Source organism: Platalea leucorodia (assembly GCF_965183815.1).
Source record: "Platalea leucorodia genome assembly, chromosome: 11".
Taxonomy (NCBI): domain Eukaryota; kingdom Metazoa; phylum Chordata; class Aves; order Pelecaniformes; family Threskiornithidae; genus Platalea; species Platalea leucorodia.
Window position 1 is genome coordinate 8,205,633 of NC_138833.1, and position 105,054 is coordinate 8,310,686.

General features: G+C 56.7%; 8 protein-coding genes across 8 annotated transcripts; all 8 read right to left on the minus strand.

The window, feature by feature from the left end:
- Positions 1 to 23,933: 23,933 nt before the first annotated feature.
- On the minus strand, positions 23,934 to 33,160 carry LOC309596190 (uncharacterized protein; the record flags this gene model as incomplete). The annotated part of the gene is made up of 3 exons (XM_082324033.1): positions 23,934 to 24,070; positions 25,178 to 27,376; positions 30,583 to 33,160. The coding sequence occupies 3 exons, from the start codon at positions 33,158 to 33,160 to the stop codon at positions 23,934 to 23,936; spliced, it is 4,914 nt and encodes a 1,637-aa protein (XP_082180159.1).
- A 6,471-nt stretch (positions 33,161 to 39,631) lies between these two features.
- Positions 39,632 to 42,260, minus strand: LOC309596191 (protocadherin gamma-A2-like; the record flags this gene model as incomplete). Its single annotated transcript, XM_082324034.1, has 1 exon — positions 39,632 to 42,260. Exon 1 carries the CDS (start codon positions 42,134 to 42,136, stop codon positions 39,632 to 39,634), a length of 2,505 nt encoding a protein of 834 aa, XP_082180160.1. The 5' UTR covers positions 42,137 to 42,260.
- Positions 42,261 to 45,228: 2,968 nt separating this feature from the next.
- Positions 45,229 to 47,805, minus strand: LOC309596192 (protocadherin gamma-B5-like; the record flags this gene model as incomplete). The annotated part of the gene is made up of 1 exon (XM_082324035.1): positions 45,229 to 47,805. The coding sequence occupies one exon, from the start codon at positions 47,803 to 47,805 to the stop codon at positions 45,229 to 45,231; it is 2,577 nt and encodes an 858-aa protein (XP_082180161.1).
- Positions 47,806 to 54,289: 6,484 nt separating this feature from the next.
- LOC309596193 (uncharacterized protein) lies at positions 54,290 to 62,442 on the minus strand (the record flags this gene model as incomplete). The annotated part of the gene is given in 5 exon segments (XM_082324036.1): positions 54,290 to 56,800; positions 56,803 to 56,979; positions 56,981 to 57,375; positions 59,791 to 59,866; positions 59,986 to 62,442. Coding segments are annotated over 5 exon segments (5,616 nt in total).
- A 6,145-nt stretch (positions 62,443 to 68,587) lies between these two features.
- Positions 68,588 to 77,050, minus strand: LOC309596194 (uncharacterized protein; the record flags this gene model as incomplete). The annotated part of the gene is given in 4 exon segments (XM_082324037.1): positions 68,588 to 71,101; positions 71,104 to 71,280; positions 71,282 to 71,571; positions 74,488 to 77,050. Coding segments are annotated over 4 exon segments (5,544 nt in total).
- Positions 77,051 to 81,133: 4,083 nt separating this feature from the next.
- On the minus strand, positions 81,134 to 83,635 carry LOC309596195 (protocadherin gamma-A2-like; the record flags this gene model as incomplete). The annotated part of the gene is made up of 1 exon (XM_082324038.1): positions 81,134 to 83,635. The coding sequence occupies one exon, from the start codon at positions 83,633 to 83,635 to the stop codon at positions 81,134 to 81,136; it is 2,502 nt and encodes an 833-aa protein (XP_082180164.1).
- An 8,489-nt stretch (positions 83,636 to 92,124) lies between these two features.
- LOC309596196 (protocadherin gamma-A2-like) lies at positions 92,125 to 94,711 on the minus strand (the record flags this gene model as incomplete). The annotated part of the gene is made up of 1 exon (XM_082324039.1): positions 92,125 to 94,711. Exon 1 carries the CDS (start codon positions 94,624 to 94,626, stop codon positions 92,125 to 92,127), a length of 2,502 nt encoding a protein of 833 aa, XP_082180165.1. The 5' UTR covers positions 94,627 to 94,711.
- A 3,538-nt stretch (positions 94,712 to 98,249) lies between these two features.
- Positions 98,250 to 100,811, minus strand: LOC309596197 (protocadherin gamma-B5-like; the record flags this gene model as incomplete). The annotated part of the gene is made up of 1 exon (XM_082324040.1): positions 98,250 to 100,811. One exon carries the CDS (start codon positions 100,809 to 100,811, stop codon positions 98,250 to 98,252), a length of 2,562 nt encoding a protein of 853 aa, XP_082180166.1.
- Positions 100,812 to 105,054: the final 4,243 nt, after the last annotated feature.

Here is a 105,054-nt window from a genome sequence, read left to right on the forward strand (position 1 = left end):
GCGCCTCTGTGTGCCACCGAAGCAGCGTCGTCGGCAAAAAGACACGGATTTCGTGCTGCCGAGTTACAAGCAGCTCCTCTGGCCGCAGCACACAGTCACCCCGCGGGGCAGCTCCTGCCGCAGGGTTCACACCAGCATCGTCCCTCCTGCTCCCCACCGCCACCACTCTCCCAGCAGGCACCTTCCCCGACAAATCATAGAAATCTCGGTTTAATACGCCCTTCTGCTCTCGCCACCTCCCAGATTGCTCCCAGGTACCTGTTTCCACCAGTCAGACGCAGGGAAATCACGGTCTACGACGTGCTGGTTCAGCGGGGGCAGAAGCCGTTCCCGTTGCAGCAACAGCCCGGCAGGTCATGGCACCGCGTAGACCACGGCACCGGCAGCGCCTGGGCGAGAAACAGCCAATTCCCGGGCTGCCTGCCTGCGTTTGGGGTTGTTGCTGTCAACAACTCGTGATATGTCTGTTTTCCGACGTTTCGAGCGCCCATACGGATAAAACTACTGCAATTTCGGCGTTCGTTGTCCGTCACCCGTGCAACTGCTCAGCTCTCACGGTGCAATGGGAAGGGGCCAAGGAAGCCTGATAAGCGAGCGCCAGGAGCCCTGATAAAACCTGGCTGTGGCCGAGAAACACAGCGTCCAGGTGTCTTCCCGCAGCCGAGAATGATAAGGAAAGGATGGCGATGTCTGGGAAAAGAACTGGACTGGAAACTCCGGATAAGCGTTCATTCGCTTGTCGAGAGAAACGACAAGGCTCTCCATGCCCTGCAGAACTGGCTCGGAAATGTTGCAGCTGGTTATCTGTTACCCGGTGCTTGTCGTGGCTGAGCGGGTTGTGGAAGGGCTGCAAATTACCCGCACCAACGTGGGAGACACGACACCCGCCAGAGCGATAGCGACCTCGAGTCTGGCTACGTGTCCTCGCCCTGCAGAGTCCTGTCAACCGGCGTGAGCACGCGGGATCCACCCAGAGACGCAATATTTCTGCGGTTGTATGAAGAGTCAACAATATCAAACGGGTCGGCACAGTCTTTCCTCTCTACATGCTCAGCTATTTCCTTTCCTAACGAATAATCATTGCCGAAAGATAACCGTATCAGTGCTAGTTACCGTTCTTATCACCACTCCACAGAATGTGATAAAAGTATAGGCTTCACACCGGTAAGATCCAACGTTAGTCATCTGTTCGTATTTTAAATAAATTTAATTCTGGAGGAATTTAAAGGCTGAGAAGGAAAATGATACACTTTACCCACCGCAGCTGCATCCTTCACGTAAGTATACGTTATGCCTCTGTCCGTTTTGAAGCACTTCTGTAACAAACCGTGTCTGCAGACTCACAGTGCTGGGAGCAGATTTCTTTTCTCATTCAACCCTTATGCAACTAATGTCCCTTATGCAACCAAAGCCCAATTACTTTTCTTTCTTACATATAATCTAATAAGAAGAAAATCCACAGCTCTCTTGGAGATAAATCTTGAAACAGTCTTCAGCCACTTACTTTCTCTGAAAATAAGCTCTGAATCTTTTTTCCAACCACTGCCCATTTCGTGTTTTTCCTAAACTCTGTTTACTGAGCAGTTTCTCTAACATGCATATTGCAATTCTTAAGGACTTTCTCTTCACATGAGTGCACACACAAACCGTATTCGGAGTACCTTGCCTGCTTAATCCCAGCAGTAGTAGGACGGGCAAGCAACAGAGAGCTGAGTACAGCAAAGAGATCTCGGGAAAGGCATGGAAGACTGAACATTTCCATCTCCCGTATTTTGACTGATCTGGAGACACTACATCTTCATTTTGATGGGAAGCCCGAATATTGAAGGCGACGCCTCGAAGCTCCTGAAAGCACCATTTGAAGGGAGAGGAGTGCACAACAGCTAATGGGAAAGGCGCCTTTCCCTTGCACCAGGAATTCTTTCAGGAACCCCAGCCAGAACCTCTCACTCCAGCACTACTCCTGGCTCCGCCAGGGCTCCGGAGGAGCCTGTGGCAGCAGCGGGCCCAATGCATTCTCTGCTCGGCTCCGGCCTTGGAACTAAGGCACTAGCCCCGGCTCCCCAGACGAAGGGGAAATGTTAAGTCACGGGTGTACAGAGCATCTTCCTTTTGACGGATTCAGAGTATGAAAAGAACCGAGCTGGAAGGGAAAACAGAGGACTACAGAGTCGCTGCCCTCACTGAGTGAACAGACCGGGAGAAATCACACAGTGTTACTACAGGAAAGCGCTCAAATCTGGCAGAAACAATAAATGAAGCAGTTGCTAGACCAAGACGAAAGCATTTGTCTCAGCTTCGGACCACACGACACTTTTGCCCCCACTCCACCCCATGTCCACACCACCACCCCGGCTCGGTGAAACTTGCACCCTGATTAGGACAGACAGACAGCAGTACTAGCAACATAGCGTCGCTCCTCGGGGCACAACCGACAATGTGCGGATGAGACTGGGCAGATAAAAAGGAAGAGTCATGATCACACACACCCCCACACAAGCACCCGAGCTATTGAGCAGTGTGCCGGGAGGTGACGTCGAGCTCTGCTGGTTGCCCACCGATCCTCGACGGCAGAACAGGGGAAGAAGAAGATTCACGCAAGTCCGCAGAGAGGAACCCCGGGACAGAAGCTCACCTGTGCCGACATCTCTGGGCTGGGAGACGCCTTCCCGGAGTGAGTGCCTGAGCCAGGTTCCGCGCCCAGGAGACGGTCAGGGGCTACCGCCCCTGGTCTCAGAAATGTGAAGTCCTTCTGGCCCGACTCAGAGGCTAAACACACCTCGTAGGAGTAGGGCAAGGGCAACGTGCTGCTGCAGTAGTTGTAAGGTGCGTTTGAGCCCAGGCTGGAATACAGCTCCTTATCAGAAGTTATAAAAACGGGAGGGCTCCTCGACGGTCGGCATTTAAAGAACACGATCAAAATAACTGTCAAAACGAATAACAACGACACGACAGCGAGGGCCACTACAAGAATGAAGTTCAGATCATACGTCAGCTCGGATACAGGGTCTCTGTCACTCAGCTCTGGCAGCGCCTCCTGCAAGCTCTCGGCCAGCACCACGTGCAGCGTGGCCGTGGCCGACAGCGCCGGCTGCCCGTGGTCCTTCACCACGGCCACCAGCCGCTGCTTCGCCGCGTCCCTCTCCGACACGGCCCGCGCCGTCCGCACCTCGCCGCTGTGCAGCCCCACGCGGAACAGCGCCGGCTCCGCCGCCTGCACCAGCTCGTACGACAGCCACGCGTTGCGCCCCGCGTCCGCGTCCACCGCCACCACCTTGGCCACCAGGTACCCGGCCTCGGCCGACCGCGGCACCACCTCGAACGGCGCCGGGGCCGCGCCCGCGCCCGCCCCCGCCGCTCCCGCCCCCGCGCCCGCCGCCGGCCACAGCACCCGCGGCGCGTTGTCGTTGCGGTCCAGCACGAAGACGCGCACCGTCGCCGTCGAGCTCCGCGCCGGCGCCCCGCCGTCCTGCGCCCGCACCGCCACCGCGAACTCGCGGCACTGCTCGTAGTCGAAGGAGCGCTGCGCGTACACCGCGCCGCTCCGCGCCTCCACCGACACGTACGGCGCCGCGCCCGCCGCGCCCGCGCTGCCGCCCGCCAGCCAGTAGCTCACGCGCCCGTTGGCGCCCGCGTCCGCGTCCCGCGCGCGCACGCGCAGCACCGGCGCGCCCGCCGCGTTGTTCTCCGCCACGTAGGCGCTGTAGGCGGCCTCCTCGAACACCGGCGCGTTGTCGTTCACGTCCGACACCTCCAGCACCAGCGCCGCGCCGCTGGACAGCGCCGGGCTGCCCCGGTCCCTGGCCACCACCGTCACCCGGTGCTCGGCCGCCTGCTCCCGGTCCAGCGCCATCGCCGTCACCACCTTGTACGAGCCGCCCGACGACGCCACGATCGACAGCGGCGCCTCGCCCGACAGCTCGCACGACACCTGGCCGTTCTCCCCGGAGTCCGGGTCGTTCACGTTCAGGAGGGCCACCACCGTGCCGGCCGGCGCGTCCTCGGGCACTGGGCTCGACACCGACAACACCGTGATTTCGGGCGCGTTGTCGTTCACGTCCAGCACCTCCACCTCCACCTTGCAGTGCGCCACCAGACCGCCCCCGTCCCTCGCCTCCACGGCCAGGCTGAACGCTCGCGTGTCCTCGAAGTCCAGCGCCTCCTGCAGCGTTATCGTCCCGCTCTCCGCGTCCAACACGAACTTCTGAAGCACCTTGGCCGGCATTTTCCCGAAGCCGTAGGTGATGCGGGCGTTGGTGCCGGCGTCGGCGTCGGAGGCGGAGACGTTCAGCACCAGCGAGCCCGGCGGCGCGTCCTCCCGCAGGTTCGCGCGGTACCGGTCCTGCGCGAACTCGGGCGCGTTGTCGTTGGCGTCGGTGACGTTGATGCAGAGCTGGGCGGTGCCGCTCCGGGGCGGCTCGCCGCCGTCCAGCGCCGTCAGCACCAGCCGCAGGCTCTGCTCGCTCTCCCGGTCCAGCGCGCGGCGCAGCACCAGCTCCGCGAACTTGCTGCCGTCCTGGCTCTCCTTCACCTCCACCGCGAAGTACCCGTTGGCCTCCAGCTCGTAGCCCTGCAGCGAGTTGCTGCCCACGTCCGCGTCTTCCGCCACGCCCAAGTAAAACCGGGCGCCGGGGGAAGTCAACTCGTTGATCTCGAGCTGGAAATTGTCTTGCAAGAAGCGCGGCGCGTTGTCGTTGATGTCCTGGATGGCCACCTCGACGTGGAACACGTTCAGCGGGTTCTGCACCAGCGCCTCGAAGCTGACGGAGCAGGACGCCGACTCGCCGCACATCTCCTCCCGGTCCAGCCTCTCGCTCACGTACAGGTTCCCGCTCTCCCCGCTCACCGTGAAGTATTTCAGCTGCCTTTTAGCGGCAGACGCCACCCGCAGCTTGCGTGCCGGCAGCTCCGCCGGGCTCAGCCCCAGGTCCCGCGCCAGCGGCCCCACCAGCGAGCCTCTGCCCAGCTCCTCGGGGATGGCGTAGCGGATCCGCTCCGGCGCCGCCCGGCAGCACAAGCACAGCAGCAAAGCGGGCAGCAGCACTCGCCCGCCTGCTCGCCGCCGGCTCGCCCTCTGCCTCTGCCTGCCCGCCATCCTCGGCAGCGCTCGCCGCGCTCCTCCCTCCTGCCGCTGCCCTCCCTCCCTGCCAGCCCCTCGCCGCAGCGAGCGCAGGGGCCGCCGGCGGGCAGCGATCTCGCCGCCGGCTCGGACGCCGCTGCTCCCCGCGCCGCGCCGCCTCTCGCCTCTGCTGCCCGTGCCGCTGCCGCTCCGGCCGGCGCCGTGCGAGCGAGCAGCCTGGGGGGCAGGACGCTGCGGCGGCTCCGGCTCCGGCTGCGGCTCGGGCTCCGGCGCCGCTCCGCGTCGGCCAACAGCGGCACCCGGAGGCGCCGCGACGCCACCGCAGCCGGCTGATGGCGTGCGGCGCTTCGGTCTCTGCGCTCCGAACCGCACTGTCAGCAGCTGCCGGGAGTCGGCGCCATCGGCTACCAAAAGCGCGAGTGAGCTTTCAGTTCGCCCACCTCCGGAAAGGAGAACCAAGCAGCTCTGTTCACCAGTGGAAATGAAGAGTCTGGGTGGGGACCGTGTTACCGAGCAGTGTAGGAGCGCGCAGACTTCATACCGCAGAGCGCAGGTGAGTGCAGGTAAGTAAAAGCAGATACACTGTACAGCAAATGTCTGATATATTCCAACAGCTTCTATTATTGCTGTGGGTTGTCTTTCCCCAGTTCTTTTATTTCATTTCCACGAGCTCTGAGAAGTAACAGCTACAAGATACTTCAGAGGAGAAGCGGTTGTAGAAGAAAGCATCAGACCCGCCATTTTCTTTGAGGAGTTTCTTGTTTATATCCCTTTTATTTTATATACCTCTCAGAGTGACTGCGACTGGAAGAAAATGGCAAACCTTATACTCTACAACAGCAGTATCAATACATGCTCCTAGTTTTACAAATCACGGGGATGACCACAACTTCTGTCTCTAGAATCAGAAGCACAGACCTGTTAAAGCATTTCTTCAAAGTTTCTTCCTCCAGTGGATGGGGTAACTAAGTAGATACGAGAACATGGACGGGCAGCAAAAAGTTACCCATGCTCCCAGGATACTTCAGTTACCAGTGTGCTATTCTGACAGTTTTAAGGAGGAGAGGTATACTCCTCCGTGGTGATGCCCGAGGTGTATGTGACATGTCAGCTGACGTTCCCAGGAGGAGACTTGTAGACAAAAGACGGCAAAAGAAGTCACAAGAAGAAAAGTCAGAAGGGCAACACTACAGAAGGCAGTTTACCCATGAGACAAACACAGCGACGTGTATTTTGCACCGGCAGTACTCAGAACACTCCAGGTGTGGGGTGGTCTGAAAATGGAAAGGATAAAACCCTCTTTAGTGCAACACCTATGAAAAAGTACTTGATCCTCCTCAGTGCCTGTTTATACGATAACACCACCTCTCAGCAACAATCAAAGGAAATCACAGAGTGCAAGACTCTCTGCAAACCAACAAATCTTGGTACATAACCATGGAGGGAGCAGGGCACATTATGATCAGCTGAATAATTGCAAGTGATACACAGACCACAAATTTGGAAACGACAGGTACAGCAGACTTTCCTAACACTCCTATGGCTCCAAACAAGAGATGAATCCATGGATGACTACTGTGCCCGTTCACAGGGTCCTGGTGATAACTCACTTCTCAGTTATGCCACTCTTGCCACTCCCTCAAAAGATACAAAAACACAGACTACAGGATTCAGTTTCTCCTTCACAAGCTTCTTCCACTGTAGCAGTTATTAGCAAGCGATCGCTCAGCCACAATGTTGCTGTGAGAACAGGCTCCTCCTTGCCAAGCCCATTCTCACAAAGAAGTAGCCACACTCTACTTCACATGGAGAGATACATACGAGAGGCTCACCTACCCATACTGAGCAGGTATTTACGCAGAATCTCGCCCTTCCTCAGTGTTTGTGATTGCATTACTAAGGTACTGCTTACATGCATTTCAAATAATTAACGTCAAATGAAACACTATGCTGTAAGACAATAGTGATAAATAAAGCAATGAACGATAGACTTTTAGAAAAACCTTCAACTAATAAGCCATTCACGATTAAAATACCTGTGTATGTCTAATCGTCCAGTCCTGTGAGTAACGCTGCTGAGCAAGACATGAAAATTATATTGGCATTAGGCACATTAGGACATACTGTCGCTACACCCTCAGCTACACCGCCACCTCTAACTACACTTTCTGCAAAAGACATGGTGATGAACAGTAAAGTAGATGAAAAGTGCCCATAGGGCGGTAACGATCCCTCGGAGATTAACTCTCATTTGGCAGAAGAGGCCACAAGGTTGCTGTGTGAACAGGCTTCTCGTGGACAACAAGGTCATTGTCACAAAATTATTCCAGGTGCAGTACGACTCTGGATGTGCCCACCGGCTGCTAAGGAGCACGGAAGGAGAAAACAACCTTTATAAACAGTAACACTATTCAGAATGCATGCTACTCTGTTCCTCACACACCGTTTGCATCAATTTTAAACACTTAGTATCGACGGATCAAGGGCTGCTACATGAGAGAGAACCATACGAAACAAGCTGCAAGGCAACATAAAAAGCACAAATTAATAACAGTTCACAGCAAGAGTATCTTGACATTTCTTGAAGTGCCACGCCGTCTGTAACATACCCCAGCAGAAACTGCAACAATATCCTCTACTTTCTAGCACTTCACCCGTAGTTTGAAGGCCTAAGAAGAGGCTTATAGAGTCTATAAGCACAACATTCAGTCTGGAAACATCCAGTTCTTTTACTCCATTCTGTCTTTGGAAGAGCACAGCGGTGGATCACTACCAAGGTCACTAACCACTACTCACGTACGCACATGTATTTTAGAATTCAGCCCTTACTAACAAGTGATTTCGCTCCTCTTCCACCCTCGTCCTCAATCCAGAGCTTGGAGCTCACTTTTGACCCAACAAAGGACATTCCCACAAGCAACAAGGAATTTGCAGGTATGCCTGGGAATGTTCTCCCAGTTGAGGAAGAAGTACTTCCAGCATGGAAAACACACACTGCATTCTGGTACACAAGATTGACACTGCTGTCACCACTGGCTGAGGAACACGCTGTGTGAGGAACTTTCACACATGAGAAAAGTAAAACCCACCCCAAAGCAGGCACAGACAGCTCTACGTGCATTTCCAGCAATGGCTTACATTCATCCTAAATAATTACTGTTGAATGAGAAAGCTGTGTTACAAGGGAAGAGTGATAATGAAGTGAACCAAAGCCTTGAGGGACTGGAGAAAAACACCTCAACTAACACACTGTTCATGATAAAAATAATTGTGTATTTGTAACAGTCCTATCCTACAAATAAAACTGCTCACTGGCTGGTAAGGAGCACACACAAAAAAGAGAACCTTTCTAATGTGTACTGCTATTAAGAATACATAGTACTCTGTTCCTCAAACAGTGCTTTCAACGATAATAAATAATAAACAATATAAGATAATGTGCTACTACACACGCGAGTAGTGAAACAAGCAATAAGGCTGCATAAAAAGTACGAATTATTAACCCATCACAGCAAGTTATACATGGAGCCATTAATGTTCCGTTTCAAGAGAATCTCATCCTACTCAAGCACATGTGCTGCTGGGAAGACATCGGAACTTGCTAATAACGCAAACTTCCGTTTGCTAATAATGCAATGCATCCATTCAGAAGAACTAATACTGACAGGAAAATCGGTATTACAGGTCAGGAGACAAAATCAGAAATGACCTGACATGTGATAGAAACACAAAGCCCTGCTTGAACGAAACTCCAGCCAACAGTAGCCTCACTTCTTGGCATTCACAGCCTTAGTTACACCAAGGACAGTATCCAATACTTTTGTCATATGTCATCCACAGGCGAAAGAGCATTTCCTTCAATGACATTTTAGGGAAACAGAGGTATATCAAAGTCTTTGTCTTCACAGCTGAACACTATCAAGGTATGGATGGAAACTGCTTCCTCAGCCCAACAATTACAAGACATCTTCTAAAGTCAAAAGGGTTACCAGCTTTACACCTGGACAAAAAAAAAAAAAAAAAAAAAAAAAAAAAAAAAAAGCAAAGCTGCAGAAGTGAAGGAATCATAGCTCAACATTTCATATTATGTCACCTGTAGAAGGTACACAAGAAAGGTATCTAGTAAGTAAAAAAGTCCACACGAGGCTCACAAAGGTGCTCACACCAAAGACCATAGCCACAGTTCCTCAAAGAAAATTATTTGGACAACGAAAAAGAGGAAAATGCATGGAACCGCAACTGCGGGCCTCATATAACAACTAGGACAAACTGAACCTTTAAACCTGTCTTTCAGACATTTCATATTATGCCACAGCAAACTTTTTCACCTCTCCTGTCTCTGGACAGACACAAATTTTCACCCTGCCCAAACATTACGCAATAGGAAAGCTCTCATCTGCAACCCGTTGCAACTTTCTCGGTGTTCTTTGATTCTCATACTTTGCAAGCACTTGTCATCAAAGAGCCAGTTGACCACACCATTTCTCTTTGTCATAAACCACCATCACACCACAGACTTCACATAGCTATCTTTGTAAGAACATCTTTGTAAGAAGAAGGAAGATACATTTCTCTGCTCACTACTGTTCTGCAAAGAAACACCAGGAGTCTAAAGGTAAAAGAAGAGAGGTCTTCCCGGAACGACTGGATCAGTGAACATCTGCAGAGGGGGAATATCCCCCTCCTTACATCTTTCCTTGCACCTTCAATCTCTCCCCTCCCGCCCTCCTACGGCTCTTCCCGTAGCATCTATTTTCAGGCCAAGGCACATCCAGCTCCTTTGCCAAGAAGTCAACCTTAAAAGGTGGGAAATCAGCAAAATAGATCTCCCGTTTCCTCCAGTAGCCCGTCACACGCAGCCACCCAGAGACTTCCTCCAACAGACACAACTTTTCCGATTCTCTTTCCTCACACAAAAAGGAACATAAAGGCTGAGAAGAGTGGAAACGATGAGCAGAGAAGTTAGACACGGGGCCATTAGCATTCCTCCTCAAGCACAATTGCTGTCGGGAAGATCCCTGAACTTGCTAATAAGGCAGACTTCCGTTTGCTAATGATGCAACAGCTCCGTTGCGAAGAGCTAATACTGTCCCTACGCGGGAGACAGGACGCGGGGCGGAAAGGGCAGAGAAGCAGCAGAGGGAAGCGCCGCGGAGCAAGTCCGGCCAGAGGAACTCACCGGGGCGGCGGCGGCGGCGGGGTCCTCCCCGAGCAGCGGCGCGGGCTCCCCGGGCGGCGGCCGGGCCGGGAGGGTGTCGCAGCAGCTGCCGCCCGACAAGCGGAGCTGGCTCTTGCGCGAGTCGGCCGTGAGCGACACCTCGTGCGAGTAGGAGTGCAGGAAGGCGCGGACGCCGTCGATGCCCACGAAGTGCGAGGCCGGCACGCCGCGCAAGGCGCCGCTGCCCGCCGCCAGCAGCTGCGAGCGGCGCCAGCGCCGCAGGCGCAGCGCCAGCAGCAGCAGCAGGAAGGCGAGGAAGAGGCAGGACACGGCCGCCACGGCCACCACCAGCCACCGCGTCAGGCTGCCGGCCGGCTCGCCCGGCGCCGCCGCCGCCGCGCTGCCCAGCTCCGACAGCAGCTCGGCCACGCTCTCGGCCAGCACCACCGTCAGCGTGGCCGTGGCCGACAGCGCCGGCCGCCCGTGGTCCTTCACCACCACCACCAGGCTCTGCCGCGCCGCGTCGCGGGCCAGCGGGAACCGCGCCGTGCGCACCTCGCCGCTGTGCAGCCCCACGCGGAACAGCCCCGGCTCCGTCGCCTTCGCCAGCTCGTACGACAGCCACGCGTTCTGCCCCGCGTCCGCGTCCACCGCCACCACCTTGGCCACCAGCGCCCCGGGCTCCGCCGAGCGCGGCGCCAGCTCCACGCCCGACCAGCCCGCGCCCGCCGCCGACGCCGACGGCGGGTACAGCACCTGCGGCGCGTTGTCGTTCTCGTCCACGATCACGAGCCGCACCGACACGTTGCTGCTCAGCGCCGGCGCGCCGCCGTCCTCCGCCCGCACCCACAGCCCCACCTCGCGCACCTCCTCGTAGTCGAAGGAGCGCAGCGCGTACAGCGCGCCCGTCTCCGCCTGCACCGACACGTAGGACGAGAGCGGCGCGCCCCGCACCCGCCCCTCCGACAGCCGGTACCGCACGCGCGCGTTCTGCCCCCAGTCCGCGTCCGCCGCCCGCACCGTCAGCACCAGCGCGCCCGCCGCGTTGTTCTCGGGCAGCCGGGCGCTGTAGCGCGCCTCCGCGAACACCGGCGCGTTGTCGTTCACGTCCAGCACCCGCAGCGCCAGCATCGCGCTGCTCCACAGCGCCGGCGACCCGCCGTCCGCCGCCCGCACCGTCACGTTGTACTCCGACACCTCCTCCCGGTCCAGCTCCCTCGCCGTCACCACGCGGTAGTAGTCCTCCAAGGACTTCTCCAGACGGAACGGCAGGCCGTCCGGCAGGGAGACTCTCACCTCCCCATTAACACCTGAATCCTCATCCTTCACTTCTATGAAAGCGATGACAGTTCCCGGGGGACTGTCTTCCAGCACGGAGCTCACGACGGACGTCACCGTGATTTGCGGTGCGTTGTCATTGACGTCGATCAGGCTCACCAGGACTTTCGCTCTGGCAGAGAGGTCCCCCCCGTCCCGTGCCTGCACCTCCAGCTCGTACAGAGCCGCTGCCTCGTAATCCAGCTTCCCCGCTGCGGTAATTTCCCCGGTCCGGGCGTCGATCTGGAAGGCTCCCGACGCTGTGCCCGCCATCCCACGAAGTGAGTACGTCAGTTCCGAATTGGGGCCCTCGTCTGCGTCCGTAGCGTTCACGGTGAGCAGCCGCGACCCCACGGGCACGTCCTCCGCCACACGCACCGTGTACTCCGCCTGGCCGAACACGGGCGCGTTGTCGTTCGCGTCCAGCACCGCCACGCGGATCCGCGCCGTGCCCGTCCGCGCCGGCTCTCCGCCGTCGCTCGCTCGCAGCACCACCTCGTGAAACGCCGCCTCCTCCCGGTCCAGCGCCTTCGCCAGCACCAGCTCGGGACGCTCCTCCCCGCCGGGGCCCGCCTGCACGGCCAGCGAGAAGTGCTCGTCGCCGCTCAGCTCGTACCTCTGCAGGGAATTCGACCCCACGTCCGGGTCGTGAGCCTCCTCCACCGAGTACCGCGTTCCCACGGCTGCTGTTTCACTAACTCTAAATTGTACTTGATCTTGCTGGAACTTCGGAGGATTGTCATTGATGTCTATAATTTCTATCTCTACCGTGAAAAGTTTGGCTAGATTTTGAATAAAAATCTGGGAATGGATCAGACATTTCTGCATATGCCCGCACAGCTGCTCTCTGTCTATCCTCTCCGCCGTCACCAAATGTCCCGTCTTCCCGTGCAGGGCGAAATACTGCGTCCTGCCTCTGTCCAAGATGCGGACGCCTGGCAGCTGCAGCCTCAGGTCCTTGGCCACGTCGCCCACGAACGAGCCCTTCGGCAGCTCCTCGGGCACCGCGTAGCGCAGCTGCCCCCACGCCGCCTCCCACGCCGCCACCAGGACGCACCACAGCAGGGCTCGCTCCCGCCGGCCCCGCCGCCTCCCCGCCGCGCTCATCGCCGCCGCCGCCGCACCGCCGACACCGCACCACCGCCGGCACCTCCCCGCCGCCCACCGACGATCCGGCTCCCGATCCGGCTACGGCGCCCGCTCCTGCTCGCCGCTCCCGGCCGCTGCCGCCGGCCCCTCCGCCTCGCTGCAGCACGGCTCCGCACCGCGGGGACGCTCGCAGACCGCCCGGCCGCCGAGCCAGCCAGCCAGCCAGCCAGCGAGCGAGCCGGGCCGCAGCGGGCGGGGCTGCCTGCAGCGCTCCGGCCTTCCTCTCGCTCCTCCTCGGTCAACAGCGGCGCCCGCAGCCTCCTCCCGGCACTGCAGGCACCGAGCGCTGCCGACCGCTGCCCGCCCGGCCTTTCCCACGGGCAGCTCGCGGGGACGGCACCGTCCCCACGGACACATCGCTTCCCGTCCACCGGTGATGCAAAAGCCTTGGCATAAAAGTAGCCTTTATCCGAGGGTACTTAAGGAGCTGGCTGATGTCATAGCAAGGCCTCTCTCCATGATTTTTCAGTGCTCTTGGGAATCTGGAGCGGCCCCAGTTCACTGCAAGCTGGCAAACGTTGTCCCAATCTTCAAGAAGGGCAACAGGTATGACCCCAGTAACTACAGGCCTGTCAGTCTCACCTCTGTGTCTGGCAAAATTATGGAGAAGATTATTCTGGGAGTTATTGAAAACCACCTGAAAGACAATGCAGTCATTGGCCCCAGCCAGCACGCGTTCACGAGGGGAAAGTCCGGCTGAACAAACTTCATTTCTTCCTATGACAATGTTACCCACCTAGTTGACCAAGGGAAGCCAGTCAATGTAATCTGTTTGGATTTCAATAAAGTTTTTGATACTGTCTCGCACAGTATCCTCCTGGACAAAATGTCCAGCATACAGCTGGATGAACACCTAATGCAATGGGTGAGCAATTGGCTGGTGGGTCAGGCTCAAAAGGTTAAAGTAAATGGGGTTACACCGGGCTGGTGACCAGTCACCAGCGGAGTTCCGCAGGGATCCATCTTAGGGCCAGTGCTCATTAATATCTTCATAAATGACTTGGATGCAGGACTTGAAGGTTTTCTATCTAAGTTTGCTGGTGACACAAAACTGGGAGGATCCGTTGGCACTCTCGAGGGCAGAGTGGCCCTGCAGAGAGATCTGGGCAAATTAGAGAGCTGGGCAATCACCAACCGTATGAAGTTTAACAAGGGCAAGTGCCAGATTTTGCACCTGGGACATGGCAACCCTGGATGTACATACAGGCTGGGGAACAGAAGGCTGGAGAGCAGCCCCGCGGAGAGGGATCTGGGGGTTCTGGTCGATGGCAACTTGAACATGAGCCAACAGTGTGCCCTGGCAGCCAAGAGGGCCAACCGTGTCCTGGGGTGCATCAAGCACTATATTGCTAGCCGGTCGAGGGAGGGGATGGTCCCACTCTACTCTGCACTGGTGCAGCCTCATCTTGAGTACTGCGTGCAGTTTTGGGCACCACAGTACAAAAAGGGTACAAAGCTACTAGAGAGTGTCCAGAGGAGAGCCACGAAGATGGTGAAGGGTTTAGAGGGGAAGCTGTATGAGGAGTGGCTGAAGTCACTTGGTCTGTTCAGCCTGGAGAAGAGGAGACTGAGGGGAGACCTCATTGCGGGCTACAGCTTCCTCACAAGTGCAAGAGGAGAGGCAGGCGCTGATCTCTTCACCCTGGCAACCAATGATAGGTTGGTTCCCAACCCGAGGGAACGGCAGGAAGATATGCCAGGGGAGGTTTAGGCTGGACATTAGGAAAAAGTTCTTCACCCAGAGGGTGGTGGAGCACTGGAACAGGCTCCCCCGTGAGGCAGTCACAGCGCCAAGCCTGACAATATTCAGGAAGCATTTGGACAACACCCTCAGACATATGGTGTGAATTTTAGGGTTGTCCTATGCAGGGACAGGAGCTGGACTCCATGATCCTTGGGGGTGCCTTCCAACTCAGGACATTCTATGATTCTATGATTCCATGATTCCCGAGCCCATCTCTTCTTGGATCCTCCAGGCCATGGCAACCACGAGGAAGGCAGAGGCCTCCCGTGAGTGTGATATTTCTATCACATAAGAAAAATTACTTGCTAATCATGACATATGTGAAGCAAAATAAGTTTTCTTGATATTACATATAGGATATTATTAGTCTTATCCCAGTTGTCCAAAAGCACAATCCCCACCACCAAGTTTTGTAGCTGTCATGCTTGAATGACTGGTACAAGGACAGGAAAAGAAAACAGGCTCTGAAATACCTGTGATATTCAGACCACAGAGAACCAGAGATATCAGGCTCATTAACCAAAGCAGCAGGAACTTTTCCTTAAATACTTCAGTTAATATGGAACACGCTCCAATTTAACTACTCCACCATCACTGACTGAGACCAGATATTTAATATTCCTCTATTCCTTCTTTAATTCCTTCATGGAGACACGGATCAGCACTTCCCATCCACACCACTTGGGAAAACCCAGGACAAAAAGGATGGAGGTTCAGAAAGGTCCAAGGATCTCATTGGGCCCAGAAAGGATACCTGTTACCATTTTAGACAGCAAAAGTCTTGTAAACAAAGCTTCTCAGCTGAGCCTGAATGCATGATTAATGAGGAAGTGCCATCACTGACTTCTTGCTCCGAGATTGATACTGATTAGTAAAGTAGTCATCTAATTAGTAAATCTAATAAGTAATCGATGCTGACTAGTAAAGTATTCATCTTGAGTCTTCATGTTGGTAGGACACCTTTTCAACAAATACCGTAGGAGAGCAGGAGAAGACAAGTACAGCTGCACACCCTGAACCTTGCAGACCATTTGTAAAGGTGCAAGTGCACTCTATTCAAGTGCCTAATTGATGACGTTTTGCAAAGGTGCTTGTCATTTCAGAGATGTTCTCAGGATGCCTATAGCCTCCCCTGGCAAAACAGGCAGGCACAACAACTAGTGCAAAAAGTGGCTGAGAGACCCAGTTCCTCAGTCCAGTATTACCCTGTCAATGCGATCAACCAGGTCCAAGTACTTCCAGTTGGGAAAAGGGGATAGGGAAAGAAAACAGGCCCTGAAATACCAAAGGCGATTTTTTTCCCCCTTGACATCTCATGCTACGCCTTCGACTGTGTACGAATGAGAGATCAGGAATGGTAAAACACAAGGGAACTACCACCAAGGAGGGCTGCACAGAGAAACAATGCCTGGACAAATTAACCCCTCCCACCTGGGCTACCATTCCTGCAGAAGCCTCACCCCAAAAGATGGGCGACACTGTCCTCCTTCGTCAGGGAGGAACAACTCGTAACTTCTCCTTATGTGGAGAAAACATGCACGTTTGAGGAAGGTAAAATCTCCAACACCAAGCCGCAATCCCATTTCCCCAACTCCGTCATGCACAATCAGCACATCTCATTCTACACAGTAAGGATCCGCGTTCACCCCTAAAATCGGAAATAACTGTACAAAGAACTCGGAAAAATCATGCCTGGCGAATATTTCTCCATCCCATTAGTGCTGCCATTTCTGCAGCAGCCTTCCTCCAAAAGATGAGAGGGCACTCGGTGGAAGAGGGGTACATTCACCAGGGAGCAACAACCAGCAACTTCTCCACTCATGGAGCCACACGCACCTTTCCTTTGGGAAACCAACGGCTTCCCAGCATCCACCTATCAACCAGGTTCAAGTTTCCCGATCTTGTCATGCAGAATCGTTAATTTAACAAATTCACCGCTGCCAGCTCAAACGAGCGTTGAAGTCAAAAGCTCTCAGGTGAACCCGAACCCGTCAGCACCGAAGAAGCAAGAAGGGCCGCCGCCAGCTGCCTGTTGAGAGCGGAAGGGGGATACTGCGTTGCTTTCTTCACGGAGACACGGATCAGCACTTGCCAGTCACGGCAGTCGGGGAAAACGCGGGGCGATAGGGACGGGGGTTGAGAAAGGCGCAAGGAGAAGAGCGAGAGAGCGCGGGCTTACAGACCTGCGGTGCGTCGGGCTCCGCGGGCGGCTCTCCCGCGCCGGCGCTGCTGCTCGGGCTCCGCTTCCCGCAGGGCTCCCCGCCCAGAAGCTCCTCCGCGGGCAGGCTGGGCAGCGGCGGCGGCGGCGGCAGCCAAGCGCCCTCGGCGACGGCGCGGCCCGGCGCCACGCACAGGTTGTAGGAGTAGGGCAAGGTGCCCTCGCAGAAGTCGGCCGGGAAGGCGGCGCCGGCCACGGAGAAGCGCTGCGCGCCCAGGCAGCGCAGCACGGCGGGCGGCCCGGCCCGGCGCACCCGCGCCAGCACGGCCAGCGCCACGCTCAGCAGGAACAGGGCGCAGAGGAGCGCCAGCGCCAGCACCAGGTAGAACTGCAGCTCCGCCGGCGAGTCCGCGCCCGCCGCCCGCTCGCTCAGCTCCGGCAGCGCCTCCTGCAAGCTCTCGGCCAGCACCACGTGCAGCGTGGCCGTGGCCGACAGCGCCGGCTGCCCGTGGTCCTTCACCACGGCCACCAGCCGCTGCTTCGCCGCGTCCCTCTCCGACACGGCCCGCGCCGTCCGCACCTCGCCGCTGTGCAGCCCCACGCGGAACAGCGCCGGCTCCGCCGCCTGCACCAGCTCGTACGACAGCCACGCGTTGCGCCCCGCGTCCGCGTCCACCGCCACCACCTTGGCCACCAGGTACCCGGCCTCGGCCGACCGCGGCACCACCTCGAACGGCGCCGGCGCCGGGGCCGCGCCCGCGCCCGCCGCTCCCGCCCCCGCCGCCGGCCACAGCACCCGCGGCGCGTTGTCGTTGCGGTCCAGCACGAAGACGCGCACCGTCGCCGTCGAGCTCCGCGCCGGCGCCCCGCCGTCCTGCGCCCGCACCGCCACCGCGAACTCGCGGCACTGCTCGTAGTCGAAGGAGCGCTGCGCGTACACCGCGCCGCTCCGCGCCTCCACCGACACGTACGGCGCCGCGCCCGCCGCGCCCGCGCTGCCGCCCGCCAGCCAGTAGCTCACGCGCCCGTTGGCGCCCGCGTCCGCGTCCCGCGCGCGCACGCGCAGCACCGGCGCGCCCGCCGCGTTGTTCTCCGCCACGTAGGCGCTGTAGGCGGCCTCCTCGAACACCGGCGCGTTGTCGTTCACGTCCGACACCTCCAGCACCAGCGCCGCGCCGCTGGACAGCGCCGGGCTGCCCCGGTCCCTGGCCACCACCGTCACCCGGTGCTCGGCCGCCTGCTCCCGGTCCAGCGCCATCGCCGTCACCACCTTGTACGAGCCGCCCGACGACGCCACGATCGACAGCGGCGCCTCGCCCGACAGCTCGCACGACACCTGGCCGTTCTCCCCGGAGTCCGGGTCGTTCACGTTCAGGAGGGCCACCACCGTGCCGGCCGGCGCGTCCTCGGGCACTGGGCTCGACACCGACAACACCGTGATTTCGGGCGCGTTGTCGTTCTCGTCCGTGACGTCTATCTGCACCTTGCAGTGAGCCGTGAGCCCGCCGCCGTCCCTCGCCTCCAGGCCGAAGCTGTACTTGCTCTTCTCCTCGAAATCGAGGGGCCCCGCCGTCCTCACCTCGCCGCTCTCGCTCTCGACGCTGAACATCGCGCGGACGCCCTGCGGGACGTTGCCGAAGGAGTAGGAGACCCGCCCGTTGGAGCCCGCGTCCGCATCCGTGGCCCGCACCCGCAGCACCAGCGACCCCGCCGGCAGATTCTCCCGCACTCGCGCCTCGTAGACGCTTTTACTGAACGCGGGCGCGTTGTCGTTGGCGTCCGTCACGTTGACGCGAACCTGCACAGTCCCGGACCTCACGGGGTCCCCGCCGTCCGCCGCCGTCAGCACCAGCTGAAAGGAGCTCTGCTTCTCACGGTCCAGCGCTCTCTCCAGCACTAATTCCGGCTGCTTGCTTCCATCCGGGCTCTCCTTCACGGCCAGACTGAAGGACGGGTTGCTAGCGAGCTCGTAAGTCAGCAGCGAGTTGCTGCCCACGTCCGCGTCTCGGGCCATCTCCAGCGGGAAACGAGCACCGGGAAGTGTCCATTCACCGATCTCGAGGTCCAGAGCAGGCTTGCTGAAGGCCGGGGAGTTGTCGTTGGTGTCCTGGATGGCCACCTCGACGTGGAACACGTTCAGCGGGTTCTGCACCAGCGCCTCGAAGCTGACGGAGCAGGACGCCGACTCGCCGCACATCTCCTCCCGGTCCAGCCTCTCGCTCACGTACAGGTTCCCGCTCTCCCCGCTCACCGTGAAGTATTTCAGCTGCCTTTTAGCGGCAGACGCCACCCGCAGCTTGCGTGCCGGCAGCTCCGCCGGGCTCAGCCCCAGGTCCCGCGCCAGCGGCCCCACCAGCGAGCCTCTGCCCAGCTCCTCGGGGATGGCGTAGCGGATCCGCTCCGGCGCCGCCCGGCAGCACAAGCACAGCAGCAAAGCGGGCAGCAGCACTCGCCCGCCTGCTCGCCGCCGGCTCGCCCTCTGCCTCTGCCTCTGCCTGCCCGCCATCCTCGGCAGCGCTCGCCGCGCTCCTCCCTCCTGCCGCTGCCCTCCCTCCCTGCCAGCCCCTCGCCGCAGCGAGCGCAGGGGCCGCCGGCGGGCAGCGATCTCGCCGCCGGCTCGGACGCCGCTGCTCCCCGCGCCGCGCCGCCTCTCGCCTCTGCTGCCCGTGCCGCTGCCGCTCCGGCCGGCGCCGTGCGAGCGAGCAGCCTGGGGGGCAGGACGCTGCGGCGGCTCCGGCTCCGGCTGCGGCTGCGGCTCCGGCTGCGGCTGCGGCTCGGGCTCCGGCGCCGCTCCGCGTCGGCCAACAGCGGCACCCGGAGGCGCCGCGACGCCACCGCAGCCGGCTGATGGCCGCGCTCGCAGGGGCCCGGGCTTTTCACCGGGGCTTTGCGGCTGAATCCAGCTTTGGGCTCTCTCCTTCATTCGAATCCGGAATTTCAGAGGCATTGCCTTGCTGCAACTCCACAGGCGTTGAAAAGGAAGACACGCTGTCCGGTCCTTTAGGTCGTCTCCTTGAGTTAAGTCTTTCATAGAGTCATAGAATGGTTTGAGTTGGAAGGGACCTTGAAAGATCATCTAGTCCAACCCACGTACCATGGGCAGGGACATCCTTCGCTAGATCAAATTGCTCAGAGCCCCGTCCAACCTGACCTTCAGCCCTTTCAGTGGTAGCGCATCCACAACTTCTCTGGGAAACCTGGTCCAGTCTCTCACCACGCTCATCGTAAAACATTTCTTCTTTCTCTCCAATCTAAACTTAGGCCCTGGTAAAACTTCTTTCTCTGTCTTTCTCAGAAGCCCCCTTTATATATTGAAAAGCTGCAACAAGGTCTCCCCAGAGCCTTCTCTGCTCCAGGATGAAGAACCTCAACTCTCTCAGCCCTTCTTCATAACACAGACGTTCCACAGCCCTTTGACCAGTTTCATAGTCCTCCTCTGGACCTACTCTGAGGGGTCCATATCTTTCTTTTCCTGTGGGCCCCAGAACTGCATGCAGTACTCCAGGTGGGCTCTCACGAAAGCGGAGTGGAGGGAGAGAACCACCAGACTGCTTGTGATGCAGCCCAGGATACGACTGGCTTTCTGGGCAGCAAGTGCACATTGCCAGCGTATGTCCCATTTGTCACCCACCAGTACTGCCAGCACTGAAAGTCCAGCCTTTCAAGGTCCCTCTAGATGCCATCCCTTCCCCCAGCAAATCAACGGCACCACTCAGCTTGGTGTTGTCCACAAGCTTGCTGAGGGTGCACTCAATCCCACTGCCTATGAAGATATTAATATTGTTGATGCAAGTACACACCCGTGAGGGACACCACACATAACAGGTTTCCACCTGGACATTGAGCCATTGACTAGAACTCTTTGGATGCAGCCATCCAGACAGTTTCTCATCCATCTAAGAGACCATTTGTCAAATCCATATCTCTCCAATTGTGTGAACACATATGTCTATGAAAGCCTTCCCTTTTGCAGCTGTAAACCTCAAAGGTGCATACGGGAACTTACTGAGCACAAGCAACTCAAATCGCATGGTACTCCACTAGGCACACGGTTCTGTTAACTGTGATAAGCAGGGAAATTACCATCTCTTCTGCTATACCTACCCCCCACAGAGCTCCCATCTCTTCACTCCAACCCTACACAACTTGCAGGTTTGCTTCTGACCTTCTCATAAGTGACAAAAACATATCGTCAGAGGATGATGCACTACGAGCACACCAAGAAGGGAGGTACGGTTCTCTGCTCACCAACATTCTCAGAAGAAACAGAAGGCTTCTAAAGAACACGAATGATAAACGGCCAAAACACAAGATGAGAGGTCATCCAACAGAGAACAGGTCATCAAATTAATGGTTTATGGGTAATGGTTTATCACACATGCTGTTCCACAGAGATGCCACTTCTACTAAGCTCATGCTTACATCTATTCCCCCCAACAAAAACAGAACACAAAGATACCCTCACCTACAGCTCTTCCTATAGCCAATAAGTCAACCTTAAAAGACAGGGAATCAGCAAAACACTTCTATGGAGCTCATGTTTACATCCATTCCACCAGAAAAAAACAACACAAAGATACCCTCACCTCTCCTGCCTTTCACAACCCCTGTAGCAGGAGCAAGAGGCACTAACACACGGCACATTGCTAAACCAAGCCATGCTGATAATCACAAGTAAAGCTACGTACGTATGAGACCAGGGAAAGAAAAACAAAAACATACAACAGACAAGCAAGGCAAGGAAGCATTAGAAGAGCAAGGGTTGTCAGAGAAACTCCCCAGGAAGTCTTCTTGGTCTTCAACTGTGGGTGTTGAAATTCATCCCTCAGACCACCTGGAAGTCATTCCTAGCAAGCTGCACATGTGGCCCTAAAGTCTCCCTCTGGACTACATAGTACAGGGGGGTCATTGGAAGCAATAGTCAACAGCTCTCATCAGCAAGTTTCCTCCTATGTGGCCTGCTCATCTCCCATAAATATGAAACCCTAAGAGTAAACACCTTATCATGGGTCTCTTTCTCATGCTATGTCTTCTCGGAAAGTGCAACAGATTCTCTTTAGCTTCTGCTTCATTCTCCTCACACCAAAAATTTGGTTGCACGTGGCTCAAGTAAGTCTTTGCTGCAAAACAACGCTCATAGCTTCAAATGCAGAAAGCACTGACCAGAACTGGGGGAAAAGGAACGACGACCTTCCAGGAAACAAAGGCCGGAAAGAAAGTCTAATTAGAACTGTGAAGAAACTCTACATCGCAATGTTACAGGGAACTACAGATGGATAAAGGAGGTTTCACACAAGAATTAGGAGCCATTCTACACATGCATCAGTGTTCTACATGCACAGTTATTGCACAAACACCTTTTGATTAGAGGACAGCCATTGCCTTTCAAGAGAGGGAATTCAGGATCACAGCATGAATGGCACAGGCCTTGGCACCAGGCATGGAATCAAATCATGTTCTCAAGGGCATAAGCAATATGGAGCTCCAATAAAGACCCGGTTGTCAAAGTGTCAACTCAAAGACGCCATCATCCTTCTTTAGCACATGGGCAACTTGGAAGATACACGATGCTTGAATCTTAACCTAAAGTGTAACCTGTGCTCAATAACTACCGTTCACAGGAAACATCACGCAACAGGAAAGGAAACTGAGGTATCCACAACTTGGCCAGCTGGAATCTGAGCAATGGGATATCCAAGCATAAGACACTTCCAGACTCACGTGCAGAAGGCCAGCAATACACCCTGGGAACTGACAAAACGCATGCCATGTCTCCACCAGTATCTCTTCACACACACAGCACCCCCAAGACTCTCCTCAAACCATGCACAGATCCCATGGTTGTCAATGATCTTCATCATTTGCAGATAGATCCCCTCCAGAGAAAAGGTGGACAGATGACTTCTCCTTTACCATGGATAATATTTCACTTCTCACCGTTGGTATGTGACAAGCAAGAGCATTTCTGCCAGGGACCTTTTAAGGAAACACACCTATGAAAGGCTTTCTCTTTACAGCTGAAAAATGACAGGGTCGTATGGGACAGTCTGACAAATATATCAGATGTGATCTTCCACACATTATCAGAGACAAAGGCCCACCTTCAGATCATGACAAGGAGCAAGTCAAGAAGTTAACCCATGCAGAAAGGAAGGAATCCCAACATACTCTTCTACATTATGGCACTTAGGGAAGATACATAACCAAGGTGTTCAGTAGGTCATGAATGCCCCGTTTGCTCTTCCCAAAGCTCCCATCACAGCATTTGTCATAATAAGTACATAATTAAGCTGTGAAGAAACTCTACATCGCAAAGTTCCAGGGAAACACAGATGAATAAAGGAGGTTTCACACGGGAGTTATAAGCCATTCCACGCATATAACATTGTTCTGGGTACACACTTATGCTCAAATACTTTACTCTCAGAGGACTACCATTGCCATTCAGGACAAGGAGGCCAGGGTCACAGCACAAATGGCACAGGCCTTGGCACCAGGCATGAAATCAAACCAGTGCCCAGCCAAAACCACATTGATCCACCCACCTCCATGGTTGGTAACCAGCCTCTCACCCCCCTTGCTCTGCATTCTCAGCCTTTACTTGAACCATGGACAATACTCAACTTTTGGCCGTGCGTCAGTCACAGGTGAAAGAGCGTTTCCTTCAGGGACATCTTAGGGAAACAGAAGTATATCAAACTCTTTGTCTCGGCAGCGGTAACCCTTCAAGCTACGGATGCAAACTGCTCCTTCCCCCTGATAATTTTAACAGATCTCAACTTTTAAGGACTATCCGCCATACTGACGCCCAGTTTTGGAACATGAGAAGAAACACAGAAGGACTGTGAAACCTACAGAAGTGAAGCAATCCTAGCTTAACATTTCAGATTCTGTCAACTGTAGCAGGTACACAAGAAGAGTATCTAGTTGGTAGAAAGTACGCAGGAGGGTCACAGAGGAGTTCCCACCAAAGACCACAGCCACAGTTCTCCAAGTAATTTCTTTGGACAATAAGAAAAGGAAAATGCACAGGACCACAACTATGGGACCCATGTAACAGCTAGGAGAAACCGAACATTGACTCCTACCTGTTACACATTTCAAACTATACCACAGCGAACTCTCCCACCTGCCCTGTCTCTGTGCAGACAGAATGCTCCAGCGGGCTCAAACATCACGCAACAGGGAAGATCACTTTGCAGACAGACATCGTTGAAAGAAATGTTGTGCCCACAACTTCTCCTGATGGAGAACAAGGATCACAACACGGATGCACGCATAGAGACTTCTCTGCTCATCACGCTCACGTCAAGAAACTTAAAATGTTCTAAAGGGCAGAAGCAATATACAGCTCAGTTAAAGACTCAGTCATCAGTATCAGCTCAAAGACATCGTCATCCTTCTTCAGCACGTTGGCAATTTGGAAGATACGTGACTCTGCAACCATTAATTCGATGTTTACGACTACATGACAGCGCATAAATTGATTAACTTCTTCACACATGCTTCAAATAACAAGCCCCAAGCCCAGAAATTCCTCACAACAAAAACCCCAAGCCTTTAAATCCAATCTAAGCAGTGGGACTCATTTTCAGAAGGCCAGCAATAAACCACAGGAATGAACAAAACATATGCCATGTCTCCAGCATACCGCCTCAAACACAACCCCACCAAGACTCTTCTCAAACCATGCACAGATCGCATGGTTGTCAATGATCTTCATCATTTGCAGATAGACCCCCTCCAGAGAAAAGGTGGACAGATGACTTCTCCTTTACCATGGATAATATTTCACTTCTCACCGTTGGTATGTGACAAGCCAAGAGCATTTCTTCCAGGGACATTTTAAGGAAACACATCTATGAAAGGCTTTCTCTTTACAGCTGTAAAGATGACAGGCATATACAGGACAGTCAAGCAAATGTAACAGATTTCATATTCAATACATTATCAGAGACAAAGGCCCACCTTCGGATCATGACAACGAGCGAGTCAAGAAGTTAACCCATGCAGAAAGGAAGGGATCACAACATACTCTTCTAGATTATGGCACTTAGGGAAGATACATAACCAAGGTGCTTAGCAGGTCATGACTACACAGTTTGCTCTTCCCAAAGCTCCCATATCTCTTCCCAAACCATATCTCTGCAGCATGGACCAAGGCAAAGACATTTCGTTGCTCTCCACGCTATCATGAAGAAACATAAAGGCTGAGAAGAGTGGAAACGATGAGCAGAGAAGTTAGACACGGGGCCATTAGCATTCCTCCTCAAGCACAATTGCTGTCGGGAAGATCCCTGAACTTGCTAATAAGGCAGACTTCCGTTTGCTAATGATGCAACAGCTCCGTTGCGAAGAGCTAATACTGTCCCTACGCGGGAGACAGGACGCGGGGCGGAAAGGGCAGAGAAGCAGCAGAGGGAAGCGCCGCGGAGCAAGTCCGGCCAGAGGAACTCACCGGGGCGGCGGCGGCGGGGTCCTCCCCGAGCAGCGGCGCGGGCTCCCCGGGCGGCGGCCGGGCCGGGAGGGTGTCGCAGCAGCTGCCGCCCGACAAGCGGAGCTGGCTCTTGCGCGAGTCGGCCGTGAGCGACACCTCGTGCGAGTAGGAGTGCAGGAAGGCGCGGACGCCGTCGATGCCCACGAAGTGCGAGGCCGGCACGCCGCGCAAGGCGCCGCTGCCCGCCGCCAGCAGCTGCGAGCGGCGCCAGCGCCGCAGGCGCAGCGCCAGCAGCAGCAGCAGGAAGGCGAGGAAGAGGCAGGACACGGCCGCCACGGCCACCACCAGCCACCGCGTCAGGCTGCCGGCCGGCTCGCCCGGCGCCGCCGCCGCCGCGCTGCCCAGCTCCGACAGCAGCTCGGCCACGCTCTCGGCCAGCACCACCGTCAGCGTGGCCGTGGCCGACAGCGCCGGCCGCCCGTGGTCCTTCACCACCACCACCAGGCTCTGCCGCGCCGCGTCGCGGGCCAGCGGGAACCGCGCCGTGCGCACCTCGCCGCTGTGCAGCCCCACGCGGAACAGCCCCGGCTCCGTCGCCTTCGCCAGCTCGTACGACAGCCACGCGTTCTGCCCCGCGTCCGCGTCCACCGCCACCACCTTGGCCACCAGCGCCCCGGGCTCCGCCGAGCGCGGCGCCAGCTCCACGCCCGACCAGCCCGCGCCCGCCGCCGACGCCGACGGCGGGTACAGCACCTGCGGCGCGTTGTCGTTCTCGTCCACGATCACGAGCCGCACCGACACGTTGCTGCTCAGCGCCGGCGCGCCGCCGTCCTCCGCCCGCACCCACAGCCCCACCTCGCGCACCTCCTCGTAGTCGAAGGAGCGCAGCGCGTACAGCGCGCCCGTCTCCGCCTGCACCGACACGTAGGACGAGAGCGGCGCGCCCCGCACCCGCCCCTCCGACAGCCGGTACCGCACGCGCGCGTTCTGCCCCCAGTCCGCGTCCGCCGCCCGCACCGTCAGCACCAGCGCGCCCGCCGCGTTGTTCTCGGGCAGCCGGGCGCTGTAGCGCGCCTCCGCGAACACCGGCGCGTTGTCGTTCACGTCCAGCACCCGCAGCGCCAGCACCGCGCTGCTCCACAGCGCCGGCGACCCGCCGTCCGCCGCCCGCACCGTCACGTTGTACTCCGACACCTCCTCCCGGTCCAGCTCCCTCGCCGTCACCACGCGGTAGTAATTATCAAACGACCTCTCCAGGCGGAACGGCAGCCGCTCGGCGAGGCTGCACCGCACCTCCCCGTTCGCCCCCGAGTCCCGGTCCTGCACGTGCACCAGGGCCACCACCGTCCCCGGCGGCGCGTCCTCAGAGATCGCGCTCAGCGCCGACCGCACCGAAATCTGCGGCGCGTTGTCGTTGACGTCCGTCACCGTGATCGCCACTTTCGCCGTGTCAGGAAGACCCCCACCGTCATGTGCCTGCACCTCCAGTTCGTACGAGTCGCCTTCCTCGAAGTCCAGGCTCCGCACCAGCGTGATCGCTCCCGTCTCAGAGTCCAGCTCGAACATCTGCGAGGCTTTCTCTGTGATTTTCTTCAGCGAGTATTTCACGTGCCCGTTCATCCCCTCGTCGGCGTCGGTGGCCGTGAGGGTGACGAGGACGGAGCCCACGGGCACGTCCTCCGCCACACGCACCGTGTACTCCGCCTGGCCGAACACGGGCGCGTTGTCGTTCGCGTCCAGCACCGCCACGCGGATCCGCGCCGTGCCCGCCCGCGCCGGCTCTCCGCCGTCGCTCGCTCGCAGCACCACCTCGTGAAACGCCGCCTCCTCCCGGTCCAGCGCCTTCGCCAGCACCAGCTCGGGACGCTCCTCCCCGCCGGGGCCCGCCTGCACGGCCAGCGAGAAGTGCTCGTCGCCGCTCAGCTCGTACCTCTGCAGGGAATTCGACCCCACGTCCGGGTCGTGAGCCTCGGCCAGGGGAAACCGCGATCCCGGGGCCGTCGTCTCGCTCATTCTCAGCTCCGTTTCTGCCTCTCGGAAGCTGGGCGCGTTGTCGTTTATGTCCGTGATCTCCACTTCGATTCCGTGAACTTCCATTTCCCCCTCCACTATCACCTCACAGCGCAGCACGCATCGCTGCACGCTCTCGCACAGCTGCTCTCTGTCTATCCTCTCCGCCGTCACCAAATGTCCCGTCTTCCCGTGCAGGGCGAAATACTGCGTCCTACCTTCGGAGACAACGCGGACGCCGCGGTCGCGGAGCGCGGGCAGCTGCAGCCCCAGGTCCTTGGCCACGTCGCCCACGAACGAGCCCTTCGGCAGCTCCTCGGGCACTGCGTAGCGCAGCTGCCCCCACGCCGCCTCCCACGCCGCCACCAGGACGCACCACAGCAGGGCTCGCTCCCGCCGGCCCCGCCGCCTCCCCGCCGCGCTCATCGCCGCCGCCGCCGCACCGCCGACACCGCACCACCGCCGGCACCTCCCCGCCGCCCACCGACGATCCGGCTCCCGATCCGGCTACGGCGCCCGCTCCTGCTCGCCGCTCCCGGCCGCTGCCGCCGGCCCCTCCGCCTCGCTGCAGCACGGCTCCGCACCGCGGGGACGCTCGCAGACCGCCCGGCCGCCGAGCCAGCCAGCCAGCCAGCCAGCGAGCGAGCCGGGCCGCAGCGGGCGGGGCTGCCTGCAGCGCTCCGGCCTTCCTCTCGCTCCTCCTCGGTCAACAGCGGCGCCCGCAGCCTCCTCCCGGCACTGCAGGCACCGAGCGCTGCCGACCGCTGCCCGCCCGGCCTTTCCCACGGGCAGCTCGCGGGGACGGCACCGTCCCCACGGACACATCGCTTCCCATCCACCGGTGACGCAAAAGCCGTGGCTTTTCCCGAGACCATCTCTTCTTTCATCCTCCAGGCCACCACGACCAGAAAGAAATAACATGCCTCCCGTTGTTGTCTTATTTCTACCGCACGGGAAAAACGGTTTTGTAATGGTGATATAACATATATAAAGTTGTCTTAAGATGACGTCTGGAATATTACGAGTCTTATTCCATTAGTGCAAAAGCACAATCTCTGCCACGAATTGCACAGATCTGCTTTCTGCAGATCAAAAGTGTCTCATACTGGAATGCCACCACCCACGTTAATTGCCCATATCTCGACCAACAGAACAAAGGAGCAACGAAGATCCGCCCTCAAATGGAGACCGGTGATTTCCTGCATTGGCTTTTCTCTAAGCTGCCTTGTCTTTAACGACCCGACTGCCTTTTCATCAAGGTGATCACAACCAGGAGGAAGGCAGAGGCCTCCCGTGGGCGTGGTATTTCTACCACATAAGAAAAATTACTTGCTAATGGTGTAAAGTAACATAATTTGTAAATTTATGTAAAGTAACATAATTTGTCTTCATATGACGTGCAGAATATTATGAGTTTGATCCTATTACTCCAAACGCACAGTCCCCACCACCAAGTTTCGTAGCCGTCATGCTTGAATGGCTGATACAAGGATAGGAAAAGAAAACACCCTCTGAAACACAGAACGTGATATTCAGACACACACACAGAACGAGAAATAGCAGACTCATTAACTGAAGCAGCAGGAACTTTTCTTTCAATACTTCCCTTCATACAGAACACGCTACAAATTAACTAATCCGCCATCACTGACTCAGATCAGGCATTTAAGGGCTCAAGAAGGTGGGGTCAATCAGCTGAAACACAGAATCTAAGCCCCCTCAGCCCCTACAGCTCCTGAGGAGGGGGGGCTTGCTCAGGCACCTGCCTGGTGCTCTGGCATTTCTCCCGACAAGACCTTCTTGGGGACACGGTACAGGAGGAGGCTCCCCTACTGCTCCAAACTCCTCCTCTCCCACCCACCCCGCTTTCAGGCTCTAGGTCACCTCATCGCTCCGCACTGATTGTACTACAAGTGCCCAGGAGGCAGGAGGCACCTGCAGTGAACCTGGCCAGAACCATCTGCTCGGCTCCACGCAAACTGCAGGGCAAATGCCTTTGCGAGTACAGCAAGAAGAATAACAGGTACATCTGCCCCCGCTCCTGTGCCTGTTCTGTAGCCAACACGAGCAAAAGGGAGGATGATAAGCAGCACCACGACAGAATTGATTTCTTGCAACTTCTTCTGGTACGCTTGTTTTCTGGATATGCGTCTGTTTTCAACAGTATTTTTGAACTGCATGGGAACAATTGAGTTGCATTACAATGGTGGTACAGGTACAGCTAATACTGGAAAAGCAAAGTTGACGGACTTTAACGTGGGATTTCCCTTTTTAATTGGCCACATTAATTCATCAATACATATAGATGTACATTCATCCAAGTAATTCTACGGCTTGAAAGACGAAGAAGGGGCTTTGGTTTTCTCAGATATCACTGAATAAAAGATTGATGCTTATTAGTGAAATTTTCATCTAATCCTTGAGTCTTCATGTTGGTAGGACACCTTTTCAACAAAAAGGTGACTGTAGGAGAGCAGGAGAAGACAAGTACAGCTGCACACCCTGAACCTTGCAGACCATTTGTAAAGGTGCAAGTGCACTCTATTCAAGTGCCTAATTGATGACGTTTTGCAAAGGTGCTTGTCATTTCAGAGATGTTCTCAGGATGCCTATAGCCTCCCCTGGCAAAACAGGCAGGCACAACAACTAGTGCAAAAAGTGGCTGAGAGACCCAGTTCCTCAGTCCAGTATTACCCTGTCAATGCGATCAACCAGGTCCAAGTACTTCCAGTTGGGAAAAGGGGATAGGGAAAGAAAACAGGCTCTGAAATACAATACCCTAGGGTTTTTTCTTTTTTTCATTCAGATCTCCTTCTACCCCTTCACATGTCTATGAAAGAGAGGTCAGGAACGGTAAAACACAAGGGAACTACCACCCAGTATGGAAGGAAAACAAAGAGAGAAAAAAAGGCAGAGAGAAACAATGCCTGGACAAATTAACCCGTCCCACCTGGGCTACCATTCCTGCAGAAGCCTTACCCCAAAAGATGGGCGACACTCTCCTCCTTCGTCAGGGAGGAACAACTCGTAACTTCTCCTTATGTGGAGAAAACATGCACGTTTGAGGAAGGTAAAATCTTCACCCCTAAAATCGGAAATAACTGTACAAAGAACTCGGAAAAATCATGCCTGGCGAATATTTCTCCATCCCATTAGTGCTGCCATTTCTGCAGCAGCCTTCTTCCAAAAGATGAGAGGGCACTCGGTGGAAGAGGGGTACATTCACTAGGGAGCAACAACCAGCAACTTCTCCACTCATGGAGCCACACGCACCTTTCCTTTGGGAAACCAACGGCTTCCCAGCATCCACCTATCAACCAGGTTCAAGTTTCCCGATCTTGTCATGCAGAATCGTTAATTTAACAAATTCACCGCTGCCAGCTCAAACGAGCGTTGAAGTCAAAAGCTCTCAGGTGAACCCGAACCCGTCAGCACCGAAGAAGCAAGAAGGGCCGCCGCCAGCTGCCTGTTGAGAGCGGAAGGGGGATACTGCGTTGCTTTCTTCACGGAGACACGGATCAGCACTTGCCAGTCACGGCAGTCGGGGAAAACGCGGGGCGATAGGGACGGGGGTTGAGAAAGGCGCAAGGAGAAGAGCGAGAGAGCGCGGGCTTACAGACCTGCGGTGCGTCGGGCTCCGCGGGCGGCTCTCCCGCGCCGGCGCTGCTGCTCGGGCTCCGCTTCCCGCAGGGCTCCCCGCCCAGAAGCTCCTCCGCGGGCAGGCTGGGCAGCGGCGGCGGCGGCGGCGGCGGCAGCCAAGCGCCCTCGGCGACGGCGCGGCCCGGCGCCACGCACAGGTTGTAGGAGTAGGGCAAGGTGCCCTCGCAGAAGTCGGCCGGGAAGGCGGCGCCGGCCACGGAGAAGCGCTGCGCGCCCAGGCAGCGCAGCACGGCGGGCGGCCCGGCCCGGCGCACCCGCGCCAGCACGGCCAGCGCCACGCTCAGCAGGAACAGGGCGCAGAGGAGCGCCAGCGCCAGCACCAGGTAGAACTGCAGCTCCGCCGGCGAGTCCGCGCCCGCCGCCCGCTCGCTCAGCTCCGGCAGCGCCTCCTGCAAGCTCTCGGCCAGCACCACGTGCAGCGTGGCCGTGGCCGACAGCGCCGGCTGCCCGTGGTCCTTCACCACGGCCACCAGCCGCTGCTTCGCCGCGTCCCTCTCCGACACGGCCCGCGCCGTCCGCACCTCGCCGCTGTGAAGCCCCACGCGGAACAGCGCCGGCTCCGCCGCCTGCACCAGCTCGTACGACAGCCACGCGTTGCGCCCCGCGTCCGCGTCCACCGCCACCACCTTGGCCACCAGGTACCCGGCCTCGGCCGACCGCGGCACCACCTCGAACGGCGCCGGCGCCGGGGCCGCGCCCGCCCCCGCCGCTCCCGCCCCCGCGCCCGCCGCCGGCCACAGCACCCGCGGCGCGTTGTCGTTGCGGTCCAGCACGAAGACGCGCACCGTCGCCGTCGAGCTCCGCGCCGGCGCCCCGCCGTCCTGCGCCCGCACCGCCACCGCGAACTCGCGGCACTGCTCGTAGTCGAAGGAGCGCTGCGCGTACACCGCGCCGCTCCGCGCCTCCACCGACACGTACGGCGCCGCGCCCGCCGCGCCCGCGCTGCCGCCCGCCAGCCAGTAGCTCACGCGCCCGTTGGCGCCCGCGTCCGCGTCCCGCGCGCGCACGCGCAGCACCGGCGCGCCCGCCGCGTTGTTCTCCGCCACGTAGGCGCTGTAGGCGGCCTCCTCGAACACCGGCGCGTTGTCGTTCACGTCCGACACCTCCAGCACCAGCGCCGCGCCGCTGGACAGCGCCGGGCTGCCCCGGTCCCTGGCCACCACCGTCACCCGGTGCTCGGCCGCCTGCTCCCGGTCCAGCGCCATCGCCGTCACCACCTTGTACGAGCCGCCCGACGACGCCACGATCGACAGCGGCGCCTCGCCCGACAGCTCGCACGACACCTGGCCGTTCTCCCCGGAATCCGGGTCGTTCACGTTCAGGAGGGCCACCACCGTGCCGGCCGGCGCGTCCTCGGGCACCGGGCTCGACACCGACAACACCGTGATTTCGGGCGCGTTGTCGTTCACGTCCAGCACCTCCACCTCCACCTTGCAGTGCGCCACCAGACCGCCCCCGTCCCTCGCCTCCACGGCCAGGCTGAACGCTCGCGTGTCCTCGAAGTCCAGCGCCTCCTGCAGCGTGATCGTCCCGCTCTCCGCGTCCAACACGAACTTCTGAAGCACCTTGGCCGGCATTTCCCCGAAGCCGTAGGTGATGCGGGCGTTGGTGCCGGCGTCGGCGTCGGAGGCGGAGACGTTCAGCACCAGCGAGCCCGGCGGCGCGTCCTCCCGCAGGCTCGCGCGGTACCGGTCCTGCGCGAACTCGGGCGCGTTGTCGTTGGCGTCGGTGACGTTGATGCAGAGCTGGGCGGTGCCGCTCCGGGGCGGCTCGCCGCCGTCCAGCGCCGTCAGCACCAGCCGCAGGCTCTGCTCGCTCTCCCGGTCCAGCGCGCGGCGCAGCACCAGCTCCGCGAACTTGCTGCCGTCCTGGCTCTCCTTCACCTCCACCGCGAAGTACCCGTTGGCCTCCAGCTCGTAGCCCTGCAGCGAGTTGCTGCCCACGTCCGCGTCTTCCGCCATGCCCAAGTAAAACCGGGCGCCAGGAGAAGTCAACTCGTTGATCTCGAGCTGGAAATTGTCTCGCAAGAAGCGCGGCGCGTTGTCGTTGATGTCCTGGATGGCCACCTCGACGTGGAACACGTTCAGCGGGTTCTGCACCAGCGCCTCGAAGCTGACGGAGCAGGACGCCGACTCGCCGCACATCTCCTCCCGGTCCAGCCTCTCGCTCACGTACAGGTTCCCGCTCTCCCCGCTCACCGTGAAGTATTTCAGCTGCCTTTTAGCGGCAGACGCCACCCGCAGCTTGCGTGCCGGCAGCTCCGCCGGGCTCAGCCCCAGGTCCCGCGCCAGCGGCCCCACCAGCGAGCCTCTGCCCAGCTCCTCGGGGATGGCGTAGCGGATCCGCTCCGGCGCCGCCCGGCAGCACAAGCACAGCAGCAAAGCGGGCAGCAGCACTCGCCCGCCTGCTCGCCGCCGGCTCGCCCTCTGCCTCTGCCTGCCCGCCATCCTCGGCAGCGCTCGCCGCGCTCCTCCCTCCTGCCGCTGCCCTCCCTCCCTGCCAGCCCCTCGCCGCAGCGAGCGCAGGGGCCGCCGGCGGGCAGCGATCTCGCCGCCGGCTCGGACGCCGCTGCTCCCCGCGCCGCGCCGCCTCTCGCCTCTGCTGCCCGTGCCGCTGCCGCTCCGGCCGGCGCCGTGCGAGCGAGCAGCCTGGGGGGCAGGACGCTGCGGCGGCTCCGGCTCCGGCTGCGGCTGCGGCTGCGGCTGCGGCTGCGGCTCGGGCTCCGGCGCCGCTCCGCGTCGGCCAACAGCGGCACCCGGAGGCGCCGCGACGCCACCGCAGCCGGCTGATGGCCGCGCTCGCAGGGGCCCGGGCTTTTCACCGGGGCTTTGCGGCTGCATCCAGCTTTGGGCTCTCTCCTTCATTCGAATCCGGAATTTCAGAGGCATTGCCTTGCTGCAACTCCACAGGCGTTGAAAAGGGAGACACGCTGTCCGGTCCTTTAGGTCGTCTCCTTGAGTCGCTGTGAGCAGGCAGAGGGAAATCTTCACGGCAGAGCGAGAAATAAAGGAACTCAGCTGCCCTTAATAAAAATCAAGAGGGAACTAGAAGAGCAAGAAATGCTATTACAGCTAACGAAGAGTTTAAGAGCTTTTTAGCACTCTGCCAGGTATTTTGTGTTCTCCTTTGCTTCCCTGGGACAAATACCAAGGAGGAAATATTCATGACGGAGTAATCCATACGTACTCACAGACAGAAGGAAGCAAAAGTCACTTCAATCCTGTCACACCAGATCTGCAAGGGGCTTCCGTCTTCCCTCCAATCCTTCCTGCTCATGTAAGTCTCTGAGCTTTGCCCTGCTGCTGGTTTTACTTGTAGGGAGAAGAACGATTACACTGAGAAACATATCACCCCAAAGGTAACGTGTATAGCTCTATGCTAAGACAGCAGAACGACCTTTAGTATTGTGTTTCTGATTCACAAAAGAAGTTCCTTCTTTTGTGTCTTCATACGTGAAGGGCAAAGCCACGTTAAGTCTTTCATAGAGTCATAGAATGGTTTGAGTTGGAAGGGACCTTGAAAGATCATCTAGTCCAACCCACGTACCATGGGCAGGGACATCCTTCGCTAGATCAAATTGCTCAGAGCCCCGTCCAACCTGACCTTCAGCCCTTTCAGTGGTAGCGCATCCACAACTTCTCTGGGAAACCTGGTCCAGTCTCTCACCACGCTCATCGTAAAACATTTCTTCTTTCTCTCCAATCTAAACTTAGGCCCTGGTAAAACTTCTTTCTCTGTCTTTCTCAGAAGCCCCCTTTATATATTGAAAAGCTGCAACAAGGTCTCCCCAGAGCCTTCTCTGCTCCAGGATGAAGAACCTCAACTCTCTCAGCCCTTCTTCATTACACAGACGTTCCACCGCCCTTTGACCAATTTCATAGTCCTCCTCTGGACCTACTCTGAGGGGTCCATATCTTTCTTTTCCTGTGGGCCCCAGAACTGCATGCAGTACTCCAGGTGGGCTCTCACGAAAGCGGAGTGGAGGGAGAGAACCACCAGACTGCTTGTGATGCAGCCCAGGATACGACTGGCTTTCTGGGCAGCAAGTGCACATTGCCAGCGTATGTCCCATTTGTCACCCACCAGTACTGCCAGCACTGAAAGTCCAGCCTTTCAAGGTCCCTCTAGATGTCATCCCTTCCCCCAGCAAATCAACGGCACCACTCAGCTTGGTGTTGTCCGCAAGCTTGCTGAGGGTGCACTCAATCCCACTGCCTATGAAGATATTCATATTGTTGATGCAAGTATGGACCCTTGAGGTCTCAAATTGAATGGTACTCCACTAGACACATGGTTCTGTAAACTGTGATAAGCAGGGAAATTGCCATCTCTTCTGCTATACCTACCCCCCACAGAGCTCCCATCTCTTCACTCCAACCCTACACAACTTGCAGGTTTGCTTCTGACCTTCTCATAAGTGGCAAAAACATATCGTCAGAGGATAAGGCACTATGATCACACCAAGAAGGGAGGTACGGTTCTAATTAGTCTAATTAGAACTGTGAAGTCTAATTAGTCTAATTAGAACTGTGAAGAAACTCTACATCGCAATGTTACAGGGAGATATGGATAAAGGAGGTTTCACACAAGAATTAGGAGCCATTCTACACATGCATCAGTGTTCTACATGCACAGTTATTGCACAAACACCATTGCCTTTCAGGAGAGGGAATTCAGGATCACAGCATGAATGGCACAGGCCTTGGCACCAGGCATGGAATCAAATCATGTTCTCAAGGGCATAAGCAATGTGGAGCTCCGATAAAGACCCGGTCGTCAAAGTGTCAACTCAAAGACGCCATCATCCTTCTTTAGCACATGGGCAACTTGGAAGATACACGATGCTTGAATCTTAACCTAAAGTGTAACCTGTGCTCAATAACTACCGTTCACAGGAAACATCACGCAACAGGAAAGGAAACTGAGGTATCCACAACTTGGCCAGCTGGAATCTGAGCAATGGGATATCCAAGCATAAGACACTTCCAGACTCACGTGCAGAAGGCCAGCAATACACCCTGGGAATTGACAAAACGCATGCCATGTCTCCACCAGTATCTCTTCACACACACAGCACCCTCAAGACTCTCCTCAAACCATGCACAGATCCCATGGTTGTCAATGATCTTCATCATTTGCAGATAGACCCCCTCCAGAGAAAAGGTGGACAGATGACTTCTCCTTTACCATGGATAATATTTCACTTCTCACCGTTGGTATGTGACAAGCAAGAGCATTTCACAGCTGAAAAATGACAGGCACATACGGGACAGTCAGGCAAATATATCAGATGTGATCTTCCACACATTATCAGAGACAAAGGCCCACCTTCAGATCATGACAATGAGCAAGTCAAGAAGTTAACCCATGCAGAAAGGAAGGGATCCCAACATACTCTTCTACATTATGGCACTTAGGGAAAATACATAACCAAGGCGTTCAGTAGGTCATGAATGCCCCGTTTGCTCTTCCCAAAGCTCCCATCACAGCATTTGTCATAATAAGTACATAATTAAGCTGTTAGTTAAGAATTGAGGACAACCTGCAATCACAGAGGAAGAACCTCCCAGGGCTCCCAATACAACTGGAAAAAACATGCCTTCTAGCCAGTCTTCTTTGGGAAGATGAAACTCCCATTGCCTGATCCTACGGCTGGACACCAAGCAGGGAAAGGAGCAAACCATCTCTCTTGTGTCCTGCAACAGCCCCTCACAAACAGCTCCCATGACTCTCATCTGCAGCCCTCTTTGACCCGCATAATTTGCAAGCACATGACATCAAAAGGGCCAGGTGCCCAGACCTTTTCTCTTCAACATGCACCACCATCACACATCGAATTTTGCATAGATGACTATACATCTCTGTAAGAAGGAGGAAGATACATTTCTCTGCTCACTACTGTTCTGCGAAGAAACACTAGGGGTCTAAAAGTGAAAGAAGAGAAGTCCTCTGGGAGAGACTGAGTCAGTGAACATCTGCAGAGGGGGAATATCTCCCTCCTTACGTCTTTCCTTGCACCTTCAATCTCTCCCCTCCCGCCCTCCTACAGCTCTTCCTATAGCCAATAAGTCAACCTTAAAAGACAGGGAATCAGCAAAACACTTCTATGGAGCTCATGTTTACATCCATTCCACCAGAAAAAAACAACACAAAGATACCCTCACCTCTCCTGCCTTTCACAACCCCTGTAGCAGGAGTAAGAGGCACTAACACACGGCGCATTGCTAAACCAAGCCATGCTGATAATCACAAGTAAAGCTACGTACGTATGAGACCAGGGAAAGAAAAACAAAAACATACAACAGACAAGCAAGGCAAGGAAGCATTAGAAGAGCAAGGGTTGTCAGAGAAACTCCCCAGGAAGTCTTCTTGGTCTTCAACTGTGGGTGTTGAAATTCATCCCTCAGACCACCTGGAAGTCACTGAAGTCTCAAGTCTGGCCCTAAAGTCTCCCTCTGGACTACATAGTAGCGGGGGGTTCATTTTAAGAAATAGTCATTGGCTCTCATCAGCAAGTATTCTCCTGTGTGGCATGCTCCTCTCACACAAATATGAAGCCCTAAGTGTAAACACCTTATCATCGGCCTCTTTCTCAAGCTGTCTTCTCAGAAATTACAACACATTCTCTTTTAGCTCCTGCTTCATTCTCCTCACACCTCAAATTCTGTTGCATGTGGCTGAAGTATTTCTAAAAAACAACACCCTCGGTTTCAAATGCAAAAGCACTGTCCAGAAATGAGAAAAGGAACCATGACCTTCCAGGAAACAAAGGCCTGAAAGAAAGTCTAATTAGAACTGTGAAGAAACTCTACATCGCAAAGTTCCAGGGAAACACAGATGAATAAAGGAGGTTTCACACGGGAGTTATAAGCCATTCCACGCATATAACATTGTTCTGGGTACACACTTATGCTCAAATACTTTACTCTCAGAGGACTACCATTGCCATTCAGGACAAGGAGGCCAGGGTCACAGCACAAATGGCACAGGCCTTGGCACCAGGCATGAAATCAAACCAGTGCCCAGCCAAAACCACATTGATCCACCCACCTCCATGGTTGGTAACCAGCCTCTCACCCCCCTTGCTCTGCATTCTCAGCCTTTACTTGAACCATGGACAATACCCAACTTTTGGCCGTGTGTCAGTCACAGGTGAAAGAGCGTTTCCTTCAGGGACATCTTAGGGAAACAGATGTATATCAAACTCTTTGTCTCGGCAGCGGTAACCCTTCAAGCTACGGATGGAAACTGCTCCTTCCCCCTGATAATTTTAACAGATCTCAACTTCTAAGGACTTACTGACGGCCATACTGAAGGCCATACTGACGCCCAGTTTTGGAACATGAGAAGAAACACAGAAGGACTGTGAAACCTACAGAAGTGAAGCAATCCTAGCTTAACATTTCAGATTCTGTCAACTGTAGCAGGTACACAAGAAGAGTATCTAGTTGGTAGAAAGTACGCAGGAGGGTCACAGAGGAGTTCCCACCAAAGACCACAGCCACAGTTCTCCAAGTAATTTCTTTGGACAATAAGAAAAGGAAAATGCACAGGACCACAACTATGGGACCCATGTAACAGCTAGGAGAAACCGAACATTGACTCCTACCTGTTACACATTTCAAACTATACCACAGCGAACTCTCCCACCTGCCCTGTCTCTGTGCAGACAGAATGCTCCAGCGGGCTCAAACATCACGCAACAGGGAAGATCACTTTGCAGACAGACATCGTTGAAAGAAATGTTGTGCCCACAACTTCTCCTGATGGAGAACAAGGATCACAACACGGATGCATGCATAGAGACTTCTCTGCTCATCACACTCACGTCAAGAAACTTAAAATGTTCTAAAGGGCAGAAGCGATACACAGCTCAGTTAAAGACTCAGTCATCAGTATCAGCTCAAAGACTCAGTCATCAGTATCAGCTCAAAGACATCGTCATCCTTCTTCAGCACATTGGCAATTTGAAAGATACGTGACTCTGCAACCATTAATTCGATGTTTACGACTACATGACAGCGCATAAATTGATTAACTTCCTCACACATGCTTCAAATAACAAGCCCCAAGCCCAGAAATTCCTCACAACAAAAACCCCAAGCCTTTAAATCCAATCTAAGCAGTGGGACTCATTTTCAGAAGGCCAGCAATAAACCACAGGAATGAACAAAACATATGCCATGTCTCCAGCATACCGCCTCAAACACAACCCCACCAAGACTCTTCTCAAACCATGCACAGATCGCATGGTTGTCAATGATCTTCATCATTTGCAGATAGACCCCCTCCAGAGAAAAGGTGGACAGATGACTTCTCCTTTACCATGGATAATATTTCACTTCTCACCGTTGGTATGTGACAAGCCAAGAGCATTTCTTCCAGGGACATTTTAAGGAAACACATCTATGAAAGGCTTTCTCTTTACAGCTGTAAAGATGACAGGCATATACAGGACAGTCAAGCAAATGTAACAGATTTCATATTCAATACATTATCAGAGACAAAGGCCCACCTTCGGATCATGACAACGAGCGAGTCAAGAAGTTAACCCATGCAGAAAGGAAGGGATCACAACATACTCTTCTAGATTATGGCACTTAGGGAAGATACATAACCAAGGTGCTTAGCAGGTCATGACTACACAGTTTGCTCTTCCCAAAGCTCCCATATCTCTTCCCAAACCATATCTCTGCAGCATGGACCAAGGCAAAGACATTTCGTTGCTCTCCACGTTATCATGAAGAAACATAAAGGCTGAGAAGAGTGGAAACGATGAGCAGAGAAGTTAGACACGGGGCCATTAGCATTCCTCCTCAAGCACAATTGCTGTCGGGAAGATCCCTGAACTTGCTAATAAGGCAGACTTCCGTTTGCTAATGATGCAACAGCTCCGTTGCGAAGAGCTAATACTGTCCCTACGCGGGAGACAGGACGCGGGGCGGAAAGGGCAGAGAAGCAGCAGAGGGAAGCGCCGCGGAGCAAGTCCGGCCAGAGGAACTCACCGGGGCGGCGGCGGCGGCGGGGTCCTCCCCGAGCAGCGGCGCGGGCTCCCCGGGCGGCGGCCGGGCCGGGAGGGTGTCGCAGCAGCTGCCGCCCGACAAGCGGAGCTGGCTCTTGCGCGAGTCGGCCGTGAGCGACACCTCGTGCGAGTAGGAGTGCAGGAAGGCGCGGACGCCGTCGATGCCCACGAAGTGCGAGGCCGGCACGCCGCGCAAGGCGCCGCTGCCCGCCGCCAGCAGCTGCGAGCGGCGCCAGCGCCGCAGGCGCAGCGCCAGCAGCAGCAGCAGGAAGGCGAGGAAGAGGCAGGACACGGCCGCCACGGCCACCACCAGCCACCGCGTCAGGCTGCCGGCCGGCTCGCCCGGCGCCGCCGCCGCCGCGCTGCCCAGCTCCGACAGCAGCTCGGCCACGCTCTCGGCCAGCACCACCGTCAGCGTGGCCGTGGCCGACAGCGCCGGCCGCCCGTGGTCCTTCACCACCACCACCAGGCTCTGCCGCGCCGCGTCGCGGGCCAGCGGGAACCGCGCCGTGCGCACCTCGCCGCTGTGCAGCCCCACGCGGAACAGCCCCGGCTCCGTCGCCTTCGCCAGCTCGTACGACAGCCACGCGTTCTGCCCCGCGTCCGCGTCCACCGCCACCACCTTGGCCACCAGCGCCCCGGGCTCCGCCGAGCGCGGCGCCAGCTCCACGCCCGACCAGCCCGCGCCCGCCGCCGACGCCGACGGCGGGTACAGCACCTGCGGCGCGTTGTCGTTCTCGTCCACGATCACGAGCCGCACCGACACGTTGCTGCTCAGCGCCGGCGCGCCGCCGTCCTCCGCCCGCACCCACAGCCCCACCTCGCGCACCTCCTCGTAGTCGAAGGAGCGCAGCGCGTACAGCGCGCCCGTCTCCGCCTGCACCGACACGTAGGACGAGAGCGGCGCGCCCCGCACCCGCCCCTCCGACAGCCGGTACCGCACGCGCGCGTTCTGCCCCCAGTCCGCGTCCGCCGCCCGCACCGTCAGCACCAGCGCGCCCGCCGCGTTGTTCTCGGGCAGCCGGGCGCTGTAGCGCGCCTCCGCGAACACCGGCGCGTTGTCGTTCACGTCCAGCACCCGCAGCGCCAGCACCGCGCTGCTCCACAGCGCCGGCGACCCGCCGTCCGCCGCCCGCACCGTCACGTTGTACTCCGACACCTCCTCCCGGTCCAGCTCCCTCGCCGTCACCACGCGGTAGTAATTATCAAACGACCTCTCCAGGCGGAACGGCAGCCGCTCGGCGAGGCTGCACCGCACCTCCCCGTTCGCCCCCGAGTCCCGGTCCTGCACGTGCACCAGGGCCACCACCGTCCCCGGCGGCGCGTCCTCAGAGATCGCGCTCAGCGCCGACCGCACCGAAATCTGCGGCGCGTTGTCGTTGACGTCCGTCACCGTGATCGCCACTTTCGCCGTGTCGAAAAGCTCTCCGCCGTCCCGTGCCTGCACCTCCAGTTCGTACGAGTCGCCTTCCTCGAAGTCCAGGCTCCGCACCAGCGTGATTACTCCAGTCCCGGCGTCCAGCTCGAACATCTCCAGTGCCATGTCCGACACTTTCTTCAGCGAGTATTTCACGTGCCCGTTCATCCCCTCGTCGGCGTCGGTGGCCGTGAGGGTGACGAGGACGGAGCCCACGGGCACGTCCTCCGCCACACGCACCGTGTACTCCGCCTGGCCGAACACGGGCGCGTTGTCGTTCGCGTCCAGCACCGCCACGCGGATCCGCGCCGTGCCCGTCCGCGCCGGCTCTCCGCCGTCGCTCGCTCGCAGCACCACCTCGTGAAACGCCGCCTCCTCCCGGTCCAGCGCCTTCGCCAGCACCAGCTCGGGACGCTCCTCCCCGCCGGGGCCCGCCTGCACGGCCAGCGAGAAGTGCTCGTCGCCGCTCAGCTCGTACCTCTGCAGGGAATTCGACCCCACGTCCGGGTCGTGAGCCTCGGCCAGGGGAAACCGCGATCCCGGGGCCGTCGTCTCGCTCATTCTCAGCTCCGTTTCTGCCTCTCGGAAGCTGGGCGCGTTGTCGTTTATGTCCGTGATCTCCACTTCGATTCCGTAAACTTCCATTTCCCCCTCCACTATCACCTCACAGCGCAGCACGCATTTCGCCACCAGCCGGCACAGCTGCTCTCTGTCTATCCTCTCCGCCGTCACCAAATGTCCCGTCTTCCCGTGCAGGGCGAAATACTGCGTCCTACCTTCGGAGACAACGCGGACGCCGCGGTCGCGGAGCGCGGGCAGCTGCAGCCCCAGGTCCTTGGCCACGTCGCCCACGAACGAGCCCTTCGGCAGCTCCTCGGGCACCGCGTAGCGCAGCTGCCCCCACGCCGCCTCCCACGCCGCCACCAGGACGCACCACAGCAGGGCTCGCTCCCGCCGGCCCCGCCGCCTCCCCGCCGCGCTCATCGCCGCCGCCGCCGCACCGCCGACACCGCACCACCGCCGGCACCTCCCCGCCGCCCACCGACGATCCGGCTCCCGATCCGGCTACGGCGCCCGCTCCTGCTCGCCGCTCCCGGCCGCTGCCGCCGGCCCCTCCGCCTCGCTGCAGCACGGCTCCGCACCGCGGGGACGCTCGCAGACCGCCCGGCCGCCGAGCCAGCCAGCCAGCCAGCCAGCGAGCGAGCCGGGCCGCAGCGGGCGGGGCTGCCTGCAGCGCTCCGGCCTTCCTCTCGCTCCTCCTCGGTCAACAGCGGCGCCCGCAGCCTCCTCCCGGCACTGCAGGCACCGAGCGCTGCCGACCGCTGCCCGCCCGGCCTTTCCCACGGGCAGCTCGCGGGGACGGCACCGTCCCCACGGACACATCGCTTCCCGTCCACCGGTGACGCAAAAGCCGTGGCTTTTCCCGAGACCATCTCTTCTTTCATCCTCCAGGCCACCACGACCAGAAAGAAATAACATGCCTCCCGTTGTTGTCTTATTTCCACCGCACGGGAAAAATGGTTTTGTAATGGTGATATAACATATATAAAGTTGTCTTAAGATGACGTCTGGAATATTACGAGTCTTATTCCATTAGTGCAAAAGCACAATCTCTGCCACGAATTGCACAGATCTGCTTTCTGCAGATCAAAAGTGTCTCATACTGGAATGCCACCACCCACGTTAATTGCCCATATCTCGACCAACAGAACAAAGGAGCAACGAAGATCCGCCCTCAAATGGAGACCGGTGATTTCCTGCATTGGCTTTTCTCTAAGCTGCCTTGTCTTTAACGACCCGACTGCCTTTTCATCAAGGTGATCACAACCAGGAGGAAGGCAGAGGCCTCCCGTGGGCGTGGTATTTCTACCACATAAGAAAAATTACTTGCTAATGGTGTAAAGTAACATAATTTGTAAATTTATGTAAAGTAACATAATTTGTCTTCATATGACGTGCAGAATATTATGAGTTTGATCCTATTACTCCAAACGCACAGTCCCCACCACCAAGTTTCGTAGCCGTCATGCTTGAATGGCTGATACAAGGATAGGAAAAGAAAACACCCTCTGAAACACAGAACGTGATATTCAGACACACACACAGAACGAGAAATAGCAGACTCATTAACTGAAGCAGCAGGAACTTTTCTTTCAATACTTCCCTTCATACAGAACACGCTACAAATTAACTAATCCGCCATCACTGACTCAGATCAGGCATTTAAGGGCTCAAGAAGGTGGGGTCAATCAGCTGAAACACAGAATCTAAGCCCCCTCAGCCCCTACAGCTCCTGAGGAGGGGGGGCTTGCTCAGGCACCTGCCTGGTGCTCTGGCATTTCTCCCGACAAGACCTTCCTGGGGACACGGTACAGGAGGAGGCTCCCCTACTGCTCCAAACTCCTTCTCTCCCACCCACCCCGCTTTCAGGCTCTAGGTCACGTGATCGCTCCGCACTGATTGTACTACAAGTGGCCAGGAGGCAGGAGGCACCTGCAGTGAACCTGGCCAGAACCATCTGCTCGGCTCCACGCAAACTGCAGGGCAAATGCCTTTGCGAGTACAGCAAGAAGAATAACAGGTACATCTGCCCCCGCTCCTGTGCCTGTTCTGTAGCCAACACGAGCAAAAGGGAGGATGATAAGCAGCACCACGACAGAATTGATTTCTTGCAACTTCTTCTGGTACGCTTGTTTTCTGGATATGCGTCTGTTTTCAACAGTATTTTTGAACTGCATGGGAGCAATTGAGTTGCATTACAATGGTGGTACAGGTACAGCTAATACTGGAAAAGCAAAGTTGACGGACTTTAACGTGGGATTTCCCTTTTTAATTGGCCACATTAATTCATCAATACATATAGATGTACATTCATCCAAGTAATTCTACGGCTTGAAAGACGAAGAAGGGGCTTTGGTTTTCTCAGATATCACTGAATAAAAGATTGATGCTTATTAGTGAAATTTTCATCTAATCCTTGAGTCTTCATGTTGGTAGGACACCTTTTCAACAAAAAGGTGACTGTAGGAGAGCAGGAGAAGACAAGTACAGCTGCACACCCTGAACCTTGCAGACCATTTGTAAAGGTGCAAGTGCACTCTATTCAAGTGCCTAATTGATGACGTTTTGCAAAGGTGCTTGTCATTTCAGAGATGTTCTCAGGATGCCTATAGCCTCCCCTGGCAAAACAGGCAGGCACAACAACTAGTGCAAAAAGTGGCTGAGAGACCCAGTTCCTCAGTCCAGTATTACCCTGTCAATGCGATCAACCAGGTCCAAGTACTTCCAGTTGGGAAAAGGGGATAGGGAAAGAAAACAGGCTCTGAAATACAATACCCTAGGGTTTTTTCTTTTTTTCATTCAGATCTCCTTCTACCCCTTCACATGTCTATGAAAGAGAGGTCAGGAACGGTAAAACACAAGGGAACTACCACCCAGTATGGAAGGAAAACAAAGAGAGAAAAAAAGGCAGAGAGAAACAATGCCTGGACAAATTAACCCGTCCCACCTGGGCTACCATTCCTGCAGAAGCCTTACCCCAAAAGATGGGCGACACTCTCCTCCTTCGTCAGGGAGGAACAACTCGTAACTTCTCCTTATGTGGAGAAAACATGCACGTTTGAGGAAGGTAAAATCTTCACCCCTAAAATCGGAAATAACTGTACAAAGAACTCGGAAAAATCATGCCTGGCGAATATTTCTCCATCCCATTAGTGCTGCCATTTCTGCAGCAGCCTTCTTCCAAAAGATGAGAGGGCACTCGGTGGAAGAGGGGTACATTCACTAGGGAGCAACAACCAGCAACTTCTCCACTCATGGAGCCACACGCACCTTTCCTTTGGGAAACCAACGGCTTCCCAGCATCCACCTATCAACCAGGTTCAAGTTTCCCGATCTTGTCATGCAGAATCGTTAATTTAACAAATTCACCGCTGCCAGCTCAAACGAGCGTTGAAGTCAAAAGCTCTCAGGTGAACCCGAACCCGTCAGCACCGAAGAAGCAAGAAGGGCCGCCGCCAGCTGCCTGTTGAGAGCGGAAGGGGGATACTGCGTTGCTTTCTTCACGGAGACACGGATCAGCACTTGCCAGTCACGGCAGTCGGGGAAAACGCGGGGCGATAGGGACGGGGGTTGAGAAAGGCGCAAGGAGAAGAGCGAGAGAGCGCGGGCTTACAGACCTGCGGTGCGTCGGGCTCCGCGGGCGGCTCTCCCGCGCCGGCGCTGCTGCTCGGGCTCCGCTTCCCGCAGGGCTCCCCGCCCAGAAGCTCCTCCGCGGGCAGGCTGGGCAGCGGCGGCGGCGGCGGCAGCCAAGCGCCCTCGGCGACGGCGCGGCCCGGCGCCACGCACAGGTTGTAGGAGTAGGGCAAGGTGCCCTCGCAGAAGTCGGCCGGGAAGGCGGCGCCGGCCACGGAGAAGCGCTGCGCGCCCAGGCAGCGCAGCACGGCGGGCGGCCCGGCCCGGCGCACCCGCGCCAGCACGGCCAGCGCCACGCTCAGCAGGAACAGGGCGCAGAGGAGCGCCAGCGCCAGCACCAGGTAGAACTGCAGCTCCGCCGGCGAGTCCGCGCCCGCCGCCCGCTCGCTCAGCTCCGGCAGCGCCTCCTGCAAGCTCTCGGCCAGCACCACGTGCAGCGTGGCCGTGGCCGACAGCGCCGGCTGCCCGTGGTCCTTCACCACGGCCACCAGCCGCTGCTTCGCCGCGTCCCTCTCCGACACGGCCCGCGCCGTCCGCACCTCGCCGCTGTGCAGCCCCACGCGGAACAGCGCCGGCTCCGCCGCCTGCACCAGCTCGTACGACAGCCACGCGTTGCGCCCCGCGTCCGCGTCCACCGCCACCACCTTGGCCACCAGGTACCCGGCCTCGGCCGACCGCGGCACCACCTCGAACGGCGCCGGGGCCGCGCCCGCGCCCGCCGCCCCCGCGCCCGCCGCCGGCCACAGCACCCGCGGCGCGTTGTCGTTGCGGTCCAGCACGAAGACGCGCACCGTCGCCGTCGAGCTCCGCGCCGGCGCCCCGCCGTCCTGCGCCCGCACCGCCACCGCGAACTCGCGGCACTGCTCGTAGTCGAAGGAGCGCTGCGCGTACACCGCGCCGCTCCGCGCCTCCACCGACACGTACGGCGCCGCGCCCGCCGCGCCCGCGCTGCCGCCCGCCAGCCAGTAGCTCACGCGCCCGTTGGCGCCCGCGTCCGCGTCCCGCGCGCGCACGCGCAGCACCGGCGCGCCCGCCGCGTTGTTCTCCGCCACGTAGGCGCTGTAGGCGGCCTCCTCGAACACCGGCGCGTTGTCGTTCACGTCCGACACCTCCAGCACCAGCGCCGCGCCGCTGGACAGCGCCGGGCTGCCCCGGTCCCTGGCCACCACCGTCACCCGGTGCTCGGCCGCCTGCTCCCGGTCCAGCGCCATCGCCGTCACCACCTTGTACGAGCCGCCCGACGACGCCACGATCGACAGCGGCGCCTCGCCCGACAGCTCGCACGACACCTGGCCGTTCTCCCCGGAGTCCCGGTCCCGCACTTTCACCAGCGCCACCACCGTGCCGGCCGGCGCGTCCTCGGGCACCGGGCTCGACACCGACAACACCGTGATTTCGGGCGCGTTGTCGTTCTCGTCCGTGACGTCTATCTGCACCTTGCAGTGAGCCGTGAGCCCGCCGCCGTCCCTCGCCTCCAGGCCGAAGCTGTACTTGCTCTTCTCCTCGAAATCGAGGGGCCCCGCCGTCCTCACCTCGCCGCTCTCGCTCTCGACGCTGAACATCGCGCGGACGCCCTGCGGGACGTTGCCGAAGGAGTAGGAGACCCGCCCGTTGGAGCCCGCGTCCGCATCCGTGGCCCGCACCCGCAGCACCAGCGACCCCGCCGGCAGATTCTCCCGCACTCGCGCCTCGTAGACGCTTTTACTGAACGCGGGCGCGTTGTCGTTGGCGTCCGTCACGTTGACGCGAACCTGCACAGTCCCGGACCTCACGGGGTCCCCGCCGTCCGCCGCCGTCAGCACCAGCTGAAAGGAGCTCTGCTTCTCACGGTCCAGCGCTCTCTCCAGCACTAATTCCGGCTGCTTGCTTCCATCCGGGCTCTCCTTCACGGCCAGACTGAAGGACGGGTTGCTAGCGAGCTCGTAAGTCAGCAGCGAGTTGCTGCCCACGTCCGCGTCTCGGGCCATCTCCAGCGGGAAACGAGCACCGGGAAGCGTCAGCTCTGTGATCTCGAGGTCCAGAGCAGGCTTGCTGAAGGCCGGGGAGTTGTCGTTGATGTCCTGGATGGCCACCTCGACGTGGAACACGTTCAGCGGGTTCTGCACCAGCGCCTCGAAGCTGACGGAGCAGGACGCCGACTCGCCGCACATCTCCTCCCGGTCCAGCCTCTCGCTCACGTACAGGTTCCCGCTCTCCCCGCTCACCGTGAAGTATTTCAGCTGCCTTTTAGCGGCAGACGCCACCCGCAGCTTGCGTGCCGGCAGCTCCGCCGGGCTCAGCCCCAGGTCCCGCGCCAGCGGCCCCACCAGCGAGCCTCTGCCCAGCTCCTCGGGGATGGCGTAGCGGATCCGCTCCGGCGCCGCCCGGCAGCACAAGCACAGCAGCAAAGCGGGCAGCAGCACTCGCCCGCCTGCTCGCCGCCGGCTCGCCCTCTGCCTCTGCCTCTGCCTGCCCGCCATCCTCGGCAGCGCTCGCCGCGCTCCTCCCTCCTGCCGCTGCCCTCCCTCCCTGCCAGCCCCTCGCCGCAGCGAGCGCAGGGGCCGCCGGCGGGCAGCGATCTCGCCGCCGGCTCGGACGCCGCTGCTCCCCGCGCCGCGCCGCCTCTCGCCTCTGCTGCCCGTGCCGCTGCCGCTCCGGCCGGCGCCGTGCGAGCGAGCAGCCTGGGGGGCAGGACGCTGCGGCGGCTCCGGCTCCGGCTGCGGCTGCGGCTGCGGCTGCGGCTCGGGCTCCGGCGCCGCTCCGCGTCGGCCAACAGCGGCACCCGGAGGCGCCGCGACGCCACCGCAGCCGGCTGATGGCCGCGCTCGCAGGGGCCCGGGCTTTTCACCGGGGCTTTGCGGCTGCATCCAGCTTTGGGCTCTCTCCTTCATTCGAATCCGGAATTTCAGAGGCATTGCCTTGCTGCAACTCCACAGGCGTTGAAAAGGGAGACACGCTGTCCGGTCCTTTAGGTCGTCTCCTTGAGTCGCTGTGAGCAGGCAGAGGGAAATCTTCACGGCAGAGCGAGAAATAAAGGAACTCAGCTGCCCTTAATAAAAATCAAGAGGGAACTAGAAGAGCAAGAAATGCTATTACAGCTAGGGAAGAGTTTAAGAGCTTTTTAGCACTCTGCCAGGTATTTTGTGTTCTCCTTTGCTTCCCTGGGACAAATACCAAGGAGGAAATATTCATGACGGAGTAATCCATACGTACTCACAGACAGAAGGAAGCAAAAGTCACTTCAATCCTGTCACACCAGATCTGCAAGGGGCTTCCGTCTTCCCTCCAATCCTTCCTGCTCATGTAAGTCTCTGAGCTTTGCCCTGCTGCTGGTTTTACTTGTAGGGAGAAGAACGATTACACTGAGAAACATATCACCCCAAAGGTAACGTGTATAGCTCTATGCTAAGACAGCAGAACGACCTTTAGTATTGTGTTTCTGATTCACAAAAGAAGTTCCTTCTTTTGTGTCTTCATACGTGAAGGGCAAAGCCACGTTAAGTCTTTCATAGAGTCATAGAATGGTTTGAGTTGGAAGGGACCTTGAAAGATCATCTAGTCCAACCCACGTACCATGGGCAGGGACATCCTTCGCTAGATCAAATTGCTCAGAGCCCCGTCCAACCTGACCTTCAGCCCTTTCAGTGGTAGCGCATCCACAACTTCTCTGGGAAACCTGGTCCAGTCTCTCACCACGCTCATCGTAAAACATTTCTTCTTTCTCTCCAATCTAAACTTAGGCCCTGGTAAAACTTCTTTCTCTGTCTTTCTCAGAAGCCCCCTTTATATATTGAAAAGCTGCAACAAGGTCTCCCCAGAGCCTTCTCTGCTCCAGGATGAAGAACCTCAACTCTCTCAGCCCTTCTTCATTACACAGACGTTCCACCGCCCTTTGACCAATTTCATAGTCCTCCTCTGGACCTACTCTAAGGGGTCCATATCTTTCTTTTCCTGTGGGCCCCAGAACTGCATGCAGTACTCCAGGTGGGCTCTCACGAAAGCGGAGTGGAGGGAGAGAACCACCAGACTGCTTGTGATGCAGCCCAGGATACGACTGGCTTTCTGGGCAGCAAGTGCACATTGCCAGCGTATGTCCCATTTGTCACCCACCAGTACTGCCAGCACTGAAAGTCCAGCCTTTCAAGGTCCCTCTAGATGTCATCCCTTCCCCCAGCAAATCAACGGCACCACTCAGCTTGGTGTTGTCCGCAAGCTTGCTGAGGGTGCACTCAATCCCACTGCCTATGAAGATATTCATATTGTTGATCCAAGTATGGACCCTTGAGGTCTCAAATTGAATGGTACTCCACTAGACACATGGTTCTGTAAACTGTGATAAGCAGGGAAATTGCCATCTCTTCTGCTATACCTACCCCCCACAGAGCTCCCATCTCTTCACTCCAACCCTACACAACTTGCAGGTTTGCTTCTGACCTTCTCATAAGTGGCAAAAACATATCGTCAGAGGATAAGGCACTATGATCACACCAAGAAGGGAGGTACGGTTCTAATTAGTCTAATTAGAACTGTGAAGTCTAATTAGTCTAATTAGAACTGTGAAGAAACTCTACATCGCAATGTTACAGGGAGATATGGATAAAGGAGGTTTCACACAAGAATTAGGAGCCATTCTACACATGCATCAGTGTTCTACATGCACAGTTATTGCACAAACACCTTTTGATTAGAGGACAGCCATTGCCTTTCAGGAGAGGGAATTCAGGATCACAGCATGAATGGCACAGGCCTTGGCACCAGGCATGGAATCAAATCATGTTCTCAAGGGCATAAGCAATGTGGAGCTCCAATAAAGACCCGGTCGTCAAAGTGTCAACTCAAAGACGCCATCATCCTTCTTTAGCACATGGGCAACTTGGAAGATACACGATGCTTGAATCTTAACCTAAAGTGTAACCTGTGCTCAATAACTACCGTTCACAGGAAACATCACGCAACAGGAAAGGAAACTGAGGTATCCACAACTTGGCCAGCTGGAATCTGAGCAATGGGATATCCAAGCATAAGACACTTCCAGACTCACGTGCAGAAGGCCAGCAATACACCCTGGGAATTGACAAAACGCATGCCATGTCTCCACCAGTATCTCTTCACACACACAGCACCCCCAAGACTCTCCTCAAACCATGCACAGATCCCATGGTTGTCAATGATCTTCATCATTTGCAGATAGACCCCCTCCAGAGAAAAGGTGGACAGATGACTTCTCCTTTACCATGGATAATATTTCACTTCTCACCGTTGGTATGTGACAAGCAAGAGCATTTCACAGCTGAAAAATGACAGGCACATACGGGACAGTCAGGCAAATATATCAGATGTGATCTTCCACACATTATCAGAGACAAAGGCCCACCTTCAGATCATGACAATGAGCAAGTCAAGAAGTTAACCCATGCAGAAAGGAAGGGATCCCAACATACTCTTCTACATTATGGCACTTAGGGAAAATACATAACCAAGGCGTTCAGTAGGTCATGAATGCCCCGTTTGCTCTTCCCAAAGCTCCCATCACAGCATTTGTCATAATAAGTACATAATTAAGCTGTTAGTTAAGAATTGAGGACAACCTGCAATCACAGAGGAAGAACCTCCCAGGGCTCCCAATACAACTGGAAAAAACATGCCTTCTAGCCAGTCTTCTTTGGGAAGATGAAACTCCCGTTGCCTGATCCTACGGCTGGACACCAAGCAGGGAAAGGAGCAAACCATCTCTCTTGTGTCCTGCAACAGCCCCTCACAAACAGCTCCCATGACTCTCATCTGCAGCCCTCTTTGACCCGCATAATTTGCAAGCACATGACATCAAAAGGGCCAGGTGCCCAGACCTTTTCTCTTCAACATGCACCACCATCACACATCGAATTTTGCATAGATGACTATACATCTCTGTAAGAAGGAGGAAGATACATTTCTCTGCTCACTACTGTTCTGCGAAGAAACACTAGGGGTCTAAAAGTGAAAGAAGAGAAGTCCTCTGGGAGAGACTGAGTCAGTGAACATCTGCAGAGGGGGAATATCTCCCTCCTTACGTCTTTCCTTGCACCTTCAATCTCTCCCCTCCCGCCCTCCTACAGCTCTTCCTATAGCCAATAAGTCAACCTTAAAAGACAGGGAATCAGCAAAACACTTCTATGGAGCTCATGTTTACATCCATTCCACCAGAAAAAAACAACACAAAGATACCCTCACCTCTCCTGCCTTTCACAACCCCTGTAGCAGGAGTAAGAGGCACTAACACACGGCGCATTGCTAAACCAAGCCATGCTGATAATCACAAGTAAAGCTACGTACGTATGAGACCAGGGAAAGAAAAACAAAAACATACAACAGACAAGCAAGGCAAGGAAGCATTAGAAGAGCAAGGGTTGTCAGAGAAACTCCCCAGGAAGTCTTCTTGGTCTCCAACTGTGGGTGTTGAAATTCATCCCTCAGACCACCTGGAAGTCACTGAAGTCTCAAGTCTGGCCCTAAAGTCTCCCTCTGGACTACATAGTAGCGGGGGGTTCATTTTAAGAAATAGTCATTGGCTCTCATCAGCAAGTATTCTCCTGTGTGGCGTGCTCCTCTCACACAAATATGAAGCCCTAAGTGTAAACACCTTATCATCGGCCTCTTTCTCAAGCTGTCTTCTCAGAAATTACAACACATTCTCTTTTAGCTCCTGCTTCATTCTCCTCACACCTCAAATTCTGTTGCATGTGGCTGAAGTATTTCTAAAAAACAACACCGTCGGTTTCAAATGCAAAAGCACTGTCCAGAAATGAGAAAAGGAACCATGACCTTCCAGGAAACAAAGGCCTGAAAGAAAGTCTAATTAGAACTGTGAAGAAACTCTACATCGCAAAGTTCCAGGGAAACACAGATGAATAAAGGAGGTTTCACACGGGAGTTATAAGCCATTCCACGCATATAACATTGTTCTGGGTACACACTTATGCTCAAATACTTTACTCTCAGAGGACTACCATTGCCATTCAGGACAAGGAGGCCAGGGTCACAGCACAAATGGCACAGGCCTTGGCACCAGGCATGAAATCAAACCAGTGCCCAGCCAAAACCACATTGATCCACCCACCTCCATGGTTGGTAACCAGCCTCTCACCCCCCTTGCTCTGCATTCTCAGCCTTTACTTGAACCATGGACAATACCCAACTTTTGGCCGTGTGTCAGTCACAGGTGAAAGAGCGTTTCCTTCAGGGACATCTTAGGGAAACAGATGTATATCAAACTCTTTGTCTCGGCAGCGGTAACCCTTCAAGCTACGGATGGAAACTGCTCCTTCCCCCTGATAATTTTAACAGATCTCAACTTCTAAGGACTTACTGACGGCCATACTGAAGGCCATACTGACGCCCAGTTTTGGAACATGAGAAGAAACACAGAAGGACTGTGAAACCTACAGAAGTGAAGCAATCCTAGCTTAACATTTCAGATTCTGTCAACTGTAGCAGGTACACAAGAAGAGTATCTAGTTGGTAGAAAGTACGCAGGAGGGTCACAGAGGAGTTCCCACCAAAGACCACAGCCACAGTTCTCCAAGTAATTTCTTTGGACAATAAGAAAAGGAAAATGCACAGGACCACAACTATGGGACCCATGTAACAGCTAGGAGAAACCGAACATTGACTCCTACCTGTTACACATTTCAAACTATACCACAGCGAACTCTCCCACCTGCCCTGTCTCTGTGCAGACAGAATGCTCCAGCGGGCTCAAACATCACGCAACAGGGAAGATCACTTTGCAGACAGACATCGTTGAAAGAAATGTTGTGCCCACAACTTCTCCTGATGGAGAACAAGGATCACAACACGGATGCATGCATAGAGACTTCTCTGCTCATCACACTCACGTCAAGAAACTTAAAATGTTCTAAAGGGCAGAAGCGATACACAGCTCAGTTAAAGACTCAGTCATCAGTATCAGCTCAAAGACTCAGTCATCAGTATCAGCTCAAAGACATCGTCATCCTTCTTCAGCACATTGGCAATTTGAAAGATACGTGACTCTGCAACCATTAATTCGATGTTTACGACTACATGACAGCGCATAAATTGATTAACTTCCTCACACATGCTTCAAATAACAAGCCCCAAGCCCAGAAATTCCTCACAACAAAAACCCCAAGCCTTTAAATCCAATCTAAGCAGTGGGACTCATTTTCAGAAGGCCAGCAATAAACCACAGGAATGAACAAAACATATGCCATGTCTCCAGCATACCGCCTCAAACACAACCCCACCAAGACTCTTCTCAAACCATGCACAGATCGCATGGTTGTCAATGATCTTCATCATTTGCAGATAGACCCCCTCCAGAGAAAAGGTGGACAGATGACTTCTCCTTTACCATGGATAATATTTCACTTCTCACCGTTGGTATGTGACAAGCCAAGAGCATTTCTTCCAGGGACATTTTAAGGAAACACATCTATGAAAGGCTTTCTCTTTACAGCTGTAAAGATGACAGGCATATACAGGACAGTCAAGCAAATGTAACAGATTTCATATTCAATACATTATCAGAGACAAAGGCCCACCTTCGGATCATGACAACGAGCGAGTCAAGAAGTTAACCCATGCAGAAAGGAAGGGATCACAACATACTCTTCTAGATTATGGCACTTAGGGAAGATACATAACCAAGGTGCTTAGCAGGTCATGACTACACAGTTTGCTCTTCCCAAAGCTCCCATATCTCTTCCCAAACCATATCTCTGCAGCATGGACCAAGGCAAAGACATTTCGTTGCTCTCCACGTTATCATGAAGAAACATAAAGGCTGAGAAGAGTGGAAACGATGAGCAGAGAAGTTAGACACGGGGCCATTAGCATTCCTCCTCAAGCACAATTGCTGTCGGGAAGATCCCTGAACTTGCTAATAAGGCAGACTTCCGTTTGCTAATGATGCAACAGCTCCGTTGCGAAGAGCTAATACTGTCCCTACGCGGGAGACAGGACGCGGGGCGGAAAGGGCAGAGAAGCAGCAGAGGGAAGCGCCGCGGAGCAAGTCCGGCCAGAGGAACTCACCGGGGCGGCGGCGGCGGGGTCCTCCCCGAGCAGCGGCGCGGGCTCCCCGGGCGGCGGCCGGGCCGGGAGGGTGTCGCAGCAGCTGCCGCCCGACAAGCGGAGCTGGCTCTTGCGCGAGTCGGCCGTGAGCGACACCTCGTGCGAGTAGGAGTGCAGGAAGGCGCGGACGCCGTCGATGCCCACGAAGTGCGAGGCCGGCACGCCGCGCAAGGCGCCGCTGCCCGCCGCCAGCAGCTGCGAGCGGCGCCAGCGCCGCAGGCGCAGCGCCAGCAGCAGCAGCAGGAAGGCGAGGAAGAGGCAGGACACGGCCGCCACGGCCACCACCAGCCACCGCGTCAGGCTGCCGGCCGGCTCGCCCGGCGCCGCCGCCGCCGCGCTGCCCAGCTCCGACAGCAGCTCGGCCACGCTCTCGGCCAGCACCACCGTCAGCGTGGCCGTGGCCGACAGCGCCGGCCGCCCGTGGTCCTTCACCACCACCACCAGGCTCTGCCGCGCCGCGTCGCGGGCCAGCGGGAACCGCGCCGTGCGCACCTCGCCGCTGTGCAGCCCCACGCGGAACAGCCCCGGCTCCGTCGCCTTCGCCAGCTCGTACGACAGCCACGCGTTCTGCCCCGCGTCCGCGTCCACCGCCACCACCTTGGCCACCAGCGCCCCGGGCTCCGCCGAGCGCGGCGCCAGCTCCACGCCCGACCAGCCCGCGCCCGCCGCCGACGCCGACGGCGGGTACAGCACCTGCGGCGCGTTGTCGTTCTCGTCCACGATCACGAGCCGCACCGACACGTTGCTGCTCAGCGCCGGCGCGCCGCCGTCCTCCGCCCGCACCCACAGCCCCACCTCGCGCACCTCCTCGTAGTCGAAGGAGCGCAGCGCGTACAGCGCGCCCGTCTCCGCCTGCACCGACACGTAGGACGAGAGCGGCGCGCCCCGCACCCGCCCCTCCGACAGCCGGTACCGCACGCGCGCGTTCTGCCCCCAGTCCGCGTCCGCCGCCCGCACCGTCAGCACCAGCGCGCCCGCCGCGTTGTTCTCGGGCAGCCGGGCGCTGTAGCGCGCCTCCGCGAACACCGGCGCGTTGTCGTTCACGTCCAGCACCCGCAGCGCCAGCACCGCGCTGCTCCACAGCGCCGGCGACCCGCCGTCCGCCGCCCGCACCGTCACGTTGTACTCCGACACCTCCTCCCGGTCCAGCTCCCTCGCCGTCACCACGCGGTAGTAATTATCAAACGACCTCTCCAGGCGGAACGGCAGCCGCTCGGCGAGGCTGCACCGCACCTCCCCGTTCGCCCCCGAGTCCCGGTCCTGCACGTGCACCAGGGCCACCACCGTCCCCGGCGGCGCGTCCTCAGAGATCGCGCTCAGCGCCGACGACACTGTCAGTTCGGGCGCGTTGTCGTTGACGTCCGTCACCGTGATCGCCACTTTCGCCGTGTCAGAAAGACCTCCGCCGTCCCGTGCCTGCACCTCCAGTTCGTACGAGTCGCCTTCCTCGAAGTCCAGGCTCCGCACCAGCGTGATTACTCCAGTCCCGGCGTCCAGCTCGAACATCTCCAGTGCCATGTCCGACACTTTCTTCAGCGAGTATTTCACGTGCCCGTTCATCCCCTCGTCGGCGTCGGTGGCCGTGAGGGTGACGAGGACGGAGCCCACGGGCACGTCCTCCGCCACACGCACCGTGTACTCCGCCTGGCCGAACACGGGCGCGTTGTCGTTCGCGTCCAGCACCGCCACGCGGATCCGCGCCGTGCCCGTCCGCGCCGGCTCTCCGCCGTCGCTCGCTCGCAGCACCACCTCGTGAAACGCCGCCTCCTCCCGGTCCAGCGCCTTCGCCAGCACCAGCTCGGGACGCTCCTCCCCGCCGGGGCCCGCCTGCACGGCCAGCGAGAAGTGCTCGTCGCCGCTCAGCTCGTACCTCTGCAGGGAATTCGACCCCACGTCCGGGTCGTGAGCCTCGGCCAGGGGAAACCGCGATCCCGGGGCTGTCAGCTCGCTTATCCTCTCCTCCAGCTCAATCTCCTTGAAGCTGGGCGCGTTGTCGTTTATGTCCGTGATCTCCACTTCGATTCCGTAAACTTCCATTTCCCCCTCCACTATCACCTCACAGCGCAGCACGCATTTCGCCACCAGCCGGCACAGCTGCTCTCTGTCTATCCTCTCCGCCGTCACCAAATGTCCCGTCTTCCCGTGCAGGGCGAAATACTGCGTCCTGCCTCTGTCCAAGATGCGGACGCCGCGGTCGCGGAGCGCGGGCAGCTGCAGCCCCAGGTCCTTGGCCACGTCGCCCACGAACGAGCCCTTCGGCAGCTCCTCGGGCACCGTGTAGCGCAGCTGCCCCCACGCCGCCTCCCACGCCGCCACCAGGACGCACCACAGCAGGGCTCGCTCCCGCCGGCCCCGCCGCCTCCCCGCCGCGCTCATCGCCGCCGCCGCCGCACCGCCGACACCGCACCACCGCCGGCACCTCCCCGCCGCCCACCGACGATCCGGCTCCCGATCCGGCTACGGCGCCCGCTCCTGCTCGCCGCTCCCGGCCGCTGCCGCCGGCCCCTCCGCCTCGCTGCAGCACGGCTCCGCACCGCGGGGACGCTCGCAGACCGCCCGGCCGCCGAGCCAGCCAGCCAGCCAGCCAGCGAGCGAGCCGGGCCGCAGCGGGCGGGGCTGCCTGCAGCGCTCCGGCCTTCCTCTCGCTCCTCCTCGGTCAACAGCGGCGCCCGCAGCCTCCTCCCGGCACTGCAGGCACCGAGCGCTGCCGACCGCTGCCCGCCCGGCCTTTCCCACGGGCAGCTCGCGGGGACGGCACCGTCCCCACGGACACATCGCTTCCCGTCCACCGGTGACGCAAAAGCCGTGGCTTTTCCCGAGACCATCTCTTCTTTCATCCTCCAGGCCACCACGACCAGAAAGAAATAACATGCCTCCCGTTGTTGTCTTATTTCCACCGCACGGGAAAAATGGTTTTGTAATGGTGATATAACATATATAAAGTTGTCTTAAGATGACGTCTGGAATATTACGAGTCTTATTCCATTAGTGCAAAAGCACAATCTCTGCCACGAATTGCACAGATCTGCTTTCTGCAGATCAAAAGTGTCTCATACTGGAATGCCACCACCCACGTTAATTGCCCATATCTCGACCAACAGAACAAAGGAGCAACGAAGATCCGCCCTCAAATGGAGACCGGTGATTTCCTGCATTGGCTTTTCTCTAAGCTGCCTTGTCTTTAACGACCCGACTGCCTTTTCATCAAGGTGATCACAACCAGGAGGAAGGCAGAGGCCTCCCGTGGGCGTGGTATTTCTACCACATAAGAAAAATTACTTGCTAATGGTGTAAAGTAACATAATTTGTAAATTTATGTAAAGTAACATAATTTGTCTTCATATGACGTGCAGAATATTATGAGTTTGATCCTATTACTCCAAACGCACAGTCCCCACCACCAAGTTTCGTAGCCGTCATGCTTGAATGGCTGATACAAGGATAGGAAAAGAAAACACCCTCTGAAACACAGAACGTGATATTCAGACACACACACAGAACGAGAAATAGCAGACTCATTAACTGAAGCAGCAGGAACTTTTCTTTCAATACTTCCCTTCATACAGAACACGCTACAAATTAACTAATCCGCCATCACTGACTCAGATCAGGCATTTAAGGGCTCAAGAAGGTGGGGTCAATCAGCTGAAACACAGAATCTAAGCCCCCTCAGCCCCTACAGCTCCTGAGGAGGGGGGGCTTGCTCAGGCACCTGCCTGGTGCTCTGGCATTTCTCCCGACAAGACCTTCCTGGGGACACGGTACAGGAGGAGGCTCCCCTACTGCTCCAAACTCCTTCTCTCCCACCCACCCCGCTTTCAGGCTCTAGGTCACCTCATCGCTCCGCACTGATTGTACTACAAGTGGCCAGGAGGCAGGAGGCACCTGCAGTGAACCTGGCCAGAACCATCTGCTCGGCTCCACGCAAACTGCAGGGCAAATGCCTTTGCGAGTACAGCAAGAAGAATAACAGGTACATCTGCCCCCGCTCCTGTGCCTGTTCTGTAGCCAACACGAGCAAAAGGGAGGATGATAAGCAGCACCACGACAGAATTGATTTCTTGCAACTTCTTCTGGTACGCTTGTTTTCTGGATATGCGTCTGTTTTCAACAGTATTTTTGAACTGCATGGGAGCAATTGAGTTGCATTACAATGGTGGTACAGGTACAGCTAATACTGGAAAAGCAAAGTTGACGGACTTTAACGTGGGATTTCCCTTTTTAATTGGCCACATTAATTCATCAATACATATAGATGTACATTCATCCAAGTAATTCTACGGCTTGAAAGACGAAGAAGGGGCTTTGGTTTTCTCAGATATCACTGAATAAAAGATTGATGCTTATTAGTGAAATTTTCATCTAATCCTTGAGTCTTCATGTTGGTAGGACACCTTTTCAACAAAAAGGTGACTGTAGGAGAGCAGGAGAAGACAAGTACAGCTGCACACCCTGAACCTTGCAGACCATTTGTAAAGGTGCAAGTGCACTCTATTCAAGTGCCTAATTGATGACGTTTTGCAAAGGTGCTTGTCATTTCAGAGATGTTCTCAGGATGCCTATAGCCTCCCCTGGCAAAACAGGCAGGCACAACAACTAGTGCAAAAAGTGGCTGAGAGACCCAGTTCCTCAGTCCAGTATTACCCTGTCAATGCGATCAACCAGGTCCAAGTACTTCCAGTTGGGAAAAGGGGATAGGGAAAGAAAACAGGCTCTGAAATACAATACCCTAGGGTTTTTTCTTTTTTTCATTCAGATCTCCTTCTACCCCTTCACATGTCTATGAAAGAGAGGTCAGGAACGGTAAAACACAAGGGAACTACCACCCAGTATGGAAGGAAAACAAAGAGAGAAAAAAAGGCAGAGAGAAACAATGCCTGGACAAATTAACCCGTCCCACCTGGGCTACCATTCCTGCAGAAGCCTTACCCCAAAAGATGGGCGACACTCTCCTCCTTCGTCAGGGAGGAACAACTCGTAACTTCTCCTTATGTGGAGAAAACATGCACGTTTGAGGAAGGTAAAATCTTCACCCCTAAAATCGGAAATAACTGTACAAAGAACTCGGAAAAATCATGCCTGGCGAATATTTCTCCATCCCATTAGTGCTGCCATTTCTGCAGCAGCCTTCTTCCAAAAGATGAGAGGGCACTCGGTGGAAGAGGGGTACATTCACTAGGGAGCAACAACCAGCAACTTCTCCACTCATGGAGCCACACGCACCTTTCCTTTGGGAAACCAACGGCTTCCCAGCATCCACCTATCAACCAGGTTCAAGTTTCCCGATCTTGTCATGCAGAATCGTTAATTTAACAAATTCACCGCTGCCAGCTCAAACGAGCGTTGAAGTCAAAAGCTCTCAGGTGAACCCGAACCCGTCAGCACCGAAGAAGCAAGAAGGGCCGCCGCCAGCTGCCTGTTGAGAGCGGAAGGGGGATACTGCGTTGCTTTCTTCACGGAGACACGGATCAGCACTTGCCAGTCACGGCAGTCGGGGAAAACGCGGGGCGATAGGGACGGGGGTTGAGAAAGGCGCAAGGAGAAGAGCGAGAGAGCGCGGGCTTACAGACCTGCGGTGCGTCGGGCTCCGCGGGCGGCTCTCCCGCGCCGGCGCTGCTGCTCGGGCTCCGCTTCCCGCAGGGCTCCCCGCCCAGAAGCTCCTCCGCGGGCAGGCTGGGCAGCGGCGGCGGCAGCCAAGCGCCCTCGGCGACGGCGCGGCCCGGCGCCACGCACAGGTTGTAGGAGTAGGGCAAGGTGCCCTCGCAGAAGTCGGCCGGGAAGGCGGCGCCGGCCACGGAGAAGCGCTGCGCGCCCAGGCAGCGCAGCACGGCGGGCGGCCCGGCCCGGCGCACCCGCGCCAGCACGGCCAGCGCCACGCTCAGCAGGAACAGGGCGCAGAGGAGCGCCAGCGCCAGCACCAGGTAGAACTGCAGCTCCGCCGGCGAGTCCGCGCCCGCCGCCCGCTCGCTCAGCTCCGGCAGCGCCTCCTGCAAGCTCTCGGCCAGCACCACGTGCAGCGTGGCCGTGGCCGACAGCGCCGGCTGCCCGTGGTCCTTCACCACGGCCACCAGCCGCTGCTTCGCCGCGTCCCTCTCCGACACGGCCCGCGCCGTCCGCACCTCGCCGCTGTGCAGCCCCACGCGGAACAGCGCCGGCTCCGCCGCCTGCACCAGCTCGTACGACAGCCACGCGTTGCGCCCCGCGTCCGCGTCCACCGCCACCACCTTGGCCACCAGGTACCCGGCCTCGGCCGACCGCGGCACCACCTCGAACGGCGCCGGGGCCGCGCCCGCGCCCGCCGCCCCCGCGCCCGCCGCCGGCCACAGCACCCGCGGCGCGTTGTCGTTGCGGTCCAGCACGAAGACGCGCACCGTCGCCGTCGAGCTCCGCGCCGGCGCCCCGCCGTCCTGCGCCCGCACCGCCACCGCGAACTCGCGGCACTGCTCGTAGTCGAAGGAGCGCTGCGCGTACACCGCGCCGCTCCGCGCCTCCACCGACACGTACGGCGCCGCGCCCGCCGCGCCCGCGCTGCCGCCCGCCAGCCAGTAGCTCACGCGCCCGTTGGCGCCCGCGTCCGCGTCCCGCGCGCGCACGCGCAGCACCGGCGCGCCCGCCGCGTTGTTCTCCGCCACGTAGGCGCTGTAGGCGGCCTCCTCGAACACCGGCGCGTTGTCGTTCACGTCCGACACCTCCAGCACCAGCGCCGCGCCGCTGGACAGCGCCGGGCTGCCCCGGTCCCTGGCCACCACCGTCACCCGGTGCTCGGCCGCCTGCTCCCGGTCCAGCGCCATCGCCGTCACCACCTTGTACGAGCCGCCCGACGACGCCACGATCGACAGCGGCGCCTCGCCCGACAGCTCGCACGACACCTGGCCGTTCTCCCCGGAGTCCCGGTCCCGCACTTTCACCAGCGCCACCACCGTGCCGGCCGGCGCGTCCTCGGGCACCGGGCTCGACACCGACAACACCGTGATTTCGGGCGCGTTGTCGTTCTCGTCCGTGACGTCTATCTGCACCTTGCAGTGAGCCGTGAGCCCGCCGCCGTCCCTCGCCTCCAGGCCGAAGCTGTACTTGCTCTTCTCCTCGAAATCGAGGGGCCCCGCCGTCCTCACCTCGCCGCTCTCGCTCTCGACGCTGAACATCGCGCGGACGCCCTGCGGGACGTTGCCGAAGGAGTAGGAGACCCGCCCGTTGGAGCCCGCGTCCGCATCCGTGGCCCGCACCCGCAGCACCAGCGACCCCGCCGGCAGATTCTCCCGCACTCGCGCCTCGTAGACGCTTTTACTGAACGCGGGCGCGTTGTCGTTGGCGTCCGTCACGTTGACGCGAACCTGCACAGTCCCGGACCTCACGGGGTCCCCGCCGTCCGCCGCCGTCAGCACCAGCTGAAAGGAGCTCTGCTTCTCACGGTCCAGCGCTCTCTCCAGCACTAATTCCGGCTGCTTGCTTCCATCCGGGCTCTCCTTCACGGCCAGACTGAAGGACGGGTTGCTAGCGAGCTCGTAAGTCAGCAGCGAGTTGCTGCCCACGTCCGCGTCTCGGGCCATCTCCAGCGGGAAACGAGCACCGGGAAGCGTCAGCTCTGTGATCTCGAGGTCCAGAGCAGGCTTGCTGAAGGCCGGGGAGTTGTCGTTGATGTCCTGGATGGCCACCTCGACGTGGAACACGTTCAGCGGGTTCTGCACCAGCGCCTCGAAGCTGACGGAGCAGGACGCCGACTCGCCGCACATCTCCTCCCGGTCCAGCCTCTCGCTCACGTACAGGTTCCCGCTCTCCCCGCTCACGCCGAAGTATTGCTTCTCCGCGCTGAGCCGCAGCTTGCGTGCCGGCAGCTCCGCCGGGCTCAGCCCCAGGTCCCGCGCCAGCGGCCCCACCAGCGAGCCTCTGCCCAGCTCCTCGGGGATGGCGTAGCGGATCCGCTCCGGCGCCGCCCGGCAGCACAAGCACAGCAGCAAAGCGGGCAGCAGCACTCGCCCGCCTGCTCGCCGCCGGCTCGCCCTCTGCCTCTGCCTCTGCCTGCCCGCCATCCTCGGCAGCGCTCGCCGCGCTCCTCCCTCCTGCCGCTGCCCTCCCTCCCTGCCAGCCCCTCGCCGCAGCGAGCGCAGGGGCCGCCGGCGGGCAGCGATCTCGCCGCCGGCTCGGACGCCGCTGCTCCCCGCGCCGCGCCGCCTCTCGCCTCTGCTGCCCGTGCCGCTGCCGCTCCGGCCGGCGCCGTGCGAGCGAGCAGCCTGGGGGGCAGGACGCTGCGGCGCCTCCGGCTCCGGCTGCGGCTGCGGCTCGGGCTCCGGCGCCGCTCCGCGTCGGCCAACAGCGGCACCCGGAGGCGCCGCGACGCCACCGCAGCCGGCTGATGGCCGCGCTCGCAGGGGCCCGGGCTTTTCACCGGGGCTTTGCGGCTGCATCCAGCTTTGGGCTCTCTCCTTCATTCGAATCCGGAATTTCAGAGGCATTGCCTTGCTGCAACTCCACAGGCGTTGAAAAGGGAGACACGCTGTCCGGTCCTTTAGGTCGTCTCCTTGAGTCGCTGTGAGCAGGCAGAGGGAAATCTTCACGGCAGAGCAAGAAATAAAGGAACTCAGCTGCCCTTAATAAAAATCAAGAGGGAACTAGAAGAGCAAGAAATGCTATTACAGCTAGGGAAGAGTTTAAGAGCTTTTTAGCACTCTGCCAGGTATTTTGTGTTCTCCTTTGCTTCCCTGGGACAAATACCAAGGAGGAAATATTCATGACGGAGTAATCCATACGTACTCACAGACAGAAGGAAGCAAAAGTCACTTCAATCCTGTCACACCAGATCTGCAAGGGGCTTCCGTCTTCCCTCCAATCCTTCCTGCTCATGTAAGTCTCTGACCTTTGCCCTATTGTTGCTTTTTCTTGTAGGGAGAAGAAGGATTACACTGAGAAACATATCACCCCAAAGGTAATATGTGTATCTCTATGTTAAGATAGCAGAATGACCTTTAGTATTGTGTTTCTGATTCAGAAAAGAAGTTCCTGTTTTGCATCGCCATACTTGAGGGACAAAGCTATATCAAGTCTTTCACAGAATCATAGGTTTGGGTTGGAAGGGACCTTGAAAGATTATCTAATCCACTCCTCTGACAACAGCAGGGACATCCTTCACTAGATCAAATTGCTGAAAGCCCCGTCCAACCTGATCTTGAGCACTTTCAGTGGTGGCGTATCCACAACTTCTCTGGGAAACCTCTTCCAGTCTCTCACCACGCTCATCGTAAAACATTTCTTCTTTATGTCCAATCTAAACCTACCCCCTTTCAGTTTAAAACCATTACCCCTTTTCCTGTCACGACAGGACCTTGCACTTGGCATTTTCCAGCTTCATGAGATTCACACAGGCCCACTTCTCCAGCCTGTCAAGTTCACTCTGGATGGCATCCCTTCCCTCTAGCAAATCAACGCCACCACTCAGCTTCATGTTGTCTGCAAGCTTGCTGAGGGTGAACTCAATGCCACTGCCTATGAAGATACCAAATTGTATTGGTCCAGGTACGGTCCCTTGATGGACACCACACATAACTGGTTTCCGCCTGGACATTGAGACATTGACAATAACTCTTTGGACAAGGCCATCCAGACAGTTCCTTATCCATCTAACAGTCCACCTGTCAAACCAGGAAATATTCATGACGGAGTAATCCATACGTACTCACAGACAGAAGGAAGCAAAAGTCACTTCAGTCCTGTCACACCAGATCTGCAAGGGGCTTCCGTCTTCCCTCCAATCCTTCCTGCTCATGTAAGTCTCTGAGCTTTGCCCTGCTGCTGGTTTTTCTTGTAGGGAGAAGAACGATTACACTGAGAAACATATCACCCCAAAGGTAATATGTGTATAGCTCTATGCTAAAATTGCAGAACGACCTTTAGTATTGTGTTTCTGATTCACAAAAGAAGGAACTTCATTTGTGTCTTCACACGTGAAGGGCAAAGCCATGTTGAGTCTTTCATACAGTCATAGAATGGTTTGAGTTGGAAGGGACCTTGAAAGATCATCTAGTCCAACCCACGTACCATGGGCAGGGACATCCTTCGCTAGATCAAATTGCTCAGAGCCCCGTCCAACCTGACCTTCAACCCTTTCAATAGTGGCACATAAACAACTTCTCTGGGAAACCTGGTCCAGTCTCTCACCACGCTCATCGTAAAACATTTCTTCGTTCTCTCCAATCTAAACTTACCGACTTTCAGTCTAAAACCCTTGCTCCTTGTCCTGTCACGACAGGCCCCGGTAAAACCTCTTTCTCTGTCTTTCTCAGAAGCCCCCTTTATATATTGAAAAGCTGCAACAAGGTCTCCCCAGAGCCTTCTCTGCTCCAGGATGAAGAACCTCAACTCTCTCAGCCCTTCTTCATAACACAGACGTTCCACCGCCCTTTGACCAGTTTCATAGTCCTCCTCTGGACCTACTCTGAGGGGTCCATATCTTTCTTTTCCTGTGGGCCCCAGAACTGCATGCAGTACTCCAGGTGGGCTCTCACGAAAGCGGAGTGGAGGGAGAGAACCACCAGACTGCTTGTGATGCAGCCCAGGATACGACTGGCTTTCTGGGCAGCAAGTGCACATTGCCAGCGTATGTCCCATTTGTCACCCACCAGTACTGCCAGCACTGAAAGTCCAGCCTTTCAAGGTCCCTCTAGATGCCATCCCTTCCCCCAGCAAATCAACGGCACCACTCAGCTTGGTGTTGTCCACAAGCTTGCTGAGGGTGCACTCAATCCCACTGCCTATGAAGATATTAATATTGTTGATGCAAGTACACACCCGTGAGGGACACCACACATAACAGGTTTCCACCTGGACATTGAGCCATTGACTAGAACTCTTTGGATGCAGCCATCCAGACAGTTTCTCATCCATCTAAGAGACCATTTGTCAAATCCATATCTCTCCAATTGTGTGAACACATATGTCTATGAAAGCCTTCCCTTTTGCAGCTGTAAACCTCAAAGGTGCATACGGGAACTTACTGAGCACAAGCAACTCAAATCGCATGGTACTCCACTAGGCACACGGTTCTGTTAACTGTGATAAGCAGGGAAATTACCATCTCTTCTGCTATACCTACCCCCCACAGAGCTCCCATCTCTTCACTCCAACCCTACACAACTTGCAGGTTTGCTTCTGACCTTCTCATAAGTGACAAAAACATATCGTCAGAGGATGATGCACTACGAGCACACCAAGAAGGGAGGTACGGTTCTCTGCTCACCAACATTCTCAGAAGAAACAGAAGGCTTCTAAAGCACACGAATGATAAACGGCCAAAACACAAGATGAGAGGTCATCCAACAGAGAACAGGTCATCAAATTAATGGTTTATGGGTAATGGTTTATCACACATGCTGTTCCACAGAGATGCCACTTCTACTATGCTCATGCTTACATCTATTCCCCCCAACAAAAACAGAACACAAAGATACCCTCACCTCTCCTGCCTTTCACAACCCCTGTAGCAGGAGTAAGAGGCACTAACACACGCTGCATTGCTAAACCAAGCCATGCTGATAATCACAAGTAAAGCTACGTACGTATGAGACCAGGGAAAGAAAAACAAAAACATACAACAGACAAGCAAGGCAAGGAAGCATTAGAAGAGCAAGGGTTGTCAGAGAAACTCCCCAGGAAGTCTTCTTGGTCTCCAACTGTGGGTGTTGAAATTCATCCCTCAGACCACCTGGAAGTCACTGAAGTCTCAAGTCTGGCCCTAAAGTCTCCCTCTGGACTACATAGTAGCGGGGGGTTCATTTTAAGAAATAGTCATTGGCTCTCATCAGCAAGTATTCTCCTGTGTGGCGTGCTCCTCTCACACAAATATGAAGCCCTAAGTGTAAACACCTTATCATCGGCCTCTTTCTCAAGCTGTCTTCTCAGAAATTACAACACATTCTCTTTTAGCTCCTGCTTCATTCTCCTCACACCTCAAATTCTGTTGCATGTGGCTGAAGTATTTCTAAAAAACAACACCGTCGGTTTCAAATGCAAAAGCACTGTCCAGAAATGAGAAAAGGAACCATGACCTTCCAGGAAACAAAGGCCTGAAAGAAAGTCTAATTAGAACTGTGAAGAAACTCTACATCGCAAAGTTCCAGGGAAACACAGATGAATAAAGGAGGTTTCACACGGGAGTTATAAGCCATTCCACGCATATAACATTGTTCTGGGTACACACTTATGCTCAAATACTTTACTCTCAGAGGACTACCATTGCCATTCAGGACAAGGAGGCCAGGGTCACAGCACAAATGGCACAGGCCTTGGCACCAGGCATGAAATCAAACCAGTGCCCAGCCAAAACCACATTGATCCACCCACCTCCATGGTTGGTAACCAGCCTCTCACCCCCCTTGCTCTGCATTCTCAGCCTTTACTTGAACCATGGACAATACCCAACTTTTGGCCGTGCGTCAGTCACAGGTGAAAGAGCGTTTCCTTCAGGGACATCTTAGGGAAACAGATGTATATCAAACTCTTTGTCTCGGCAGCGGTAACCCTTCAAGCTACGGATGCAAACTGCTCCTTCCCCCTGATAATTTTAACAGATCTCAACTTCTAAGGACTTACTGACGGCCATACTGAAGGCCATACTGACGCCCAGTTTTGGAACATGAGAAGAAACACAGAAGGACTGTGAAACCTACAGAAGTGAAGCAATCCTAGCTTAACATTTCAGATTCTGTCAACTGTAGCAGGTACACAAGAAGAGTATCTAGTTGGTAGAAAGTACGCAGGAGGGTCACAGAGGAGTTCCCACCAAAGACCACAGCCACAGTTCTCCAAGTAATTTCTTTGGACAATAAGAAAAGGAAAATGCACAGGACCACAACTATGGGACCCATGTAACAGCTAGGAGAAACTGAACATTGACTCCTACCTGTTACACATTTCAAACTATACCACAGCGAACTCTCCCACCTGCCCTGTCTCTGTGCAGACAGAATGCTCCAGCGGGCTCAAACATCACGCAACAGGGAAGATCACTTTGCAGACAGACATCGTTGAAAGAAATGTTGTGCCCACAACTTCTCCTGATGGAGAACAAGGATCACAACACGGATGCACGCATAGAGACTTCTCTGCTCATCACGCTCACGTCAAGAAACTTAAAATGTTCTAAAGGGCAGAAGCAATATACAGCTCAGTTAAAGACTCAGTCATCAGTATCAGCTCAAAGACATCGTCATCCTTCTTCAGCACGTTGGCAATTTGAAAGATACGTGACCCTGCAACCATTAATTCGATGTTTACGACTACATGACAGCGCATAAATTGATTAACTTCCTCACACATGCTTCAAATAACAAGCCCCAAGCCCAGAAATTCCTCACAACAAAAACCCCAAGCCTTTAAATCCAATCTAAGCAGTGGGACTCATTTTCAGAAGGCCAGCAATAAACCACAGGAATGAACAAAACATATGCCATGTCTCCAGCATACCGCCTCAAACACAACCCCACCAAGACTCTTCTCAAACCATGCACAGATCGCATGGTTGTCAATGATCTTCATCATTTGCAGATAGACCCCCTCCAGAGAAAAGGTGGACAGATGACTTCTCCTTTACCATGGATAATATTTCACTTCTCACCGTTGGTATGTGACAAGCCAAGAGCATTTCTTCCAGGGACATTTTAAGGAAACACATCTATGAAAGGCTTTCTCTTTACAGCTGTAAAGATGACAGGCATATACAGGACAGTCAAGCAAATGTAACAGATTTCATATTCAATACATTATCAGAGACAAAGGCCCACCTTCGGATCATGACAACGAGCGAGTCAAGAAGTTAACCCATGCAGAAAGGAAGGGATCACAACATACTCTTCTAGATTATGGCACTTAGGGAAGATACATAACCAAGGTGCTTAGCAGGTCATGACTACACAGTTTGCTCTTCCCAAAGCTCCCATATCTCTTCCCAAACCATATCTCTGCAGCATGGACCAAGGCAAAGACATTTCGTTGCTCTCCACGTTATCATGAAGAAACATAAAGGCTGAGAAGAGTGGAAACGATGAGCAGAGAAGTTAGACACGGGGCCATTAGCATTCCTCCTCAAGCACAATTGCTGTCGGGAAGATCCCTGAACTTGCTAATAAGGCAGACTTCCGTTTGCTAATGATGCAACAGCTCCGTTGCGAAGAGCTAATACTGTCCCTACGCGGGAGACAGGACGCGGGGCGGAAAGGGCAGAGAAGCAGCAGAGGGAAGCGCCGCGGAGCAAGTCCGGCCAGAGGAACTCACCGGGGCGGCGGCGGCGGCGGGGTCCTCCCCGAGCAGCGGCGCGGGCTCCCCGGGCGGCGGCCGGGCCGGGAGGGTGTCGCAGCAGCTGCCGCCCGACAAGCGGAGCTGGCTCTTGCGCGAGTCGGCCGTGAGCGACACCTCGTGCGAGTAGGAGTGCAGGAAGGCGCGGACGCCGTCGATGCCCACGAAGTGCGAGGCCGGCACGCCGCGCAAGGCGCCGCTGCCCGCCGCCAGCAGCTGCGAGCGGCGCCAGCGCCGCAGGCGCAGCGCCAGCAGCAGCAGCAGGAAGGCGAGGAAGAGGCAGGACACGGCCGCCACGGCCACCACCAGCCACCGCGTCAGGCTGCCGGCCGGCTCGCCCGGCGCCGCCGCCGCCGCGCTGCCCAGCTCCGACAGCAGCTCGGCCACGCTCTCGGCCAGCACCACCGTCAGCGTGGCCGTGGCCGACAGCGCCGGCCGCCCGTGGTCCTTCACCACCACCACCAGGCTCTGCCGCGCCGCGTCGCGGGCCAGCGGGAACCGCGCCGTGCGCACCTCGCCGCTGTGCAGCCCCACGCGGAACAGCCCCGGCTCCGTCGCCTTCGCCAGCTCGTACGACAGCCACGCGTTCTGCCCCGCGTCCGCGTCCACCGCCACCACCTTGGCCACCAGCGCCCCGGGCTCCGCCGAGCGCGGCGCCAGCTCCACGCCCGACCAGCCCGCGCCCGCCGCCGACGCCGACGGCGGGTACAGCACCTGCGGCGCGTTGTCGTTCTCGTCCACGATCACGAGCCGCACCGACACGTTGCTGCTCAGCGCCGGCGCGCCGCCGTCCTCCGCCCGCACCCACAGCCCCACCTCGCGCACCTCCTCGTAGTCGAAGGAGCGCAGCGCGTACAGCGCGCCCGTCTCCGCCTGCACCGACACGTAGGACGAGAGCGGCGCGCCCCGCACCCGCCCCTCCGACAGCCGGTACCGCACGCGCGCGTTCTGCCCCCAGTCCGCGTCCGCCGCCCGCACCGTCAGCACCAGCGCGCCCGCCGCGTTGTTCTCGGGCAGCCGGGCGCTGTAGCGCGCCTCCGCGAACACCGGCGCGTTGTCGTTCACGTCCAGCACCCGCAGCGCCAGCACCGCGCTGCTCCACAGCGCCGGCGACCCGCCGTCCGCCGCCCGCACCGTCACGTTGTACTCCGACACCTCCTCCCGGTCCAGCTCCCTCGCCGTCACCACGCGGTAGTAATTATCAAACGACCTCTCCAGGCGGAACGGCAGCCGCTCGGCGAGGCTGCACCGCACCTCCCCGTTCGCCCCCGAGTCCCGGTCCTGCACGTGCACCAGGGCCACCACCGTCCCCGGCGGCGCGTCCTCAGAGATCGCGCTCAGCGCCGACGACACTGTCAGTTCGGGCGCGTTGTCGTTGACGTCCGTCACCGTGATCGCCACTTTCGCCGTGTCGAAAAGCTCTCCGCCGTCCCGTGCCTGCACCTCCAGTTCGTACGAGTTGCCTTCCTCGAAGTCCAGGCTCCGCACCAGCGTGATCGCTCCCGTCTCAGAGTCCAGCTCGAACATCTCCAGTGCCATGTCCGACACTTTCTTCAGCGAGTATTTCACGTGCCCGTTCATCCCCTCGTCGGCGTCGGTGGCCGTGAGGGTGACGAGGACGGAGCCCACGGGCACGTCCTCCGCCACACGCACCGTGTACTCCGCCTGGCCGAACACGGGCGCGTTGTCGTTCGCGTCCAGCACCGCCACGCGGATCCGCGCCGTGCCCGTCCGCGCCGGCTCTCCGCCGTCGCTCGCTCGCAGCACCACCTCGTGAAACGCCGCCTCCTCCCGGTCCAGCGCCTTCGCCAGCACCAGCTCGGGACGCTCCTCCCCGCCGGGGCCCGCCTGCACGGCCAGCGAGAAGTGCTCGTCGCCGCTCAGCTCGTACCTCTGCAGGGAATTCGACCCCACGTCCGGGTCGTGAGCCTCGGCCAGGGGAAACCGCGATCCCGGGGCTGTCAGCTCGCTTATCCTCTCCTCCAGCTCAATCTCCTTGAAGCTGGGCGCGTTGTCGTTTATGTCCGTGATCTCCACTTCGATTCCGTAAACTTCCATTTCCCCCTCCACTATCACCTCACAGCGCAGCACGCATTTCGCCACCAGCCGGCACAGCTGCTCTCTGTCTATCCTCTCCGCCGTCACCAAATGTCCCGTCTTCCCGTGCAGGGTGAAATACTGCGTCCTACCTCTGTCCAAGATGCGGACGCCGCGGTCGCGGAGCGCGGGCAGCTGCAGCCCCAGGTCCTTGGCCACGTCGCCCACGAACGAGCCCTTCGGCAGCTCCTCGGGCACCGCGTAGCGCAGCTGCCCCCACGCCGCCTCCCACGCCGCCACCAGGACGCACCACAGCAGGGCTCGCTCCCGCCGGCCCCGCCGCCTCCCCGCCGCGCTCATCGCCGCCGCCGCCGCACCGCCGACACCGCACCACCGCCGGCACCTCCCCGCCGCCCACCGACGATCCGGCTCCCGATCCGGCTACGGCGCCCGCTCCTGCTCGCCGCTCCCGGCCGCTGCCGCCGGCCCCTCCGCCTCGCTGCAGCACGGCTCCGCACCGCGGGGACGCTCGCAGACCGCCCGGCCGCCGAGCCAGCCAGCCAGCCAGCCAGCGAGCGAGCCGGGCCGCAGCGGGCGGGGCTGCCTGCAGCGCTCCGGCCTTCCTCTCGCTCCTCCTCGGTCAACAGCGGCGCCCGCAGCCTCCTCCCGGCACTGCAGGCACCGAGCGCTGCCGACCGCTGCCCGCCCGGCCTTTCCCACGGGCAGCTCGCGGGGACGGCGCCGTCCCCACGGACACATCGCTTCCCGTCCACCGGTGACGCAAAAGCCGTGGCTTTTCCCGAGACCATCTCTTCTTTCATCCTCCAGGCCACCACGACCTGGCAAGGCAGAGGACTCCTGTGCGCATGGTATTTCTACCGCATAAGAAAAATGTTTCCGTAATGGTGATATATGTAATATATGTATTACGAGTTTTATCCTATTACTCCAAACGCACAATCCCCACCACCAAGTTTTGTACACGTCATGCTTGAATGGCTGATACAAGGATAGGAAAAGAAAACACCCTCTGAAACACAGAACGTGATATTCACACCCGTCCCCCCAGAGAACCACAGGTATCAGTCTCATTAACCGAAGCAGCAGGAACTTTTCTTTCAATACTTCCCTTCATACAGAACACGCTACAAATTAACTAATCCGCCATCAACTGACTCAGATCAGGCATTTAAGGGCTCAAGAAGGTGGGGTCAATCAACTGAAACACAGAATCTAAGCCCCCTCAGCCCCTACAGCTCGTGAGGAGGGGGGGCTTGCTCAGGCACCTGCCTGGTGCTCTGGCATTTCTCCCGACAAGACCTTCCTGGGGACACGGTACAGGAGGAGGCTCCCCTACTGCTCCAAACTCCTTCTCTCCCACCCACCCCGCTTTCAGGCTCTAGGTCACCTCATCGCTTCGCACTGATTGTACTACAAGTGGCCAGGAGGCAGGAGGCACCTGCAGTGAACCTGGCCAGAACCATCTGCTCGGCTCCACGCAAACTGCAGGGCAAATGCCTTTGCGAGTACAGCAAGAAGAATAACAGGTACATCTGCCTCTGCTCTGGTGCCCACACTAGCAAACGGGGGTGATTACAGCCTTACGGCAGGGTTGGTTTGCTCCACATGTTTGTTGTGCACCTATTTTCCCAATATTTTTCTATTCTCAAGAGTATTTTCGAATGGGATGAGAGCAATGGCAGGCTTATTGAAGTCCCTGAGCTAATGGCTACGTAAGTAAAATGTCGGTACAACTAAAGATGCAGCTAATCCTGGAAAAGGAAAGTTGAAGGACTTGAATGTGTGATTTCCCTTTCTAAAAGAACACAGAAATTTTGTGTTTCTATAGTTTATGCACGTTTACATCTAATCAAGTAGTTTGGTAGCCCCAGGAAGGGCCTTTCCTTTCATCAGGAATCAAGGTCTAAATGACTGAAGCTCGTTAGTAAAGTGTTACTCTAATTCTTGCATATTCACGTTGGCATGAAACATTTTCAACAAAATACTGTAGGAGATCAGGGGAAGACAAGTACAGCTGCACACCCTGACCTATGCGGACCATTTGTATATGTGCAAATGGACTTATTCAAGTGCCTAAACTGTCATTTTGCAAATCTCCCTGATATCTGGATCTTAGAGTCCTGTCCTTGTAACCAGACGGATGTAACAACTATTGCAAAAAGTGGCTGAGAAACCTAATTCCTCAGTTTAGTATTTTGCAAAGGTGCTTGTCATTTCAGAGCTGTTCTCAGGATGCCTATAGCCTCCCCTGGCAAAACAGGCAGGCACAACAACTAATGCAAGAAGTGGCTGAGAGACCCAGTTCCTCAGTCCAGTATTACCCTGTCAATGCGATCAACTAGGTCCAAGCAGGTCTAGTTGGGAAAAGGGGATAGGGAAAGAAAACAGGCCCTGAAATACAAATGGTTATTTTTTTTGTCTTTAGATCTCATTCTACACTGTCATCTGTGTATGAAAGAGAGATCAGGAACGGTAAAACACAAGGGAGCTACCACTCGGGATAGAAGGACAAAAAAAGACAACTGCACAGAGAAACAGTGCCTGGACAAATTAACCCGTATTATTAGTAAACCTAATTAGTAATCGATGCTGATTAGTAAAGTATTCATCTTGAGTCTTCATGTTGGTAGGATACCTTTTCAACAAATACCGTAGTAGAGCAGGAGAAGACAAGTACAGCTGCACACCCTGAACCTTGCAGACCATTTGTAAAGGTGCAAATGGGCTTTATTTAAATGCCTAATTGCTGACATTTTGCAAATGTCCTTGTCATTTCAGATGTGTTCTCAGGATGCCTATAGCCTCCCCTGGTAAAACAGGCAGGCACAACAACTAATGCGCTCTAGTTGGGAAAAGGGGATAGGGAAAGAAAACAGGCTCTGAAATACAATACCCTAGGGTTTTTTCTTTTTTTCATTCAGATCTCCTTCTACCCCTTCACATGTCTATGAAAGAGAGGTCAGGAACGGTAAAACACAAGGGAACTACCACCCAGTATGGAAGGAAAAAAAAGAGAGAAATAAAGGCAGAGAGAAAAAATGCCTGCACAAATTAACCCGTCCCACCTGGGCTACCATTCCTGCAGAAGCCTCACCCCAAAAGATGGGCGACACTCTCCTCCTTCGTCAGGGAGGAACAACTCGTAACTTCTCCTTATGTGGAGAAAACATGCACGTTTGAGGAAGGTAAAATCTCCAACACCAAGCCGCAATCCCATTTCCCCAACTCCGTCATGCACAATCAGCACATCTCATTCTACACAGTAAGGATCCGCGTTCACCCCTAAAATCGGAAATAACTGTACAAAGGACTCGGAAAAATCATGCCTGGAGAAAATTTCTCCATCCCATTAGTGCTGCCATTTCTGCAGCAGCCTTCTTCCAAAAGATGAGAGGGCACTCGGTGGAAGAGGGGTACATTCACTAGGGAGCAACAACCAGCAACTTCTCCACTCATGGAGCCACACGCACCTTTCCTTTGGGAAACCAACGGCTTCCCAGCATCCATCTATCAACCAGGTTCAAGTACCTCGGTTTCCCGATCTTGTCATGCAGAATCGTTAATTTAACAAATTCACCGCTGCCAGCTCAAACGAGCGTTGAAGTCAAAAGCTCTCAGGTGAACCCGAACCCGTCAGCACCGAAGAAGCAAGAAGGGCCGCCGCCAGCTGCCTGTTGAGAGCGGAAGGGGGATACTGCGTTGCTTTCTTCACGGAGACACGGATCAGCACTTGCCAGTCACGGCAGTCGGGGAAAACGCGGGGCGATAGGGACGGGGGTTGAGAAAGGCGCAAGGAGAAGAGCGAGAGAGCGCGGGCTTACAGACCTGCGGTGCGTCGGGCTCCGCGGGCGGCTCTCCCGCGCCGGCGCTGCTGCTCGGGCTCCGCTTCCCGCAGGGCTCCCCGCCCAGAAGCTCCTCCGCGGGCAGGCTGGGCAGCGGCGGCGGCGGCGGCAGCCAAGCGCCCTCGGCGACGGCGCGGCCCGGCGCCACGCACAGGTTGTAGGAGTAGGGCAAGGTGCCCTCGCAGAAGTCGGCCGGGAAGGCGGCGCCGGCCACGGAGAAGCGCTGCGCGCCCAGGCAGCGCAGCACGGCGGGCGGCCCGGCCCGGCGCACCCGCGCCAGCACGGCCAGCGCCACGCTCAGCAGGAACAGGGCGCAGAGGAGCGCCAGCGCCAGCACCAGGTAGAACTGCAGCTCCGCCGGCGAGTCCGCGCCCGCCGCCCGCTCGCTCAGCTCCGGCAGCGCCTCCTGCAAGCTCTCGGCCAGCACCACGTGCAGCGTGGCCGTGGCCGACAGCGCCGGCTGCCCGTGGTCCTTCACCACGGCCACCAGCCGCTGCTTCGCCGCGTCCCTCTCCGACACGGCCCGCGCCGTCCGCACCTCGCCGCTGTGCAGCCCCACGCGGAACAGCGCCGGCTCCGCCGCCTGCACCAGCTCGTACGACAGCCACGCGTTGCGCCCCGCGTCCGCGTCCACCGCCACCACCTTGGCCACCAGGTACCCGGCCTCGGCCGACCGCGGCACCACCTCGAACGGCGCCGGCGCCGGGGCCGCGCCCGCGCCCGCCGCTCCCGCCCCCGCCGCCGGCCACAGCACCCGCGGCGCGTTGTCGTTGCGGTCCAGCACGAAGACGCGCACCGTCACCGTCGAGCTCCGCGCCGGCGCCCCGCCGTCCTGCGCCCGCACCGCCACCGCGAACTCGCGGCACTGCTCGTAGTCGAAGGAGCGCTGCGCGTACACCGCGCCGCTCCGCGCCTCCACCGACACGTACGGCGTTGCGCCCGCGCTGCCGCCCGCCAGCCAGTAGCTCACGCGCCCGTTGGCGCCCGCGTCCGCGTCCCGCGCGCGCACGCGCAGCACCGGCGCGCCCGCCGCGTTGTTCTCCGCCACGTAGGCGCTGTAGGCGGCCTCCTCGAACACCGGCGCGTTGTCGTTCACGTCCGACACCTCCAGCACCAGCGCCGCGCCGCTGGACAGCGCCGGGCTGCCCCGGTCCCTGGCCACCACCGTCACCCGGTGCTCGGCCGCCTGCTCCCGGTCCAGCGCCATCGCCGTCACCACCTTGTACGAGCCGCCCGACGACGCCACGATCGACAGCGGCGCCTCGCCCGACAGCTCGCACGACACCTGGCCGTTCTCCCCGGAGTCCGGGTCGTTCACGTTCAGGAGGGCCACCACCGTGCCGGCCGGCGCGTCCTCGGGCACCGGGCTCGACACCGACAACACCGTGATTTCGGGAGCGTTGTCGTTCTCGTCCGTGACGTCTATCTGCACTTCGCAGTGAGCCGTGAGCCCGCCGCCGTCCCTCGCCTCCAGGCCGAAGCTGTACTTGCTCTTCTCCTCGAAATCGAGGGGCCCCGCCGTCCTCACCTCGCCGCTCTCGCTCTCGACGCTGAACATCGCGCGGACGCCCTGCGGGACGTTGCCGAAGGAGTAGGAGACCCGCCCGTTGGAGCCCGCGTCCGCATCCGTGGCCCGCACCCGCAGCACCAGCGACCCCGCCGGCAGATTCTCCCGCACTCGCGCCTCGTAGACGCTTTTACTGAACGCGGGCGCGTTGTCGTTGGCGTCCGTCACGTTGACGCGAACCTGCACAGTCCCGGACCTCACGGGGTCCCCGCCGTCCGCCGCCGTCAGCACCAGCTGAAAGGAGCTCTGCTTCTCACGGTCCAGCGCTCTCTCCAGCACTAATTCCGGCTGCTTCTTTCCCCCCGGGCTCTCCTTCACGGCCAGACTGAAGGACGGGTTGCTAGCGAGCTCGTAAGTCAGCAGCGAGTTGCTGCCCACGTCCGCGTCTCGGGCCATCTCCAGCGGGAAACGAGCACCGGGAAGCGTCAGCTCTGTGATCTCGAGGTCCAGAGCAGGCTTGCTGAAGGCCGGGGAGTTGTCGTTGATGTCCTGGATGGCCACCTCGACGTGGAACACGTTCAGCGGGTTCTGCACCAGCGCCTCGAAGCTGACGGAGCAGGACGCCGACTCGCCGCACATCTCCTCCCGGTCCAGCCTCTCGCTCACGTACAGGTTCCCGCTCTCCCCGCTCACCGTGAAGTATTTCAGCTGCCTTTTAGCGGCAGACGCCACCCGCAGCTTGCGTGCCGGCAGCTCCGCCGGGCTCAGCCCCAGGTCCCGCGCCAGCGGCCCCACCAGCGAGCCTCTGCCCAGCTCCTCGGGGATGGCGTAGCGGATCCGCTCCGGCGCCGCCCGGCAGCACAAGCACAGCAGCAAAGCGGGCAGCAGCACTCGCCCGCCTGCTCGCCGCCGGCTCGCCCTCTGCCTCTGCCTCTGCCTGCCCGCCATCCTCGGCAGCGCTCGCCGCGCTCCTCCCTCCTGCCGCTGCCCTCCCTCCCTGCCAGCCCCTCGCCGCAGCGAGCGCAGGGGCCGCCGGCGGGCAGCGATCTCGCCGCCGGCTCGGACGCCGCTGCTCCCCGCGCCGCGCCGCCTCTCGCCTCTGCTGCCCGTGCCGCTGCCGCTCCGGCCGGCGCCGTGCGAGCGAGCAGCCTGGGGGGCAGGACGCTGCGGCGGCTCCGGCTCCGGCTGCGGCTGCGGCTCCGGCTGCGGCTGCGGCTCGGGCTCCGGCGCCGCTCCGCGTCGGCCAACAGCGGCACCCGGAGGCGCCGCGACGCCACCGCAGCCGGCTGATGGCCGCGCTCGCAGGGGCCCGGGCTTTTCACCGGGGCTTTGCGGCTGCATCCAGCTTTGGGCTCTCTCCTTCATTCGAATCCGGAATTTCAGAGGCATTGCCTTGCTGCAACTCCACAGGCGTTGAAAAGGGAGACACGCTGTCCGGTCCTTTAGGTCGTCTCCTTGAGTCGCTGTGAGCAGGCAGAGGGAAATCTTCACGGCAGAGCAAGAAATAAAGGAACTCAGCTGCCCTTAATAAAAATCAAGAGGGAACTAGAAGAGCAAGAAATGCTATTACAGCTAGGGAAGAGTTTAAGAGCTTTTTAGCACTCTGCCAGGTATTTTGTGTTCTCCTTTGCTTCCCTGGGACAAATACCAAGGAGGAAATATTCATGACGGAGTAATCCATACGTACTCACAGACAGAAGGAAGCAAAAGTCACTTCAATCCTGTCACACCAGATCTGCAAGGGGCTTCCGTCTTCCCTCCAATCCTTCCTGCTCATGTAAGTCTCTGAGCTTTGCCCCACAAGGTAACGTGTATATCTCTATGCTAAGATAGCAGAACGACCTTTAGTGTTGTGTTTCTGATTCACAAAAGAAGTTCCTTCTTTTGCGTCTTCACACGTGAAGGGCAAAGCCATGTTGAGTCTTTCATAGAGTCATAGAATGGTTTGAGTTGGAAGGGACCTTGAAAGATCATCTAGTCCAACCCACGTACCATGGGCAGGGACATCCTTCGCTAGATCAAATTGCTCAGAGCCCCGTCCAACCTGACCTTCAGCCCTTTCAGTGGTAGCGCATCCACAACTTCTCTGGGAAACCTGGTCCAGTCTCTCACCACGCTCATCGTAAAACATTTCTTCTTTCTCTCCAATCTAAACTTAGGCCCCGGTAAAACTTCTTTCTCTGTCTTTCTCAGAAGCCCCCTTTATATATTGAAAAGCTGCAACAAGGTCTCCCCAGAGCCTTCTCTGCTCCAGGATGAAGAACCTCAACTCTCTCAGCCCTTCTTCATAACACAGACGTTCCACCGCCCTTTGACCAATTTCATAGTCCTCCTCTGGACCTACTCTAAGGGGTCCATATCTTTCTTTTCCTGTGGGCCCCAGAACTGCATGCAGTACTCCAGGTGGGCTCTCACGAAAGCGGAGTGGAGGGAGAGAACCACCAGACTGCTTGTGATGCAGCCCAGGATACGACTGGCTTTCTGGGCAGCAAGTGCACATTGCCAGCGTATGTCCCATTTGTCACCCACCAGTACTGCCAGCACTGAAAGTCCAGCCTTTCAAGGTCCCTCTAGATGTCATCCCTTCCCCCAGCAAATCAACGGCACCACTCAGCTTGGTGTTGTCCGCAAGCTTGCTGAGGGTGCACTCAATCCCACTGCCTATGAAGATATTCATATTGTTGATCCAAGTATGGACCCTTGAGGTCTCAAATTGAATGGTACTCCACTAGACACACGGTTCTGTAATACTGTGATAAGCAGGGAAATTGCCATCTCTTCTGCTATACCTACCCCCCACAGAGCTCCCATCTCTTCACTCCAACCCTACACAACTTGCAGGTTTGCTTCTGACCTTCTCATAAGTGGCAAAAACATATCGTCAGAGGATAAGGCACTATGATCACACCAAGAAGGGAGGTATGGTTCTCTGCTCACCAACATTCTCAGAAGAAACAGAGGGCTTCTAAAGCACACGAATGATAAACGGCCAAAACACAAGATGAGAGGTCATCCAACAGAGAACAGGTCATCAAATTAATGGTTTATGGGGAATCTCCTCCCCTCTTTTATCACACACGCTGTTCCACAGAGATGCCACTTCTACTAAGCTCATGCTTACATCAATTCCCCCCAACAAAAACAGAACACAAAGATACCCTCACCTCTCCTGCCTTTCACACCCCCTGTAGCAGGAGCAAGAGGCACTAACACACGGCACATTGCTAAACCAAGCCATGCTGATAATCACAAGTAAAGCTACGTACGTATGAGACCAGGGAAAAAAAACCAAAAACATACAACAGACAAGCAAGGCAAGGAAGCATTAGAAGAGCAAGGGTTGTCAGAGAAACTCCCCAGGAAGTCTTCTTGGTCTTCAACTGTGGGTGTTGAAATTCATCCCTCAGACCACCTGGAAGTCATTCCTAGCAAGCTGCACATGTGGCCCTAAAGTCTCCCTCTGGACTACATAGTACAGGGGGGTCATTGGAAGCAATAGTCAACAGCTCTCATCAGCAAGTTTCCTCCTATGTGGCCTGCTCATCTCCCATAAATATGAAACCCTAAGTTTAAACACCTTATCATGGGTCTCTTTCTCATGCTATGTCTTCTCGGAAATTGCAACAGATTCTCTTTAGCTTCTGCTTCATTCTCCTCACACCAAAAATTCGGTTGCACGTGGCTCAAGTAAGTCTTTGCTGCAAAACAACGCTCATAGCTTCAAATGCAGAAAGCACTGACCAGAACTGGGGGAAAAGGAACCATGACCTTCCAGGAAACAAAGGCCTGAAAGAAAGTCTAATTAGAACTGTGAAGAAACTCTACATCGCAATGTTACAGGGAGATATGGATAAAGGAGGTTTCACACAAGAATTAGGAGCCATTCTACACATGCATCAGTGTTCTACATGCACAGTTATTGCACAAACACCTTTTGATTAAAGGAACACCATTGCCTTTCAAGAGAGGGAATTCAGGATCACAGCATGAATGGCACAGGCCTTGGCACCAGGCATGGAATCAAATCACGTTCTCAGGTGCATAAGCAATATGGAGCTCCGATAAAGACCCGGTTGTCAAAGTATCAACTCAAAGACGCCATCATCCTTCTTTAGCACATGGGCAACTTGGAAGATACGTGATGCTTGAATCTTAACCTAAAGTGTAACCTGTGCTCAATAACTACCGTTCACAGGAAACATCACGCAACAGGAAAGGAAACTGAGGTATCCACAACTTGGCCAGCTGGAATCTGAGCAATGGGATATCCAAGCATAAGACACTTCCAGACTCACGTGCAGAAGGCCAGCAATACACCCTGGAAACTGACAAAACGCATGCCATGTCTCCACCAGTATCTCTTCACACACACAGCACCCCCAAGACTCTCCTCAAACCATGCACAGATCCCATGGTTGTCAATGATCTTCATCATTTGCAGATAGACCCCCTCCAGAGAAAAGGTGGACAGATGACTTCTCCTTTACCATGGATAATATTTCACTTCTCACCGTTGGTATGTGACAAGCAAGAGCATTTCACAGCTGAAAAATGACAGGCACATACGGGACAGTCAGGCAAATGTAACAGATTTCATCTTCAACACATTATCAGAGACAAAGGCCCACCTTCAGATCACGACAACGAGCAAGTCAAGAAGTTAACACCTGCAGAAAGGAAGGGATCACAACATACTCTTCTACATTATGGCACTTAGGGAAGATACATAACCAAGGTGCTTAGCAGGTCATGACTACACAGTTTGCTCTTCCCAAAGCTCCCATATCTCTTCCCAAACCATATCTCTGCAGCATGGACCAAGGCAAAGACATTTCGTTGCTCTCCACGTTATCATGAAGAAACATAAAGGCTGAGAAGAGTGGAAACGATGAGCAGAGAAGTTAGACACGGGGCCATTAGCATTCCTCCTCAAGCACAATTGCTGTCGGGAAGATCCCTGAACTTGCTAATAAGGCAGACTTCCGTTTGCTAATGATGCAACAGCTCCGTTGCGAAGAGCTAATACTGTCCCTACGCGGGAGACAGGACGCGGGGCGGAAAGGGCAGAGAAGCAGCAGAGGGAAGCGCCGCGGAGCAAGTCCGGCCAGAGGAACTCACCGGGGCGGCGGCGGCGGGGTCCTCCCCGAGCAGCGGCGCGGGCTCCCCGGGCGGCGGCCGGGCCGGGAGGGTGTCGCAGCAGCTGCCGCCCGACAAGCGGAGCTGGCTCTTGCGCGAGTCGGCCGTGAGCGACACCTCGTGCGAGTAGGAGTGCAGGAAGGCGCGGACGCCGTCGATGCCCACGAAGTGCGAGGCCGGCACGCCGCGCAAGGCGCCGCTGCCCGCCGCCAGCAGCTGCGAGCGGCGCCAGCGCCGCAGGCGCAGCGCCAGCAGCAGCAGCAGGAAGGCGAGGAAGAGGCAGGACACGGCCGCCACGGCCACCACCAGCCACCGCGTCAGGCTGCCGGCCGGCTCGCCCGGCGCCGCCGCCGCCGCGCTGCCCAGCTCCGACAGCAGCTCGGCCACGCTCTCGGCCAGCACCACCGTCAGCGTGGCCGTGGCCGACAGCGCCGGCCGCCCGTGGTCCTTCACCACCACCACCAGGCTCTGCCGCGCCGCGTCGCGGGCCAGCGGGAACCGCGCCGTGCGCACCTCGCCGCTGTGCAGCCCCACGCGGAACAGTCCCGGCTCCGTCGCCTTCGCCAGCTCGTACGACAGCCACGCGTTCTGCCCCGCGTCCGCGTCCACCGCCACCACCTTGGCCACCAGCGCCCCGGGCTCCGCCGAGCGCGGCGCCAGCTCCACGCCCGACCAGCCCGCGCCCGCCGCCGACGCCGACGGCGGGTACAGCACCTGCGGCGCGTTGTCGTTCTCGTCCACGATCACGAGCCGCACCGACACGTTGCTGCTCAGCGCCGGCGCGCCGCCGTCCTCCGCCCGCACCCACAGCCCCACCTCGCGCACCTCCTCGTAGTCGAAGGAGCGCAGCGCGTACAGCGCGCCCGTCTCCGCCTGCACCGACACGTAGGACGAGAGCGGCGCGCCCCGCACCCGCCCCTCCGACAGCCGGTACCGCACGCGCGCGTTCTGCCCCCAGTCCGCGTCCGCCGCCCGCACCGTCAGCACCAGCGCGCCCGCCGCGTTGTTCTCGGGCAGCCGGGCGCTGTAGCGCGCCTCCGCGAACACCGGCGCGTTGTCGTTCACGTCCAGCACCCGCAGCGCCAGCACCGCGCTGCTCCACAGCGCCGGCGACCCGCCGTCCGCCGCCCGCACCGTCACGTTGTACTCCGACACCTCCTCCCGGTCCAGCTCCCTCGCCGTCACCACGCGGTAGTAATTATCAAACGACCTCTCCAGGCGGAACGGCAGCCGCTCGGCGAGGCTGCACCGCACCTCCCCGTTCGCCCCCGAGTCCCGGTCCTGCACGTGCACCAGGGCCACCACCGTCCCCGGCGGCGCGTCCTCAGAGATCGCGCTCAGCGCCGACGACACTGTCAGTTCGGGCGCGTTGTCGTTGACGTCCGTCACCGTGATCGCCACTTTCGCCGTGTCGAAAAGCTCTCCGCCGTCCCGTGCCTGCACCTCCAGTTCGTACGAGTCGCCTTCCTCGAAGTCCAGGCTCCGCACCAGCGTGATCGCTCCCGTCTCAGAGTCCAGCTCGAACATCTGCGAGGCTTTCTCTGTGATTTTCTTCAGCGAGTATTTCACGTGCCCGTTCATCCCCTCGTCGGCGTCGGTGGCCGTGAGGGTGACGAGGACGGAGCCCACGGGCACGTCCTCCGCCACACGCACCGTGTACTCCGCCTGGCCGAACACGGGCGCGTTGTCGTTCGCGTCCAGCACCGCCACGCGGATCCGCGCCGTGCCCGTCCGCGCCGGCTCTCCGCCGTCGCTCGCTCGCAGCACCACCTCGTGAAACGCCGCCTCCTCCCGGTCCAGCGCCTTCGCCAGCACCAGCTCGGGACGCTCCTCCCCGCCGGGGCCCGCCTGCACGGCCAGCGAGAAGTGCTCGTCGCCGCTCAGCTCGTACCTCTGCAGGGAATTCGACCCCACGTCCGGGTCGTGAGCCTCGGCCAGGGGAAACCGCGATCCCGGGGCTGTCAGCTCGCTTATCCTCTCCTCCAGCTCAATCTCCTTGAAGCTGGGCGCGTTGTCGTTTATGTCCGTGATCTCCACTTCGATTCCGTAAACTTCCATTTCCCCCTCCACTATCACCTCACAGCGCAGCACGCATCGCTGCACGCTCTCGCACAGCTGCTCTCTGTCTATCCTCTCCGCCGTCACCAAATGTCCCGTCTTCCCGTGCAGGGCGAAATACTGCGTCCTACCTCTGTCCAAGATGCGGACGCCGCGGTCGCGGAGCGCGGGCAGCTGCAGCCCCAGGTCCTTGGCCACGTCGCCCACGAACGAGCCCTTCGGCAGCTCCTCGGGCACCGCGTAGCGCAGCTGCCCCCACGCCGCCTCCCACGCCGCCACCAGGACGCACCACAGCAGGGCTCGCTCCCGCCGGCCCCGCCGCCTCCCCGCCGCGCTCATCGCCGCCGCCGCCGCACCGCCGACACCGCACCACCGCCGGCACCTCCCCGCCGCCCACCGACGATCCGGCTCCCGATCCGGCTACGGCGCCCGCTCCTGCTCGCCGCTCCCGGCCGCTGCCGCCGGCCCCTCCGCCTCGCTGCAGCACGGCTCCGCACCGCGGGGACGCTCGCAGACCGCCCGGCCGCCGAGCCAGCCAGCCAGCCAGCCAGCGAGCGAGCCGGGCCGCAGCGGGCGGGGCTGCCTGCAGCGCTCCGGCCTTCCTCTCGCTCCTCCTCGGTCAACAGCGGCGCCCGCAGCCTCCTCCCGGCACTGCAGGCACCGAGCGCTGCCGACCGCTGCCCGCCCGGCCTTTCCCACGGGCAGCTCGCGGGGACGGCACCGTCCCCACGGACACATCGCTTCCCGTCCACCGGTGACGCAAAAGCCGTGGCTTTTCCCGAGACCATCTCTTCTTTCATCCTCCAGGCCACCACGACCAGAAAGAAATAACATGCCTCCCGTTGTTGTCTTATTTCTACCGCACGGGAAAAACGGTTTTGTAATGGTGATATAACATATATAAAGTTGTCTTAAGATGACGTCTGGAATATTACGAGTCTTATTCCATTAGTGCAAAAGCACAATCTCTGCCACGAATTGCACAGATCTGCTTTCTGCAGATCAAAAGTGTCTCATACTGGAATGCCACCACCCACGTTAATTGCCCATATCTCGACCAACAGAACAAAGGAGCAACGAAGATCCGCCCTCAAATGGAGACCGGTGATTTCCTGCATTGGCTTTTCTCTAAGCTGCCTTGTCTTTAACGACCCGACTGCCTTTTCATCAAGGTGATCACAACCAGGAGGAAGGCAGAGGCCTCCCGTGGGCGTGGTATTTCTACCGCACAAGAAAAATTACTTGCTAATGGTGTAAAGTAACATAATTTGTAAATTTATGTAAAGTAACATAATTTGTCTTCATATGACGTGCAGAATATTATGAGTTTGATCCTATTACTCCAAACGCACAGTCCCCACCACCAAGTTTCGTAGCCGTCATGCTTGAATGGCTGATACAAGGATAGGAAAAGAAAACACCCTCTGAAACACAGAACGTGATATTCAGACACACACACAGAACGAGAAATAGCAGACTCATTAACTGAAGCAGCAGGAACTTTTCTTTCAATACTTCCCTTCACACAGAACACGCTACAAATTAACTAATCCGCCATCACTGACTCAGATCAGGCATTTAAGGGCTCAAGAAGGTGGGGTCAATCAGCTGAAACACAGAATCTAAGCCCCCTCAGCCCCTACAGCTCCTGAGGAGGGGGGGCTTGCTCAGGCACCTGCCTGGTGCTCTGGCATTTCTCCCGACAAGACCTTCTTGGGGACACGGTACAGGAGGAGGCTCCCCTACTGCTCCAAACTCCTTCTCTCCCACCCACCCCGCTTTCAGGCTCTAGGTCACCTCATCGCTCCGCACTGATTGTACTACAAGTGCCCAGGAGGCAGGAGGCACCTGCAGTGAACCTGGCCAGAACCATCTGCTCGGCTCCACGCAAACTGCAGGGCAAATGCCTTTGCGAGTACAGCAAGAAGAATAACAGGTACATCTGCCCCCGCTCCTGTGCCTGTTCTGTAGCCAACACGAGCAAAAGGGAGGATGATAAGCAGCACCACGACAGAATTGATTTCTTGCAACTTCTTCTGGTACGCTTGTTTTCTGGATATGCGTCTGTTTTCAACAGTATTTTTGAACTGCATGGGAGCAATTGAGTTGCATTACAATGGTGGTACAGGTACAGCTAATACTGGAAAAGCAAAGTTGACGGACTTTAACGTGGGATTTCCCTTTTTAATTGGCCACATTAATTCAGAGTTTGTAGAGTTTACACACATATATAGATGTACATTCATCCAAGTAATTCTACGGCTTGAAAGACGAAGAAGGGGCTTTGATTTTCTCAGATATCACTGAATAAAAGATTGATGCTTATTAGTGAAATTTTCATCTAATCTTTGAGTCTTCATGTTGGTAGGACACCTTTTCAACAAAAAGGTGACTGTAGGAGAGCAGGAGAAGACAAGTACAGCTGCACACCCTGAACCTTGCAGACCATTTGTAAAGGTGCAAGTGCACTCTATTCAAGTGCCTAATTGATGACGTTTTGCAAAGGTGCTTGTCATTTCAGAGATGTTCTCAGGATGCCTATAGCCTCCCCTGGTAAAACAGGCAGGCACAACAACTAGTGCAAAAAGTGGCTGAGAGACCCAGTTCCTCAGTCCAGTATTACCCTGTCAATGCGATCAACCAGGTCCAAGTACTTCCAGTTGGGAAAAGGGGATAGGGAAAGAAAACAGGCCCTGAAATACAATACCTTAGGGTTTTTTTTTTTCATTGAGATCTCCTTCTACCCCTTCACATGTCTATGAAAGAGAGGTCAGGAACGGTAAAACACAAGGGAACTACCACCCAGTATGGAAGGAAAACAAAGAGAGAAATAAAGGCAGGGAGAAACAATGCCTGGACAAATTAACCCCTCCCACCTGGGCTACCATTCTTGCAGAAGCCTTACCCCAAAAGATGGGCGACACTCTCCTCCTTCGTCAGGGAGGAACAACTCGTAACTTCTCCTTATGTGGAGAAAACATGCACGTTTGAGGAAGGTAAAATCTCCAACACCAAGCCGCAATCCCATTTCCCCAACTCCATCATGCACAATCAGCACATCTCATTCTACACAGTAAGGATCCGCGTTCACCCCTAAAATCGGAAATAACTGTACAAAGAACTCGGAAAAATCATGCCTGGAGAAAATTTCTCCATCCCATTAGTGCTGCCATTTCTGCAGCAGCCTTCCTCCAAAAGATGAGAGGGCACTCGGTGGAAGAGGGGTACATTCACTAGGGAGCAACAACCAGCAACTTCTCCACTCATGGAGCCACACGCACCTTTCCTTTGGGAAACCAACGGCTTCCCAGCATCCATCTATCAACCAGGTTCAAGTTTCCCGATCTTGTCATGCAGAATCGTTAATTTAACAAATTCACCGCTGCCAGCTCAAACGAGCGTTGAAGTCAAAAGCTCTCAGGTGAACCCGAACCCGTCAGCACCGAAGAAGCAAGAAGGGCCGCCACCAGCTGCCTGTTGAGAGCATATCGTCAGAGGATAAGGCAATACGATCGCACGAAGAAGGGAGGTATGGTTCTCTGCTCACCAACATTCTCAGAAGAAACAGAGGGCTTCTAAAGCACACAAATGATAAATGGCCAAAATATAAGACGAGAGGTCATCCAACAGAGAACAGGTCATCAAATTAATGGTTTATGGGGAATCTCCTCCCCTCTTTTATCACACACACTGTTCCACAGAGATGCCACTTCTACTAAGCTCATGCTTACATCTATTCCCCCCAACAAAAACAGAACACAAAGATACCCTCACCTCTCCTGCCTTTCACAACCCCTGTAGCAGGAGCAAGAGGCACTAACACACGGCACATTGCTAAACCAAGCCATGCTGATAATCACAAGTAAAGCTACGTACGTATGAGACCAGGGAAAGAAAACCAAAAACATACAACAGACAAGCAAGGCAAGGAAGCATTAGAAGAGCAAGGGTTGTCAGAGAAACTCCCCAGGAAGTCTTCTTGGTCTCCAACTGTGGGTGTTGAAATTCATCCCTCAGACCACCTGGAAGTCATTCCTAGCAAGCTGCACATGTGGCCCTAAAGTCTCCCTCTGGACTACATAGTAAGGGGCGTTCATTTTAAGGAATACCCAACAGCTCTCATCAGCAAGTTTCCTCCTACGTGGCCTGCTCATTTCCCATAAATATGAAACCCTAAGTTTAAACACCTTATCATGGGTCTCTTTCTCATGCTATGTCTTCTCGGAAAGTGCAACAGATTCTCTTTAGCTTCTGCTTCATTCTCCTCACACCAAAAATTCGGTTGCACGTGGCTCAAGTAAGTCTTTGCTGCAAAACAACGCTCATAGCTTCAAATGCAAAAAGCACTGTCCAGAACTGGGGGAAAAGGAACCACGACCTTCCAGGAAACAAAGGCCTGAAAGAAAGTCTAATTAGAACTGTGAAGAAACTCTACATCGCAATGTTACAGGGAGATATGGATAAAGGAGGTTTCACACAAGAATTAGGAGCCATTCTACACATGCATCAGTGTTCTACATGCACAGTTATTGCACAAACACCTTTTGATTAGAGGACAGCCATTGCCTTTCAGGAGAGGGAATTCAGGATCACAGCATGAATGGCACAGGCCTTGGCACCAGGCATGGAATCAAATCATGTTCTCAAGGGCATAAGCAATGTGGAGCTCCGATAAAGACCCGGTCGTCAAAGTGTCAACTCAAAGACGCCATCATCCTTCTTTAGCACATGGGCAACTTGGAAGATACACGATGCTTGAATCTTAACCTAAAGTGTAACCTGTGCTCAATAACTACCGTTCACAGGAAACATCACGCAACAGGAAAGGAAACTGAGGTATCCACAACTTGGCCAGCTGGAATCTGAGCAATGGGATATCCAAGCATAAGACACTTCCAGACTCACGTGCAGAAGGCCAGCAATACACCCTGGGAATTGACAAAACGCATGCCATGTCTCCACCAGTATCTCTTCACACACACAGCACCCCCAAGACTCTCCTCAAACCATGCACAGATCCCATGGTTGTCAATGATCTTCATCATTTGCAGATAGACCCCCTCCAGAGAAAAGGTGGACAGATGACTTCTCCTTTACCATGGATAATATTTCACTTCTCACCGTTGGTATGTGACAAGCAAGAGCATTTCACAGCTGAAAAATGACAGGCACATACGGGACAGTCAGGCAAATATATCAGATGTGATCTTCCACACATTATCAGAGACAAAGGCCCACCTTCAGATCATGACAATGAGCAAGTCAAGAAGTTAACCCATGCAGAAAGGAAGGGATCCCAACATACTCTTCTACATTATGGCACTTAGGGAAAATACATAACCAAGGCGTTCAGTAGGTCATGAATGCCCCGTTTGCTCTTCCCAAAGCTCCCATCACAGCATTTGTCATAATAAGTACATAATTAAGCTGTTAGTTAAGAATTGAGGACAACCTGCAATCACAGAGGAAGAACCTCCCAGGGCTCCCAATACAACTGGAAAAAACATGCCTTCTAGCCAGTCTTCTTTGGGAAGATGAAACTCCCATTGCCTGATCCTACGGCTGGACACCAAGCAGGGAAAGGAGCAAACCATCTCTCTTGTGTCCTGCAACAGCCCCTCACAAACAGCTCCCATGACTCTCATCTGCAGCCCTCTTTGACCCGCATAATTTGCAAGCACATGACATCAAAAGGGCCAGGTGCCCAGACCTTTTCTCTTCAACATGCACCACCATCACACATCGAATTTTGCATAGATGACTATACATCTCTGTAAGAAGGAGGAAGATACATTTCTCTGCTCACTACTGTTCTGCGAAGAAACACTAGGGGTCTAAAAGTGAAAGAAGAGAAGTCCTCTGGGAGAGACTGAGTCAGTGAACATCTGCAGAGGGGGAATATCTCCCTCCTTACGTCTTTCCTTGCACCTTCAATCTCTCCCCTCCCGCCCTCCTACAGCTCTTCCTATAGCCAATAAGTCAACCTTAAAAGACAGGGAATCAGCAAAACACTTCTATGGAGCTCATGTTTACATCCATTCCACCAGAAAAAAACAACACAAAGATACCCTCACCTCTCCTGCCTTTCACAACCCCTGTAGCAGGAGTAAGAGGCACTAACACACGCTGCATTGCTAAACCAAGCCATGCTGATAATCACAAGTAAAGCTACGTACGTATGAGACCAGGGAAAGAAAACCAAAAACATACAACAGACAAGCAAGGCAAGGAAGCATTAGAAGAGCAAGGGTTGTCAGAGAAACTCCCCAGGAAGTCTTCTTGGTCTCCAACTGTGGGTGTTGAAATTCATCCCTCAGACCACCTGGAAGTCACTGAAGTCTCAAGTCTGGCCCTAAAGTCTCCCTCTGGACTACATAGTAGCGGGGGGTTCATTTTAAGAAATAGTCATTGGCTCTCATCAGCAAGTATTCTCCTGTGTGGCGTGCTCCTCTCACACAAATATGAAGCCCTAAGTGTAAACACCTTATCATCGGCCTCTTTCTCAAGCTGTCTTCTCAGAAATTACAACACATTCTCTTTTAGCTCCTGCTTCATTCTCCTCACACCTCAAATTCTGTTGCATGTGGCTGAAGTATTTCTAAAAAACAACACCGTCGGTTTCAAATGCAAAAGCACTGTCTAGAAATGAGAAAAGGAACCATGACCTTCCAGGAAACAAAGGCCTGAAAGAAAGTCTAATTAGAACTGTGAAGAAACTCTACATCGCAAAGTTCCAGGGAAACACAGATGAATAAAGGAGGTTTCACACGGGAGTTATAAGCCATTCCACGCATATAACATTGTTCTGGGTACACACTTATGCTCAAATACTTTACTCTCAGAGGACTACCATTGCCATTCAGGACAAGGAGGCCAGGGTCACAGCACAAATGGCACAGGCCTTGGCACCAGGCATGAAATCAAACCAGTGCCCAGCCAAAACCACATTGATCCACCCACCTCCATGGTTGGTAACCAGCCTCTCACCCCCCTTGCTCTGCATTCTCAGCCTTTACTTGAACCATGGACAATACCCAACTTTTGGCCGTGCGTCAGTCACAGGTGAAAGAGCGTTTCCTTCAGGGACATCTTAGGGAAACAGATGTATATCAAACTCTTTGTCTCGGCAGCGGTAACCCTTCAAGCTACGGATGCAAACTGCTCCTTCCCCCTGATAATTTTAACAGATCTCAACTTCTAAGGACTTACTGACGGCCATACTGAAGGCCATACTGACGCCCAGTTTTGGAACATGAGAAGAAACACAGAAGGACTGTGAAACCTACAGAAGTGAAGCAATCCTAGCTTAACATTTCAGATTCTGTCAACTGTAGCAGGCACACAAGAAGAGTATCTAGTTGGTAGAAAGTACGCAGGAGGGTCACAGAGGAGTTCCCACCAAAGACCACAGCCACAGTTCTCCAAGTAATTTCTTTGGACAATAAGAAAAGGAAAATGCACAGGACCACAACTATGGGACCCATGTAACAGCTAGGAGAAACTGAACATTGACTCCTACCTGTTACACATTTCAAACTATACCACAGCGAACTCTCCCACCTGCCCTGTCTCTGTGCAGACAGAATGCTCCAGCGGGCTCAAACATCACGCAACAGGGAAGATCACTTTGCAGACAGACATCGTTGAAAGAAATGTTGTGCCCACAACTTCTCCTGATGGAGAACAAGGATCACAACACGGATGCATGCATAGAGACTTCTCTGCTCATCACACTCACGTCAACAAACTTAAAATGTTCTAAAGGGCAGAAGCGATACACAGCTCAGTTAAAGACTCAGTCATCAGTATCAGCTCAAAGACTCAGTCATCAGTATCAGCTCAAAGACATCGTCATCCTTCTTCAGCACATTGGCAATTTGAAAGATACGTGACCCTGCAACCATTAATTCGATGTTTACGACTACATGACAGCGCATAAATTGATTAACTTCCTCACACATGCTTCAAATAACAAGCCCCAAGCCCAGAAATTCCTCACAACAAAAACCCCAAGCCTTTAAATCCAATCTAAGCAGTGGGACTCATTTTCAGAAGGCCAGCAATAAACCACAGGAATGAACAAAACATATGCCATGTCTCCAGCATACCGCCTCAAACACAACCCCACCAAGACTCTTCTCAAACCATGCACAGATCGCATGGTTGTCAATGATCTTCATCATTTGCAGATAGACCCCCTCCAGAGAAAAGGTGGACAGATGACTTCTCCTTTACCATGGATAATATTTCACTTCTCACCGTTGGTATGTGACAAGCCAAGAGCATTTCTTCCAGGGACATTTTAAGGAAACACATCTATGAAAGGCTTTCTCTTTACAGCTGTAAAGATGACAGGCATATACAGGACAGTCAAGCAAATGTAACAGATTTCATATTCAATACATTATCAGAGACAAAGGCCCACCTTCGGATCATGACAACGAGCGAGTCAAGAAGTTAACCCATGCAGAAAGGAAGGGATCACAACATACTCTTCTAGATTATGGCACTTAGGGAAGATACATAACCAAGGTGCTTAGCAGGTCATGACTACACAGTTTGCTCTTCCCAAAGCTCCCATATCTCTTCCCAAACCATATCTCTGCAGCATGGACCAAGGCAAAGACATTTCGTTGCTCTCCACGTTATCATGAAGAAACATAAAGGCTGAGAAGAGTGGAAACGATGAGCAGAGAAGTTAGACACGGGGCCATTAGCATTCCTCCTCAAGCACAATTGCTGTCGGGAAGATCCCTGAACTTGCTAATAAGGCAGACTTCCGTTTGCTAATGATGCAACAGCTCCGTTGCGAAGAGCTAATACTGTCCCTACGCGGGAGACAGGACGCGGGGCGGAAAGGGCAGAGAAGCAGCAGAGGGAAGCGCCGCGGAGCAAGTCCGGCCAGAGGAACTCACCGGGGCGGCGGCGGCGGGGTCCTCCCCGAGCAGCGGCGCGGGCTCCCCGGGCGGCGGCCGGGCCGGGAGGGTGTCGCAGCAGCTGCCGCCCGACAAGCGGAGCTGGCTCTTGCGCGAGTCGGCCGTGAGCGACACCTCGTGCGAGTAGGAGTGCAGGAAGGCGCGGACGCCGTCGATGCCCACGAAGTGCGAGGCCGGCACGCCGCGCAAGGCGCCGCTGCCCGCCGCCAGCAGCTGCGAGCGGCGCCAGCGCCGCAGGCGCAGCGCCAGCAGCAGCAGCAGGAAGGCGAGGAAGAGGCAGGACACGGCCGCCACGGCCACCACCAGCCACCGCGTCAGGCTGCCGGCCGGCTCGCCCGGCGCCGCCGCCGCCGCGCTGCCCAGCTCCGACAGCAGCTCGGCCACGCTCTCGGCCAGCACCACCGTCAGCGTGGCCGTGGCCGACAGCGCCGGCCGCCCGTGGTCCTTCACCACCACCACCAGGCTCTGCCGCGCCGCGTCGCGGGCCAGCGGGAACCGCGCCGTGCGCACCTCGCCGCTGTGCAGCCCCACGCGGAACAGCCCCGGCTCCGTCGCCTTCGCCAGCTCGTACGACAGCCACGCGTTCTGCCCCGCGTCCGCGTCCACCGCCACCACCTTGGCCACCAGCGCCCCGGGCTCCGCCGAGCGCGGCGCCAGCTCCACGCCCGACCAGCCCGCGCCCGCCGCCGCCGCCGACGGCGGGTACAGCACCTGCGGCGCGTTGTCGTTCTCGTCCACGATCACGAGCCGCACCGACACGTTGCTGCTCAGCGCCGGCGCGCCGCCGTCCTCCGCCCGCACCCACAGCCCCACCTCGCGCACCTCCTCGTAGTCGAAGGAGCGCAGCGCGTACAGCGCGCCCGTCTCCGCCTGCACCGACACGTAGGACGAGAGCGGCGCGCCCCGCACCCGCCCCTCCGACAGCCGGTACCGCACGCGCGCGTTCTGCCCCCAGTCCGCGTCCGCCGCCCGCACCGTCAGCACCAGCGCGCCCGCCGCGTTGTTCTCGGGCAGCCGGGCGCTGTAGCGCGCCTCCGCGAACACCGGCGCGTTGTCGTTCACGTCCAGCACCCGCAGCGCCAGCACCGCGCTGCTCCACAGCGCCGGCGACCCGCCGTCCGCCGCCCGCACCGTCACGTTGTACTCCGACACCTCCTCCCGGTCCAGCTCCCTCGCCGTCACCACGCGGTAGTAATTATCAAACGACCTCTCCAGGCGGAACGGCAGCCGCTCGGCGAGGCTGCACCGCACCTCCCCGTTCGCCCCCGAGTCCCGGTCCTGCACGTGCACCAGGGCCACCACCGTCCCCGGCGGCGCGTCCTCAGAGATCGCGCTCAGCGCCGACGACACTGTCAGTTCGGGCGCGTTGTCGTTGACGTCCGTCACCGTGATCGCCACTTTCGCCGTGTCAGGAAGACCTCCGCCGTCATGTGCCTGCACCTCCAGTTCGTACGAGTCGCCTTCCTCGAAGTCCAGGCTCCGCACCAGCGTGATCGCTCCCGTCTCAGAGTCCAGCTCGAACATCTCCAGTGCCATGTCCGACACTTTCTTCAGCGAGTATTTCACGTGCCCGTTCATCCCCTCGTCGGCGTCGGTGGCCGTGAGGGTGACGAGGACGGAGCCCACGGGCACGTCCTCCGCCACACGCACCGTGTACTCCGCCTGGCCGAACACGGGCGCGTTGTCGTTCGCGTCCAGCACCGCCACGCGGATCCGCGCCGTGCCCGTCCGCGCCGGCTCTCCGCCGTCGCTCGCTCGCAGCACCACCTCGTGAAACGCCGCCTCCTCCCGGTCCAGCGCCTTCGCCAGCACCAGCTCGGGACGCTCCTCCCCGCCGGGGCCCGCCTGCACGGCCAGCGAGAAGTGCTCGTCGCCGCTCAGCTCGTACCTCTGCAGGGAATTCGACCCCACGTCCGGGTCGTGAGCCTCGGCCAGGGGAAACCGCGATCCCGGGGCCGTCGTCTCGCTCATTCTCAGCTCCGTTTCTGCCTCTCGGAAGCTGGGCGCGTTGTCGTTTATGTCCGTGATCTCCACTTCGATTCCGTAAACTTCCATTTCCCCCTCCACTATCACCTCACAGCGCAGCACGCATTTCGCCACCAGCCGGCACAGCTGCTCTCTGTCTATCCTCTCCGCCGTCACCAAATGTCCCGTCTTCCCGTGCAGGGCGAAATACTGCGTCCTGCCTCTGTCCAAGATGCGGACGCCGCGGTCGCGGAGCGCGGGCAGCTGCAGCCCCAGGTCCTTGGCCACGTCGCCCACGAACGAGCCCTTCGGCAGCTCCTCGGGCACCGCGTAGCGCAGCTGCCCCCACGCCGCCTCCCACGCCGCCACCAGGACGCACCACAGCAGGGCTCGCTCCCGCCGGCCCCGCCGCCTCCCCGCCGCGCTCATCGCCGCCGCCGCCGCACCGCCGACACCGCACCACCGCCGGCACCTCCCCGCCGCCCACCGACGATCCGGCTCCCGATCCGGCTACGGCGCCCGCTCCTGCTCGCCGCTCCCGGCCGCTGCCGCCGGCCCCTCCGCCTCGCTGCAGCACGGCTCCGCACCGCGGGGACGCTCGCAGACCGCCCGGCCGCCGAGCCAGCCAGCCAGCCAGCCAGCGAGCGAGCCGGGCCGCAGCGGGCGGGGCTGCCTGCAGCGCTCCGGCCTTCCTCTCGCTCCTCCTCGGTCAACAGCGGCGCCCGCAGCCTCCTCCCGGCACTGCAGGCACCGAGCGCTGCCGACCGCTGCCCGCCCGGCCTTTCCCACGGGCAGCTCGCGGGGACGGCACCGTCCCCACGGACACATCGCTTCCCGTCCACCGGTAACGCAAAAGCCGTGGCTTTTCCCGAGACCATCTCTTCTTTCATCCTCCAGGCCACCACGACCAGAAAGAAATAACATGCCTCCCGTTGTTGTCTTATTTCCACCGCACGGGAAAAATGGTTTTGTAATGGTGATATAACATATATAAAGTTGTCTTAAGATGACGTCTGGAATATTACGAGTCTTATTCCATTAGTGCAAAAGCACAATCTCTGCCACGAATTGCACAGATCTGCTTTCTGCAGATCAAAAGTGTCTCATACTGGAATGCCACCACCCACGTTAATTGCCCATATCTCGACCAACAGAACAAAGGAGCAACGAAGATCCGCCCTCAAATGGAGACCGGTGATTTCCTGCATTGGCTTTTCTCTAAGCTGCCTTGTCTTTAACGACCCGACTGCCTTTTCATCAAGGTGATCACAACCAGGAGGAAGGCAGAGGCCTCCCGTGGGCGTGGTATTTCTACCGCACAAGAAAAATTACTTGCTAATGGTGTAAAGTAACATAATTTGTAAATTTATGTAAAGTAACATAATTTGTCTTCATATGACGTGCAGAATATTATGAGTTTGATCCTATTACTCCAAACGCACAGTCCCCACCACCAAGTTTCGTAGCCGTCATGCTTGAATGGCTGATACAAGGATAGGAAAAGAAAACACCCTCTGAAACACAGAACGTGATATTCAGACACACACACAGAACGAGAAATAGCAGACTCATTAACTGAAGCAGCAGGAACTTTTCTTTCAATACTTCCCTTCACACAGAACACGCTACAAATTAACTAATCCGCCATCAACTGACTCAGATCAGGCATTTAAGGGCTCAAGAAGGTGGGGTCAATCAGCTGAAACACAGAATCTAAGCCCCCTCAGCCCCTACAGCTCCTGAGGAGGGGGGCTTGCTCAGGCACCTGCCTGGTGCTCTGGCATTTCTCCCGACAAGACCTTCCTGGGGACACGGTACAGGAGGAGGCTCCCCTACTGCTCCAAACTCCTTCTCTCCCACCCACCCCGCTTTCAGGCTCTAGGTCACCTCATCGCTTCGCACTGATTGTACTACAAGTGGCCAGGAGGCAGGAGGCACCTGCAGTGAACCTGGCCAGAACCATCTGCTCGGCTCCACGCAAACTGCAGGGCAAATGCCTTTGCGAGTACAGCAAGAAGAACAACAGGTACATCTGCCCCTGCTCCTGTGCCTGTTCTGTAGCCAACACGAGCAAAAGGGAGGATGATAAGCAGCACTACGACAGAATTGATTGCTTGCAACTTCTTCTTGTGCGATTATTTTCTGGATATGCATCTGTTTTCAACAGCATTTTTGAACTGCATGGGAGCAATTGAGTTGCATTACAATGGTGGTACAGGTACAGCTAATACTGGAAAAGCAAAGTTGAAGGACTTTAACGTGGGATTTCCCTTTTTAATAGGCCACATTAATTCAGAGTTTGTATTATTTATACATATACAGATAGACAAGTAATTCTACGGCTTGCAAGACCAAGAAGGGGCTTTACTTTTCTCAGATATCAGTGTGTAAAAGATTGATGCTGATTAGTAAAGTATTCATGTGGTCCTTGAGTCTTCATGTTGTTCATGCACCTTTCAACAAAAGCGGGTTCATGCACATTTTCAACAAAATACCGTAGGACAGTAGGAGAAGACAAGTACAGCTGCACACCCTGAACCTTGCAGACCATTTGTAAATGTGCAAATGGGTTTTATTTAAATGCCTAATTACTAACATTTTACGAATGTGCTTGTTATTTTAGAGATGTTCTCAGGATGGCTATAACCTCCCCTGGTAAAACAGGCAGAAACAACAACTAATGCAAAAACTGGCTGAGAGACCCAATTCGTCGCTTCAGTATTACCCTGTCACTGCGATCAACCAAGTGCGCTAGTTGGGAAAAGGGGATAGGAAAAGAAAACTTGCCTTGAAATACAAAACGTTGGGTGCTTTGTTTTTTTGTCATTGATATCTCCTTCTAGCCCTTCACAAAGCAAAGTTGAAGGGCTTTCACGTGGGATTTCCCTTTTTAATAGGCCACATAATACTGTAGGAGAGCAGGAGAAGAGAAGAACAGCTGCACACCCTGAACCTTGCAGACCATTTGTAAAGGTGCAAATGCACTTTATTCAAGTGCCTAATTGATGACATTTTGCAAAGGTGCTTGTCATTTCAGAGATGTTCTCAGGATGCCTATAGCCTCCCCTGGTAAAACAGGCAGGCACAACAACTAGTGCAAGAAGTGGCTGAGAGACCCAATTCCTCAGTCCAGTATTACCCTGCCAATGCGATCAACCAGGTCCAAGTACTTCCAGTTGGGAAACGGGGATAGGGAAAGAAAACAGGCTCTGAAATACAATACCTTAGGGTTTTTTCTTTTTTCATTCAGATCTCCTTCTACCCCTTCACATGTCTATGAAAGAGAGGTCAGGAACGGTAAAACACAAGGGAACTACCAGCCAGTATGGAAGGAAAAAAAAGAGAGAAATAAAGGCAGAGAGAAAAAATGCCTGCACAAATTAACCCGTCCCACCTGGGCTACCATTCCTGCAGAAGCCTCACCCCAAAAGATGGGCGACACTGTCCTCCTTCGTCAGGGAGGAACAACTCGTAACTTCTCCTTATGTGGAGAAAACATGCACGTTTGAGGAAGGTAAAATCTCCAACACCAAGCCGCAATCCCATTTCCCCAACTCCGTCATGCACAATCAGCACATCTCATTCTACACAGTAAGGATCCGCGTTCACCCCTAAAATCGGAAATAACTGTACAAAGGACTCGGAAAAATCATGCCTGGAGAAAATTTCTCCATCCCATTAGTGCTGCCATTTCTGCAGCAGCCTTCTTCCAAAAGATGAGAGGGCACTCGGTGGAAGAGGGGTACATTCACTAGGGAGCAACAACCAGCAACTTCTCCACTCATGGAGCCACACGCACCTTTCCTTTGGGAAACCAACGGCTTCCCAGCATCCATCTATCAACCAGGTTCAAGTACCTCGGTTTCCCGATCTTGTCATGCAGAATCGTTAATTTAACAAATTCACCGCTGCCAGCTCAAACGAGCGTTGAAGTCAAAAGCTCTCAGGTGAACCCGAACCCGTCAGCACCGAAGAAGCAAGAAGGGCCGCCGCCAGCTGCCTGTTGAGAGCGGAAGGGGGATACTGCGTTGCTTTCTTCACGGAGACACGGATCAGCACTTGCCAGTCACGGCAGTCGGGGAAAACGCGGGGCGATAGGGACGGGGGTTGAGAAAGGCGCAAGGAGAAGAGCGAGAGAGCGCGGGCTTACAGACCTGCGGTGCGTCGGGCTCCGCGGGCGGCTCTCCCGCGCCGGCGCTGCTGCTCGGGCTCCGCTTCCCGCAGGGCTCCCCGCCCAGAAGCTCCTCCGCGGGCAGGCTGGGCAGCGGCGGCGGCGGCGGCAGCCAAGCGCCCTCGGCGACGGCGCGGCCCGGCGCCACGCACAGGTTGTAGGAGTAGGGCAAGGTGCCCTCGCAGAAGTCGGCCGGGAAGGCGGCGCCGGCCACGGAGAAGCGCTGCGCGCCCAGGCAGCGCAGCACGGCGGGCGGCCCGGCCCGGCGCACCCGCGCCAGCACGGCCAGCGCCACGCTCAGCAGGAACAGGGCGCAGAGGAGCGCCAGCGCCAGCACCAGGTAGAACTGCAGCTCCGCCGGCGAGTCCGCGCCCGCCGCCCGCTCGCTCAGCTCCGGCAGCGCCTCCTGCAAGCTCTCGGCCAGCACCACGTGCAGCGTGGCCGTGGCCGACAGCGCCGGCTGCCCGTGGTCCTTCACCACGGCCACCAGCCGCTGCTTCGCCGCGTCCCTCTCCGACACGGCCCGCGCCGTCCGCACCTCGCCGCTGTGCAGCCCCACGCGGAACAGCGCCGGCTCCGCCGCCTGCACCAGCTCGTATGACAGCCACGCGTTGCGCCCCGCGTCCGCGTCCACCGCCACCACCTTGGCCACCAGGTACCCGGCCTCGGCCGACCGCGGCACCACCTCGAACGGCGCCGGCGCCGGGGCCGCGCCCGCGCCCGCCGCTCCCGCCCCCGCCGCCGGCCACAGCACCCGCGGCGCGTTGTCGTTGCGGTCCAGCACGAAGACGCGCACCGTCGCCGTCGAGCTCCGCGCCGGCGCCCCGCCGTCCTGCGCCCGCACCGCCACCGCGAACTCGCGGCACTGCTCGTAGTCGAAGGAGCGCTGCGCGTACACCGCGCCGCTCCGCGCCTCCACCGACACGTACGGCGTTGCGCCCGCGCTGCCGCCCGCCAGCCAGTAGCTCACGCGCCCGTTGGCGCCCGCGTCCGCGTCCCGCGCGCGCACGCGCAGCACCGGCGCGCCCGCCGCGTTGTTCTCCGCCACGTAGGCGCTGTAGGCGGCCTCCTCGAACACCGGCGCGTTGTCGTTCACGTCCGACACCTCCAGCACCAGCGCCGCGCCGCTGGACAGCGCCGGGCTGCCCCGGTCCCTGGCCACCACCGTCACCCGGTGCTCGGCCGCCTGCTCCCGGTCCAGCGCCATCGCCGTCACCACCTTGTACGAGCCGCCCGACGACGCCACGATCGACAGCGGCGCCTCGCCCGACAGCTCGCACGACACCTGGCCGTTCTCCCCGGAGTCCCGGTCCCGCACTTTCACCAGCGCCACCACCGTGCCGGCCGGCGCGTCCTCGGGCACCGGGCTCGACACCGACAACACCGTGATTTCGGGAGCGTTGTCATTCTCGTCCGTGACGTCTATCTGCACTTCGCAGTGAGCCGTGAGCCCGCCGCCGTCCCTCGCCTCCAGGCCGAAGCTGTACTTGCTCTTCTCCTCGAAATCGAGGGGCCCCGCCATCCTCACCTCGCCGCTCTCGCTCTCGACGCTGAACATCGCGCGGACGCCCTGCGGGACGTTGCCGAAGGAGTAGGAGACCCGCCCGTTGGAGCCCGCGTCCGCATCCGTGGCCCGCACCCGCAGCACCAGCGACCCCGCCGGCAGATTCTCCCGCACTCGCGCCTCGTAGACGCTTTTACTGAACGCGGGCGCGTTGTCGTTGGCGTCCGTCACGTTGACGCGAACCTGCACAGTCCCGGACCTCACGGGGTCCCCGCCGTCCGCCGCCGTCAGCACCAGCTGAAAGGAGCTCTGCTTCTCACGGTCCAGCGCTCTCTCCAGCACTAATTCCGGCTGCTTCTTTCCCCCCGGGCTCTCCTTCACGGCCAGACTGAAGGACGGGTTGCTAGCGAGCTCGTAAGTCAGCAGCGAGTTGCTGCCCACGTCCGCGTCTCGGGCCATCTCCAGCGGGAAACGAGCACCGGGAAGCGTCAGCTCTGTGATCTCGAGGTCCAGAGCAGGCTTGCTGAAGGCCGGGGAGTTGTCGTTGATGTCCTGGATGGCCACCTCGACGTGGAACACGTTCAGCGGGTTCTGCACCAGCGCCTCGAAGCTGACGGAGCAGGACGCCGACTCGCCGCACATCTCCTCCCGGTCCAGCCTCTCGCTCACGTACAGGTTCCCGCTCTCCCCGCTCACGCCGAAGTATTGCTTCTCCGCGCTGAGCCGCAGCTTGCGTGCCGGCAGCTCCGCCGGGCTCAGCCCCAGGTCCCGCGCCAGCGGCCCCACCAGCGAGCCTCTGCCCAGCTCCTCGGGGATGGCGTAGCGGATCCGCTCCGGCGCCGCCCGGCAGCACAAGCACAGCAGCAAAGCGGGCAGCAGCACTCGCCCGCCTGCTCGCCGCCGGCTCGCCCTCTGCCTCTGCCTCTGCCTGCCCGCCATCCTCGGCAGCGCTCGCCGCGCTCCTCCCTCCTGCCGCTGCCCTCCCTCCCTGCCAGCCCCTCGCCGCAGCGAGCGCAGGGGCCGCCGGCGGGCAGCGATCTCGCCGCCGGCTCGGACGCCGCTGCTCCCCGCGCCGCGCCGCCTCTCGCCTCTGCTGCCCGTGCCGCTGCCGCTCCGGCCGGCGCCGTGCGAGCGAGCAGCCTGGGGGGCAGGACGCTGCGGCGGCTCCGGCTCCGGCTGCGGCTGCGGCTCCGGCTGCGGCTGCGGCTGCGGCTCGGGCTCCGGCGCCGCTCCGCGTCGGCCAACAGCGGCACCCGGAGGCGCCGCGACGCCACCGCAGCCGGCTGATGGCCGCGCTCGCAGGGGCCCGGGCTTTTCACCGGGGCTTTGCGGCTGCATCCAGCTTTGGGCTCTCTCCTTCATTCGAATCCGGAATTTCAGAGGCATTGCCTTGCTGCAACTCCACAGGCGTTGAAAAGGGAGACACGCTGTCCGGTCCTTTAGGTCGTCTCCTTGAGTCGCTGTGAGCAGGCAGAGGGAAATCTTCACGGCAGAGCAAGAAATAAAGGAACTCAGCTGCCCTTAATAAAAATCAAGAGGGAACTAGAAGAGCAAGAAATGCTATTACAGCTAGGGAAGAGTTTAAGAGCTTTTTAGCACTCTGCCAGGTATTTTGTGTTCTCCTTTGCTTCCCTGGGACAAATACCAAGGAGGAAATATTCATGACGGAGTAATCCATACGTACTCACAGACAGAAGGAAGCAAAAGTCACTTCAATCCTGTCACACCAGATCTGCAAGGGGCTTCCGTCTTCCCTCCAATCCTTCCTGCTCATGTAAGTCTCTGAGCTTTGCCCTATTGTTGCTTTTTCTTGTAGGGAGAAGAAGGATTACACTGAGAAACATATCACCCCAAAGGTAATATGTGTATCTCTATGTTAAGATAGCAGAACGACCTTTAGTATTGTGTTTCTGATTCAGAAAAGAAGTTCCCTGTTTTGCATCGCCATACTTGAGGGACAAAGCTATATCAAGTCTTTCACAGAATCATAGGTTTGGGTTGGAAGGGACCTTGAAAGATTATCTAATCCACTCCTCTGACAACAGCAGGGACATCCTTCACTAGATCAAATTGCTGAAAGCCCCGTCCAACCTGATCTTGAGCACTTTCAGTGGTGGCGTATCCACAACTTCTCTGGGAAACCTCTTCCAGTCTCTCACCACGCTCATCGTAAAACATTTCTTCTTTATGTCCAATCTAAACCTACCCCCTTTCAGTTTAAAACCATTACCCCTTGTCCTGTCACGACAGGACCTTGCACTTGGCATTTTCCAGCTTCATGAGATTCACACAGGCCCACTTCTCCAGCTTGTCAAGTTCACTCTGGATGGCAACCCTTCCCTCTAGCAAATCAACGCCACCACTCAGCTTCGTGTTGTCTGCAACCTTGCTGAGGGTGAACTCAATGCCACTGCCTATGAAGATACTAAATTGTATTGGTCCAGGTACGGTCCCTTGATGGACACCACACATAACTGGTTTCCGCCTGGACATTGAGACATTGACAATAACTCTTTGGACAAGGCCATCCAGACAGTTCCTTATCCATCTAACAGTCCACCTGTCAAACCAGGAAATATTCATGACGGAGTAATCCATACGTACTCACAGACAGAAGGAAGCAAAAGTCACTTCAGTCCTGTCACACCAGATCTGCAAGGGGCTTCCGTCTTCCCTCCAATCCTTCCTGCTCATGTAAGTCTCTGAGCTTTGCCCTGCTGCTGGTTTTTCTTGTAGGGAGAAGAACGATTACACTGAGAAACATATCACCCCAAAGGTAATATGTGTATAGCTCTATGCTAAAATTGCAGAACGACCTTTAGTATTGTGTTTCTGATTCACAAAAGAAGGAACTTCATTTGTGTCTTCACACGTGAAGGGCAAAGCCATGTTGAGTCTTTCATAGAGTCATAGAATGGTTTGAGTTGGAAGGGACCTTGAAAGATCATCTAGTCCAACCCACGTACCATGGGCAGGGACATCCTTCGCTAGATCAAATTGCTCAGAGCCCCGTCCAACCTGACCTTCAGCCCTTTCAATAGTGGCACATAAACAACTTCTCTGGGAAACCTGGTCCAGTCTCTCACCACGCTCATCGTAAAACATTTCTTTGTTCTCTCCAATCTAAACTTACCGACTTTCAGTCTAAAACCCTTGCTCCTTGTCCTGTCACGACAGGCCCCGGTAAAACCTCTTTCTCTGTCTTTCTCAGAAGCCCCCTTTATATATTGAAAAGCTGCAACAAGGTCTCCCCAGAGCCTTCTCTGCTCCAGGATGAAGAACCTCAACTCTCTCAGCCCTTCTTCATAACACAGACGTTCCACCGCCCTTTGACCAGTTTCATAGTCCTCCTCTGGACCTACTCTGAGGGGTCCATATCTTTCTTTTCCTGTGGGCCCCAGAACTGCATGCAGTACTCCAGGTGGGCTCTCACGAAAGCGGAGTGGAGGGAGAGAACCACCAGACTGCTTGTGATGCAGCCCAGGATACGACTGGCTTTCTGGGCAGCAAGTGCACATTGCCAGCGTATGTCCCATTTGTCACCCACCAGTACTGCCAGCACTGAAAGTCCAGCCTTTCAAGGTCCCTCTAGATGCCATCCCTTCCCCCAGCAAATCAACGGCACCACTCAGCTTGGTGTTGTCCACAAGCTTGCTGAGGGTGCACTCAATCCCACTGCCTATGAAGATATTAATATTGTTGATGCAAGTACGCACCCGTGAGGGACACCACACATAACAGGTTTCCACCTGGACATTGAGCCATTGACTAGAACTCTTTGGATGCAGCCATCCAGACAGTTTCTCATCCATCTAAGAGACCATTTGTCAAATCCATATCTCTCCAATTGTGTGAACACATATGTCTATGAAAGCCTTCCCTTTTGCAGCTGTAAACCTCAAAGGTGCATACGGGAACTTACTGAGCACAAGCAACTCAAATCGCATGGTACTCCACTAGGCACACGGTTCTGTTAACTGTGATAAGCAGGGAAATTACCATCTCTTCTGCTATACCTACCCCCCACAGAGCTCCCATCTCTTCACTCCAACCCTACACAACTTGCAGGTTTGCTTCTGACCTTCTCATAAGTGACAAAAACATATCGTCAGAGGATGATGCACTACGAGCACACCAAGAAGGGAGGTACGGTTCTCTGCTCACCAACATTCTCAGAAGAAACAGAAGGCTTCTAAAGCACACGAATGATAAACGGCCAAAACACAAGATGAGAGGTCATCCAACAGAGAACAGGTCATCAAATTAATGGTTTATGGGGAATCTCCTCCCCTCTTTTATCACACACACTGTTCCACAGAGATGCCACTTCTACTAAGCTCATGCTTACATCTATTCCCCCCAACAAAAACAGAACACAAAGATACCCTCACCTCTCCTGCCTTTCACACCCCCTGTAGCAGGAGCAAGAGGCACTAACACACGGCACATTGCTAAACCAAGCCATGCTGATAATCACAAGTAAAGCTACGTACGTATGAGACCAGGGAAAGAAAACCAAAAACATACAACAGACAAGCAAGGCAAGGAAGCATTAGAAGAGCAAGGGTTGTCAGAGAAACTCCCCAGGAAGTCTTCTTGGTCTCCAACTGTGGGTGTTGAAATTCATCCCTCAGACCACCTGGAAGTCATTCCTAGCAAGCTGCACATGTGGCCCTAAAGTCTCCCTCTGGACTACATAGTACAGGGGGGTCATTGGAAGCAATAGTCAACAGCTCTCATCAGCAAGTTTCCTCCTATGTGGCCTGCTCATCTCCCATAAATATGAAACCCTAAGTTTAAACACCTTATCATGGGTCTCTTTCTCATGCTATGTCTTCTCGGAAAGTGCAACAGATTCTCTTTAGCTTCTGCTTCGTTCTCCTCACACCAAAAATTCGGTTGCACGTGGCTCAAGTAAGTATTTCTGAAAAGCAACGCTCATAGCTTCAAATGCAGAAAGCACTGACCAGAACTGGGGAAAAAAGGAACGACGACCTTCCAGGAAACAAAGGCCTGAAAGAAAGTCTAATTAGAACTGTGAAGAAACTCTACATCGCAATGTTACAGGGAACTACAGATGGATAAAGGAGGTTTCACACAGTAATTAGGAGCCATTCTACACATGCATCAGTGTTCTACATGCACAGTTATTGCACAAACACCTTTTGATTAGAGGACAGCC